The sequence below is a fragment of the Phragmites australis genome, chromosome 6 (genome assembly GCF_958298935.1).
Source record: "Phragmites australis chromosome 6, lpPhrAust1.1, whole genome shotgun sequence".
In the NCBI taxonomy this organism is placed as follows: Eukaryota; Viridiplantae; Streptophyta; class Magnoliopsida; order Poales; family Poaceae; genus Phragmites; species Phragmites australis.
In genome coordinates this window covers 42418052-42549189 of record NC_084926.1, presented here as the reverse complement: position 1 = coordinate 42549189, position 131138 = coordinate 42418052, and the positions used below count along the sequence as shown (strand labels likewise).

General features: G+C 43.1%; 14 protein-coding genes and 1 pseudogene across 23 annotated transcripts; 9 read left to right on the top strand and 6 right to left on the bottom strand.

Annotated features, from left to right (window-relative positions):
• Positions 1–31414: 31414 nt before the first annotated feature.
• On the top strand, positions 31415–32534 carry LOC133922616 (auxin-responsive protein SAUR71-like). The gene has a single exon (XM_062368013.1). The coding sequence runs from the start codon at positions 31812–31814 to the stop codon at positions 32172–32174; it is 363 nt and encodes a 120-aa protein (XP_062223997.1). The 5' UTR covers positions 31415–31811; the 3' UTR covers positions 32175–32534.
• Positions 32535–45911: 13377 nt separating this feature from the next.
• Positions 45912–57246, bottom strand: LOC133922613 (cullin-associated NEDD8-dissociated protein 1-like). Of its 2 annotated transcripts, none has more exons than XM_062368009.1 (29): positions 57043–57246; positions 56028–56114; positions 55776–55945; positions 55087–55294; positions 53778–53943; positions 53546–53675; positions 53118–53232; positions 52884–53041; positions 52672–52795; positions 52404–52454; positions 52235–52317; positions 51958–52042; positions 51785–51886; positions 51610–51708; positions 51422–51532; positions 51256–51339; positions 51034–51174; positions 50437–50529; positions 50197–50318; positions 49956–50118; positions 49645–49881; positions 48811–49059; positions 48540–48725; positions 48307–48453; positions 48097–48213; positions 47801–47969; positions 46947–47024; positions 46727–46865; positions 45912–46560 (listed from the first exon to the last, which is right to left on the bottom strand). In XM_062368009.1, exons 2-29 carry the CDS (start codon positions 56061–56063, stop codon positions 46464–46466), a joined length of 3660 nt encoding a protein of 1219 aa, XP_062223993.1. In that variant the 5' UTR covers positions 56064–56114; positions 57043–57246; the 3' UTR covers positions 45912–46463. The 2 variants fall into 2 exon arrangements, with proteins under 2 accessions (XP_062223993.1, XP_062223992.1); XM_062368008.1 differs by having other exon boundaries at positions 57056–57246.
• Positions 57247–57471: 225 nt separating this feature from the next.
• Positions 57472–60357, top strand: LOC133922615 (urease accessory protein F-like). 2 transcript variants are annotated; one of them, XM_062368012.1, is made up of 3 exons: positions 57472–57683; positions 58018–58834; positions 59305–60357. In XM_062368012.1, exon 2 carries the CDS (start codon positions 58054–58056, stop codon positions 58825–58827), a length of 774 nt encoding a protein of 257 aa, XP_062223996.1. In that variant the 5' UTR covers positions 57472–57683; positions 58018–58053; the 3' UTR covers positions 58828–58834; positions 59305–60357. The 2 variants fall into 2 exon arrangements, with proteins under 2 accessions (XP_062223996.1, XP_062223995.1); XM_062368011.1 differs by having other exon boundaries at positions 57476–57683; positions 59269–60357.
• On the bottom strand, positions 59392–62193 carry LOC133922614 (4-hydroxyphenylpyruvate dioxygenase-like). The gene is made up of 2 exons (XM_062368010.1): positions 60990–62193; positions 59392–59798 (listed from the first exon to the last, which is right to left on the bottom strand). Exons 1-2 carry the CDS (start codon positions 62117–62119, stop codon positions 59612–59614), a joined length of 1317 nt encoding a protein of 438 aa, XP_062223994.1. The 5' UTR covers positions 62120–62193; the 3' UTR covers positions 59392–59611.
• Positions 62194–65008: 2815 nt separating this feature from the next.
• Positions 65009–68596, top strand: LOC133922612 (protein JASON-like). 2 transcript variants are annotated; one of them, XM_062368006.1, is made up of 8 exons: positions 65009–65301; positions 65414–65468; positions 65557–65630; positions 66750–66842; positions 66919–66989; positions 67090–67885; positions 67973–68055; positions 68216–68596. In XM_062368006.1, exons 1-8 carry the CDS (start codon positions 65242–65244, stop codon positions 68259–68261), a joined length of 1278 nt encoding a protein of 425 aa, XP_062223990.1. In that variant the 5' UTR covers positions 65009–65241; the 3' UTR covers positions 68262–68596. The 2 variants fall into 2 exon arrangements, with proteins under 2 accessions (XP_062223990.1, XP_062223989.1); XM_062368005.1 differs by having other exon boundaries at positions 68213–68596.
• Positions 68597–76372: 7776 nt separating this feature from the next.
• On the top strand, positions 76373–81677 carry LOC133922611 (putative E3 ubiquitin-protein ligase LIN-1). 2 transcript variants are annotated; one of them, XM_062368003.1, is made up of 8 exons: positions 76374–77403; positions 77504–77645; positions 78344–78402; positions 78744–79721; positions 79960–80104; positions 80193–80444; positions 80554–80863; positions 81328–81677. In XM_062368003.1, the coding sequence occupies exons 1-8, from the start codon at positions 76421–76423 to the stop codon at positions 81435–81437; spliced, it is 2979 nt and encodes a 992-aa protein (XP_062223987.1). In that variant the 5' UTR covers positions 76374–76420; the 3' UTR covers positions 81438–81677. The 2 variants fall into 2 exon arrangements, with proteins under 2 accessions (XP_062223988.1, XP_062223987.1); XM_062368004.1 differs by lacking the exon at positions 78344–78402 and having other exon boundaries at positions 76373–77403; positions 78748–79721.
• A 1339-nt stretch (positions 81678–83016) lies between these two features.
• Positions 83017–86230, top strand: LOC133922609 (O-fucosyltransferase 23-like). Of its 3 annotated transcripts, XM_062368000.1 has the most exons (3): positions 83017–83391; positions 83658–84155; positions 84279–86230. In XM_062368000.1, the coding sequence occupies exon 3, from the start codon at positions 84571–84573 to the stop codon at positions 85897–85899; it is 1329 nt and encodes a 442-aa protein (XP_062223984.1). In that variant the 5' UTR covers positions 83017–83391; positions 83658–84155; positions 84279–84570; the 3' UTR covers positions 85900–86230. The 3 variants fall into 3 exon arrangements, with proteins under 3 accessions (XP_062223984.1, XP_062223985.1, XP_062223986.1); XM_062368001.1 differs by lacking the exon at positions 83658–84155; XM_062368002.1 differs by lacking the exon at positions 83658–84155 and having other exon boundaries at positions 83107–83213.
• Positions 86231–86876: 646 nt separating this feature from the next.
• LOC133922608 (OVARIAN TUMOR DOMAIN-containing deubiquitinating enzyme 11-like) lies at positions 86877–90633 on the bottom strand. 2 transcript variants are annotated; one of them, XR_009910510.1, is made up of 10 exons: positions 90496–90633; positions 89439–89644; positions 89032–89105; positions 88899–88953; positions 88498–88572; positions 88292–88365; positions 88138–88186; positions 87733–87823; positions 87492–87548; positions 86877–87347 (listed from the first exon to the last, which is right to left on the bottom strand). XR_009910510.1 is itself a non-coding variant. In XM_062367999.1 (10 exons), the coding sequence occupies exons 2-10, from the start codon at positions 89598–89600 to the stop codon at positions 87304–87306; spliced, it is 675 nt and encodes a 224-aa protein (XP_062223983.1). In that variant the 5' UTR covers positions 89601–89644; positions 90496–90633; the 3' UTR covers positions 87075–87303. The 2 variants fall into 2 exon arrangements, 1 of the variants encoding a protein (XP_062223983.1); XM_062367999.1 differs by having other exon boundaries at positions 87075–87347; positions 87739–87823.
• A 5247-nt stretch (positions 90634–95880) lies between these two features.
• Positions 95881–99092, top strand: LOC133922607 (porphobilinogen deaminase, chloroplastic-like). 2 transcript variants are annotated; one of them, XM_062367997.1, is made up of 5 exons: positions 95881–96245; positions 96870–97275; positions 97734–97937; positions 98384–98561; positions 98657–99092. In XM_062367997.1, exons 1-5 carry the CDS (start codon positions 96085–96087, stop codon positions 98773–98775), a joined length of 1068 nt encoding a protein of 355 aa, XP_062223981.1. In that variant the 5' UTR covers positions 95881–96084; the 3' UTR covers positions 98776–99092. The 2 variants fall into 2 exon arrangements, with proteins under 2 accessions (XP_062223981.1, XP_062223982.1); XM_062367998.1 differs by lacking the exon at positions 95881–96245 and adding an exon at positions 96252–96431 and having other exon boundaries at positions 96865–97275.
• Positions 99093–99617: 525 nt separating this feature from the next.
• Positions 99618–101558, bottom strand: LOC133922606 (uncharacterized). 2 transcript variants are annotated; one of them, XM_062367996.1, is made up of 4 exons: positions 101309–101558; positions 101120–101212; positions 100298–100392; positions 99618–100095 (listed from the first exon to the last, which is right to left on the bottom strand). In XM_062367996.1, exons 1-4 carry the CDS (start codon positions 101460–101462, stop codon positions 100030–100032), a joined length of 408 nt encoding a protein of 135 aa, XP_062223980.1. In that variant the 5' UTR covers positions 101463–101558; the 3' UTR covers positions 99618–100029. The 2 variants fall into 2 exon arrangements, with proteins under 2 accessions (XP_062223980.1, XP_062223979.1); XM_062367995.1 differs by having other exon boundaries at positions 100298–100473; positions 101309–101554.
• Positions 101559–102202: 644 nt separating this feature from the next.
• LOC133922605 (uncharacterized) lies at positions 102203–105354 on the bottom strand. Its single transcript, XM_062367992.1, has 7 exons — positions 104861–105354; positions 104525–104584; positions 104019–104267; positions 103771–103847; positions 103122–103198; positions 102901–103033; positions 102203–102818 (listed from the first exon to the last, which is right to left on the bottom strand). Exons 1-7 carry the CDS (start codon positions 105282–105284, stop codon positions 102663–102665), a joined length of 1176 nt encoding a protein of 391 aa, XP_062223976.1. The 5' UTR covers positions 105285–105354; the 3' UTR covers positions 102203–102662.
• Positions 105355–108180: 2826 nt separating this feature from the next.
• Positions 108181–108896, bottom strand: LOC133922604 (large ribosomal subunit protein uL15x-like). Its single transcript, XM_062367991.1, has one exon. It carries the CDS (start codon positions 108822–108824, stop codon positions 108381–108383), a length of 444 nt encoding a protein of 147 aa, XP_062223975.1. The 5' UTR covers positions 108825–108896; the 3' UTR covers positions 108181–108380.
• Positions 108897–111841: 2945 nt separating this feature from the next.
• On the top strand, positions 111842–115450 carry LOC133922603 (phosphoglycerate kinase, cytosolic). Its single transcript, XM_062367990.1, has 7 exons — positions 111842–111977; positions 112073–112269; positions 113407–113484; positions 113570–113830; positions 114171–114488; positions 114767–114925; positions 115023–115450. The coding sequence occupies exons 2-7, from the start codon at positions 112075–112077 to the stop codon at positions 115218–115220; spliced, it is 1209 nt and encodes a 402-aa protein (XP_062223974.1). The 5' UTR covers positions 111842–111977; positions 112073–112074; the 3' UTR covers positions 115221–115450.
• A 5438-nt stretch (positions 115451–120888) lies between these two features.
• LOC133922601 (phosphatase IMPL1, chloroplastic) lies at positions 120889–124624 on the top strand. Its single transcript, XM_062367989.1, has 10 exons — positions 120889–121233; positions 121643–121710; positions 121909–122042; positions 122518–122606; positions 122733–122790; positions 122877–122929; positions 123161–123259; positions 123335–123448; positions 123907–124008; positions 124348–124624. The coding sequence occupies exons 1-10, from the start codon at positions 120967–120969 to the stop codon at positions 124444–124446; spliced, it is 1083 nt and encodes a 360-aa protein (XP_062223973.1). The 5' UTR covers positions 120889–120966; the 3' UTR covers positions 124447–124624.
• Positions 124625–124985: 361 nt separating this feature from the next.
• Positions 124986–128572, top strand: LOC133922600 (pentatricopeptide repeat-containing protein At2g35130-like; annotated as a pseudogene).
• The last annotated feature ends 2566 nt before the right edge of the window (positions 128573–131138 follow it).

The window sequence follows — 131138 nt, the reverse complement described above, 5'->3', positions numbered from 1 at the left end:
CCACGAGACCACCGTCTCTCTCCCTAAGCACATGCTGCCGCCCATCAGCGAGCGACCCCCCGTTATAGGACGGGATGCAACATCCTCCCGGCTCCGAGAGGTGCGCTGGCCAGAGAAGTTCTGGACGATCCTAGCTGAAAAATATGACAGCTCGACCAATCCCGAAGAGTTCCTATAGATCTATACCACTATGCTGCAGGCGGCGGGAGGCCACAGGAAAGTCATGGCCAACTATTTCCTGACCGCCTTAACCGGCTCAGCGTGGTCCTGGCTTATGAATCTCCTCCGCAGGTCGGTTCACTCCTGGAAGGACTTGTGCGACCAGTTTATCGCCAACTTTCAGGGGACCTACGCCCGACTAGATGTTGAGGATGACATGTATCAGGTCAGGCAGCAACAAGGCGAGTTGCTGCGAGACTTCATCCGGTGTTTCACCGAACATAGAAATAACATTTCAAGGATCACGGGTGAGTTTATGGTTATAGCCTTCTGGAGTGGGGTCAACTACTCGGATGGTCCTCCAGTCTCCTTGAGTGGCTAACTACTGGAATGACGACCAGGTGGCTCGACGGGAGGATGACATAAACCTAATCAAAGAGTTCCATTATCGTGCTCTAATTCGAGCATCCCAATACCAACAGAGCCTCAGGCGCTACCACGACCGCCAGGTGCAGTAGTCATATGCGACCTAGCCCTAAGAAAAGTTCAGAATAAGACGGGTCGGAATAAGCTCCCCCCCAAGTGGGAGGGGCCCTACACGATGGTCAGTGTTACCTGACCTAGTGCAGTCAAGCTAGCTATGAAGGATGGCTGTGAAATATACAATTATTGGAACATCGACCAGTTGCGCAGGTTCTATGTATAAGGATGCTCGAGAGCGAGTACGCATTTTTTTTTATTTTTGCATGATCTTTCAAGACGAGCATAAAATAAGACCTTATAAGTTTTTCCAATTCAATAACCAGACTCTTTGTTTTGCAAGATTTCTCGGATGAGAGCAGTCTCCTAACAAATTGTGAATGTTTCCGATTCAAGAGCTCAATCGCCTGATCGGCAGCTGTCTCGCCGACCAAGCGGTCAGGGGCTAGAGCGTTTAGATATAGTCATTTTTCTTTGCTTTCTAGTACTGCTAGTTGCTTTGCCTGTTCATTTTTATGGTGAGTACCAAACAGTTGAGTGGGGATTCAAGCTACCACTCACACAGTCTCTAGGATATGGGCGGCCGGGGGTAACGACCTCAAAGCTAAAGATGTCCAAATGGGCCGTGCTTACTGGGTCGGCTCGAGGCACGGCCCGACCCGAGCCAAGATGGGCCGGGTCGGCACGGCACGAGGCCACGGGCCGTGCCTGGGCTGAGCGCACAGCACGGCGGGCCGGCACGGCACGGCCCGGCTCGGGCACGAGGCGGCCCGCACGGCACGGCCGGCCCGGCACGGCACCGCCCACCGTGCCGGCTCGGCATGTGGCGGCCCACAGCACAGCCGGCACGGCACGGCACGGCACGGCCCAACGAGCGGGGCACGGCCCGGCCGGCACGTGGGGGTACGATGGGCCAGCTGGGGCACGCGGGTTAACGGGTTAAACGGGCCGTTTAACCCGTTAACCCAATATTTTTGAATTTTATAGCCGTTTTGTGACCGTTTGAGCTCCAAAAAATTTAAAAAAATTACAAAAATCACTATTTTTCACCTATAAATAGAGGAGCACCCTGCCCTTCCATTCCACACCAGCAACACCATTTTCTCTCTTGTTTCCTCCTCTCATTCTTGTCTCAAAGTTCCTGAGAATTAGCGATAATTTGGAAAATTTAGTTTGAATTGTTGCAAAAAAATCCGAGCAATTCCAAAACCGTCATCCTGCTGACTTGCTGTCTTGAAGTTGAAGAAATCTTGGTGATCTTTTTGCATCATTGTTGAGTCTTATTTTATTATTAGTTTTATTACTTGATTATTTCTAACTCTGAATATTTGCAATTTTCGTAGTGTCATTCGACATTTATCATGGATGCCGGTGATCATGATACATCCATAGATCATGATTTTTTTCTCCAAGGACTCACAGGGGACTACGACCCCTTTGATACTAGTGTTGCAGGTGATGATGGACCCGACGGTGAACCTCTGGTTGGTTCACATACAGGTGATGCAGCAGCGGTTCCATTGTCAGGCTCTACAAGTGCGCACACATTAGCAAGCACCGGGTCTAAAAGATCAAGAGTCAGTACTTTCGAAGTTTGGCAAGACTTTGAAAGGTTCTACAAAGAGGAAGATGGGGTAAATATCAGGTATGCTAGGTGTTATATTTGCAAACATGAATTATCTGCAAAGCCCTCGGGTGGAACAGAGCACTTAAAATATCTCAAGTAGTTGCAGACTTTGGTCTCACGAATAAAATATTTTCTATCACTTTAGATAATACCGGTGCAAATTCTAGAGTAATGGATATTTTTACTCCGTTGTTTAGTACCTATATTAAATCTTTCTTGTTACATCAACGTTGTGCTTGTCATATTATCAATCTTATAGTAAAATCCGGTTTGAAGAGGTTATCGTAATACTTAGACGATTTTCGTACTACAATATCTTTTGTGAACTCCTCTAACCAACGAATTGCAGCATATAAACAGTATTGTGTTGCAATGGGTGTGTGTCCACGTAAGTTTGCTCTGGACATGCCGGTGAGATGGAACTCTACTTTCTTGATGCTTAAAAATATTATACCGTATAAGAGCACATTTGGTGTGTTTATTCATACACATTACCATCAGTATGGGGGTCAAACTTTACTCACGAAAGCGCATTGGTATGTTGCTGAAAGGATACTGGAGTTTTTTGAATATTTTTATGATTCAACTGTGAGTTTATCAGGAGTTTATTATCCAACATCTTGTTTAGTAGTGCATAATATTGTTGAAATTGCTACTCATTTAAACAACTATGAAAATGACAATCTTCTAAGAGATTGTGTAGTTCCTATGAAATCTAAATTCGTAAAGTATTGGAAAGAAATTCCTTTGTTGTACGCCTTTGCCTTTATTTTAGATCCTAGAGCTAAAATTGCAGCTTTCTGTAGAGTTCTCGCAATTCTAGGTGATGCTCTTGGCCACGATTATTCTAATTATTATACTAATATTCGTTCTAAGTTATTCGAAGTTTATAGTAAATATGAAACAAAGTATGACGGAGTTCGCCTGCAACGACCTCCACTAGCACCCACAACAAATAAGAAGACGACAACGTAGGGGAAAATATTTGGTGCAGGTTCTTCATCAAGAAGCTCAGAATCTTCGTCACAATCGTCTACAACTACGAGTGCTGGAATTCAAAAATTCGGAGGGGAGCTAATTACCTTCATCGACAGTGACGTTATCAGCCATGAACAAGAAAACTTCAACATACTGCAATGGTGACACGAGCACAAGATGAATTATCCAGTACTTTCACTATTAGCACGAGATTTGTTAACGGTTCCTGTATCTACAGTTTCTTCTGAGGCTGCCTTCAGTCTTACTGGACGGATAATCGAAGAGAGAAGAACAAATCTGTCAAGTGAGATGGTTGAAATACTCACCATAGTAAAGGATTGGGAACAAGTTGAAGCACGAATGCAACACACTGCAGAAAACACTGAGCTTGAAGAATCATTCCAAAATTTGTATCTAGATGCTGATGAGAACGTGTAATTTCAAATTTTCTGAGCTAGGTTGTACTCTTTTTTCCTTTGCTAGAAAGATTTTTAATGAGGCAACCTATTAATAAAGCTCATTTTTAGAATTAATCATGTGCCCCTATTATTTCTAAGTTTTTTTATTTTATTCATATTTTTTGTTTATTTTTTTAAAAAAATAACCCCGACGGCCCCATCCCCACCCACATCTCCTCTCATCTTGGCCTATAAATACCATCTCAAACTCCATGTGTTCTCATCGGCCACCCATCTCTCTTTTCCTAGTTGCTAGCCAAGTAGCCAGTAGCCACTTCACATCAAGAAACCAATTCCATATTTCAATTCATGGATCAAGACGCCGAGAACTCGCGTGCATGGTCATGGGTGGCAACATTTTGAAAAGGTCTTTACAGAAATTAACAGGGAACAGGTAAGATTTGCTAAGTGTAATATATGTAGCAAAGAATTAGGTGCCAGATCTCCAAATGGAACGGGACACTTGAGGAAGCATATTAAATATTGCAAGCAAAATTCTGGGGTTTCTAATGAAACCATGTAATTTTAGGAGCATAATCATATGTTGTACTCTTTTTTCCTTCTAGTAGAAAGGTTTTTAACGAGGCAACCAATTAATAAAGCTCTTATGTATTTATTTTTTATATTTTTATTGTTTTTTTGGATTTTTTTAGCTATTATTTTTTGATTTTTTTTTTTCTGATTTCGGAGTGCTGACGGGCCCAGCGCGCCTCCACCGTGCCGGCCGGGCCCGTCGTACCTTCTCGTGCCGACCTGGCCCGTCGTGCCTCCACCATGCCGGTCGGGCCCGCTGTGCCAAACGGGCCCGTCGTGCCTCCACCGTGTCGAACGGGCCTGTCGTGTCGAACGGGCCTGTCGTGCCGGTCGGGCCCATCGTGCCGACCGTGCCGTGGGTCACCGACTCGGCACGCGGGCCGGCACGGCACGACCCGTTACAGTAATGGGCCAATCGGGCCGTGCCAATTTCGGGCCGTGCCGAGCTGGGCCCGTGCCGGGCCGGCCCGATTAGCCCATTTGGTCATCTTTACTCAAAGCCACAAGTCCAAACTCAGGTCGAGCTCTGGTTGCCACCGAAGGGATTATCATACCAAGGGTTGTCCTAAGCGCCACAAACCTAACTAGCAAGTAGTACGGAAGCCTTAGTCCCCCCTAACTGTAACGGGCACTCAGAACCTACTCGTCACTTGAACACTTGAGAAATGTACATAAAAGTGTGTCCTTATATAAAAAAATAACCGCTCGGGTATTGTCTGAGGGTTGTTTCTAACATTTTCATTAAGTATCCCTATGATCCGAAGATGCCCCTCAGCGGGTCAAATCGGATAGTCCAAAGGAAGGAGCGAGTCACGTACAGAAATGAGTCTGCGAGAGCGTCGAGCTCCTTCGTGGTCCTTTGAATCCTGCCAAAGCAGGCAGTAACTACCGAAGCAAGGTCCAGATTGGGGATACAGTGACAGACGCAGACAAGGGCAAGACAGGCGCCGATGACTCTAACCTCAAAAAGTTGGTCGGCAACAGTTTCACGAAGCCTTCGCTCAAGATCGCTGGTCTCCTCAGAGGCTGCTAAAAACCAGTCGAAGTTATCAGTCACAATGTCTCCAAAAGTTCGGCGAACATGAATGCCGGCGGATCACAGCAGCGAGTCGAAGGGTGTAAAAGCCCAGTTAAGGAGATCGTAGAAGTATTCTTGTTGTTGGTTGCTCTCTCTGGTCATCCGCTTTAGGTCTCTCCGTGCCGCGAGCAGCTCCTCCCGACAAGCTGACCAAGCAAACAGGTCATGAATCTCACAGAGGTCGGCTAGTCGAGCCTCGCATGGCTGGCGAGGACTACTCGTGACTAAGTGGTGGTAAGACCGATGCACCTCGAAGGTCACTATGCAGGATCTCTCGCTTGACCGCGAACCCAAGCTCGCACTCGGCCACCATTTCACGACTACGCTGGTCGGCGAAGTGGTGAGTAAACATGGTCGGGGGCTCGGAGCGAGCAGGTTGTCCAAACATCTCTAACTACAATCTGTCTACAGGCATGGTCGGGGGCTCAGAGTGGGAAGGTGGTTCGGTCAATTTAGGGATCCTATGACCACAACAACGACACAGGCTCATCAGAAAAGTTGAAAGCCTCATTCATACAAGATACATGCCCAAATTACAATTCGAGGTTTACTCTTCACCAGATTCCTTGATGGTCTCCACCCGAAAGGTGGACCCCACGTACAGTGACACGAGCTCATTAGAGAAGTTGAAATCCTCATTCATACAAGATACATGCCCAAATTACAATTCGAGGTTTACATTTCACCGAATTCCTCGATGGTCTCCACCCAAAATATGGACCCCACATAATTCGTCGGCCCTTGGCACTCCTCTTCCAGCCTCTCCGCTCCTATGGGACCTGCTATCACAATCCCCTCCCGGACGGTCTCAAGGTTGAAGTTGGGGTCGCAGCTGTTATAACACTTGAGGATGTACGTAGCCACGACCTTTGCCACATTCGCCATGTCCTCCAACATCCTCTCCGCCAGAATGCCCAGGAGCAAGGCAAATCTCTCCATCAAGACGCGGATGGCGAAGGCCTAGTCCTCAGCAGTCCTTTCTTCCTTCGGGTCGGGGGCGTTCAACCCAACGCTCCTCAGGGATCTCCAAATATCCTTAAAGGCTTCCTCAAGAATATTGCGGGTCCTTCGTTCCATCTCCTTAAGCTCATCATGTTCAGCAGTGATCTTTTTCCCGTTGGAGCTTGGTGTTTCCCTGTTAAAGCAGGAGTCACTCTTTCTTCTCCTTGGCCACCCGCTTCTCCAACTCAGCGCACCGGCCGTCTGTAGCCTCCTTCTCAACAATCAGCTTGCAGATGGAGGCGAGGAAGCGATCGACCAGGGAGAGCCAACTAGATGCTGAAACGGGCTTCGCAACCAGCTCTACGCACCTAGAAGTCACAACTAATGCTCCCGGCGTCGGAACTGCGTTAGTCCAGGGGCCGAGAAAGCCTCGCTGAGGCACCGGTGGATTAGGCACGTCTAGGGATGGAGGCAGGATTAAGGACCTGCAGCGACCATGGGTCACAAAGTTAAGGAAGAGCTCGAAGGATCCACTGCTAACTGAAGAACTTACTGCGTCAGCAGAGGAGTGAGCATAAGTCTCATCTTCATAAAGCTGTTGGGCGGGGAAGCCAAGGCCGCTGATGAGACATCAAGGATCGGTGTCCCACTGACGTGTTAAGATGTTCCTATGAAACCCTAGTCGTCTGTTGGTCTCTTCCCCCATGCGCAGACACTTGGCCGTCAGCAGTCCGATCGCCCCCGGTCTGGTCGGGTCAAGGCTAGTCGGGGCAATGCTGGTTAACCCTATGATGACCGGTGCTGCTCCCAGAACCACCACCCGTGTTCGATACCTGGCCCCGAGCTGTCTGTTCGCTTTCGTGGCCAGCTTGACTCCATGATCAGATTGATGGCCAGTCGGAGTGGCACTGGGCGACGAAGGGGACATGCAGGGAGCAAGATCAACTTCCCGGGTGATCACCATGACCTCGTCTATCCTTTTGCACACGCCCCCGCTGGCTTCTATCGATGTCGTCTTGGCCTCCCCGCCGCGCGCATCCACGTGCATCGCGCCGTAGCTAGGCATTGCCATGCACATATCACTGAGCCACCAGCTCACGCCGCCATCCTATGCGTGCCACCGTCGAGCCTGCGCCACACCATTGTCGTGCTTGCATAGCTGCTCTGTGTCGTCGCACCATGCCGCTACTCGTATACGCACTGTCCCTGCCGTCGTTACCGCGCTCTGCATCCCATGCCACTGCGCTGCCCACGTGTGCCACCGCTGACCCTAGCTGCCTTCTGCTGCTCGGCCGAAAAGCCTGGCCTTCTTCCTCCCCAGTCTGCGCTTGACTGCGCTGCCTTGCCAAGCCAGTCGGCCCGCGATCCCGCGTGCGCGCCACGAGTGAGCTTGAAAGTGCATCTAGCCCTTATGTATGATTTTAGTAATTAATGATAATACGTATGGACTATAAATATTATTGAGTTTGTTAGTAAGTTATTCCATAGATGATGCATGGAGGAGATATATGCATCAAGATGAATGAGCTCTTAGTGATGCTCATAAGAAGAAAGAAAAGCACATATATGATTGGTAATAAGCGTGAATGCTAAATTACTTGTAGAGATTAAGTAACTAAAGATATGTCATTATCAATAGTGTTTTATAGACTAACATGTGTGTTTTATTCTTAAGAGTGAGTTGAGATTAGAATACATAAGAAGTAATAAGTTGAACTGAAATCCAATATGCCAAGAGTGAAGAACAAGATTGCACTCCATATATGATAAAGTGAATTCTTTAAAGATGTTGAATACAAAGTGGTTTTTTCTATGGCAAGATGGAGAAGAGAAAGCAAGACTCGGCTGCGATGGACCATCCGTGGTGAAGGGCAAGCAAATGACTTGGCGCCGAAGGACCAAAGCGGCGGTGAAGAGTGAGTGAATGCTTTACGCCTGTACCGTGTGAGGTCATGTGAAGCTACCAGTGATTCACATCAATCACATGAAGAATCAATAAGAGATGGAGTGACAACGATATAAAAGTTGGAAACCCTCTAAGTTTGAAGGAAAGAAGCGATACTTGAAGGTATTCAAAGGCTCAATGCAATTCAAACGTATTTTATCTTAGAAATTGAGTATAGGTATTCTGCACTATTAAGAGAGATACAACGTTGAGATATTTGTTGTGTCATAGTGCTCAAGAGTTTCTAATCAACCCAAAGCGAGAATTCACTTTAGGAATCTGGTGCGGAAAGTGTGGAAGTGTCTGAATTAGATTTCGGAGTGTTCCTAGTTTGATCGAATGTGTTTGGGATCATGAATTCGGTTGGAATGTGTAACCCTCTGAATAAGCTTTCCGTAGAGTCCAAAATCGTCAAAATCAGACTTTGAGATCAAAAGTTATTGCCAGTTTCAGAGGGTTAGTTGTGCTGAACTCGGATAATCCAAGCTGACCCACATACTCTGAGTTGGCCGGAGTCTCTAGGTTTAGCTCTAAGCTAGGTGGTCTGTTAGGACCTAAGTGTTTCAGCCGGATACTCCGGTTTGACCCAGAGACTCTGGGTTAACCTGGAGACTCTGAGTTCTGGTAGTTGTCCGGACCCTCCAAGTTGTACTCTGGTCAGGGCTCTTGGTTATACGTTATAATGCCAACTCGAAGACTTCGGGTTGACCCAAATACTTCGGGTTAGTCCAAAAAGCTGTGTAACGGCTAGTTTTGGGGTAAGCGTATAAATAATCCCTCACCTCACCCTTGTTTGCTACTTGGGCATGAAAAAATCTTCTAAAGCCAAAAGAACTCTCTCCCACTCTAATCTAGTGTGTGATTTGAGAAGAAAAATAAGTTGTGTTGAGAGATTGAAAAATTGAGTGTAAGTGAGCTAAATTCCATCTTGAACACTTGAGTTCATCGAAAAAAAGTTCATGAAGCGTTTGTTACTCTTGGGGATTCAATCCCCTAGGCGGCTAGGTGCCGCCGGCGAGCACTCAAGGTTGTGGTGTTCTGTGGGAAGTTTGTAAAAGCTTTGATTTTGCCTCCGGAAGGGAAGAAATCAAGAGTGGAATCCTAAGCTCAAGTGTGATCGAACTTGGTGAGGAAAATGGTTGATAGAGACCCGGTTCAAGTGTGACCAAGCCCCTCAACGGAAATGTAGGAACCTCTAGTGTTGGTGTCTGAACTTCGAGAAACAAATCATATGTCTCCTCTCTTGTTTTCATATTCTTGCTTAATATTTGTGAATTTTGCTCGATCTACTTGTTCGTGTATATTTCATTGTAGGTTCTCCGTAGATCTACTTGGAATCATCACTTAGAACACACGATTTCACTTGGTTTGAGCTAGAACCCTTTAGGCATTGTTTAATTTCAATTTCGGTTCATTCTCTATTAAACCCAGAAGTTCCATATTGAACCTGGATGCTCCAGATTAATAGTGTTTTCAGGATTTTTTGTTTGAGTTTTATTGCATAAATTTTGCTAGATTTGAGTAATCCTTGTCACTCTAAGATTGTAACTTTTACACTTATTTAGGTTGATTGTGCATTAGTTTAGACTAGCATATTTAGGATTTTTTCTTGTAAAAAATCCGTTAGTTTATTTTCCGCTGCAAGTTTGGGCCGACGGTAAAATGGGACGAATGTTTGTAAAAATGCATATTCACCCCCTCTAGGCGACATCATCGTCCTTTTAGAGCTCGGCCAAACACCCTCCGACGCCATCTTCCCCTCCGGTCTACTTTCTCCATCTTCGGCCCCTCTCCCTGGCTACCTCTCCCCCTCTGGCGCCTCCTCTTTCCCTCCACCTCTCTTTGTTCCCTGTGAGGCACCTGGGAAAATATCGCCTTCTCCCTTATCTCCTTGGCTCACACCGACAGTGAGCCTCACTAGCCGGTTCTCATGTCCACCGGCCTTGGTCCACCGTGGACCGCCCTCTGGCCACAGCCCCAGTCCATCGTGTCCATGGGCCGTGAACCGAGCTCGCCGATAGCATAGCTTCCTCCGGTCCACCGTGCACCCGCCTCACAGATCACACCGGTCCACAACTCCGTATACCAAGCTCACATCATAGTGTCTTTTTCTAATTCCCAGGATTTTATTTTTGGCAAAGTTTCCGAGCGCAATAACTCCTCCGTTTTAACTCCGATTTCAGCAATTCTTTCGTTGATATTCCTCTAAAATCATAATATATCCCCGTCAATTCTTGTAATTTTTTGGGCTCATTTATTTTTCTCATGCTGTATTTAATTCGTGTCATGGTGTTTAACCTAGATTTAGCTTAGTCTTTTATAAATGAAGTGAGTTTAGATAGTTATGTTTAGGTTATAATTGTAGTATAGTCACATGTGATAACCTAGCTTAAGCATTGATTAATCATTTTGTTAATTAGAATAACTAAAGGTTGTTTTGTTTAATGTTTAGAAATAGATTGTTATTTCATGTTTAATTCATAAGGTTTAATCTTAATTGTATAAGATTAACTAGTATAGCTTTTAGATAAATAAATACATGTCATTAGAGTATAATAGAATAATTTAACACTAGTAATTAATTAATTGAATAACATGTTAATAATTAATTAATTAGATTTGCAAAATAGTTTAACCCAGTTAATTAATTACATGCATGTTTTTTATGATAGCAAATAAATATAGCTTAATTAGTATGGCAATTAATCAACACTAGTTAATTAAGAATGTATAGTGTATAACCTTGAAATAGTGCTATAGATTACAATATTTAACCCGACAATATAATCGTCTAGATGTATACTTACGCGTATATGTATATGTGCCCACATACATATATATGTAAGTATCGCATATACGTTGATGTCGATACACGTGCACTCACTTACATGTAGAAACCCTAACTGTCGTCATAAGCTAATAAACGCTCACCTAGTTGTTAATGATATGATGTCACCTCCCAAATTCTATAATTGCGTGATTAAACTTAATCATGCATCATTAGCGTCATATGTAAATTCGAGATAAAATATTTTGGCACACTAGAGTATTTCGTTCTAAGTGAATTGGATGAGAGAGAAAAATTCGGGAGAGAAAAGAATTGAATTTGCAGTTGAAACGGACTTTTTCTCTAACACGTGGGACCCACCGACCGGTCCCACACCTTACCTCTCTCTCCCTCTCACTTAGCTGCCCCCACCAGCAACCCCACCGTGCCTCTCACGTGATGCCCCCACCTGAGCAAGCAAGGGGAGCAGCCCCCTCTCTCCCTCTCTCTCAAACTCTCTCTTTCTCCCTCAAATCCCACCTCTAGAGCAAGATTTGAGGTGAGTATGTGGTACCATTACATTCACTAGCTCCTAAGCTACGTATCCCTCAAATTTTTTTCTCTTTCCCGGAGGAATTGAACCAATTTTGGTATCTTTGGTGTTTAGGGTTGAAAAGTGAAGAACACTCGATTTCTTCATCTCCTGAACGATTTCCTCCATTTCCTTCATCACCTGGCGGTCACCAACATCCACAAGCACCATGGGTAAGTCCCTTAGGCATCCCTTGGCATGATTTCGTGATTTGGTTGGTCGATTTCGCAATAGAGTGAAGTTCATGAGTTCTTAATATTTTGGTGGCAATAGCAGAGTTTTGGTCGATTTCGGCTTATACGTGTGGTCTTATACGGTTGAGGAGGTCAAAAGGATGCTCTAGGTCCAAAATAACCACCCCAAAGGCCACCGAAATTGCCAGAATCATCGTCGGTGAGCTCACCAAGTGCCTCCAGCCGCTCCCAGCGGTCTGACCGTGATTTTTCTCGGTCTGACCGTCGTTCTAGGGGTCCGACCGCCCCTCGGGCCAGTCTGGCCGTCAGAACTCAAACCTCTCTGCATGTCGGCGGTTTGACCGTGATTTCCGGCAGTCTGACCACGACTCCTAGCGGTCTGACCGCCTCTATTGGCGGTCTGACCACGGTCAACTCAGACAAAACCGTTTCAGCGCAGTTCACTGTTCGCTGAAACTTGTAAAATTCATAATAAATTCTCTGTAGCTCCAAAAATGATGAAACCAATTTTTTTGGTTTCATAATAACCTAATATACCTATTAAAAATGTCCCCAACCATAAAATAATTAATGAAAGTCCTGAGATAAATTAATTTGGTTAAGACTTCATTAATTCACTATTAATTCTTTTAGTCCAAAATGACTCACTAGGAAAAATATTTTAATGCATTATGAAGCATATTTTGTAGCATTTCATCATGCTTATTGAGATGCATTATTTTATTTAGCGATCGTTGAACCAGAGAGTAGCGGGTTATCACAAGGAGGCTTTGTGGTTGATCTCGTTTTGAAGAACAGCAGCAAGGCAAGCATCTACGCATATTGTACCTATTAGTTTGGATCATATGTGTCTAAATTGATAAATTACGCTTTATATATGTTTGCATATTAGTGAGTCATTTGTCGGGAGATATGGGTAGAACCTATGTTGATGCATTACCTCCACCTTGTATTGTTGATGATCTATAGACCTTGTAGCTGGGTTTTAACGTGATGATGCCTAACTTAAAAGTGTTGCTGCATGCTTAGTAATGCATAGGTCATCGGTAGAAGTCGAGTGGTGGTATGTTCCATCGCTCGCGAGCTTTAGGTTTATTTATTGTTCACAATGACAATGCTGATGGTGTTGGTTGGATGAGTGGTGAGTATGAGACGAGATGTGGGCGGTGTTAGGGGTGTTATTTGCTCCGGAGGAAACTCCTGAGGGCAGGCCGGGAGAGGAACCCGAGCACAGTTGACCGCTTGTGTTGTGCAAGCACTGTCTGTCGGTGCCGTTGACTTTAGAACTTTTACGTACTCACCACATATCGCATATGGGAACGGTAAGCCAAGTATCGTAAGTCACCGCGTTCATTTGAACCCGTAGTTAAGGTGTGAGCGGGGATGCTGTTAAGGGTGCCTGAGGTTGTGCCGGTAAGTCGTCGTATGCACGGGACCTAGGTGACCTCCACATTAACTCAACCGGGGCACAAAGGTTCGGGGTGGGTACGTCAACGGTTGATATGTGAATCATCACTCGCAACTGGCGGGTCGTGTGGGCGGTGGTCTCGTGTCGTGTGGGTCTAGGAGTACTCCCCTGCATGGTGTAAAATCAATTCAAATTATCGCGCTCTCGGTTATTGAGCAAACTTCTGTCCATTTGTATCGGTCGTAGAGTCACGATTGTGGGATGATTGGTATGTTGGGAGGTGGTTGGTCGTTATGGTTCCATTTACAATATTTGTTATATTATGTTGTCGGTTACGAAATAGTTTGATATAGGGTTCTAGTGTAGATGCTCACACAGTTGTGTTAAGTTTTGCTTTCGCATAATAAGTTACTTAACCTTGTGGACTTTTTTCTTGCTAATGGCTCAATGCATAATCTTTGGAGTCGAGCTATTTATATGTACTCTATACAGATTAAGTCTTGCGAGTACCTTCGCACTCAGCTGCTCTGCAGGTTTTGCAGGTGAGGAGGAGTCGTGTTTGGCTACTTCATGTTCGCCGATGTCGGTGGCGGACAAGAGTAGTGCATCATACTCTCTTGTGGCGTGCTTTTGGATGGAGCCTAAGGGCATATGGCTCCGCCTAGTTTTTGTGTTGATAGGTTTTGTTCTGCTACGTAGTTTATCTTTTGATGTAAACTGTTGTAAATCATGATGCTTAAGAACTTGTAATATAACTTTAATTACTTGCTCTTTCATAAGCTATGTTGTGATGCTAAATGTTGGAAGACATGTGTTCCAATCTTGGGCACAAAACACGTGTCGGGACTACCGGGACGATATTCTGATTAATCGTTGAAGTCGTGAATATGTAAGTGATTGACTTAATGATTAATTAGAATATTGTTTGGATGGTTCCTCACACTTGATTAGGTTTTTCCTTAAATTAATAAAATAAATAGGTAAATAACTTGACATAGTTTCACTAAATAATCTCACTAGTCTCTATTTGTCAGTTTCGCTTAGCGTAGGGTTACCGATCATCTTTCTGATAGGTTAGCTTTTGTTGTTTTTCTTGTTCATTCTTCTTCGCTTTGGTGTTCCTTTGGTTTTATTCTGGTGTTCCGTTGTTAGTCGTCGTGTGCATTCGTCGTTAATCTGTGTAGGCTCAAAGTCAAGGTTGTAAACAAGAACGCGAGGAAGGAACTGAAGGCGAGGCCTGACGATGAAGAACTCGAGAGACTCGAGCGATAAGACCAATCGTGAATTGACCTTCATGAAGACAAGTCATATATCCTTGATCATACCGAACCTATGTTTTCAAATAATCTACATGATCAACTTAAAACTAGACTTATTATCGCATGTGCTATGTATTGCGCTTTTACAAACTACTTGTAGTTAATCCTATCAACACTTGTCATGTCTTAAATGTTATCATCCCGAATACATATCACCCTAAGATTTACCTGTCATTATCTATATTAACATTGGACGACACCTTGATATCTAGTATGCTTAGGATTGAATATGTCTCCCTAGAGACGTCGCTTTTGAAAATACGTCTCTCTGGATATATGACTTCACTGTTTATCAAATTGACTCATATACCATGAATCCATGATGGTTTGTGAATTTCGTGATGGTTGTAACATTCTTGATGTTGTGTGGGATATGGTGGAAGATGTATAAAAATGGGTGCTATTTTGGCGGGGGCAAGCAGGATAGTCATCCGAAAGTTGGGGGCTATCTCATACGTTGGGGGTTTGAGGTGATACTCAGTGCCAATGGAAGATGCCTGCTCCGGCCGTATAAGCACCAAATCTTGCGCCGTCATGCTTAGCCACCTTGTACAGCCATGCGTCCTAAACGGGCAGAACTTAATTTTTCTTTCATCGGACCGAGTTGGGTATCATACTAGGAGGTCTAGGAGGCAACATTGAGCCAAGTGTCTTCAAGTTCTGCATGAAGGAGTTTCTGGCCTAGTTGAATTGGGGGTCTGCCCTATGTACAAGACCTGAAGCACTTGATGTATCACATAGAAAAGCCCGGCAAGAAAAGTGATTGGAGTATCTCGGTATGATTCGCTCCTCCACATGCAACGGATGGAGGCAGAGCATATTGTATGGGTATAATGTACAACTTCTGTAGAGTGTAAAACTATTCGAATAACCGTGTCTACGGTCATAGACATGCGAAGGTATAGTCACGTTTGATTAGACTATGGGTGCGTGTGTCTTGATGAGTGAGTGGTGGACTAGATGTTCATGTGAGAGGTTGTTGGCTCAATCCGTTAGGATTTGTGTGGTACTACAGGTACACCAGATGTAATAAAAGGGATTGCGGAGTGTGTGTAGCCCCTCTGATGACCGAAAACCCCCAGATATAACTTATTACTATTTTTTGAATTCAAAACTGTTTTAAAAGCTTTGTTAACAGGTTACCTTATTTCAAACTGTTTCAAAAGCTTTATTACTAGGTTACCTTGTTTTAAACTATTTCAAAAGCTTTGTTACCATGTTACCTTTGTTTCAAAAGGTTAACAGTAAAGAATATAACTGATATCTGTATAAAACCTGCTTTACGCTTAAAACTATACCGTAAATTTTTATCCTTGAAATACCCATTATGCATCTATCAACCCCCTTGAAATAGTATAGGACTTATTGAGTACCTTCCATACTCAGTCTTGTTGCCTTCAGATTGTTGAGATGAAGATCAATCTCAACCTAGTTGAAGTTAAAGAGAAGAAGTCTAAGGTCGTGTCTGCACTCGAGTTGCCTATGCCATTGAGTTGCATCATTCGTTTTGCTCTGTTGTGTTGTGGCCTCTTCGCTTTGCTGGTCTGCCATAGATCCTTGTTCACAAGACCATCTTTTGCACCTTTTAGGTATTTATGTTACTTCATTTTTATTCAAAGTATGTATTTGATTCATTCTGTTGAATTCTGTGCATATTAGCTACTTGATCCAGGGACTAATACAGGAGGCACATGGGAACCTGAGGTCGGGGTCCTGATAGTAACCTGACCGTGTAGAAGAATCTAAAAAGATCGAGGCACGGCTCGACCTCTATTAAATTCTCGCACATGTGAGCAAAAATGCTCAGCATGATGGATTAGGGTTGAGGTGGAGGTGGAAGCTGTCGTAGAAGGTGATAACGACGGCGAAGAAGTCAAAGAAGAACGACATGAGTTCGGCTAGGAAAAAGGAGGTGAACATAATGATCTCCCCCTGGCAGTGAGCAGGTGCATCTTCCCCATGGCGGTAGCCCGAAGATGGGCAACGGGGCAACAAATGGTTCTGCGCATTTGCCTCATTTTTTCCGCAGTGCACTTGGACTTGGATAATGTGGCAAAGGCTATGGAGAGAGCACGATCAACGACCGAGTAGAGGGGCTCTGAGCACAAGGGCTGGGGGCTTGGAGAATGACAAAAGGATCTATAGGAAGCCATCGACGCCCCCATTTGTAGGATGATTGCGGTATCTCAACCGCCATGAGGCCCGGCCTGTTCGAAATTCAAAAAATCATGCAAGAGAAGCAGAAATTCCCATAAGTCCAACGACCATCATTCTCTCTCTCTCTCTCTCTCTCTCTCTCCCTCTCTCTCTCCCACGTTCCTCTTTTTTTCTCTCCCACGATCTCTCTCTCTCTCTGCTTGTAACCTCCCCTCGTGATGCGGTTTCCTAGGCCCACCATGAGGGAAGACTGTGCCGATGACCACTCATGGGGTAAACTCTTGTTCATGTGGGGTGCAAGTGGTGCGAGTAGGTCCGACCGTGGCCATGTGGTGAACTGCACAACCGACCATATCCATAGGGGAGCTTGAGGGCTACTGTCGGTGTATGGAATAAGGGGTCCCCTACCAGTGGGAGTTCACATAAGGGAGTGGCAGTCGACGGTAGATATTTTTTCAAAGAATGTGGCCTCACCGCGCGACCAGGCAAGGCTCTCGCGACTAGTCCCTTGGTTGCGGAGGTAAGCATAGTAACCAGCCTCATTGGTCACGAGATAGATATTTCATCTTAACCTATCAAATCACATTAAATGCTATCTACTAATGTGTTTTCCTTCTCCAAGCACCCCCTCTAGCGAATGAAGTCTTGGTCGGCACAGATAGACAGTGTCCCGTCTTGTAGCATTAAATACTACAGGATGGCATTACAAACATGCGTGACGCCACACGACAGATGGGACGGCATCACAGGCGGGCATGCGGCTTGGGGCGACGAGACAGGGCAAGCCGGTCGATCAGTGTAGGGTCTGCATACCTACCCTAGCTAGGGGTAGTTGGTTTCGTCAGGGTTAGACCGGTCATGTTGTTTGTATGGTATGTTTATATGTACACCACTCCTGCTATATAAATAGAGGAGGACTGAGTTTGTAAGAACAGAAGAACACATATGTAAACACTTTCATACTATCCATAAAAGAATACATATGACATAGAGTTGTTATCCCACGGAAGGCCAAAAACTAGATAACCCTGGTGTTCTTAAGTTCATGCGTGCACACACCGAACACGTCGATCACGCACCCATTTTCTGGTATACCTCGGAAGTATTATCAGGAATTAACTCCCGACGATAACCATCTGGAGTAGTTTTTCTCAGTGGTTTTTCTGATGTGGCGACGGTTTCACTGACGTGACAGCTCACGATGTCATTTTTGCTGATATGGCAGTGCACATATGGTTAGCAGGCTCACATGTCATGTTTTTTTGTTTGCTCACTCCTCTTCTGCCAGCCCCCCTCTCTCTCCTGTCGACCTCACTCTGCCTCTCGTGCCTCTGATCGGCCTCTCTCTCTGCCTTCCTCTCCCTCCCACTGACCTCTCTCCTTCCTATCGACCTCTCTCCCTTAGGCTAAATGACTTAGCCCATATGCGACGAGCTCCGCCAGTACCCAAGGTAACTTGGTTCCAAAACACGTTAAGAGATGATGTGGTAGCCACATAGCAAAAACAGGCAACATAGCAGCCACATCATTAAAACTATTATTGCAAACTACTTTAGGAGGTTATATGATCCGGTATTTAAAGTTCGGAGTTATCCGAACACTAGGATAGTTTAGAGAAGTAAGTTAGACTTTTTTTCTATTTAGAATACTGTATATTTTATAAAATTGACAGCTAGATTGGCTTACTAAGAAAACAAAGCAGGAACAAGCTTGACCAAAGATTTTGGCCTTTAAGATTTAAAAATAACCATATTATGGAGAAAAAAGGGGTAGAGGTAGGATGATCACCTAACTGGTCACGTAAGAACATATAGACCGTAACAAATTAGGGATGGACGTGAAACGATTCATAGATTTATTTTAGTTCCACTCAATAATTAATTAGTTAGTTTACTTAAATTAAAATTACTAGTTAATTAATTAAATTGTACTAGCATGAATTCACGAATATACATTGGTACTCTACACCCATCCCTACTGAGTATCTTAGCATCCTACCAATATATATTGGAAAGCCTCTCCCGAAATGCAGCATTTTCTCAGCTTTGATATATGTTGCTTTGTCATGTGTTCTTCCTTGACCTCCAACCTTGCTCTGACTTCTCAGCCTTCCACTCGCTTCATTGTTAGGTGTTAGAGTATGTTTGTTTTAGTTTGTGATTCTGAAAAGTTGGTTTTAAAAGTTGTAGTTAAAAGAAACAACTATATAGTATAATATGTTTTTCAAAATCAAAATCTATTTTCTACAACAATCTACAGGCTGACTTTCACCAGTTTTTTATTGGTTGTGACTAATAGAAAATTAGAAGTTTCCACACAAGTCTCCTGTAATCTCCCACCAATATCATTACTATTCTCAGATCGTTTTTCTTCTCTCCCGATCTCATTCCAGTCACCCACCCCTCCCCCGACGCCACCACCTCTCCGCCATCAGCGCCTCGCCGCCCCTCCCCGACGTCACCCCTCTCCGCGGCGTCGAGCCATGGTGCGGGCGCCTTCGACCCCTCCCGCGTGATCGCGCTAGGTGGGGATCTTTATTCTGTTGTAGTATTTGCGATAATATGAGCATATATATACATATCCCAATATAACAAAAGCAGCATGAAACATATGTTAAAAACATGATCATAATTCAAGTGGCTGCTGGAAAATAACCACAGAAATTATTTAGCAAGTATCTGAAACAGTACTGACTATGATGTTATATGAAAATGGCTCTCAGATCATTCACAACAGTTGCCCCCAAATCTTTGAAGATTTGCTTCCAAACTGTTAATTTAGATATATCACTAATTAAACTAGAATATGATATCACCATTATTGTGCGTAGAAGAGATTGTGGGACTATCCGAGGTATTTCTGTGAGTCCTCAAAATGGGATGACGGAAAAACTGTTTATCCAAACACTAGAAAACGATCTTGATATACAATACTCTGAAGGCTACAAATACCTGGACAGAGCTATAGATTAAAACTATACTGAAAAGAGACTCAGTACAGCTAGAGTTCTCTGCACAGAGAACAACAGGACAACTGAACCTCAAGCAAGGCTGATAGAATATCAAACCAAGATAACAGAATGTACTAAGATCAAAAATCAAGTCTCATGTCCAAGTATTGCATACAATAGGCAGTGACTGAAAAGAAGGATTCACCATCAGCTAAATAGCACGCTGAACTCCACTCAACAGATCACAAAACAGAGCACTACCTATGGTTTAATAATCAAAGTATCAAGACCGATTCTATTGTACTCACTATTCTAATTCAATTTCAATAAAATTGATCATCACAAAGCATATAAATCAGGGATCCATACAATCAGATCAGAAAGGAAAGGAAGGCTCACAGTGCAACTTGTTGAAGAGAACTGATAATCGAGGTAAGGCACGGCTCAAATGCCGCTGACCCAGAAATCCAACAATCTGCCGTTTCTACCGGTGTGAGGGATGACGGAGATACAACACCTCTACCGCACGGCCACTGCAGTATGGGCGAGCCTCGATAGTGCAGCTCCGGAAACCAACCGATCTTCCCCAGAACTGAGCACCGGCCCACAAGCACGAGTTGAACTCGAACTCAATCACAACAATGCACCAGAGAGGAAATCACAGAGGAGACAAGAAAAAGTGAATCAAAACTCATCTGAAAACCATGTGAGGGAGAGAAGAGGATATAAAGATGTGAGTTCGGCCCCATGGCAGGCACCCGGCCAAAGCCATACCTCCGAATCTCCCGGGGCCACCTTCCATCCGACGGCTCCAAGAACCGAAGCAGCCGGCCAAGGCAACCAGGAGCTCAATCCGCCCACGAGGTACGGAAGATGCGGCCTCAGCCGTTGAGCAGCCGCCAGCACCCAAGAAGAGATCGAAATCCCCAGCACTGAACAGTCCGCCTCATCCAACCCTAGCCGCCGACTATAAGCCACTCTTCATGGGCTTGGGCCGAAAGAAAAGGAAACAGCCCGGTCCAGTAGCTCTACGTCGGCCCAAAGCTTGAACACATTGAAATTTCCAAAATATACAACATATTCTTCTGATTTCCATCGTCTTCCGATCTTTAATGTAGCCAATGATCTATCGATGAGCGTGCATGGCAGCATGCGTCTGAAGAAGCTAGACGCGGTTGCGTTGCGTCACCATGCAAGCATCTAGTAATTAGCCACACCATAGCTCTGGGTGCAGGCGGTCACCGCAACGAATTGTTGTAAATCCTATTTGAGCATTAGATTTCTACTGCCTCTTAGCCTTGACACGTCCCCCATTGTGGCGTTTCCGATTTGTAATTCACAACCAAGTGTCTAGGTAGCATACGGGATTACATCAGGCAACGTGTATGTTTAGTTGGAGTTTGATTAGCCATCGGAACGATTGGATTGGCGATACTTTTATCTGGGGAGATCTGTTGATTGATTACCATTGAACTTGTCATCTAGTCTCTCTGGCTTCTAGCCAGTTGTTGCTATGAACTCTTGCCGTGCAAACCTATATATGATTTTAAGCTAGACATGATCTTTCTTCACTTGCAGTCAGCAGTGCTCTATGCAGTCATTACCTTTGCTATTGTATAAGCAAGAAGTATTAAAATAATATATCTGATTTTAGGCTCATGGAATCGACAACATGGTGCTACCAACAAGATATTACCTTTATGCGCCTTTGTTTGTAAACTTTTGCGAAGCTACTGACGTCATCCACAGTAAGAATCTTATCAAGATACATCTCTTGAAGGTTACTTAATATGACAGTCACAATTTATTACTAGGAATGCTGAACTGACCTCAACATTATTAATATGAAAACTCACATGTGTTAAATTGCTTGTATGCTATGCCGTACATGCTAACAAAAGACAAGTGGTGTAGGAGGCAAACATTTTTAGGTAGCATGTGGCCATCTTCTTTTTTCTTCTTCCAAATATAGAAAGAAAAAAAGGGGAGTGTATGTTTCATGAATTGCAATATTTTTTACATACATTCAGTAAATATAATTGAATAAATAGTTATCATTTTTCATTTTTTCGTCCGCTATCACTTTTGTAGGTATATTTTTAATCTTGTCATTTTGCTTAACTATTATTATGAAAATAGACGAAGGACTTTGTTCTGGATAAAGTTAATTGAGATGCTTTCACAACTTCATTCGAGATAGTGCTTTGAGGGATCAAGACTTTGAGATATGTGATCAAGATGAAAACTACATTCTAAATGTTGGCCAACAATATCTCTATTACTTAAAAAGTCTCTAATGAATTCGTTCGTCTGCTCCGCTCCTTTATCTGACTATTCGTTCGCGTGCCATCGCTTCGTCTGCCCACCCCCCTCACACGTTGATAGGTGGGCTATCAATCGTTCTCCTGTGATTTTCTCAGGCCCCCTCTCCCTCTCCCGTGCGTCCTACCCAACCCGCCCCGTGGTTTCCTCCGTCGACACACTCACTCTCGTCTCCTCCCTTCTCCCAAATCCAAAATTCCAAACCTCACACCGACAGGGACGAGATCCCGTCGCCTGAGTCCATGCTTCCCCACCGTCGAAGCACGCGTGGTGCACTCACTCGTTGACAGAGGAGGCTCGCTACCCACTGATCCTCGATCTCTCTCACCTGCCAACGGGGATGATATCCCATCGCTCGAGCCCGTGCTTCCTCGCCGTCGGGGCACGCGCTGTGCGCTCGCTCGCTGGAAGAGGATGCAGGGCCCGCATCGTAATCCCATCATGGGAGGGGGAGCTCGCGCTATAGCCTAGACCGGCGGTGCTCTCACTCATCTGAGCCCATGCTTCCCTATCGTTGAAGCACGCGTGATACGCTCGCTACCCATGAGGCAGCAAATACACTTGGTGTCCTCGTCTGTGTCTGATCAGATCCCATCAAAGCCGCGTCTAATCGGATCAGCAACCGTGACCGGTGAGCCACGTGTCTTCGCCATTGTCATCGCTTGCGTATACCCTCACGATCACCTACTCCACATATCATTTGATAGCCACAACCCAATGCGTCCACATATCCTTCCGATCAAACCAAGCACCCGGTGCTCCCACACCGGCCTCACGACGCCTGCCACTACACCTCCTCTTCTGGTCATGGGGGGAGACAAAAAGCAGAGAGACCACTCCCTACATGGGAGAGAAAAGTGCATCACGTTAGTCAATTCGTCTTGACTTTCTTCCTTAGCTTGATCCGTGTAAATTCCTTTTTACCCTTTTGATATTCTCGGATCTCAATCCATTGCTGATGGTTTGCGTATGGAAGGTGTGAGGTGGAGGAGGAGGAGGAACAAGAGAAGGTCATAATCGAGGGGAATAAAGGCGGCATCAGGATCAAGCAAGAATGCTTCTATGAATGGCGAGCTGTATGGGTCCCCCCTTGACTCTCTTTTGTGAATCTTTGGTTTGTGGTTGCACTTCATGCGATCCACTGCGTGTACACTGATCGGATTCATTTTGATCTTATTCATTCAGGAAAATGGGGCCCATAGAAAAACCAAACATCTGGCCTACACCACTTGTAGTGGTTGCCAGAGCTGAGGAGAGGTCTAGGGAGATGACAGACTGATGGTTGATGTGGTGTTGAAGAAGGTGCCACTAGTTTTGCTCGAGGTGAAGGCCTCGACATCTCCATGGGATATGGAGGTCGTGAATGTTGTGGTTCATGGTGGTCACTAGTGTCGGCTCCATCAAAGAGCTTAGATGTGTGTAACCTTGATTCCCTCATCTTTTGTGCATGTGTTCTCATGTTTATGTGTTTGTGCAGCTCTGCAGTCGATCACCAGATTTGGTATTTATCCAAATCAGATATATCTATTTGGCTATTTGCTTTACATTATACTTTATTTCAACAAAAGAGTAATATTTGCTGCTTTTTTCATCTTATTGATAAGTTATGTTTTCTTTGCTTCATCATGCTAATTTGTGAAACAAGCCACACTCTCAGTAGCTATCATTGTCCTAATCATATTGGTTTGCCCTACCTGCAGTTATCTTGGCTAAAAAGGCCCAAATTAATTACTTCATAAGGTAGTTTGTGTGACTGTAGAAGACATGAGTTGAATTGAGATATTCAATATGCCAAGTTAGAAGAGTAAGATCAAGACAAGCTTAATGGATAATATATATGCTTGATGCTTGTGGTTCATGTCTTGGTGGTGAATCAAATAATGATGATATAAAAAGAGAAGTCTTCCAAACTTGGTGCATGAGAAACAATCAGGAGAGCTTCATTAAGCTTCCGAAGATCGAGTGAAGATTAAGACGAAAGCAATGATGATCATCGTCATCAAAAGAAGAAGAGTTGATGATGAGACTTGAAAAACTATGAGAAGCGTCAGGGCTTGGATGGTGTGTTTGTCAAGTTTGATGGAATGGCTCAAAGCAAAAGGTATAACTAGAATAGTTTTTCTAGTTTTATCGGTCTCAAAGAGTTTGATAGGAGATTTAGTTATAGGATCGATAGTCATACTATTAAAAGGGGCTGCCGAAAGCGTTGCTCTATTTCGGCACCAATGCAATGATCGGCCTCGAAGAAATAAGGGCCACATCCGCAGTCTTTGGGCCATCGCCTGCCGATGGGCCCGGGGGCTGCTGTCGGTGACATGGGAACCAGAGGTTCCCGAGTCCCAAGGCTAGGACAGCATAATGCCACGTGACGCCATCCCTCGGGGACCATCTTCTCTAGGATCGAGAAAAGATAGTTTCGGGAGGGGTGCTCGGGGCCAAGAACAGTTGGTCCTCGAGTACCCAGAGTTCCCCGAGGATCCGAGAAGAGCTAGTTCTGGGAGGGATGCTCGGGGCCATGAACAGTTGACCCCCGAGTACCCGGAGTTCCCTAAGGACTCGGGAAGAGATGAATCCGGGAGAGGGTGCTCGGGGCCAAGAACAGTTGGTCCCCGAGTACCCAGAGTTCCCCGAGGACCTGAGAAGCCCCTTGCCGATGGACCCCACAAGGGCCCCACGGTGAGGTGTCAATCGGTGGGAAGCCCGATGCTGCATTTAAGAGGGAGCGTGGTCTGTCACTTCCAACCACTCCCCCCCCACGCCTAACGTACTGAGTACGCCAGTCCCTGCCACCGCCTAGCAGGGAGGTGTGGGGACAATTAATGCGACAGGTCCCATCGCACGTCACCCTGCGGGGCCCATAAAGGAAGACGGCTTGGAGATATCGTCGATGGACTCGAGGTGTATCGTCTGCCACCCTGTCGCGTCAGACCGTGTCAGACCTACTCTGACCGGAAGGGCATGCAGGGATATTCAGCGGTTGGCCGGTGGGCCTCCTCCTGCACCTGCTAAAGTTGGGGCGCAAAGATCGATGGGACCGACCGAAGGACGCATTTTAATCCCTTGTAACATCAAACTGTAGACCCATAATGGTTGCTTTCCATTTATAGCTTACGGAAACTTGTGCCCCTGTTCTGGGCACTCCGAGCCTCCCTCCTGGTAGGATAAAAGAGGGGGAGCACTTCGTAAAAAGAGAGGTGACAAGTTCAAGCCAAGTTTTAGCAAGTCAAGTTCGGACTAGGCTCAGAAGATTGAACAACCTCAGAGAGACTGGCACTTGAAGACCGAAGCTCGAGACTTGATAGATAGACCAAAAAACCTTGTAATACAGAGATCCAGAGAAAAGCATTTCAAGAGCATTAATAGTGCACCAGACACACAGGAGTAGGGTATTACGCTCCGTGCGGTCTGGAACTATCTAAATCCCTTTTGCATTTACTCCTACTAGCTGATGATAATCCGTCCCGCCTAGATCCCATACACTCGTATTAACCCCACGTACGAGGTAGATCCAAAATCAGCCCCCCAGCCGAATCTCAAAGGGGTCCCTCAGGATCCCCGCTTGCGGTGTTCATCCACTGACAGAGACCATCGTCTTCTACACGCCTTGATGGTGGATTGCCGATGATCTTATCAAGTGAAGATCGTGAGGATGCCCTAAATTGGTTGCAGAACTCACTATCTCCGAAGTGGAGTAGCAGTTGATCATAGTGGAGATGAGGAATGCATGTATGCAACCTCGTGAGGAAAAAAGTTAAAAGAGACTCGGCTCAATTGTGACAAAGCTTCTTCAATAAAGACGTAGAATATCGGTTGATATCCAAACTTCGTTAATAAATCATTTATCTTCATACTTCTATACTCTTATGTATTACTTTGATTTAATTACTTGTATGTTTATTTGTATATACATTGAGTTAATTTCGTGAGATTCAATCTAGCTGTTTTTAAATGTATCGGAACATTTAATGAATAGTTTGGAACATCCGATGAAAAATGCACTAGTTGATCATAGCATATTTAGGTGATTATGCACTAGCTGAGTCTAGCATATTTATGTTTTTTACTTATAAAAAACTATTAATTTATTTTCACTATAAATTTAGACCAACTATTAAATAAAAAATTGAAGTTTTTAAAAACATCTATTTACCCTCTGACATCATTATACTTTCATTGTGAAGCCGAAGTTCTCTCTCTCGGTTGCTAAACTGAGCCCACACCAATCCCCACGGAAAAAAAATTAAGCCCACACAAGAACTGTACACCTTTAGATTTTATTTTATATTTTTAAATAAAAAATTACAAATATATTTGTTTATTTTGAAATTTTGAATCTAGACTTATGTTACCCGTTGAAAGAGCGACAAGATTTTAAAATAATAGATATTACGTTCTAATGCTCTTAAAATTTATACCACTATCAAAATAATCATGAAAAATTCTTAAAAAAAATATGATATAGAGAATGCTATCATCTAGCTTTAAAAAAATTAACTTAAATAATTACTTGTGCAATTAGAAAAAAATTAGAATCCCATATATTTGCAATTTTCTAACGAGCAACAGGAGTCTTAGATTTACAGATTTTCAAAGCGAACACATATATTTGTAATTTTTTATTTAGAATATATAAAAGTAAAAAGGTTCAAGGACACATATCCTCTCAAAAAAAAGGGAAGGCATCTAAAAAAGAAATTGCAAAATGATGTAGAAGACGAAGCATGCATCAGCTCGCATGACCAAATCCGTGGATCGCTCACTCGAGGAAGATCGAGCAGACCGTCTAGAAGGCTCGCGAAGAAGAATATAGAGTAGAGCGAGTTCTGACCACTCCACCACTTGCTTCTCGTTCTACTCTGCACCTGCACCACTCTTGACGCTGACATGGCGCGCAAGAAGCTGGTATTGTCAAGCTTAAATAGTTCGACATGCTGGTAGCTTCATGAAGCTGTTTAAATTTCTCAATTTGCATGTAACCTGACGCCATGGGACGATCCGGCTTCACGAAGGTTAGGAGTAATAATTTGTCCGGCCGATCCATCAAATCGACGTGGATCCAGATCATATGCTAATCTGCATGACAGTTTTCTGATGTAATCTGATACACTTTTTTTTTGCCTAGTCATCAATCAAAAAATAGTAAATGGAGTAGTAGAACTTGGAGAGTAGTGGATAAATCGGCGTCATCGTCGTTCAACAATTAGCTGCCTGCTGGATATCGATCGCATATTCGCATAGCACGCATGGCCCCACAGAAAGACCACGACGTTTGTATATATAGTTTCAAGTCCAAAGTTGCACGCAACAAGACCAGGGACAACGATCGATAGCGTCGGGAGGCTGCAGGGCCAGACACTAGTCAAAATGGCCAGCCGAAAATTTTCTCCGCGACGTGGTACTGATCGATCAAGGCTATCGGTTCTTAAAAATAATACTGTATTCATTCTCTTTTACTTATTATTTAAGATATTGACACAGTATCTGACAAGCATATTTTGTTATTATTTTTTACAACCAACTCTAAGTAAAAATTGATAAAAATTAAATAATATTAAAGTATTTTTTATGAAAAATTTATTACTATCATTTTTATATACTAAATTCTAATAATTTTATATATATTAATGATAAAATTATTTAAATTTGACCACACTTATCTTAAACGATTTCCACTTTAGAACGAAAATATTACTAGTATAAACAACGATGAATATTTAGAGGGCGGGCGAGGAGGGCTCATGCCCCCTACCAGTTGCCAAATCCTATAGCTCCCTCGATCCTCTCTTCATTTTTTAAGAGAAGAAAAAAAAGTAATAAAGTAATAATATCCGCTTCCCTGTATGTCCGCCACTGAGTATTGTAAGCACGTTAAAACTAAAAGTAATTGTAAGTACACATCATTTCTCTCCATCTGTCAAAAAGATTGCTCGATGGCAATATTAGCTCTTGAAATATCGACGAGCCGTGGCTGCGAAATAAAATAATGCTCAAAAAAGTTACTGTATAAAGTATTGTGTACGTAGGAGCTGAGCCTTTTAGCAATAATCCACGACAGCATCGTTGGTAAAACAAAAGCACGTACGCACTTCAAATTCAAAAACCCGATTTTCGCATCGGTTTTTGCGCGGGGAATTCTGGATGAGAAGAAACGCCATCTGAATCCTGCTGCAAAATCAGAAGCATTCCACAAAAAGTACGGAGGCAAAGTGACGATCCTCTATTTGAGAGGAGCTTGTTTATGCAATGCATGGTCGCCAGGCGGCCGGACAAGCGCAACTTTCGAGACATGACGTGGCGGCCGATGAAGAAACGGTAAACCGGTTCAAGGGCCGAAGGGCGAACGCGCAGCCACATGAAAAGCCGGAGAAAGTGCCCGGCTCGATCTGCTCGGCGACTATTTTTAGATCTTGCGGCTGGCACGTATGCATGGGAGGCTGTGCTGGCCGTTGCACGCAGAGATATATATGCTACTCCCTCCGCTTTTATTTATTTGGTAACTTTGATCATACCATAAAAATCAAGACAATCATTGTTTTTACATGGAGTGACCAAAATGTCTCCGATTAAAAAAATTATTGCAGGTTACAGGTTGAAGTTGATGAAAATAATTCCTCCTGTTGCTAGAAATGGGCCTGGTTGTGCTACTGATGCTAAGTTGGTTATCCTAGAACATTACAGTCTTCACCATGCGTCTTCACAAAAAATAAAATATCCTTCTATATTTTTTTCTTAATCAGTGTCACTAATTTTTCTCTCTATATACTATACTCCTTCTGGTTACAAATATAGATCGTTTTAGCCTCTTCAACTATTCTCTAAATATAAGTCATTCTTGAACTTCTATATACTTTTTTTTTCTCTTGTTCCTGTTTTACCTTTGTTTAATAAATACTACTACTCTCACAAATGAATGAATTATCTTTTTCAATACAGAATAAATAAAGAACAACAAGATCATTTGATCTACTTTTTTAATCTTTATGCACAAATCTAAAACGACTTACATTTGCAATCGGATGGAGTATGATATAGTAGTTTGGGCCCACACAAGTGAATAGAGAAGGGTAAAAATGGAAATGAAATCTCATAAAAAGTAGAGGTGATAAGAATTTGTAAACAAGAAAAGTGGTCAAAGTTGTCAAGTAAACTTAAACGTAGAGAGAGAGTGGTTGGATGTGGAGAAGGGAAAAACATTCTATGCAGTAGTTTTGAGCATCTCCGCATACAACACTGTTTAGATAACTTTCATCTATTTCTAATATAAATTTTAAAACGATAGATCTAAATAAAAAATTATTTTATATATTTATTACTCGATATATAATGTGGCAACCATTCAAACCTACTCGATTTACTACTCGATATTTTTATTTCCCCGCAGAACAGCGAGGGTACACGCCCGTGAATCCGGACGGTACGGCATGAGCCCCGCGTGGACTTGGATGCAGTTGCCGCTGGCCCGCTGCTGCAGTCGTCATGATAAGATAGCTAGGCTAGTGCCCAGGTTGGGCCCGTTCTCGCTTCCGTGTGGGTTCTTGCTTCACATCCATGCTGCTAGATCTAAAAATAATAAACCTTCGCATCCATTCACGACAGCTACAGATTTCACCAAATGGGTCCGCTACCTCGACCATAATACTACGGCGCCGAGACATGGTGCAGTGGTGTTCTGGCAATATACAGTCACTAGTACGTGGAATAGAGCTAGCGGTGGTTGAAATCTACTAATCTAGCACGTACATATATGCATGCATGACGAAGATCGAAACAATGGATGCGCCGCCGTGCGTGACGGTGATCCAGACGAGACGGGGGCCGGGGCAGCTACGTACGCGCGCGCAGCTGGCATGCAACAGGTCCTCCAGCTAGGAGGCGTCCACGCGCGCGTGCGTGCACAGCGCCGGGCCGCTGGCAAGGGGCGACGTCGTACGCGCTGATGCGTACTCGACGTGTCCGTGTTGGGAAGAAAATTTTGCTTCCTTCCTTTTTCAATGATCCTCACTTTTGATCTTTTTATTTGTTTTTAAATACTTATTATTTTATGTTTTTTAATGTAATTTTCAATTTTATCTTTATAAAATATTTCTTATCCACCTATTTACGGTAGTTTCTAAAATATTTAGGCTAGTTTTTAGGGACATTTTTATTATTTTACATTTAAAATTGGTACTATCCTTGGTATGTCTTAGTATATTTGTTTGGTCAAAATGATAAGTATTGAAAAATAGAGGTATAAAATATGATTTTTTGAAAAATCTATTCTTCTCATATGATATATGTTTTTTATTTATTTTTCTACGTACGTGTAATGTGAATTAGGATCTCGTGAAGACCTTTCGCACATGATCTTTAAAATTTTCTTTCGTGTAGAGGTCGTCGGTGATCAGGCGTCGAACAGTCCCTCGCTCTCGTTGATCAGCTCGACGTACCTCTCGAAGCCATGCACGCACGCAGCACCTGCGGTTCACGAGTCACAAGCTAGGGAGCACGTGCGTACTGTTAAAAGGTCGCGCATGCAGGCCGGACATCGTCTGTAGCGACCTACGAGCGAGCGAAAAAGTAACCGTACGCACGGTTCGTGTGGCAACCGCCGCGACGTGTGTGAAGGTAAAACTGAGCGGACTCCTCCGGTCGCCCGGCACGCAGTCAAGTACCGTACTACACGCCGCGTACGTACGGGTTGACGGTTCTAACACAAATATATATATATATATATATATATATATATATATATATATATATCCGATTTGATCCTGTTATTCTTGTTATAATTGAAGTATATATTATTTTCTAATATATATATATATATTTCTTTATAAATAACTTTTTTTATGAGATGTCCATATAACTGTGCATGCTGTCTGAGTAAAAGCTTGCTCTCGTCTTCAACTTGAATCGCACGCACGCACCTAATTCGGCAACGAAGGAGATGGATCGATCATATATTGTGAAGATATTTAGTGCGATAGCCTAAATCTCCCTGTTTAATCATTGTGATTATCTATGTACAGCTACGCATAAACCATTGTTATTCCTCCCAGATAGGCTCGAATGAATTCACCAAACTGCCTGTGCCTGGCGTAGAAAGGATGGGCATGACGAATCCGGAGTCCCTCGCCCATCGATTCCAAATTTCCAGCCAATGTTTTGACCACTACGCAACCACACCGAGCGTCCGTACAACACAGACAAACACTCCTACCACACACGTCACCGCAGAGAAAAGATCGAAAGGCTCGGGCGGGAAAAAAAAAATCTAGTGATCGAGTGCTTTGACATCTCAGAACAGCAGAAAAAAATATAAAGAAATGGAAAGCAGAACGAGAGGAGAAAGAAAACTGCGTGCCCGTGCATGGATTCCCTGCGGGCCCTCGCTCTCGCTCTCGCTCTGCCTCGCCTGTCACGGTCCCGCGCGGTCGCCACCGCCTCCCTCCTTCACCACGGGTTCGTGGCGTTCGTCCCTGGCCGTACGAGCCGGACTACGGACGCGGCACGGCACGGCACGGCCCCTCGCTCGCTGGCTCACGGCACCGGTTACAATTCGTCAGAACAACCCTTCGCCATCGGTCGGCGTCCGGCTCGGGCACCGGGCACGCACCGGCCGGCCGGAGCTAGCTAGTCACGCAACACGACGGGCCCGGCCCACCGGCTTCCTGTCTCCCTGCACCCGCCGGGTACACCATCTGGTACCACCTTGTACGACCACCCTCCCCACCCCTCCCCTCCCCTCCCCTCCCCTCCCAGCTTTTATAAAGCGCGGCGCACCACCGCACCACTCGCTCACCCCCAGTACAACGGCAACCAGACGCCTCGGCTTTTGCGCTCCTCCTCCTCCTCCTACTCGGCTTCTTCTCCCTCCCGCGGCTCCAAGAACGCACCTTTCCTCCTCGCCGCCTGCGCCATGAAGCGGCTCCTCAGGCGGCTCTCCCGCAGCGTCGCGGCGGCGGACGACTCCTACTCCTCCGCGGCGGCGTGCCGGCAGATCCGGCCGAGGAAGAAGGCGGCGGGAAGGGGAGAAGGCGGCGGGGGCGCGGCGGTGCCGGAGGGGCACGTGCCGGTGTGCGTCGGCGAGGAGGGTGGGCCCGTGGAGCGCTTCGCCGTGCGCGCCGAGCTGCTGGGCCAGCCGGCCTTCGCGGCCCTCCTGCGCCGCGCCGCGCAGGAGTACGGCTACGGCCACCCCGGCGCGCTCCGCATCCCCTGCCCCGTCGCGGAGTTCCGGCGCCTCCTGCTCCGCCTCTCCGACGACCCCGCCGCCGGGTGCTAGGCGCCACCCCTGTCTCCGCCCTTCCTTAGCCGCGATATTTACGGCTGTGCCACTGGACACGCGCGGTCCATCTCTTCTTTTACGGTTTCACCCCTGGGTAGAATTGCTACGAATGTACAGAGGCCGAGGCAGGCCGGAGGGCAGAATGGGGATTCGGTTACTAGTACTCTTCATTTTACCAGTAGTAGCAGCTGCTTGATGGTAGAACTATGGGTGTTCCTTTTTTACCCCCGTCTGGTTCTAGGAATGGCAGTGTATGTGTGTGTGTTGTGCTAGGGATTTGGGGCATTAACCATACATGTAATCCTTGATTGAGGCTAGATTCATGTGATATTATCGAGGTAGTAATTTTTAGCTCTACATTGTTGTGTCCCTTCCTTCTCCTTCGCAATCTACTTCTTCATCTGAGATCTTATTGAGAGCCTCGACCTGTTTGGAACACAAGAATTTTTACGAAAATAACCCAAATTCATATCCCGTTGCCGCGTTCTAGAAACTATTTTTTCTCTTTATCGTCCTTGTTAAATTGCACTGCACTTTGGGGGCATAGTTGCCACGGATTAAAGCTGTGATGCCAAGACGATGTTGGTGGTCCGGGCAAAGATAGCAAACCTACTGATTTGAGCAGAGATTTCTGAATGGAGCTCGGCACTGTTTGCTTGCAGCTTCGGTCCACACAGGCTTCCCGGGCAACAGTACAAAACGCAATTTCATTGGGCCAAGACAACCGTGTTTCAGCCAATCGTACATCCAGTTCGACAAGATATTTGTCAGATTTGAAAGATCCATCGAGCTCGAATATTCAAAAGGAAGAAATTCTTGCATCTAAAATTCTGAATCGTGCTCTGCAAATGTCTGAATGATCCATTACAAATTGTGACAAATTTTGGTCAGTGCGTTTAAAAAAGCTCTTCTGAAATCAGACAGATTGTGCAAGTAAAAACAACGTATTCTCCAGTTCAATAATAGCGCGTTTTTCAGTTTATAACACCAAATGCTTTTCTTTTAGGGAAAACTGCAACCCCTCCCCCCGTCACTTGGATTTTGACTCCCCCAAAAGTTATTTTGTTGCAAAAAAACCTCTAAAATTTGACTTTGTTGCAAAAACCCTCCCTAAAAATTAAAAAAATAAAAAATCATGAAAAAAATTCTTAAAAAACTAGAGACAATTTTAAGACTTTCTGTGAAATTTGTTTTCAAAAATAATATCCTTTGCATCATATTTCATGGAGAGGAAGTTTGGAAAAAAAAGTAAAAATGTGCAGCTCATTTATTAACTCATGTTATTTTAACTTTATCATATCTACCATTATTTTTCCTACATAAATAATTGTTTAAGTAAACTAATAAAAATAGTTTCACTAATTTTGGGGGTGTTATGGATTGGTTATGAATTAATTTATCTGCAACACATTTACTCAATCCTGCACATTACAATAACTATTTCAAGATTTCATATATTTTTACAAGATAGAGGATCATGAAATAAGACTAAAAAATTTTGTTTCATGCTTTTTGGATTAGTAAATAATTAACTATGCATTTAACTCGAATTAATAAATGAGTTGCACGTTTTTCTTTTTTCAAACTTACTCTCCATGAAATATGATGCAAAGGATATTATTTTTGAAAACAAATTTCACAAAAGGTCTTAGAATTGTCTCTAATTTTTTTAGAATTTGTTGTGATTTTTTTAATTTTTTTGAATAATTTGGGGTGTTTTTGCAACAAAATCAAAATTTTAGGGGTTTTTTTGCAACAAAATAATTTTTAGGGGGGAAAGTCAAAATCCAAGTGATTTTTAGGGGTTTGTATTTTTCCCTTTCTTTTACTTCGAAAAAGAATCCAAGCTTTCAAAGGAATATCGTTTTGGCATACTAGATGATATATGTGGCCAAGATAGAAGCAGAGCAAGAGCTGCAGTCCGTTCTTGGTACGGCATTTAACTGGCTGTCGGTCAGGCTGTCATGAGAACGGAAGGGGACATGAGACAGCCAACACCGATTACTACCTCACTGATCACTGTCTTATTCCTTCGTCAGGCCACGAAATATCAGTGTCAAATCCCCTGATGCGAAGGCCATCGAGTTGACCACCTGAAATAACCTCGGCACGCAGTGTTCAGTTTCTAGCCTTTCAAGCGACAAGTTAGAGCATTTTGTGCAAATTCTTGTTAAATTGGAAATATTACAAATTTGCACGTATTCATGAAGGAACAAGAGTAAAACTGTATAATTTATCAAAAAGGTGCTTTCTGTTCCGAGATAATTATGGGTACTCTTGGTGATTACATGCCACTTCAAGTATGTTATAGAGTGCACCAAGTTGGCATCTCCATCAGCCATACCAAAACGAGGAAATAATAATCTTCTAAATTTCTCCACGAGGCTTCCATGAATTTTCAGAACGCAGATGCACCGCCACTGAAAAAAAATATGAAATGTGTTGCTTCAAGAAGAGAGAAATAAAAAATGAAAGAAAGTACAATGTGGGCAAATTCGTGGATTGTTCTTGCACAAGCAGCCCCATGTGGAGAGGAATTGACCCGTACAGTTGGAAACTAACAACTGCTGCTCAACTGTGGCTTACTCGAGCTCAGAGGGAAGATTCAGCATGACTTCAGCCTACTTGCAAGCACTCAAAGCGACGAATCTCCAAATCATTGTGTGAGAACCGATGTCAAACTGTTCCTGAATCTCCTGCCCCAATAAACTAATCATGCCATACATCACACACAAAGCAGACACATAATTTTCCAGGCTTGAACAGACGAGAAAACAATTGCACATATAGGCACCAAAGAAACGCCACGACTGGATGCAAGGTATCGTCAACGCTTCTATCATTTCCCAATGGCTACACAGCTCATTCCTTCTTTGGTTATGAGATCATCCTCAATTTATTCTTGTCAGGTTATAGAATCTTTTCATAAATAGATTTACTTTAACGGGTTTTTTACTGTTTTCATCACGAAAGGATTCTCAAATTCATTTCATATAAAATGAGATTTTTTTTTTCCTTCATAAATTTCGAAGTGAAACTGTTTACTATAAGAGAAAATAAAAAAAATTAGTAATAATGAAGGGGAACTTAAATGAAGCGGCAGGAAAGTTTCTCTTGCACAAGTTCAGAGAAGGAGGTATGGGGGGACAAGAAGTGACAGGAAATAGATAATCTTGCCTGCATTGGTATCTGAGAGGAGAGTTACCGGTCATGTGCAAGAGGAGCAGCAGCTAGCTACTGCAGTGCAGAGAGAGCAGGCCACTTTGAAGGGCGTCCATCCATGCACCAGCAGCAGCACCCAGTCAAAAGAGACGAGCGCCATAGACAGGCGGACACATGATGGGTTCAGAGGCTTCAGAACACCCTCCTGCTCGCCCCATTTCCAGCAGCATCAAGTGCAAGGCAGGGCAGGGCACCACATGGCACGGCGCATGCCACGGCCGCGCCTGCGCGCCAGCTCGCCGTTGGCAGCGCGGGGAGACGACGCGTTTGTGCGTTACAGGGCAGGCGGCATCTCGTTGATCTGTTGCTGCTGCTGCTGGAGTTGGCAGGCACTGGAAGCAGGTTTCAGGCCTCAGGGATGTGTATGGTGCGAGAGAGGAAGCGCCGCTGCGTGTGATCAGGGTTAAAAAACCTTCGGTAACCGCTCAAAAATCGTGGTTACCGACCTTTTCGGTCCGGTAGAGTTTCAGAAACCGAACGGTAACCAAAATTTGAATTTAAAAAATTCAAAAAAATAAAAAAATTCAAAAAAAATTCAAAAAAAAATCTTAAAAAAACTAGACACAATTCTAAGACCTTCTGTGAAAAAAGTTTTCAAAAATAATGTCGTTTGATTCATATTCTATAGGGAGAAAGTTTGAAAAAAATAAAAAAAATTGAAACGTGCGGCTCAGTTATTAACTCACGTTAAGAAAAAGTGTAACATACAAACACATATTTTTCTTGTATAAAACGTATTTTAAGAGAATCTTTAAAATTGATTTCACTTTATTTAGAGTATTATTAAATTCTCTATGATTTTTACAAAGTTCACAAGCATAAAGTGAATATATTAAGAAACCGCACTGTAATTAACTTTTTCATGTCTACTATTATTTTTTCTACGTAAATCATAGTATAAATAAGCTAATGAAAGTGGTTTCACTAATTTTTTAGGTGTGATGGGTCAGTTATGAATTAATCTAGTCGCAACACATTTACACAATCATGCATGTTACAATAACTAATTCATGAGTTCATGTATTTTTAAAAGACATAGGACCATGTAAGAAGACTAACAAAATTAGTTTCATGATTTTTGGATTAGCAAAGAGTAAACTATGCATTTAACTTGGTTTAAAAAATACAATTTCTCACAGAAAATTTTGAACTTTTTTATGAGTATAAATACTTTTATCATGTAGATCATGTTACAAGGAAGCCAACAAAATTTGTTTCACTTGATTTGAAGCTCAGATGAATTAGTTATTGATTTTACAAGGTTGAGCTCTTTTTTGGGTTTTTTGTTGAACTGCGCTGATATTCGATAAAACCGCTCGATAAATCGAGAAAACCAAGCGGTTACCGACCCAAACCGCTCGGTAACTGACCAATTCAAAAATGCGAGAAAATCGCTCGGTAACCGACCCAAACCGCTCGGTAACCGACAAAAACCGAGCGGTTACCGAACAGCTAAAATCGCAATTTTTTTTTCCAAAATTCAAATTTTGCCAAATGAATTTTCTCCGATTTTTTTTGAATTTTTAACCGGTAACCGCGGTTATCGCGCATTTTCGGTTACCGAGCTCCGGTCGGTAAATTGAACCCTACGTGTGATCCGAAATCCTGATGGGGAGCGCGGATGGCTCAACGATGTCTCCTCAACGGATAAACATCTGTTCACATTCTATATATTCATCCACAATCAATGAAAGTATCGACGATTGTTGAATAATCGATCTAACGAATTTATTGAATAATATGAGATGTTTTAAGTAGAAGAATCATAAGAGAAATATACAAATATTTTTAGATAGATTTAAGTCTCCATAAGGATAATAACTCTATGTTTTATTTGTCATGATAAATCTAAGTATGTTACAACGAGGGTATAGCTATCTTAGATGGATTTAAAACTAGTTGGCGACTCCTTCTCTAGCTTCTGTTGGTTTGTAGTGCTTTGATTCGAGTCCTCCTATTTGGGCATGTCTGACATATTTTCTGCAGGGCCTCCTGTCTCCGTATACCGTATATATAGGAGAGTCATATGTTCTATATACTCTTACTTCTTATTCTTAGAGATAAACTTTACCTGTTACAGGATGCCTTGGATGTCTACGGATAATTTGTTTTCATCCAGGGATCCTCTTCTTGGAGATAAAAATATTTTACAAGAATTACAGGAAACTCTGGGGAATATGGCCATTATTCATCGTCCAACCCTCAACCAGTACGTGAAATGAGACTTCAACGTTCCAAGTACACAGGCAACACAGATGGCTTTTGTTTGAATGTATCATCGAGTTAGACTCGGATCTTCGATTAGGGTGAAAAATCTAATCGGGTTTCTTAGGTTCTAAGATCACCCACCTGGGATTCCGAACGTCTCCGAGTTCCCAAGGGAGTTCTCGAGAAAACCTTCCATCTGGATAGATTTTCTAGTTGGTCCAAAGAATCATCATGTCCTTGTCAAGTACAAGGGTGATTGGACTCGTTACTAGCTAGGCTCAGAAGTTGAAGCGTAGCAGTGGAAAGTTTACGTGATTGTGATTTTTTTTTTGGTCATGAATGCAAAGGGATCATTGCTCCGTACTTTCGACTACTCATATGCATTGGAAGATCCATCGGTAAATGATTGCATCAGAGTTCGCCTCTTTGTCTGTGTCGATCAGCTGAAAATGCGTAGCTTTAATGACCTAGTGTCACTTGGCTGCCCGTTACTCATAATGCAGTCGCGCCAAGAGTTAAAGCTTGATATGTGAGATGTCTCGCCTTCTGACCCATTGGCCTATATAAACCTTCAGGCGTCGGATCTCTGCAGCACCAATCTTGAGTTTGATCATGGATTCTCCTCCTTCTCATGAGTACATGCCCTCTTCTCCCGATTACGCACCCCTCACTCCTCCATAATCTTCCATAGAATCTAGTTTAGTGCTGGAGGTTATTGACGTATCCTCCAATGAGGAGGCTGAGGGGAGAGTGGCGACGACTCGTGACGTCCCTATTAAAGATGGCAAGCCCCAACGCCTCAGGTCCAAGATGAGTTTGACTGGGACCTTTTGGAGGTAGAAATAGAGGAGGAGGAAGCGGTGGCAGATGCAAAGAAGAGGGAGACATCCAATAGCATATCCATTAAAGGCGACAAGATGCCCGCCGCTTCATCCTCTCCGTCCTCATGTTATTTCGACGTGGATGATTGGAGGGATTAGCCGAAACAACGACACCGACAATAAGGGTGGAGAACCAGTGCCTCTTCCCAACCCTATGTCGTCAGAGACGGCGAGTTCAGTTGGGAGTTGGAGCACTGCTAACCTTGACCTCTCATTGGGCAGGAGAGTCAGGGAGTCTCTCCTTCCTCTTTGCTGGGTAGCTTCTTTAGGACTTTTTTTAATCATCTTTCCATTAGCCAAGAAGTAGTGACCCTTATTGCCTCCGGGGTAGCGTAGACGTTTTTTTTCGTGGACTTCGAACTAGTCGTGGAGCTGAGCTCTCGAGTTCCTGGGTTTGCATCTCGAGGCGTTGTGATCATGGTTACGACTGAGGCTTTCTACTCACCTTGATCCTTGAGCTTTTGGGTTCGTCACTGGGTTGATATTGAACTGTCATGTGGAGACTCTGTTTGTCGCAACAGAGACCAACTTTGGGGCAACCCTTGATGGTGATAACTCCCTCGGGTCCCGGGATCTTCACACACTGATAAGCGCAATACGTGGCGGCTATGACTTTGGCGAGAGTAGATCTTCCTAGGATGTCATTGTGTGCCATCTTGTAGTCGATCGCGTCGAACAAAAAAAAAATTGCCAGAAATTGTCATGCTTCCCAATTAACGGGTAGCGATATCTGGCCAATGGGAATGGTCGAAGACCCGGATACTATATCGTGAAAGGCTTGTGAGAAACCAAGTTAAAATGCGTCTTTATTTTCATGTGGTGAGTCATTGACAACATTAGATTTGAAATAATTTTGGTTGGTATGAGCTTGTTTGTGTGTAATCTTGTTTATGACTAACCAAAGTTTAAATTAGAGCAGACTATTTCAGAGTCCTGAAAATTATGCCTCACCGGAACATCCGGTGTGTGGGTTTTTGACCACACTAGATAGTTTGGTGTTACAGTGAAGTAAGCACCAAAGTATTTTCAGTGCTGAAAGCAAAAATGAAAGCAAACACTGGATGGTCCGATGATGGATTTAGAAAGTGTCGGAGTATTTTCTACAGATAGGAGATTGTTTTGCGCCAAGTTTGATTATGTACACCGGATAGTCCGGTGCTGAGCTTGTGAACACTGAAGAATGCGTCGGACCTTTTATTGCAGAGAGGTTGCAGAAGGGTGGTTCAGTGGATTGATATGAGATCACCAAAAGCTTTCACCAGACCTTTTCTGGCAGAGAGCAAAATTTTCCTAGAACAGATAGTGCTACACTCACCGGATGGTCTGGTGTTCAGAGCAGAACACACTGGAACATCTGGTGTTCATGTTTTCTGCAAAATATGCTCTGAGTTGAAGTTTTTGATTATTGTACTAACTTGGAGATGTTTTGGGGTGTGGAGAAATATGTTTGCTTGTTTCATGGTGTGCAGGTGATAGATGTAACTTGACGGTCGATGGCAAGTGATTGAGGCTAAGCAGGTGCCTGGTGCTAGACGATCAAGGAGGGACGAACAGAGTCAAGGGTGATACTAGCTATACACATAAAATTCAAGCAAAGTATGAAAAGGAGGATGAAGACGATGTGTCGATAAAGTCAAGCAAAGGGGATATCGGTGCAAGTGACAACGCGATCCGAGGGATTGAAAGCAGAAGAGACTTATCGACGGTCAAGATCGCAAGACAGAGGACACGCGTCATGCTTGCCTTTCACCGTCTTGTCATAGAAAACCACTTTTTATTCGATATCTTCAAGGAATTCACTTTATCAAGCATGGAGTCCACTCTCATTCTTCACTTTTGGCACGTATGATTTCAATTCAACTTATATCTTCTTATGGATCCTAACACCAACTCACTCTCAAGCACAAAACACATGGGTTAGTCTATAAAACCTAATTGACAACTTATGTACCCTAAGTTACTTGATCTCCAGACGCAACTTATTAGCCTTCACGCATATTATCAATCTTCATATAGAACCTAACCCCACTAATTCTCAAGCACATAGCACACAGGTTAGTCCATAAAACTCTATTGACAATGTCGTACATTTAGTTACTTGATCTCTATAAGTAACTTAATCTTCAAGTTTATTCCTAATCTTATTGAGTTTTTTCTTCTACTTATGAGCATCACTAAGAACTCAATGACAACAATGCATTTCTTTTATTCTCATGGTATTTCTCAGGAAATCCATGATTCATCACTTATTCATCTCTTATGAAATAACCTAATAACAATTTTTAACATAATTGTTAGTTCATAGGTATTGTCATCACTTACGTGAGCATCACTTAGAGCTCATTCATCTTGATGCATTTTCAATCTCCCTATTCACCTAGAGCTCATGCATATCTCTCAATGCAATACCTATGGAACAACCTATTAATAAACTCAACATCATTGTTAGTCCATGGGTATTATCATTAATTACTAAAACCACACATAAAGGCTAGATGCACTTTCAATATATCGCATAGATGCTTCTATGAGTAGATTGTCTCTGACGGTAGATTGGTCAGCCATGTCCTGACTACCCCTTCAAAGGTCGTAAGAAGATAATTTGTCATTACCTTATCATCCCAACCAATTGCTTGGATGGTCGTGGTATGTATCTGAAGAAACTCAATAGGGTTTGTGATTTCATTGTATTTTCGATTGTCCCGAGGCGGAAGCTTGACAACCAACTTACGTTTCGTAGGTCTGGAGAGAAGGCTAGGAAAACGTTGAGGGTGCCTTGCTTGGTTCTAGCTCCCCCAGAGACTTTTCCACGGTGATCGGGGATCGGTCTCTATTCAATCGATGTTGGGATGTTTCCCGATTAGATCGATGAGGGGTAGAAGAAACTTCTTCAGAAGCCCTCAAGTGTCTTCGTCAGTTGTTGATGACTCGACGCTGACTTGACGCAAGGCATTGATCGAATGTCCCTTGACTGGTTTGGTCCGACGACAGTTATTTGCCTGATTGTCATCCCAGAAAGCCTTGTTACTGGGGGACGCCTTTCGAGTTTTATGCGTCTCATGACGGGGGATTGTCTTGCCTGCCCGATTAGTACTGTTTTCGACTAGGGCCAGATGGGAGTTCTCGGTCAGGAGCATGATCTCCTTTGTTAAGTCGACCACCGAGTTTACCCAATCTTTACCGGTTGGTGTAGCTAAATCAGTGATCGGAGGACGCATGAGTGACTCTTGTAGAAGGAAGATCCTCTTAGCAGACACGGATTTGAAGTGATTAGCTCTATGTTCATAATTGTGAGACTGTAGGACTGGGCCTCGATAAGGGCTAGAGGTGGTGTGCTCGTCTGAAGGTGACCACTGCCTACCGCTGGGGCTGGAGGATCTGGTCGTTCGTAGGGTCATCATCACGATGACCTAGATCATCACTGTCGATGTAATAGGTAAGCAGGTGCCCCACCGATGGGCCTCACACTTCCAAATGTCAGCCAGCAATTGATATCCTCGAGACCATGGCTTCACCTTATGACCAAGGCAGGTCTCAATCGACCAACCCCCTAGTCGACGAAGAAGACATATGTTGGTCGTAGGGTAGGTACTCATATAACCAGTCAAATCATATTAAATATCATCTACTTAAGTTTTTTCCTTCCCTAGGCACCTCCTTTCGGTGAGCATGGTCGTGAACATGCGTAAAGTTGGAGTGACCCATCCCGTAACATTTAATGCTACGGGACAGCCTCGCAGGCAAACGTGACATGGCTTGCTAGGCAATTTGAGTAGGTTGGGCGTGCATGCCCTCCGTAATGATGACCAAGGCGTAGTTGGCTTCGTCAAGAGTATGTATGTTATAGAGTTTGGCATGGTCTATTTGTATGTACTCATTTTCCCCTGTTATATAAAGAGGGAGACCGGAATGCTACCGGACGACCTTGTAGGAGAACGTGACAAGGTCTGCTAGGTGACTGGGGCAGGTTGAGCATCCATGCCCTCCGTAATGATGACCTAGGAGTAGTTCGCTTCGTTAGAAGTAGGTCTATTACAGAGTCTGGCATGGTCAATTTTGTGTGTACTCATTTTCCTCTGTTATATAAAGGTGGGAGGACCCAGCTAGAGAGAGAGAGGAGATTTTGTAACAAGTTCATCCAATTCATAGGAAAATGCACTGGACGTAGGGTTATTACCCCATAGGAGGCCTGAACCTAGATAAATCCCCATGTTCTTATGTCCATCCAATCCTACCACAATGAAACACCGAACAACATGCCCGTCGTCCGGTACACCTTGGATTCATTATCAGGGTCATCCCCCGATAGTTGGCGCACTAGGTGTTGTTGAGGGGGTTGTGACCAATGTTGTTGAGGGGGTCAAGGTCCTGCAACGACAGCAAATTGCGGAGTCAAGGAAAGAACACAAAGTGTCTGCGCCTAGCTGGAGAGCTTACCGCATGGACGGAGTAGTGAACACAACGCACGTCCTCGCGAAGCCGCTGAGAACGGACAGAGGAGAGGCCAGCATCTCATAGGTGCATTTGGATGCTTCTAGGGAAGTCGGATCCACTGCTAACCTCTTCTCCCCTCACCCGAAGGCTTGACGAACATCAGACTAGGCGCCCTCGGCTGGTTCGGTGCAAGACTAGTTGCTCCTCTGTCGACCAGCACCACTCCCAGAACCACCACCTGGGGGTCGGTGGTCGACTCCGAGTAGCTTGGTCGTCACCGCGACCAAATGAGTCTGTACCACAACTAGGTTGGATGTCGGTGGGGCTAGTACTAGGCGAGGCAGTGATAGATTGGGTGCTGGAATGGGTGTCTCAGTGAGCCTCTCTCCCTAAGGCAGCCTCAGGGACCTCTAGGACCTCGTCGATTTTCGGGCGTAGGACGTCGACCTTAGGAAGACCCTGCAGCAACACAAACCGTGAAACCCTAACCTAGGAGAAGGCTTGGGGATAAGAATTTTGGAAATGCCAAACTACCTTCCTGAGTCGTTCTCTTTCTGATGAAAGAAGATTGCACAACGGAGGGGCGCTGACCGGAGAACCGTCTTTCCTCAGGGCAGCAGGCATTAGGTTTTGGACCCGCGAGTCAATGGCTTCGTCAGTAAGATCTGAATAAAAGGGGAGATATGAGAGGTCGCACATCTAACAAAAAAAAGGATGTGACATTACCTGAGGAGCTCTCCCAAGTAAAACGACTGTGGCATTACCTGAGGAGCTCTTCCGAGTGAAATGGCTAGCTCGATGTACTGGAACACTGGATGTGCTCACCTCTGTAAGAGGCACAATCGGTGCTTGATGAAGTCACGGATAACATCTGACCCATAAGCCCAGTCTCTCGGAGCCAGCTAATCCATTTTGTGAGGGTTAGCAGCTCCAAAGTTGTCGTGGGGCTGCTCCCCCAGTTGCTGATGACCTGTGCCAGCGCGCTCGACACGCTGAGGTTGTCCAAGGATTATTCTACCACGTGGTAGAACCACTCCTCCCTCCACCCCGATCACAACTGGCCCACCTCAATGTATGAGTTTGTGGCATCGTCGCGGAGACGGAACCCGTAGCTTCCAGTGGTCGATTCGGTCACCGACCGGCATGTGTAGAAGAAAAGGAAGAGATATAGGCACGGTTCGACCATGATAAAGTTCTCACAAAGATGAGCAAATATGCTTAGTATGAGAATAGAATTGGGGTTGAGATGTAGGTGATAGATATTGTAGAAGGAGATGACGATGGTAAAGAACTCGAAGAAGGGCGGCACGAGGCTAATCAAGAAGAAAGAGACGAACATCATGATCTCCCCCTGACAGGGAGCGGGCGTGCTACCCCAGAGCGGTACCAAGAGGACAGGCAGCGAGTTAGTAGGCCAGCATCGTGCATTTGCTTTAGCCTTGCCGCATCACACTTGGATTTGGGGAAGGTAGGCTCGATGCCGATGCGACCCATCAGACGATGGAGAAAGATGCTTCGGTGGCAACAACAGAGGTAGAGATGAGGAGCTCTGGCGTGGAAGCTTTGAGGCTAAGGGAGGCGATAGAAAGTTTCATGAGGAACCTATACGCTCCAATTTAAAGGGCCACCGTGTTATCTCAACCGCCATGGGATCCGGTCCTTTCGAATTTCAAGAGGCCGCGCTTGGGGAATCAAAATTCCCTCAGGTCCGATGCCATTTTGTCCCCCCACCACCACCACGTCTCTCTCTCTCTCTCTCTCTCTCTCTCTCTCTCTCTCTCTCTCTCTCTCTCTCTCTCTCTCTCTCTCTCTCTCCGGACATTTAACCTCCCCTTGGGATGCGGTTTCCTGAGTCGACCACTAAAGCGCGCCGCGTCGGCAACCACTCCCCAGGGCGAACATACGCTCACCTGGGTCCCAAGTGGCATGACCAGACCCGACCACGAGCCACCACAGCGAACCACTCAACTCGCCACATCCGTGATGGAGCTTAGTGACTAGTGTCAGTGTAATAGATAAGGTGGTGCCCCACCGGGTGGACCTCGTATAGCCAAATGTCTACCGACAGTTGATATCCTCGAGACCACGGCTTCACCTCATGATGGAGCTTTTGGTGATGTCGATGGCATGGCATGTGCAAACTCTTCAATGTCTTTTGTCATGATCCCCACAGATGATGACAGCTATCGACGATGGTTGAACCATCGATCTAACGAACTTATCGAAGAATAGGGGATGCTTTGCGTTGATGAATGACAAGTGGAACAAACAAGGGTTTGTAGACAGGTTCGGGCTTTCCTGAGAATAATAATTCTACGTCATATTTATCTTGTATATATCTGAGCCTATTACAAAGGAAGTGTAGGTAAGCTAGATGGATATGAACATAGTCGACAATTTTTTCCCTTGCTTCTGTTGTTTTGTAGTGCTTTGATTTGAGTCCTCCTATTTAGGCGTGTCTGTCCTGTCCTTCACTAGGTCTCCTGACTCCGTATATATATAGAGAGTCGTATTTCCTCTAAACTCCTACTTCCTGTTTTGGGAGATAAATCTTTCCAGTTACGGAATACCTTAAGTGCCTATAAATACTTTACTTTCATCTAAAGATTCTTTCTCAAAAATAAAAATATATGAAAAACTTCAAAGTATCTTAATATAATAACTGTCTATTATTCATCGTAAAAAAGAATAACTGATTTCACTCTCAATCTCTCTACTCTTGATTGTCTTTGCAATTCGCACTCAAACAATATCAGCTTTCAGCAAAAGCATGGTTTACTTTCAAGATTTTATGGAGCAATGTGAAAGGATGTTTTTAGGAATTTAATAGGAGAACGTTCGATTCCTACCACGATTATAGAATTTCACGTGTTCCGGACGAGGCAGGGCCAAACGTGAAGAGCCTAGCCAGAAATGGAAACCATCTAGCGAAACAAGAATCCATCACAGTGACAAGCAGGGCTGTAACGCATTAGCATCCAGAGTACGATTCGTTAAGAGCTTAACATGAATTACTTCCAGATAAACGCAAATATCAGAGCCACGGTTGAAAGAGCTCACATTCTAATACAGATACCAGACAGATATTGCCCAGATGATGTGCCGTTGCCTGAAGTCATTTAGATGGAGGTGAAAATTCGTGCTTACCAGCCCAGATTCAACACCAAATTGTGCGCGGGACGATCTGACCTCCCAAAATTGTCAGTTTCAAGCGTTTGCAGACGGCAACCATACCAGTGCTGTAGTGTGACTCCGCAGGTAGACACGTCAAAGGCACATACCATACCTGAAGTACAATACTCAATTAAATCCCATCTCTGCAGAATTACCACCAAATTTTGTACAGAACCTTACGATCATGCGGAAAGGGCAATGGAACGTATAAACCACTCTGCTGGACCTTCCAGACTATCTCTGCCAGAAGCATGTACTCACGAACGAAAGGATTATGTGCCACTGTATCCACCTAGAGAAGGTGGGGCTCACAAACATGTACCAATACGAGTTTAACCTATTCTCTACCATAGACAAAATCCAACTTTTATTCACTGCGCACTGAGCTGTACTTCTCAGCAAGCGCAGGAGTGGCCAATATCTTGTTCATCAGATTCTTGAACCGCATGCTGTAGTCGCTGCCACTGCAAAAGACAAGGAAAACGGTAAAAACCGTAAGATGTCAAAGAAACTCCAGTTTGGGATAGGAAAGTTATTTGGAAAATCAAGTAATAGAAGCTATGGCGTAAGGATTGGTCTACTATCATCTGGCAGCAAAGGTGCTGATGACAGGGTAGAATCAAGCCTGACCTGATGCGGCTTAAAGAAGCGATCGCTCGAAGAGCACTACGAATCATATCTTCATTCCTATCAACCTCCTGCTTCACTGCATCTCCTTTGGGTTTGTGATTTATAGTTTTCTCAATAGGTTCAACTAACGAGTCCAAAACTGAAACATCACAGCAGCAATATTAGAAAGAGCATCTGTAATATGTGAAACATCCCTTAAAGGTTCTTGATGACAACAGACCTGCAAGAACGGCTGAAGGACACTTGTCGGCCAGCTTTGAGAGAATAAGATGGCAGGGCATTTTCACATCATAATGATCTGCAAAAAGCATTACAGTAAGAATCACTAACAAACAGTAATCTTAACAAGCTCACATTGAGAAACACATTGAACTAGAGAAGCTAATACAGGCACACTACCAACTTTCAGAAGGGGGGAAAATGAGTCACAATTTTTCACAGGTTTAGTGCAGAAATGACAATGTGTTGCTGATGGCACCACAAAATGCTTAATGATGCTGGCTATACGTTCAAAATGAAAGCAAATCTATAATATCACATCGAGATAATAGAAGTAGGTCGGATGTGTAGATTAGTGCATCACCAGGGGGAAATGCTTTAGTGCAAGACAAAATTTCAAAGGGTCTGGAACTTCATGTTACCAGCCGTAACAGGAAAATTCAGAAAATTTGAGATAAAAATGTTGGAATCAACTTGTTTTTTCCGAGAAAAACAAAAAATACCAAAATAAGCACTTTCTTAAGCTTAAATTGATGACCACCTACTCGGGTGGGCTGATGTACTGCTAATTACAGGAAAGTAACACCGAGATACTTGGCTAGCTTTACCTCCTACTGGGGGAATTAATAAATCTGGTCATGGTCCAGAAATTTCTTTTATCATGCCAGTAACAATAAACAATTAATAATAGATAACGCCATTTTTTTGCAGTACATACAAGATCTCAAGACTACACCAATGGTGATACAATTGACAAGGCATGCTTATATATTCCAGAACTACAGCACTATGCACTACAATGACTTAGACCCAAGGTGCAGTGATAGATTATGCAATGGTCAAAACTGTACTTACCACCTAATCCAGATAAGAGGAAAGGTACAATAAAGGACGATGGATTCACTTGATCAAGACAACTATCCAGCAATGTGTCCACACATTCAAAGGCAGCTTTCCTGAGTTCAAGCCCATCATCTACAACATGCTTGAAAGGTCCAAGATCAACTGTCCTGACCAGTTCTTGCTGCAAAGAAAGAAAATAGTTACTTTCAGGATGGATAAGAGATAGTGTAACATCTTGAAGTGGGATTATGCACTTCACCAGTTCAGAACAGCTCAGAACAAAACAAGCAACCGATAAGAAACAATACCTTCACAACAGTTTGGTCATACAAAAGAGGCAATAATTCAGGAAGAAGACCTTTAATCAAACTCGGCTTGTTGTGGGCAGCTGTGCTCAAAGCCAGGACAGCTGCTCGTCTCACATGCTGTGGAATGCAAACAAAAAAGCAATTGTGAGTTCCACATCTTACTATCATCATTCTGTAGAATGTTAAAACAATATTGAGAAGTACTATTACCCTATCACTGTCTTTGATTAACATCAGGAAAGTAGATATCTCAGAGTACATTATTTCATCTATTTTTTCGGGTCTTTCAACAATTGAATATTTGATAGCAATGGCAACCGTAGCTCTTGTGTTTGCTGCTGGGCTAGATGTGCGCACCTACAAAAAGATAACAATGTCTTGTTAGGCTATTAGAGTGAAATGACTGCAAAGTGGAAAGAGGCATTTCGGATCATTCACATCACCTTTAGAGCAGGGATTAATTTCTTAGGTTCAATTAGAGCAATTTTTCCTAAACACTCCGCAACAACATTCCGAACTCCTTCCTCCTCACTTTCACAGTGATTAAATAGCAATGCCAATATCTTCTCAATGTTTGAATCCTGGAGCTCACTCTGGCCAGCATGATCAATAGATTGTCGCACAATTACCTAACAGATTTCGAAAATGAGCACACATTAGGCGACAATTAGATAGGGAATGCATTTTACAAACCAAATTCTAACAGGAACCAACCTCTTTAAGTGAATGAAGCAATAAATACTGCTTCTTCTGTTGATTGTCAATCTGATCCAAGATAAATGGTAAATACTTGGATAGGTTGCCAACAGCAATGTTTCCAAGAGCATAGGATGCTGCAGACTTAATCTCCTCAAAAGGTGATTGAAATGACTCAATGACAATGTTCTCAATTTGAACATGATTGCTGAGGTCCTTCCTCCTCCCAATTTCTCCCAAACATAATAAAGCCATGTGTTGTTTAGCCTGAGATAAGATTATACATAATTAACAAATGACAGATATTTACAAACAAAAAGAATAAAACAATCAACCGCTAGAAAAACACTATTAATTTGGCAATGCCATCATGACTAATCAACCAATAGCAAGTGCTAATAATCCGGTGATGTTCATAACAACTAATACACTACTACCAAGATTTTACAATTTACCCAGTTACCATACAAGGGCGTAAGATTGATGGACTACAGACCATTAGCCAATAACTTGCTGTATATTCTCAGATACAAAAATTATTTTTTGACCTTCCAGGAACAGCATATCATGCAAGATCAGTCACAAATGCAACTTAGAATCGCAGCAATTTTCAAAACCAGAAGACACGGGAAACAGAAAAACAGAGACCATGCGATATCTCAAATCAACAATGCTACATTGATTAGACAACCTACAGAAAAGATGCCTATGGAAAAAAACTTCTAAAACACTTCGATCAAGAATGAAGACATGGCATGTCTTACACCACATGGCACAAGTATGACATGGATGCAAATGAGTAAATCTGATGAACTGCAGACATATCCTTGATCTGGAGAGAGCAAGACATACAGAGTTAGTAGCGCTGTCATCTTTTAAAATGCCTTTAAGCATTTCAATTGTAGACGCACACTTCTGATCACCAGCTGCTAAGCATAGAACAGCAACACATTTTGCAATGGAAGACAGTGCCTGCTTAGCAAGACCACCTGACTGTGATGGTTTAGCAGCGCAAATAAGGGAATCCAACAAAGCATCAAAGCTAGTATTCGCAGATTGGACTAATGAAGCAAAAAACTTCTGAAGTGCCTGAAGCAATAATGTTATATGTTAGTTGCTACCTAAGAAGAAATCAAGGGCTGAAATCTGGAAAAAAAAAATACCTGAAGTGCTTGCCCTTGCAAGAGGGCACTCCTGATCAAAATAAGGGCCTGAGGCAAAACCTTGTTTCTCACAGCTAAACCAACATTTTGAATGGATTTTCTGTCAACCATTATTGTGCAACAAAGTTCCAATGCAAGAGCAGTCATATGCAAATCCATGTCACTACCACGATTAAAAAGTCAATATCAGTATTCATGACAGGGCATATGCAGGAACAAAAAAGAATGCTAGAAAAAAAACCTTATGAGGGTAGAGAGTTCGGCGATTATTGTCTCATATGAAGAAGAGCCAATTTGACCACCATATGTTACAACCAGAGAATTTAGAGTTCCCAATGTTGCCTGCCTAAGAGCCCTGTTGGCCTGTAAAATAAGGGAGAAGGCTTTTATCTTTGTGTTCGCTACCCAAGCTAATGTCTTCCAGAGGTTAAAAAAAAGCCCAAACAAAAGCAGTAAAGATTTGTGCATAATATAACTTTACCTTTCGAAGGAAAGCTGTGAGCTCAGAAACAACATGGTCCAGGACACACGAGAGATCAATACGAAGAGGTGAATTCGCAATCACTGAAAATGCCTGTGAAGTGATAAACATTTTAGTATGCCAGAAGAATAACCTAACAAAAATAATAACAAGTCATAGCATTCAAATGCAACTCATGCATAGGCATCAAGCAGTGGATGATAGGACATGAAGTTAAGATTGTGTGAGCAAGGACAAAACAAATAAATTGTTTGATTTTACTCCAGCTATGATTACGAAAAACTGAAGCCACTATGGAACCATCTCTCTTCATGCAACTCAACAAGATGTCAAGACTCAAGGACTGATCGGAACATTTGCATTTGTTTCTGCATCATTAACCAGAATATAGAGCATTCCCTTTGGATGAATGCATACTTCAATTATTTTGCCTATCACTTAGAGAGTATTCGAATCAGTGTTTCAGCATCTGAGCTTTAATGTTAAATGCAGATGCCATAAACAAGCATAGCACGTAAGGATTGAACTGAGAAGGTCAAGAACTATGTCAAATCTCAGACAAGGTTTGGTATTCTAAACGTGCAGTCAATAGCTTACCTTGACAGCTGTAAGTCTTGTAATTTCATTACCCATCCTATCAACGAGTATTGGAAGGCATGCTGGTAATTCTCTTTGAAGACCATCACCAAAAGTGGAGACAACAAGACTCGTGCAAGATATAGCACATTCTTTAACCTCCTGGGAGAACATATATTGACATAAGAGATGGGCGTGCGCTACAAACACATGAGAGGGAGAGGTAGGGGAATTTTGCTACACCTGATCTTGATCTTGATTAGCCAAGCGCCCCAGTATAGCATTATAGATTGAACCAATATATGGCCTGAAATCCACAGATCTTGCCTGTATCACAAAATAACAAAAAAAATTAAAAATCAAAATAACTGGGTATTTCATGTCTGCAAACACATAGTACGAGATAGACCTCGAGATTTGGACGAAGGACACGAACAAGTTCTCCGCACACCCGTAAAGCCTCGGCGGTGACTTTATAATATCTATCTCCAATAGCAGATAATATTGGGCCAGAAAGTGCCTGGAAACTTGATTTTGCAATCAGAAAAGGCTGCAACTGTCTAAAGTACTATCAACAAACAATAGAAGCTATTTTACCTGGATGTATGGATGAAACACAGATGGGGAATGTGAAGCCATAACAAGCCTTGTAAATACAAGGGCTTCAATCTTCAGGTTGGAGGTGGACGATTTATCCTGTCAAATTGATGAAAAATTATAGAAAAGAAACAAAAATCTTACACAAGGAATTTTCTTAGGAAATGCAAATCACATTCAAAGCCTTCTCAATCCCAGGAACGAGTGAGCCAAAATGATCAGCAAGACAGTCTGGTAGTACAACAACAAGCTCCTTTAATACTGAAAATGCCCCAACCTGAAAATGTTGGAGATAAAATCAGAACTATGAGCCCAAAACATGAGTTGCAGGATAGTTGAAGGACTAACCTTAGTTTTGATCGATTTTTCACGTAACTGCCTGTTGATAGACTTTACAATTTTTGGTACCTCTTGTTTCAGCAACCATCGAGGACTGCAAAGCAAAATAGATTGGCAGCAAAGGTTCATAGCTTCGAACTTAGTATAACAAAGCCAAGTTGTATACCATATCAACTGACCAGTATAACACAGACTATACTTGACTTTAAATTCTTAACTAGCAATGAACGAACAACAGCTTCAGATGTTGTAACTATAATACAATGCAAAGGAAAGAAAAACTCACCTAGACTCATCGATGTCACCTTGTCCTTTCGTTACATTACCAGTTTGGCGCAACAACTCAATGAAGGTGTTGAAAATGTCCATCTAGAACAAGATAGAAGCTTCATAAGATTTGACAAACAGAACAACTCAGGTTTTATATAGCAATTAAATGCCATGTAATTAATTACCTTTACATTCTCCTCTCTTTCCCTAAACCGTTCAATTAACTTTGGACAAGCCTGCACAAAACCAAATATATTATTCAAATTCAAGGGATTTACTTGATTAGCTAGTAGTCAAGATAGACCATTAAACCCATTTTTATTGCAGCAGTTAGTTGGTAAACACTATCTAAAAAACATTGTAATCAACATGGTGAGCTTGGAAAGATGCTGTGATAACAAAAAAGATCTGTCAAATGATCGCATGCTAAATTAATTTCTGATGTCAACATACCTCCAGATACATCTTTGACAACATTTCAGGGCGAGATACAATAATTGCAGATAGGCACTTCGCTGATGCCCTACGAACTTTCCAGCTCGCATCCTCATCATCTGTATACTCATTTGCACTCTCACTGGGGGAAAACATTAAACGAGTTTTAATTATGTAAACAGGAGCCAATTAATCTACAGGGTAACACTATAAGCATATCAGTGACATACTCATCATCATCCTCATCCTGGCCTTCCTCATCAGTATCCTCCTCCATGATGTCAGTGAAATTAGGATCATAGCTCACATATTCCAAAGCAAGATTCAAAATGCCCTCACAATATGGGGATATATCCCTTGGGCACCTCAGCATAAAACTCTCGAGAGCCTGTATGGTGGAGATAATTTAAAGCAAATTGAATACTCATACTAAACAAATGTTAAAACGAAACAGAAATTCTCACCTGCAAGCTGTATTCACGGAGCTCTTCATCATTTTCTGATGCATTTGTGCAATAGCTTATGAGCAAAGGGACAGTTTCAGCAAGGTGCGGTCCAAAACGGTATCCAACGGAACGACTGCAAGTCAAATCGCACAATGTTACAATATGCATTGCAGAGTTAGCCACATAGCAGATAAGATTCACTGAGTCACCACAAGTAAACCAATTTACTTTTGCTTTCATCCCAATAGAATTTTCCATGCTAATACAAACCACATTGAACATTACCCAATAACTTTCCTTATTCAATGTTATCCAAACATTTTTCATGGCTAAAGTTGAAATCCAAAATGAACTCACATAAATTATCATGAACAAATGAGCGTACTCTGTTCCCTAAAATTCTTCCTGAAGCCTTGCCTGCACAGTTTCAAGGTAGAAGCATGTACCTTAGAGAACCAATCATCTGGATATTCGTTCGGGTTATTTCAGATTTTGCACTTCTATTTTTCAGCAATTGGACAACTTGCAATGTTGCCTTTGCGAACAAATCATCTGATAAACTTGGAGCAAGAGATGCTACAAAACCAAGCAAAGAGTTTATAGTGATTATAGATAGCTAGACATGTTTATGAGATCATCAAAATAAGCATAACAAGAATCAGACATGCGTTGACTTACCAATGCAAGAAATAGACTTTTTCCTGACGCTTGCTTGGTTGGAACCTAACTGGGTCAAAAGTGCAGTGAGAATATACTCATGATCTTTTGTGATCAGGTTGCCAAATCTATGAAGTACATCCCCCAATATGTCAAGACATTCACATTTAATTTCAACATTTTTTCCCTGCCAAAAAACAAGGAGTTACATTGATATCTAAAACGCAAGCCATGTGATGACTGAGAATTTATATGCTGCAAAGTCAAGAAATATTCAAACATACATCTCCTTTGCCATCAGCAGATGATAAAACTGTCATGCAATCATACATCCAAAGTACTGGCAAAAGAAACTTAGAAAGTAACAGCATACACTCCTAATCTGATAGCATTGACAGAAAGCAAAGAACCGTAAACAGAGCTGACATCTTACTATTATTCTATAAATATTCAACAAATCAATTCTATTCTTGCAAGCTATGAGCATATTCAGTTGCCAATTTTTGAGCTAAGATTCTTCCAGTGTTAAAAAGGATTGCTTCATACGTGTCTTCAAAGAAGCAACCACTGTTACTTTTATCAGCTTTATTGCCATCACTGTAGTGGCTAAAATCACAGTTCTAAATTTCTAACATCTAGAAAATCCAGTAATATTGAATGTCCAAAAAAAACCTTACAGGTTTCTGTAGTAGTTTAGTTATGCTCGAACTGAAAAACCTTACAGGTTTCTCATTATGACATTATCACAGCTCAATGTTTTTGTGTGATACTAATTATGACATCATCGCAGCTCAACTTAAGATAAAGATTTGAAGAGGCACATCCATTAGGCTGTACTTGTAGTGCTGATAACCACGCTGGTTAAGGTTGCTAACCAGACAATGACTATAGTAACTTCAATATAATAGTTAACATGTCTATGCTTCTGTTGCTGTCCAAACGAACAAAGATTCAGATAGCTTGTTTTTGTTGAAGACAGACAGAACAAATGAATGAACTACAAGGATGCTATACATAGCTACTCTTGACTTGCAGAAGAGACACTAATGTTATACAACTCAAAATTAAAAGCAGCCCAAACGAATAAAGTTTCCAGATAGCACATTTTTGTTGCTAGATAGACAGAACAAATGGATGAGCTAAAAGAAAGGTCTTCAAGAAGACATAATTATGTTATACAGTTAAAATTAGAAAGCTCTATCAGAAGTATTAAAGCTTAACTAGCATACACAACAAACATTTCAAGTCCAACACCAAACTAAAGGGTATGAATAAATAGGAGTGGAAAGGCACAATTTCTGGCACTCAAGAATCAAAATAGAAAGCTTACATTATTGACACCCTTGATGAGCTGTGGGGCAAGAGAAACCAAAATCTTTTCAGCAAGTGATGTTGTAGTAACTTCCGCAATGATTGTCTTCAGGGCTATACTAGCAGTATCTCGATGCTGGTCCTTTCCATTGAGCAATTTATCACAAAGTTTGTTGGTCATGTCCACTACCCTGTCCTCGCCAACCTTCTTGACAAGTGGAGCCAAGCTAACAAAGACAAGAGGCAACACGAGTTCACATAGGAAATGTACGTAGGAAAACACCACAAAATGCAGAAAGCAAGAATTGTGGGAAAAGTAACAGAACTATGGATATCAAATATCTATGCAAAGAAGTGCTTGCACAATGCAATAACTGAGGCTAACAAAACGACACTTGGTAATAAGAAAAAGTATTTTTTGCATGGAAAAATAATAGGTCAACTAAGCAATAGGTATGCAACTGACAGAAATTTAAATGCCCCCAAATTCTAGCAGGGAGGAGAGGGTAATCAATAAGATCTTTAGCATGCATAATTTCCACTCCCTCAACGCCCACACCATTGGAAAAAGTGGATTTATTGTTTTATACAAGATAGATTGAACATAGACTTGAAAAGGCAGAAACGACAAAAAGAAGGAATAGTAATGAGATTATTGTGGTTAAAAAAGTAAGAAATATTTTTAGCAAAGAACTAGAGAAAGCATACCATTTCACAGCTAAACCAGAAACATCTCCTGAAGCATCTTCCAGTTGTTGAAGAACAGTACTCGTCAACTTTGGCTCAATGTCTTGATCAGCTCTGAAGCCCTCTTTGTTCAATTCACTAAGCAGATCTGATGTTGCCATATATCGGTAGTCTTTATCCTTCCCAGTCATCTGAAAGAACATTTAACAAAGTATATTAGAAGTCATGATATCCAGTTTAACCCATCTTCATGTGAATTGATGTAATGGATACCTTCTCCAAGATGTTGGTTATGTTTAAATTCGCCATTGTAGCAAGCCTGTATCAAAGTCCTCTTCAGAACGAGTATTCACCAATGTCCTGCAGGAAAACAAATTAGGTAATGAGATAAGTCTCAACGCAGACAGCATGAAAAAAAATATATGCGCTGTTGAGTGTTCACTTGATGGGATCCATATAGCACTCAACAGTGGCAGAAGACATTAAATTATGGTGAAATTCATTTCATGGTCCTAATGAGAAGACGATCATTGGACTCTGGAGTCATCCTTGACAGACAAAAAAGGGGCATACTTCATTACAATGCTATGCACCTTTTAGCCACGGAGTACAGTTAATTGTACAAACAATATCTTGTGTTACAATGACAATTTAAAATTCAATTTTCAGCTATAAATATCGTATTTGTAGAAAAAACATTTGAATACTACGCATGGAGCAAAAGAAAGAAAAGGCACCGATACTAGTTCATTTGTAGATAAACAGGCAAGTAGGCAATGAACCAAAATTAGCATATACAGAAGTCTGCAACCAGCAACTATTGGCAGCGCCTTACATTACACTGTTTGAAATTACCACAAGGGACAAGATCAGATTCCTAGTGGCCAGTTGCCTCACAAGTAAGCTACATGACAAACAAAACAGCAACTGATTTCTGCAACTTGATAATACAGCAGGAAGGGGATAAACGTGGGCATGCCGGTTCAGTTAACCCCCCACCCCCAACTTTTTTTTGTGGAAAATAAACAGCACCCTCTGGGCAGCTAGGGTACCAACAATTCCAACAGTATAGTGTATCTAATGCCGATCTCGCGCACTGATGAAGAAGCGCCTGATCAAACAACGGGTAGATTAGATTGAATTGTACAAGTAGTGCACCACGCAGCACTCAAATCCGCAACTAACTAATGGCGAGAGAGACAGATAGCGAACCATCTGGATTCGAAGGATCGCAAAAGGAGAGTTAGAACAAGGCCATCCATCCAAGTGAGCAAGCTAGGGTTACTACCACTATCACTCACCAACGGAAGGAGAGATCAGCCCTCCACGCACGCCCGGTCGGATCTCCGCTCCACTCTAGCGAGGAAGGAGCGGCGGCGGGGGGACGCGGCGGATCCCGCGCCGGCGGTCGGCGGAGCAGGGGAAGGGGAGAGGCCGGCGGCGGCGTGCTCGGTTGCACTGCGCTGTGATGCTAGGTCTGGGCTTATGAGCAGGAAGCTGGAGGAGCCTTGGAAGCTGGTGTGCCGTGGCCTAAATGGGCTAGCGGGCCTTATTGGGCTAAATGGATTAGCGGGCCAAAACTGGGCCGTGGAGGGGATAGGGATGGGCTGGGTCGGGCTTGGCCACGAATGGGCTTTCATGTGGTGGATCATGTGATTTCTTTTCAACTTCTCGGTTGCTTGACCTGCTTCGCTGTCTCCGTTTCTCCTGACTGAATCGTGCGACGCCGGCCACGCTCGCCTCGCCGGAGGCGTCAACTCCCCGCCCTCGCCCTCGACCTCGACCTCGACCTCGACCTCGAGGCAGTCCCTGGACAGGGTATCGACGCCGTAGCTTCGTGTTGCGGTCTCCGGCGCGCTCGTCGCCGAGCGAGTCCTCGCAACCGCTCGCCGGCGTCTTCGAGTAAATCTTTCTGTACAAGCAACTCAGGTACTTGCCGATTCTTGATCAGCTGATTCCAACGATTCTCAGTGCTACGAAGTTTACGTTGGTACGGGCCAATTCTGGATCAGTTGGTAGCAAGGATCATATCTGTGTTTTATGAGTGACGGCCGCAGGGTGTTCGATGGAATGTCTGGCTGCGAGCTTTATCTTGACTAGGTCACTCATCATCGAACGAGTCGGTGGCACATGTGTTGCCTGTGGGCTGTCTAGAAATAAGATGCGCTGTAGATCCTTGCGTGCAAACCTCCAGTGTTTCCTGGGCGTTGTGTTCTTAGTGTGTGGTTGTTATCTAATCCTATTACAATTTTGCTATTTTCAGTACTGAAGATTGGTCCATCCACTCCGTTTGTTGCTAATGGAGTCGGATTACCCGGTTTCGAAGAAAACAAGATTGGACGATGCAATGGATTCTGAAATGGAGGAAGTGCCTTCCAGTGCATCGGGTGTGAATCCGAATCTGCATTGGACCCAGTGGCAAATACTGGACTCCATCCTCCCCACCGGCGGTTTCGCGCACTCCTACGGCCTTGAAGCCACTATGCAATCTCGCATAGTGAACAACCAGGAAGACTTAAGGTCATTTGTCATCCAGGTCATGGAGAACACTGGCAGCCTCCTGCTTCCCTTCGTGTACTGTGCTAGCAAGTCCCCTGATGCTGCAACATGGGTCAAGCTGGATCAGTTGCTGGAAGCTACATTGACGAACGAAGTTGGCAGGAAGGCATCGACGTCGCAAGGCTCAGCTTTGCTGAGAGTGGCTGCATCTGTCTTCACTGAGATCCAAGCGCTGCAGGATCTGAGGCAGGCATTTCTCGGCTCCAAAACAGTGTCATTTCACCATGCGCCTATTTTTGGGCTAATATGTGGACTGGTTGGATTCGATGGCGAGACGGCGCAACGCGCTTACATGTTTGTGACAATGAGGGATGTGATCTCTGCCGCAACGAGGCTCAATTTGATTGGGCCGTTGGCTGCTTCGGTGCTGCAGCACCAGATTGCACCAGATGCTGAAAGGATGGTGCAGAAGTGGAGGGACCGTGATGTCGCAGACGCATCACAGACTGCCCCTCTGCTTGATGCATTGCAGGGCTGCCATGCTTACATGTTCTCCAGGCTGTTTTGCTCCTGACAATGAGGTATGCTACCATCTCTCTTTCTTTCTCTTCTGTACATAATCTTTGAACAAATTCACCACACTGGACAATATTATGATAGATGCACCAGTCTTGCTTTGATATTATTGTGATGAATTTCAGTTACCTAGTTCATAGAGATATGCATTACTCTGCATGAAACATTTTCAGTGGCATATGATGAGTGATGACTAGCAAAATGCAACTGAGTGACCAAAAGCTTCAGATGAGTGATGTCCTCTAACAAGGACATGATGAGCAGTTCATTCAATATTTACCCAATCCTGATGTATATAATATTCTTAGCACAGTAGTAGACTAGAGAGTTGCCAGGTTCATCTTGTACCATTCAAGGTCACAGAAAACAAGATGGGCACGTGATACTCCCAACAAGATGCTTAGATGGCCTTATTCTGTTTTGCGTCTGCTTCTTTCAGGTTGCTGAATGCAATTTGTTGTAATTCTATCCGCAGTATTACCTTGGAGGAAGTAAAGTGCCACTGCCTTTTGTTAAACAAAAATAACACCAGGTGATTACAAGCATCTCAGGGACAGATTCCTCATGCTGAATCTTATTTTATTTTCAAGCAAACTTGTACAACAACGATGCCAACAATGCATCATCGATATTCAACAATTATACCCAATCATAGCATGTCTGTCTTCATATTCAACAATTGTAACATCAGTATTTGCATGTCACATGTTTCAAAGCACATCCGTTTCATTTGCCCCATAATACAAAGTACTACATCTATTGCTCTTGCTCCAGCTTCTATCCTAGGATTGCTGAACTGCAGCAGCTTGCTTGGCTTCTAGGGACTTTTCATAGTCCTCAATTGACTTGAACAGCTCGGAAAAGTTGCCCTTGCCAAACCCGCCACAGCCGCCTTTCTGGTAGTCTTGCCCATTCTCATCCTTCTCCATGCACCCGATCCTTTGGATTATCTCCAAGAACAACGTTGGCCTGAATGAAATAGCTGATCCAATTAGACCCATTGATGATACAGACGAAGAGCATTTCCCAGTGGGCAATAGACTTGCTGATTTATGCCCATGGAGTTGGGAAAGGGCATTTCTTTCTCTCTTTTTAAAACATTGATCTGGATCTAGACATCAAAGTTCAAGTGCAAATTACCAACGATGATAAGCTAACTATCTTTTACTAATTTACTAATTAGTGGTTCCTTTTGGTGCCTCCACGTTAATCCTAAGAAAATCTTAAAAATTCTCATAAAAAAGCAAAACATCCGACCGTCGAATTAATTGATTGACTAACTGTAACTATGGATCAACTACCAGACGAAACAACATAGAAGATTAAAAAATAAATCATAGAGTTCAGTCCCAAAAATACTTCTTCCCTTGCCTTTCCTTCTCTTTTTTTTTAACATATCATTTGTCCAACAAGGTTACGTTAGCAAACTCTAACTTAGTTACGTTAGTAATCAACACACTTTTCCAAATCAATTATAATCAAACATTACAAAATTAAAACAACAGAACGCAAACATATTACGGATTATCACATAAAAATAATATCAAAGAATTTATAACGTATTTCAAAAAAATAATATGAGATACGGTAACGACATTAAAAATAATAATAATTTCAAAAAATCAAGAAACAAATAAAAATCAATTTGCATAACACATAAAATGAAAAATTATAAATTAGATCTATTCACAAATAATAAACATGATTCCAATATTATGAACAAAAATTATATTTATATTTTACATTCTAATATTTAAATATAAATAGTTGATATATCTTAACCTACAACAATTATTAACATAAATATTTACAATTTAGCTGTAAACTAAATTTCTAGTCTGTGCAGTCGCACGGGTTGATACGCTAGTAGCATGGAATCATGCTGAGAACTAGGATATGCTTGCAAGAAGAAACGCAAATTGGCTTTTCACTCTGCACATCCCTATTTATTCCCTTTTAGATGTCACAATCTTCGTAAAGATGCATCATGCATGGAAGCACAAAAAAGAGTTCCAAGAGGATCCTAATGTTCTATGCCTTTCTGTAAATTCTATGCATGCAACTAGCCAATTACTCCAGCTGACAACAATCAGAAATTATTCCTTTTTGCAATTCTGCAAGCATCATGCAATGAGGACGCTGGAAAAGATTGCGTTTTACCTGTCTCCAACTGGCTTGGTGAAGATTTGGAGCAACACCCCCTGGTCATCCCTGTCCACCAGCACCCCCAGTTCTTGGCACTCCTTAATCTGCGCCTCCGAGAGCACGTCCCCGGCGCGCCGCCTCACGCCGTCATAGTAGTTCGGCGGCGGAGGCGCCAAGAAGTCGAACCCACCCATGGCAGAGCGCGCCCGCATCTCCCTGAGCGTCCTGAGCACATCGTTGCTAGCCAACGCGATGTGCTGCACGCCTGGGCCGCCGTGGTGATCCAGGTACGTCTGTATCTGGCTGCGGCGCTTGGTGCCGTGCACCGGTTCGTTGAGTGGGAGGAGCACGGTCTCCGAATTGTTGGCGAGCACCACCGAGTTGAGTCCGCTCTCCGCCGTGCCGACGTCCTCCGCCGTGAACTCGGCGAACTCGTGGAACCCCGTGAACCCGGCGACGTAGGCGGCCACCGGAGCTAGCTCCGGGACGTTGCCGACGATGTGGTCGAACCGCCGCAGCCCGTAGTCCAGCGCCCCGGGGCTGCTCACGTCCTCGAAGCCCGGCAAGAAGGGCGCGTCGGTGGCGTCCGGGTAGCTCACGTAGCGGAGCACGACGTCGCCGTAGAGCTCGACCTCGGCGAGGCGGAAGCCGCGGCCGAGCTCGACGGGCTCGAAAACCGGGCGCGCGCCGGCCGCGACGCTGGCACGGAAGGCGTCCTCGGCGTCGGCGACGCGGAGCGCGACGGCGCGCACCGCGAGGCCATGCTCGGCCGCAAAGCGCCGCGCGGCATCGGCGGAGAAGGAGGGCAGGGAGGCGGTTGCGGCGTCGGCGCCGTGCGCGTAGGGGGCCGTGAAGAGGAACGCCAGTGAGCCCGAGCGGAGCAGGAGCGAGGCGTGCGCGGAGTTCCCCGTGGAGAGGTCGGACCGCGCGGCGAGCGGCGCGCCGAGCGCGAAGGAGAAGCGGCCCGCGGCGGAGGCCGAGTCGGCGCACCAGACCTCGACGTGGTGGAACGCGAGCGCGTGGAAGCGGTCGGTGCGCGGGTTGGCGCGGACGAACCGGCGGTGACCGACGAGGCGGGACGCCGCCTGCTCCGCCTCTGCAGGCGCCGCGGCGGCGCCGGTGGCGGTGATGGGCGTGGGGGGCATGGCGCTTGGCTCTCGGAGGGAGTGGGGGCCGTGGTGGTGGCTGCCTCAGCTTGCCGTTGCGCTTGGGTAAGCAGGGGTAAATAAAGGGTGCAGATGGCGCCACGTGGGCAGAGGTTTCTGTGGTTGCGGATGGGATTTGTCTTCTGGTGTTTGTTGGTGGGTGGGCTTTGTGAAGCTGATGGATGCGCTGCTGACTGGCCTAGGTCACCAAGAGCCTAGTACAGTGGAAATGTGGCAGGAATAGCAGGAGAGGGATATGTTTTGGTTAAATTTTTGTGGAATTTCTTATTATATTTCTTGGAAGTTTTTTTTTTCTTCTGCTGTGTTAATCCAGTGTTCTTTGTTGTCCTTTGTCGAGCTCCTCCCGTCTAGAATTTTCTTCGGTTTGATCAACTGATGGATAGACACTCAACGACGAGTGGTAATTTTGGGTCACTGTTTAATTCATTTTTTCTTAACTTAATTAAGTTAGAGAGAATCTTTAGTTATTTTTTTAATTTTGGGTTAACCTAATGACTAAAAAATATAAAACTTATATCCTCAACACTGTAGCACTGGATATAGTGGCAGAGAGAAAATTCGAGTGCTACAGTATTTCTCGGGGGTACTGTAGTAGTGGAAACCTCCTCTGTTGGAGATGGCCTAAAGACACAAAGAAAACTTTCCTATGGAATGCCTCGATCCATAGGATTTTTATAAGATTCTAAGGTATTCATTCTTTTGTTCCAAAGGACCGGCCCTATAGGAAAATTTCTCAAGGATCCAAATCCTACATTTATAGCTTGTTGTAATATAAAAAGTAGAAGTCATTGAATGGGACATGTTCTTAGCTTGTTGTAAGATAGAAAGTAGAAGTCTTTGAAGGATGAGATGTGTTTACTCTAGGAAAATATGACACCATATGCATAACCTCTAGGCCACTACTTCTCATTTGGTACTAAAAGAGTAGTATTAAGGGTTGGATGGTACCCGTGCTAGTCCCACAAAATCATCGGCACATCAAAAAGTTAGCGGAGGTTTTCGCTGCCACGGCTTGGGCCGTGATTTGGCGAGAAAAAAAAAAACTAGCCAAGGCAACGGGGCTTGGACAAGCCAAAACTTGGCTTCAATCCAAACGTTAGCCGGAGCACACGCCAAGTTTTTGGTAGGGCAACTACGGGCTTCCATCCAAACACGTCATAACTGTATTTTTCCACAATCCAAAATTTGGTGAATCACGCATGTTGGAGTGAAGAAGCGGATATGTGGAGAATTCACAAGGATAAAAACCCAAACAAACCACACCATGTGCCACTCCTTGTTCACCAGGCAATGTAAAACACGTCACGTACTGTGACTAAACAAGTTATGGGAGCAAAGGGGTCGACGCCTCTCTAGCTGAGAATAAATGCGCTAAAAATTCACTCTTCTCGTCAAGATAATGATTCTGCTAACAATCAAATTTAACATTGCTAACCACGCTTGCCACGAAGTTCATCAAGATGATGATTATTTATATAAACAAATGAACTAAGGAGGATCAAATGGTACCTAAGATTCACCTATTTACGGCCCAAAAATAAACTATACATTCAAGTCCGGTAGTACTTCTTCTATTTAGAAATTGTATACATATTTTTTTCTCGGTCTTCATAATTAAATTTTGACTAAGATTTTTTATAGCTACAAAATCTATACAGTGTAAAATTATTTTGAATTATAAATCTAGCTATATATTTTTTATACGCTAGATATTCTTATAATTTAATTAAATATTAGTTAAGTATATAAAATTTGATTTTTTTAAAAAATATACCTACTATTTTTGAATGAAAGGAATAATATCATTCTACACGAACGAGATTGCTTCTGTTTCCTAAATTGGCGTTCCAGGTCGCTCTTTGCGCACGGGGCCTCAGTCAGCGGTTGGATAAGCAACGGATGGTCCGCCGGAGGATAGATATGCATCGATCCGAGCTGGCTGTGCTGTGCGGTTCCTTGTTTGAGCGTCTCTGTTCAACTAGAGTCGCAGCGTCTCATCCTGCTAAACAAGTGGATGCCAAGCGTTCGCCCGGTCACGCACATCCGGAAGCGACGAACATCGTAGATACCAAACTGCATCGTGACCGAAAACGATACACGAAGCCAACTACAAACCATCACATAACTCGAAAGCAACTCGTAACGAGTTGAAAACTTGCTGAATAAACCAACCTTATGATTGGATTGTTGGGCGCTCCCTCCCTCCAAAAATAAGCGAGCCCACGGTATTCTTCAGTAAAAGATGAAAGAATAAGTGAGTCCTGACAAGCAGCTGCTCACCCTACATGGGGAAGCTAGAAGAAAATTGATGGTGATGCGCACATACGTAATCTTGAGATACAATTGTCAATTATAGCTGTTTTAGATAGTTAAAGTAAAAAACTTATTAGTAACTTTTTTTTCTAACATGACGCCTGTGCAGCACCCAGACACTGCCCACCCATAAGAACATCGTAACCTGAGCTCAGCTCCGCAAAACACCTGATGTGGGACTAATCAAGAATTAAGGACATGTTTAGTAGAGTTTCGGATCTAAGAACTGTAAGAGTTGAATATTTCTAGTTTTAGAAATTTGTGGAGCTATGGATATATTGAAAGTGTTTAGATAGATCATTTTGTTTTTATTTTAGTTAAAATATAAAAATTTAAATCAGTTTATCTTAATATATAAACTTAAGATCGGAGGGGAGCTGGAAGCAGAAGCCCGAACGCCTCAATCTTCCCTTCCTCCCGGCCAATGTTGCCCGGCCTACAGCTGAAAGTACGGCCCCTGATTATTCGGCCCATTAAAACGTAGGCCCATCAAAGCCCATCTAGGCAGCCCACAAAGCACGGCCCGTCACGGAAGGCGATCCCGATTCCTTCTTCCTTCCCCTCCTCCACTTTCCCTCTTCGCCCTCGCCTGGATTCAAATCCCGCTGCCTCTCCTCAGCCTCCGCCGCCTCGCCGCAGTCCTCACCCCGCTCCTCCCCTCCTCTACTCTTTCATTTCCGTTACTCCGCGCTCTGATCCCAAAACCCTAACCTAGCACGAACCCTCGGCGGCGGGGGTTGGGCTGTACGCTAGCGGTTCTGTGTTTCCTCTTCGGCTCCAGCGTCGCCATGGGCTGCTTCCTCTCGTGCTTCCGCGGCGCCGGCCGTGACCAGTCAGGCGATCTCCGCGTGAGCGAAACCCCTGCGCATCCCGAATTCCTTGCGCATCTCGATTTGTTCGGTTCGATCCAGGTGCTGGTGTTGGTGCTGATATGTTCATCTGTGCGTTTTCTTTGTTCAGGATCCGCTTGTGCGAGGGAGCCGCCTCGGGGAAGCCTTCCTGGATGACGAGAAAAGCACGCCCTACCACTTTTTTTTTTGTCTTTGTGTATCGGGTTTGGCGTGTGTTTCTAATTACCTGATTTCCATGGTTCTGTTTTTTAGAATTTGAAGCGAGTAGAGGACTGGAGGAAGATGCGGGTAACGGCGGAGACGTCGATGAGGAGCTCCGGCGAGAGGTACGTACCAGAGTTCTGCTATGCTGTTACCACGCGAAACCGTAGTAGACCTTATCTGAGACGAGGAGTGGCAAAACTGAATGTGCTTAAGCATTCTAGTCCGTACTGTGTCGCGTCTACAATGTGAACGTGGTCTCGGTGGATAGTTTTTAGGTAAGGATCTTGCAGCATACTGTAAAGTGCCAGTATCACTACTACAAGCATTCTTCTGCGAGGGGTGTTGTGGAATGTACGAATTAGTATTACTTGGTACTTTGGTAGGTGGTTATCATGTCGAAAGGTTGGAATAACGCTATGTTGTACTTCGTTTATAGTACTAGGACTACAACTGAACCTGAATTAGGACCTCTATTTAACTCAAATTTTCCAATATCTCTCTTGTACTACGAGTTATGCCAAGATGGCAATGTTTGTGAAATTTTTGAAACTGGAACTGGGCTCTGCTATGATTAATATGGCATTCTGGCCTGTGTAATATTTAGTAGAATGTAAACACTGTGAAGCCCTGTAAGCTCCTTTTTTGTGTGGAGATGTACATACATAGCAACTGATCAAAATACTACTTTCAGTTTAAAGCCAACGTCTTAAGTCTGAACATAGGCCCTGCTCTACTAGAGGTGATTGCATCATCGATGAAAAGGACACTGGAAAGCTTACAGATGCTATTTTTTTTCATGGCTGCTTAGATCTATGTGCACAGTCAATTAAATTGCAACTGCTGCAATTCTTTGTGAACTTCAGGCATTGTGAAAGTATATTAAGATACTAGGTGTTCAAGGCATAACCTTTTTAAGTTCCCCCATTTGCTGTACTCTTGATAATATAGATATTTGTTTCGAGAATACTTGTTCATAGAGATATAACTCGTATAAGATGTAAGGTTGAGTCCTACTCGTTGTTATTTGTTAGCTTGTGGCTCAGGATTTTCTAGGCGAAGTGCCTAGATTTATCAATGATGATGATTTTTAATTGTTTCTAGGTTGATATGCATAACCATTATAGCATTTTAGCTTTTGCGATTCCATTTGCATTTTTAAGCCTCATTAAATTATATTCATACACATTATATGATGACTAATCTCACTGAAATGCACTTTCTTGGTGTTCCATGTTGACCAGGCAAATTATCTCAAATCCTGTGGCACGATATCACAAACCCCACCAGAAATTCTAGAAGTTTCAAGCCCAATAAGCTCAGAAAAGGCTAAAGAGGTAAGGACTGTATGTCTATGTATCTGCAATCTTGTCCAAAAATTCTCCATCTGATATCTTTCTTTTTGGTACATAGTGCAATGGCACATCCACCAATGCGCAGGTGATGAAAGAGGCAACGCTACTCGAAGGGAACCTATCTGAAGTGTAAAGAACCACATTCATTCTTTTCATGATTGAAACCTTGTGAGCCAGTGTATTTACTATGGTTACAAATCAGCGCATTTTCTTTTTCTTTTCAATGCAGGCTCAACTCTGATGAGCATGATATTTTGAAGCGTGAAGAGAACATGGATGAAGGCACTCTCATAGAACCTCGATCATCCTTGCAGGACAAGCCTTCATGTCAGAACATCAGAAACCAGAGGACTGATTCTAGTGATTCACCTTATCCAACCCCTTTGATTCTCAGAGGTGAGATCCAGACTCCTGGGACAGTATATACTGCATATAAGGGGACTTCAAAGTCTGGAAAGCGTGCAAGGGCTAGCAGACAATTCATTTATCCTGTTTTGAAATCCATTGAGAACAAACTACAATGGATGGAAGCAAGGATGGACTCGCCTGTGCTATCATCCAAACCTCCGAAAAGAAGATATTTGAGCGCAGATGTTAGTGAGCAGTCTCAGCAGACTTTTGCGAGTTCAAAGGCTACACACACAAAATCATTAAAATCCGTATCCTTCCCATTTCATGACAACTGTGCAGCGCAAGATGAATTTATATCTCCACAGGAAACCAAGGGTCAGAATGGCAACCAAAAGCCCTTAGAAGGCGGAGAACTGTTGAGACAAGATTCAGAATATGGACAGCATGGTGTTTCAAGCCTTTCTCATTGGCTGAAGCTTTCATCTGCAGATGGTGAGAGCCACAGAGACACTGACGGCAACGTTGGGAAGGAACCATGCTATGAGAAAAGCATTTTTGATGTGCCTATCTTTCCAGCTTTTGGTTTCAACTGGGACAATGACAATCCTACTCCTGTGTTGCCAAAGGCATGGGATGGCAATGGTATTCCAAACACCACAACCAAGTACAAAGAGGTATACTTTCATCTAATTCTCTCCTCACTTAGCAATTAGTTATGAGCACAACCTTTTACTTTAGTCTTAGTCTTTCGCTGTTCTCAGGATCAGAAAGTCAGTTGGCATGCTACCCCGTTCGAGGAAAGGCTATTGAAGGTTTTGTCTGATGAGAAACCACAGCATGGAAGGTCTGTTGCAGTCCTGCTTATGTTTGTACACGATGCTGCCGATGGAACATCAAATATGCTGTTCTAGCTTTCGTAATCTAGTTGCTTGTACGAAAATCAAATTTGTAAGCTAAAAATTACCTAGATTCACAAATACTCACATGATGATCCCTTGTAGCAGGAACATCAGTGGAAAGCTCATCCACCTCGAGAAAGACGCAGAGTAGAGAGGCTTGCAAGTTGCAGACTGCGTCGTCCTCCCACATGATGGACAGTCTGCAAGGTCCAATTGTTGACCAATCCAATATAAAGACAGCTGCATAGCATCTGTAAATAGTGTCTGAGATACATTCTTGCCTACTTCATTCCGTGATGTTGCGTAAATCAGGAACCATTCCTTAAGTAGCTGTCAATTGGCTATTCTTTGCTCCTCGCTGAACAAGTTCCTTCTGTAGCAAAAAAACTGGGTTATGTGACTGAACATCAACTGGTGATTAGCCTTTTTCCTCGAGTTTTCCCTTCTCTGCTGCTCCTGTAACCTCTTATAGTGTGACGTCAACACATTTTTTGCTTTCTTGGAGATCATAGCTGGAACTGGCAACTGTACATTGCGAGCACTCTAGACTCTAGAATCTAGATCCATGCATGTATAACTTGAGAATTTTCCACTTGCACGTAAAAGGGCGATTGACATAGCCACACTGCACATCATTGCGGATGCTACACTGCACACGTTATCTGAACCCCTTGTCCTCTCTCTCTCTCTCTCTCTCTCTCTCTCTCTCTCTCTCTCTCATCAGCATCGACCTCGATTAGTCGATTGCCTAATCATTCATGCGGTTTCGTCGAGTAGCAGCATTGGTACACAAGAATCATCTTGGCCTTTGCTCGTACGTGCTTGCAGGTAATGTCCACTCACAGGCTCACAGTGTCTGGCATTGCGATCTCTTCTCAGGGAACTTCACGTCAGGCAGAGAGGCATCATTTGGTGGCCTCCTCAGCGGCGGAGACAGACATGCCATGTACTGTGGATCTGCTGCAGCAAGGCTGTGCGAATCAGCCGCAGTAACCACAGAACTGGTCGCTCTGCGCCTGTCCTGCGCCGATCAACGGTAGCTGAGGGCTTCAAGACTGGTGTAAAAGCACTGTACGCTGCCCCGGTTGCACGGCTCCGCTGGCATTGAGTTGAGGACAAGAGGATCCTGCTCGATCTACACCGTGCATGCAAGTAGATAACCCGTATATCCACACTGAGTTGGTGATTTTCAGACAGAAAAAACTGTGGTAAGTCGTTTTATAGATTTTTTTTTAAAAAAAAGAGTGTATGCACAAGCAGGGAACAGAAAATGAATTGGTGATTGGCCGAATCATATCAATCCATTCGTTGAAATGGAAAGGTGGGCAAGATTCGGTGCTAAGACCTCACTGTACAACAATCCATTTACCATCCGATCCCTCGAGTCGAGAGACCAAACAACCCGTTAACGTGTAGGATCATATGGTCATATCAAAATAGCCTCGGCCCTCGCATCCATCGCATGCAGGGTCGTCACGGGTACAGCCAAGCGTCCCCGGCCGAACAAATTAACCTGAAGATCCTCCGCAACTTTGTTGAACGGATATACTCCTCTTCTTTTCATCTTACTCTTCCGTACCAAAAAAATTTGAGAGGGGTAAGAGGGCTTGAACCTCCTCCGCCCCACGGTGGATCTGCCCCTGGGTCTCTCATGTGGCTCATGCATCAGATCATGTCATTGTTTTGACTTTAGTACCATACTATCATACCATATATATACAGTGATGGACGTAACAAAGTCATAAAAAGAGGCTAATTTTCCTTCTCTTCATTCAACTGCTTCATCTTATCTCACTCCTTCTCTACTTCTTCTCTTGCAAAAAATGGAAGAAGGGCTAAGGGGAGTGGAAGCCGGTAGGAGGGCTTGAGCCCCTTCTGCTCCCTGAAGATCCGCCGTGTATGCATGTGCCGGGCTCTAGTAATGACATGAGAATTACTGCACCTTGCAAAAGAGCCAAATAGCTAGAGCCTCAAGTCGAACTTTTTGTTGCTCTCTCTCTTAGATAAAGGGGAGTCGAATCTTGGCCAATTGTATATATTCAGTTCAAACCTGAACTAAATCCGAAAAAAATCTGGGAGTAATCCCATTCGTCTGAAATGTTTGAATTCGACACTGGAGGTTTCGATCGATGCAACGAGACAGAGCGTGCTCCAAAGAGTGAACTGTGAAACTTGCTTCTCCCTGTAAAAAGACATGCATAACAAAGTGAGCTAGGCAATATCCTGCAGCTATTTGCCAGAGGCATCTGGGTGAAAAAAAAATTAAGACTTGGGACCCGAGGTGTCGTCCTCTTGTTGGCTCTGGCTGAACCCTGATCTGAACCAAGCAAGCAGACAAATCATCCAACACTGTAACAAACAAATAGCAACATGCGTTTGAGTTCAGCAACAGTCCAAGTGGCCTGCAACGGCGAACAGCCTATCTATATATCGTTCGGTAGTATATATGCAGTAGCTAGGCAGGCACATTGGTTTGCAATGCAAGAGCGGTGCTGTTCATCGGTTTGCAAATTGCACCCTTGTCTGCTTGCTGCTTGTCTTAAGTAGCTGCACACAGGACGAGCCTGCGGTGGTTTTGATTACTGACTATTAATGACTGATCACTCATATACACAGCACACAGTTAACCACCCTCACACCATCACATGCATGTATGGAAACCTCGATATGTCGTACAACCATATATAGTTAATTACTCTCTCGAATTCTAAATATAAGTTTATTTAGATTTTATCCTAAGTTAAACTTTTTTAGTTTCGACCATCAATAACAAAAAAAATTATATAGATAGATAACATAATGTTGATGTTGCTAGATTCATCATGACAAATATTATCATAACATGTAACTTTTCATTTAAAATAATATATTTTTATAAATATTATTAGTTAAAGTATCGATACTATAATAAACTTATATTTGGCATTCTTTAACCGAAGTCCGTGGATGCACTTAGAGCATGCACTAGAAGTTAACATATGCGTTACTATAATCCTTTGTGTCCGTCGATACATGCATGCAAAGCAACTGGCTTTTGGAGATTCGTATGTACCGGTGTTGCTACGTACCGTGATGTTCAAGTTGCACTTCAAAACTGAGAGTGCTTTATTAGTTTTCTAAGTCTGAAGCTGTACCTAGCTTGTCGACGAAGACAATACAAATTCCTACTGTACACTTCACACCGTTCAAGCCGAGGTTTGAATTGCCAAAAGGTGCTCATCAAATATGGAGTACTCGCTTGCGTTGTTCAAGGAGATAGACAATGGCGGATTTAGTAGCATTTTAATAATGGATGTATATAGCTATAAAATTATCTGATGACTAAGGTATGTTGCACATTTGGGTCATGGTGAGCTAAGGGTGAAAACAGAGCAAATAGTTTTCGAGTCGATCCGTGCGGATATAAATACAGATACAAATATGAATAGTTTCATATATATATATATATATATATATATGTGGTATTAAAAAATCTGGCGGATACGGATTATCCGATTTTTAATCAGATTATCCACATTTTATTGGGTCTATTGCCTCTAGCCTAGACTAATACTATGGAATAGAGTATGGATTATATCTATCTATGCAATATAATAGTTTGAATTACGTTAGTAGCTATTGCCTACTATATTATGCTCATTTGATTAAATTTGCAGTATTCCTATGTACTAGTGTGAATGCCTCTTGCGGGCATGAAAAAATAGAAATATCTCTCGATTTTTTTCCTTGTAATCGAACCATGTGATATACATATATTGTTTTATATCTACTTGTCCTTTAGGCTTTTCATTCTTACTGAAAAAACGATGGTGACTGGTGATAATACTCTAAGCGAGATTTTAGCTATGCATGTGAATCTATATACTCACAAAAGTTTGTCTCAATGAAGATGATGAATGGTGTCACATCCTAAATAGCATAATCATGTATTTAAGTTTAATTGTGCGTCATTAGCATCATGATTAAACTCGAGGCAAATTTGTTTTTGGCGAACTAGTGCAATTCGTTTAAAGTCATTCGGATGAGAGAAGTGAATTCGGGAGAGAAAAGAATGGATTTCACAGTTAAAATAGACTTCTTTCTTTTACATGTGGGACCCACCTAGCTGGCCGGCCCCACACCTCACTCACTCTCCCTCACTCATGTGCATCCACCTGCTCCCACTCCCTCTCCCCATGTCCTCACTCCCACCCGTGCTCAACCGGCCAAGCAAGCACAAGGGAGCTGCCCCCTCTCTCCCTCTCAAGCTCTCTCTCCCTTTCTCCCAAAATCCAATCTCAAGAGAAGAATCTCGCATGTGGTACTCACGCGATCACGAGCTCATAAGCTATTCATTCCTCCAATTCAATTTCGTTTTCCCGAAGGATTTGGGCCGGATTTGATGTCTTTTGGTGTTTAGGATTGAAACGTGAGGAATACCGGGTTTCTTTGTTTCTCGAACAATTTCCCTCTATTTCCTCCTTCAATCGATGGTCCACAACCTCGGCAAAGCACCTTGGATAAGTCCCCTAGACATATATGTCAAGAATCTGTGTTTTGGTTGGATAGATTTCGAATTTAGAGCTAAGATTGTGAAGTTCTAGTGTTCTTGAGCATTGAAAGCAATAGTCAAGTTTTGGTCGATTTCGGCTTATACGTGTGGTCTTATGAGGTAGAGGTGGTCAAAAGGGTGCTCTAGGTCCGAATCTCCATCCCAAAAGCCACCGGAATCGTCGTTGGTGAGCTCACCAAGTTCCCATGGCCGCATACAGCGGTCTGATCGCGTTTCTTGGCGGTCTGACTGTCATTCCAGGAGTCCAACCGCCCCTCGGACCGGCCTGACCGCCAGAACCCAAACCTCTCTGTTCGCTAGCAGTCTGACCGTGATTTTCCGGCGGTCTGACCGCGATCAACTCAGTAGAACCATTTTTAGCACAGTTTACTGCTTGCTAAAACTTGTAAAATTCATAGTAATTAATTCTCTGTAGCTCCAAAAATTATGAAACCAATTTTGTTGGTTTCACAATAACCTAATCTACCTATTAAAAATATCACTATCCATTAAATAGTTAATTAAATTTCTAAGATTTATTAATTATGTTAAAGCTTCATTAATTTATCGTTAATTTATCGCAAGCCCAAAATGGATGAAACCAATTTTGCTAGTCTCCTTATGACTTGTTATATCTAGCAAAAATATTTTCATGCATTATGTGTCATATTTGATGGTATTTCTTCGTTTGTATATTGTAGCATGCATTATTACATTTCACTTATGCTCATCATTGCATGCGCTTTTCTTTAATAAACAAGGAGTCGGAGCGTGATACGACTGTGGTTGAAAATGACACCAATCTACCGGATTTCTGCGAGTATTGTTTGGATAATTTTAGGCAGTCACCGGAGCAACAAGGCAAGCAACTAAGTATATTGCACACTTTTGTTCAATTGAATAAAGTCTAAAATTGATAAGCTATGCCTTATATATGTTTGCATGGTTAGTAAATCAGTGTCAGGTTGGTGGGGGTAGAACCTATGTTAAATTGCATATCCATATCCTTGTAATCTTGGTAGCTTGGTCGATGTCTAAGAAGTCGAACGACGGCGCATCCGTTGTTCGTGAGCATATGGCTCACTTATGGATACAAATGCTTAATGATGTTGAGATGATTGGATGAGTGGTTGAGTATGAGACGAGATGTGGACGGTGTTAGGGGTGTTATCTGCTTTGGAAGAAAGTCCTGGGGGCAGGCCGGGAGAGGAACCCGAACACCGTAGACTGCTTACGTCGTTTAAGCACCGATCGTCGGTATAGTCGGGTTTAGCACTTACCTTACTCACCATATGCCGATCTAATGGTAAACAGAGCCGAATACCTCTGTAGATGTGATCATCTGGGCGTGAACATTGACTGTGTGAGCGAGCGGGCTTGTAAGAGGTGCTAGTTTGCTCTGGAAGTAGTTCTAGTATCTTCGTACCGAGCGATGTATGATCCAAATAGTTTGGGTTTATTGGGAAAGATTGACATGAATAACCCCTTGTATAGATTTGTGTGGTCATGCAAGCCGTATGGTCCTCAAGTCGTGTGGGTCCAAGAGTATCCCTCTGCAGGGTGTAATTTTTTTTTAAAATGCAGCGCTCTTAGTCATGAGTATGCTTCTGTCCATCTGCATCGGTCGTAGAGTTTTCGTTTGTGGTTGATGGTTGGATATGTGGGAGATGGTTAAGTTGGTCTTTGTTACATGTATGTTCATAATGGTTCCAATTACTTATGTTCAGTTGATTTTTACATGGTAGAATTATGTTTTGTTGGTTAAGTTAGTTGCTCACCCATATATATCTAGGTTATATCTAGGTTGCTTACCGCTTATGTTTAACTTAACTATATGGCTTTTTTTCTTACTAATGGCTCAATGCATAATCCTTGGAGTCGAGTTATGTATATATGCTCTATGTGGTTTAAGTCTTGCGAGTACCTTCGTACTCATGTCTGTGTTTTTATGTGCTGTTGGTGAGGAAGAGCCGTGTTTGGCTACTTCATGCCTGACGATCAGGATGGCGGACAAGAGTAGTTCATCTTACTCTCGGATGTCGTGTTTTTGGGGTGGAGCTTAAGGGCACGTGGCTCCACTCTCTTTTATTGTATAGGTTTATGTTTTCACTGCGTAGTTGTTGCTTTCCTTTTGCTGTAAATTGTTAGAAACCGTTGCATGTTTAAAGAACTTGTAATATACTGTTAATTACTCGCTCTTTATTAAGCTATGTTGTGATGTATTATGTTGGAAGGCATGTGTTTGGATCTTAGGCACAAAACACGTGTCGGGACTACCGAAGCGGTATTCGGGTTAATCGTTGAAGTCGTGATCAAGCAAATGATTAACCTAATGATTAATTCAAATACTATTTGTACGGTTCCTCACAGATGACTTCAAAATAGAGATGAAACTCACACAATATTAATGCTAACAAGCATAATTTCTATCGACATGTTGCTTGCATGGCCACGTGGGCAAGTAATATTTAACTATTTTAGTCTGTTTCTGGTTCAACTTCAACTCCGAAACAATCCATATTTGAATTTGTATCTACAATATCCGCTCTCGACTTCGAACCTAAAAAAAGGTGCGAATATGATAAGAGCTTTATCTGTCTAAATCCGATCTGTTATTGCCTTACTGAGGACTAATTAGACTTTGAGATGGTGGACTGCGATAGTGAAAAAAAATTAAAAAATATGAATAGCTTATTGAGTCTGAATATAGTACGTAATTATTAAACTTTAACAACTACTAATATCAACAATGTATATAGTCAATATTTTGTTAAAAAAATTGATATGCATTTGTACACCCATGTCTCAAGGTGTGCCCACCCATGGAGATAGATGGTCCGTCTAATTGTGTTCCTGTACTAACAAGACATCAAACTTGTATGTGTACATGACAAACGTGGTTCCTTGCCGCTGCTAAATTCACCATTTCATGCGAAATTCCTGCGAAATTACTTAGTCGTATCAGCGTGGAGCAATACAATGTCCCTGCTAAAATTCACTATTTCATATGAAAATCTTGCAAACTTGGTCGCATTAGCGTGAAGCAATATAGTCCCGCTGCTAAAATTCACTATTTCATGTGAAATACCTATCAGCATAGAGCACTATACTGTCGCTACTAAAATTCACTATTTCATATGAAATACCTATCAGCGTAGAGCACTATACTGTCGCTACTAAAATTCACTATTTCATATGAAATAACTATCAGCATAAAACACTGTACTATCGCTACTAAAATTCACTATTTCATATGAAATACCTATGAACGTAGAGTTCTATATTACCGTTACTAAAATTCACTATTCACTGGTACGGATGACGAGCACACAGGTTAGGGGCAAACAGAACCAGTTGCTCTGTTACTACCAAACTGTGCTATTTGGCATACGCGCGTTATTACAGTAACTCGTAATTTTCTATTCTGGAAAGTTTTCTCTCCACAACTTTTTTTAGAAAGTTTTTTTAAAAAAATTATCGAGACAAGGTTTCTGAATAAGTTTTTCAAAAAAAATTACGAGAAAAGTTTTAAAAAGAAGTTTGTTCGAAAAAATTATTCGATTTTTTTTTAAAAATCTAAAATAGAAAGTGGGAGGACAGAGCAACGCGTCCGCGCGTGAACAAGGTTTTCTGATCGCCAGCTCCTCTGCATGCGTTCGTGGTCCCGTGGGGCCCACGGATCAGCGTCCCCACGCCTTAACCGCGCCTGCATTTACTCACCCACCTCCCCAAACCCAAACACAAATGCGGATGCTTCAGACAGCAGGCGCCCAAGAGCCATGATGTCGTCGCCGCCGTCGTCCTCCCTCCGTGACCTGCTCGCGCGGGAGCGCACCGAGGTCGAGGCGCTCCCCGCGCCGCACCAGCGGGCCGCTCGGTGGCTGCAGCGAGCGGCGTCGAGGTCGAGGTCGAGCAGGCACGCCTCGCTGCCTCCGGAAGAGGCGGGGGTCGGTGCCAGCGGCGACGACGGCGCGGTTGACGCGGTGGTGGCAGTGCTTTCCGGGTACGCCGGGAGGTTCCTCAAGGACTCCGAGTTCCGGCGGGGGCTCCGGGAGAAGTGCGCCGCGTGCCTCGCGCCGGCCGCGGAGGGGTCGGCGCGGCGCGATGGCGCAGGGCACGCCGTGCTGGCCAACCTCGAGCTCGGCATCGAGAGCATCGAGCGCCTCGCCGCCGACGGCGCCGCCCAGGCTCCGCGCGACGCCAAGATCCGCTCGCTCCGCAACTCCATCCGTCTCCTCAGCGTCGTCGCCTCGCTCCACGCGCCGCGCCCCGTCGCCGCGGCGGGGCGCGCGGAGGGCCGCACCTGCGGGGTGCCCAACTCCCACCTCGCCGCTTGCTCGCAGCTCTATCTCTCCGTCGTTTACAAGATGGAGCGCAGCGACCGCGTCTCCGCGCGCCACCTGCTCCAGGTGTTTGTCGACGCGCCCTCCCTTGCGCGCAAGAACCTCCTCCCGGACCTCTGGGACCACGTCTTCCTTCCCCATTTGCTCCATCTCAAGGTATGGTTCACCAAGGAGGCCGACCTCGCTGCCGACTGGGGCGCCGACGACCGGAGCAAGAGGATGAAGAGCCTGCAGAGGCTCTACAATGATCATATGGACAGTGGCACGGTTCAGTTTGCAATGTACTACAAGGAGTGGCTCAAGTCAGGGGCCGATGCGCCTCTTGTCCCCTCCGTGCCATTGCCTTCGATGCCTGGGAATTTTGATGCCTGCGAGAAGCACTCGGCATCGGTACGCAGGACCTCAATCAACAGAAACCTGTGGGTCAACCTTGCCGTAGATTGCACTGGAAAGAAATTTACACAGTTTATCATCAGTCAGTTGGTGTAAGAGTGTTTCAGGGTTATTTGAATTTTACAGGTACAATGCGGTTTTCGGCACAGCACTCGAGCAGGAAGATGTCAAAGACGAAAAGCTGGACGATGAGACTGAATTGATTTTGGATTTGGATGTAGAATTGAATGATAATTCAGTGAGCTTGAAGACGGAGAAGCTTGCTCATGTGAGTCAACAGTTCCTTTGTCTTCTGTAGCTGATTAGGCTCATAGTAATATATGTTTGTTGGAATTGTACAAGCATGTTTTAGATAAGTGACAAATTGCGGTCACTGATTGCAGTTCTGATAATTAAAATGATGCCAGAAAGATAGCTGTTTGAGCCCCAGTCGAGCATCATCTTTGTTTTCTAGGGCGTTGTGCCTAGGAAGTTTTGGCTACATTCCTAGTTATTTAAGGTTACAGGCATGGAGCTAGAGTCCTGTTTTTAGTTTCCACTGAACTATTCGATTCGAAAAGTTGCCACGGAAAGGGAAAGAACATTGTATCCTTTATGCCTCATTTGTTTTCACAAGTAGTCATCAAATTTTGGATCCTGGTTCGGGATTCGCATATAGTATTAGAATGCCACTGTATTATCTTGCTTTCCAAACTTGTTACTGTTCTTGGTACCTGATAAACAGTTTTTCTACATCTTCCTCTTCATCTAGTTTTATTGTTCACTTGATTGGTGATTCAGATTGTGTAGGTGTATATTTATAAAAATAATTTTGCTAACTGACTGAGTTTACCAGTAAAGGATTTCTAGTGTAGACAGAAAAACACTAGCAAAAAAGTATTTTCTTCTTGTTAATATTTTTGCAATACTGATAAGTTCTGTAAAGCTACTCCTATGTTATCTCTGACATCGCTTTCTTGCAATCAGGTTTTATTATCTTCACAGAAAAGCGAGCAATTTTTCATTAATTCTGATTTACAGAGAAGGTGAAAAGAAATGCCCTAACTACCCGGGTTAGCTATCTTTTAAGCAAGTTTGGCAACTGCCTCCAGTTCCTAGAATTGCTTGTCTTTGCATGCTCACCATGTTGACCGAGAAGTGACATGATGGAACTTGAAGTCCAAACACATCTTAAAAAAACAAAAACAAAAACTATCTTCATAGACTAGGAAAAAGGTTTAAACACATGTGTGTTTGGTGCATTTGCTTTATTGTTGCTATTTATTTTTGAAGCATGCTAAGTTCAAATATTCATTTCTCACAAAAGCCTAATTGTTAATCCTGCATATACCTTTAAAGTTATTTAACTTACGCATGTTTTGAGTAGACAGAGTAAAATGGGGCTCCAAGAAAAGCATTCCCGCTCTCGGAAAGAAGGCTCTATTCCAGAAACAGCACCTACACCACGGAAATCCTACTCTTTTCGGCTATTCACCTGTCAGGGAGATCTGAGCAGGAAAGTTATCAATCATCCTAAAATAGTAAAGAAGGAAGTTGTGTCTGTCGAGGAAGAGCTAGATAGCAACGAGCTAACAATGACTCTAGAACGAGCAATATCCGTGGTATCCAATTCAGACAGTCTTAGGCAGTGTGAGTATGCTGTGCATGAAGTTGCCAGAGCATGTTCAACCTTGCAAGGGGATCCTAATCTTGTAACCTGGCTGTCATGTCCTTCTTTTATTCAAGGGCTTCTCGAGGTTACATTCACCTCAAAAGATGATGCTGTACTGGAGTCAGCTATCTTGATAATGGGAAAGTTAGTTTTGGGAAATGAGGTGATCAGACAGATTATGCTTAATGCAGATCCACAGCTTGAGGTTTTCTTGAGACTTCTGAGAAGCAACGAGTTGTTCCTGAAGGCAGCTGTAGTGCTTTATATGATGAAGCCTAAAGCTAAGCAGATGCTATCATTGGACTGGATACCGCTAGTACTGCACATATTGGAGTGCGGTGACGAGGTGCAATTTCTGTGTTCTGTGAAATGCGCGCCAAAAATAGCTGCATTCTATTTCCTAGATCAGCTCCTTATGGGGTTTGATGTCGACAGAAACATTGAGAACGCAAAGCAGATGATTGCTCTAGGTGGTCTGGACTTGCTCATGAGCAGGCTTGAAGTTGGTGATGCCTGTGAGAGCAAAATCTGTGTCTCTCTCTTGACCTCATGTATTCAAGCTGATGGCACTTGTCGACACTACCTAGCTGATAATCTGAAGAAGGACCCTATTGTTCGACTTCTTGCTGGAAATCACAACAAGGCTAGTGCTGCAGCCCTTAACATGATGAGTGAACTGGTCTGCCTTAATAGGTAAACTAGCTCTACGTTGTCGGTAATGTTGATATTCTTTTTTTTTTCACGAATACGTAGAAGGACTGTGTATTATTGTATTAAAAGGGAGAAATAGTTCGAATATGGACATGACGCGGAGGGACAAACCCGCTCTGTGGCAATAGAAGCTGCAAAACAAAACAGATTACTCGCAAAATTTTGAAAAACATTTCTAAAACTTCCTTGAGATTGAACTAATTCTTCCTTCTTCAAACAGAACTACCAAAATTGTGGAGTTCCTCAAGGAGCTGAAAAATAGTGGCTGCTTAAATACAATGCATATTCTGTTGGTCTATCTCCAGCAGGCTCCTCTTGTCCAACAACCGCTAGCAGCTGCCATGTTACTTCAGCTTGATCTCCTGGTAACATATGGAATGATAAACCCTTTCTTCCTTTTCTCAGGCATGCTTTCTGTATTTGTACGATCCCCATACGGTAGTTTTATTGCAGGGAGATCCTTCGCAGTACAGTGTTTACAGAGAGGAAGCGATTGAAGCTATGGTAGCTGCTCTCGAGCACGGTTCGCAGAGCAGAAAGGTCCAAGAACAGTGTGCTCGAGCTCTTCTGATCTTGGCAGGACGGTTTTCAGCCTCAGGAGAACCCATAGCAGAAGCATGGCTACTAAAGAGAGCGGGTCTAGATGACTCCCTATCAGAATCCTTCAGGAGAACGGAGATATTCAAAGATAAGAGTGCCCGAGTGGTACATTCTAATGTCTGAAGACCATGCTTTATGATTACCTTACAGTTTGGTTCGGAAATTAGTTTCTGTTTGTTTTTTTTTTCAAATCTTATGTTTGTCCTAATTACAGGAAGAAGAAAAGGTAGTTGAAGAATGGCTGAAGAAACTTGCCTTAATGTTACTGAACAGTGGGAGCAAAAGGTTCCTCATGGCACTGTCAAACTGCATATCTGATGGAATCCCCAGTCTGAGTCGATCGTGCCTCATCACTGTAACATGGATGAGCAGCTCCCTCTCCCCTCTGCGTGGGTGCAACGATTTCCAGCCTTTAGCGTGCTCCATTCTTGCACCTAAGCTTCTATATAGCTTAAATTATGACAGAGTTTTGGAGGAGAGGGTGCTTGCTTCACTGTCACTGTTGAATGTGGTGAGACATCCAGGTACATTTCTGTTGGCCATCTCCAAAATACTGTTGTTCATACCACGATTTCATTTTACAGTATGCAGTTTTTTCTACTAGAAAGATATTCACATAAATTTGATTGATCTCATGAAATGTTAAAAATTTTACCTCTCTGGAAAGATTCAATTTTTTTAAATAAAAAAGATTTAATATTCATAATTTTCTTATTATCAAACTCATCCGAGGGGGTGTGATTTTCGTATTACCATAAGAAGATCTGCTCTTAATCCTCTAAAAGATGTGCAATTATCATGTGGATTGTTGATTTATAATGTAAGCAATGTTTCCTTTGGTGATCTATAAGACTTACCTAAGGAAGGCTAAAATATTGATGTTTCTGCGGCAACATAAAATTAGCAAGGCTCATTTTGTATAGTAATTTCACATTTGCCATTTTACTTCAAGCTGGGTCATTTCTAAGCCAAGCTTTCCTCCTGACAGAATGCATGGAGAAGGTTTTCCCACTGAAGAAAGAAACAATCAAGTCATTGCAAGATCTTGCAGAAGTGACATGGACTGCAAAGGAGCTCCTCTTTGCCTGCTGCAGATGACATGCAAGATCAGATTCTCAGTGATCAAGAACTACATACAACATGTATTTGAAGCATTTAGTTGTGAGAGGTGTAGTCGGCTACTATTGTACACAATTATTTTGTTGATCTGTAAAGCCCTATAGTTTCTTTCCCTCCTAATAAACTTCGGTTTTCGCTGTTAAAGTCTGCAAATGGCATCGTTTCTTCAACTGTACATTGTTCCTTCCCTGACATGTTTCCAAGTGAAAAATATGCGTCTACCGGCAGTGGCGGACCCAGAACAAAAATAACCGGGTGTCCCACTTATTAGTCTAGAGATTCGGGTGTTCTATTTGTTAAGTTAGAGGGTGTCCTAGAGACCTGGTACATATGATGTATCACTGAAAAACAAAAATCACCCGGTGTCCTGCGCACCCCTAAAGCTCAACGTCGGTCCGCCCCTGCCTACCGGATTTCACATCAATCACCAAGATATGGGCACGCCGGATTGTAGTTTTTGGTTATAAGCGAACCTGTCAAATATTATCGTTGAAGGTTTTTTGCATAGGGAATTGTTTTGAACTGTTGTACGCTCATTTGAATAACCATCAGAAACACAAGTTCACAGGAGTTTTGCCATGACTATGCAGAAAGCAGTTTAAATCTCCCAAAACTTCATTGTGATCCATCCAATCTACTTGGCGTTTATGATGGGTTCATCGGTTGATGTGGTCGAACTCTACGAAAACAAGGAAGTTGATCTGGTCCAACATATCTAATTAAGAGAAACGATGAAGTTCCTACAAGTACATCAGCATTTCTTGCGACGTTCGTACGTAGTTCTTCTGTTCCAAGCAATGCCATGTGGCATGTTTAGACCTTCTTTGACAACATTCCAGTTTCGAGATTTATGTATGATTTGAAGTTTATAGGATTAAATAAAATAGTTTAAATAACTATTTTATTTCAAAATAATAATAGTATATCTAAACTAAATATCATCAATTTATCTATAACTACAACTTAAAGAATTTCTACTGATAGAGAAAACCAACTTTAAAAATTCTTAAGAAACATGCCTTTAGAAGAGGTAATATTCTTCAATTCCTATAGAATCTTGATTTTTCCTATGAAATATGTATCTGAGTTATATCCGTATCGGATACGAGATCGTATACAGCTACGATCACGTATTGAAGTATCCGTGTTAGGCCCTGTTTGTTTCAGCTTCGGATTCTGGCTTTCAGCTTTTATAATCCGAAGCTGAAACAAACAGGCAGCTTTTGGTTATAGCTTTTTAAAATCTGCTGGTTGGATTGTGATAATCTGAGAAGCTGGTTTTCTTCAGCTTTTGATAGATTGTGAAAGTCCATTTTACTAAACTGTCCATTAAATTTTTTTAGAATCTACAGTCTAAAAGCTTTTCATAATCCAGCTTTTCACAATCCAGCTTTTAACAATCCAGCTTTTATAAGCTGCTTTTCCGAATCTCTAGCTGAAACAAACAGGGCCTAAATAGGTAGCAACTAGCAAGCCCTTACCTAGTCAAATTCCAGCTCGTTGGGTGTTGCGGAATGGCTGATTCCAACTTAATTCCAAGCGGGCGTACGACAACCGGACAAGAATTCTCCGCCAAGACAAATCCGAATTCATAAGATTCCGTCCCATTCGCGCGACCACGTCTTCTCACGCAACGTGAACCCCCTTGCCCCCCCCCCCCCCGGATCTCCGCCGCCTCCTCCGCTCGCCGCCGGCTTCGTCCGCCGCCGCGCCGCGAAGCACGAGGGCCGCCTCCAACCCTAGATCGGGCACCAGGTGCGTCTCCACCAGCCTCCGGTCACTCTGCCTCCCCCTCCGGGTGAACTCGCCGTGGAGTAAAGAGATCGCCGCCGGCGACCGAAGTCGCGTAGGGTCGTTTGTGAGGGCCACGAACGCCTCGTCCTTGTCCTCGTCTCATCCCTTGGGCATCTATACGAACTGATTTCTGGTGTTGGTAAGAAAGCCCTAAACTTTTTTTTTTGGGGAAAATTGATTATATGTCTAAGGTTGATAACCTTTGATAATATGTCCGAAATTGATCATCTTTGATCATATGTCCTACACGAACTAATTTGTAACAAAGTTTATTATCTAATATGAAATTTTGTTATAAACTAATCCTTATGGGACATATGATCAAATGATAATCAACTTCGGATATATTATCGAAGGTTGATCAACTTTGGGACATATAATCAAATTTCCTTTTTTTTTTTGCAGGGTTGATTTCGCATGGATAATTTTTTTCTTGTATCACGTACAAATCTTTCGCGGAACTCCATCCAACTAGTGTGAATGCATCCATTATTGGAAGAAATTTCCCACTCCAATGCTGATTTGTTAGCTGAGTCATCCCTATAGTTTGGTTCTGTTCATCCTCAACTCCCGCAATGTTGATCTCACTTCTCAGTGACTCGTGCTCTCACCACATAGGATATGATCACCTGAACTTCTATTATCATGTTGTACACTGGAAACATGTCGCTCCGCTTCAGTATCTATTAATTGCTGCATTTTAGCCTTGTTGCATTGATGCCCTGCTGCCCCATCTTGTGTAAAGCCCTACATCAGTCGCTGCTTTCAGTCTGGTTTTGTGCGGTATGGTTCTTGAGCATACTCAAGTGCTCTGTGGGGTCCTGTGAACCATGGGACTCTGGGTATATCTGCCTTGGGACATTAGTTCATGCTAACATTTTGAGGTTGACAGTGGACCTATAGGTAAATACAGTGAAAAGGGTTATTTTATATATATACCTAATTTTTTCTTTACAATGAAATCGTAAAATGGATGGAAGTATACAACAATATTAAATCATATCTTTATTTCCTTTGTTATTGCAGTCTCTTGGATTGAGCTTGTACTAAATTGATAATGGAGAAATTCAAGAGGTCTTCTGATATTAGTGCTTGAAAGATCCAAACTGGCCAACATTGGCTATGGAGAATTTGTGAAGTTACCAAAGCTAGTCTGTTTGGGCAATGATTCTGTTATATTGCAGCATAGTTTGTATTTCATCAGAAAGATTTTGAAGATTAATGTTTATCATGCAGCATAGGCCAGTATTGAGATAATCTGCATGGTTGGGTGATAAAAAGACTCCTTAAGATGAGAAGGGTTTAAAGCATTGTTTCGATGAGCATCCTACTGGAACTTAAGCTTCTCAAGCTCATTAGCTTGCCCACAAGGCCTGTCATTTGTAAAGGCCTTGTGATAGTGATTGTCCTGATTGTATTGAGAGCAATCATATCTCCTTTTCTTGCCATAAATTCATCTGAGAAGGAAGAATTTTATGAGTCAGCAGCCCCTGAGTTGCTTCCTCGAGTTAGGCAAGACAAGTTTGTTGATGTCCCACAAATTATATGGGGATTGAACAATCAGAAGATTGCATTTGCCAGAGCGTGCTTGACTGCAAGATTCCTGAACAGATCTCTTCTCATGCCAAGTCTGAGCGCTTCACTCTTCTACAAAGAGGTTGACTTGCTGCAGCCTATCAGTTTTGACAAGGTGTTTAACTTTAACAAGTTCAATTCTCAATGTCATGGCTTTGTAAGGTTAGCTCGGTATTCAGAAGTTTCAAATCGAACTGAGCCTTTCAAACTCCAAAAGGGGAGTGGTAGACGGTGGACAGTGGAGAGAGACTTGGATCAACTGCAGCAATCCAGAGGGGGCAAGGCAGATGACTTTGAAGTCATTAAAATTGTTGGGAAACATCCATTTCTGTGGCCTGATCACTGGCGAGTCAAAGATTATGCCAAGATCTTTGATTGCCTTGTCTTAGCTCCGGAGATAGAAACTGAAGTGGTTAAGGTGATATCCAAGATTAGAGAGGCAGGCCAAAGGGCAAGAAATGAAGTTGGAATTTCTCATAGTAAGCAGAGGAGAGATGGTTCAACGAATCTGCATGTGCCGTACATTGCTGTTCACATGAGAATAGAGAAAGATTGGATGATACATTGCAAGAAGTGGGAGCAGCGGTCCAATTCAAATGAAATCTGCAGCAGTAAAGAAGAGATCATTCACAAGGTCTCACAGATCAAGGATCTGCGTCGGCCAGTCGCAGTCTATCTTGCAGTAGCTGACAGCCTTCTTGAGGATGATTCAATAACCAGCGGGTGGAGAGTGGGTATGGTCGCTTATGAGAAGAAGAAACTTGGAGTTACCGACATCTATGATAGGCAACCGTATCTTATAAAGTCTGCCATTGACTTTGAGGTTTGCTTGAGAGCAGATGTGTTTGTTGGCAACAGCTTCTCAACATTCTCCAATCTTGTAGTGCTATCCCGAACAGAAAGGTTATATAACCTGGGAAAGGCGAGCTCATGTGGCGAGAACGTCGGGCTTTCATCCTATGCATACAATGTCATTTGCGATGATGGTGGGCCACAGAGATGGATGACAGATATGTCAGATACAAGCCTTCAAAGGTTAAGTTATGGAACGAATAATGTCTCATGCCACTGACATTTGACATATAACACTTGACTGAACATGATCATAAACGGGAGTGGACAATCCCTGGCTGTATTTCATTTTCATCTACAAACGAAACAAGTATGTGCAGCTAATTTGTGGTGCTTCTATGTTTGAAGATGGAACCGACATGCCACACTTGTGAAAGATTTCGGCCAAGAGCTGTCTGTATACTTTGTGTGTGTCTATAGATTTTCTGAAAAGCATTGGCATGTACTGGACAGTCTTTAGTTTGTAAAGCTAAATTCTGTGTGATGATTCGTTTATCCGGGACCTTTTCAGTTTTTTTGGTTTCAGAAGCAGATTTACTCATTTGTTTGAAGTGTATTTGTTTGTTTGCAGTGTGTCTATGTTTGTTTTTCTAAGATGGTTGTGTGTTCTGAAACCATTGATTCTGCAGCACTATTGCAACCTCTTTGCAACAGGGTCCTGCCCCAGATTTTTGCTGTTTCTGCAAAAGGACGGACAAGGGAATGAGAAGTGGGGATGGGTGGAAGGAAATTTTTGGCGGGGTCGAAACTCAGAACACATAATGGAATAAAATACTAAATGGCAAATTATAATATCCTGAGCTTTAAATTGGAAAATATAACAGGTTGCATCTATACCGTTGAAGATTTTGAAACGTCAATTTTTGGAGTTGGAAATATATAAAAATTCCTTTTTTTTTTTGGTTACCTGTCAAGAATGGCGCGCACAGTCTGTGTTTATTTTATGAGAGCTTTTACTGTGATTGCAAATTTGCAATACATGTGAGTTCGCTGTGTAATATCCAACCGCAATGATCCACAATCAAAGGTACTACCACAAAAGTAAAAATCCTCTTATTACATATTTCCAGGATTAATCCTATGGTCAGTCGGTTCTATTTTTTAATATGGATATTGAAACCAATTTGCATCTTTCGCAAAAATAAAGAAGCAACTTCCCCTTATATCTGCTTGAATGAAACTATGGCGGCAGTTGCACCCTGTAAAGTTCATGGTCTAAACTTCACAGCAAATTGTTCAGTTTCCGCATGAATAGGAAAACTTTCTGCATTCCGCTTAGCAAAGCGTCCCAGCAGACTGTGCGCGCCATTCGTTACGTGCTGCATCCATCAGTTGCACTGCCAAGCGAAAAGGCTCCGGCGAGCCGGCGAGCGCCACAAATTACACAGCGTCAACACCACAGAAATGTGGAGAACGCAATGACCACCGAAACACGCAAACAGCCCAAAACTGCACTAGTAAAATTCGGCACTTCACTGTACATAAGCTTACAAGAGTTTGTTTCCAGGTCACATTACAACTTACAACATTAGCAAAATGGCAAAACTAAGCAAGGTTACAGATGCTGCTGGGCTAGGTAGAGAAGACCAAGAGCAAATCCAAGAAATCACCGAAGCCTACTGAGCTATAACAGCCAGTGCTTCTTTTTAGTTTTGCGTGTCGGCAGATCTGAAAGTATAGAGTATGACTACAGATGAACTAGTGTGCCACAGAAAAACCGCAGTACAAATTGTTGGAATACAAGTCAACGAATATCAGGGAGCAAATCGTTCAATAAAATAAAATAAAATCAGGGAGCAATATACTCCTCACCTTCAATTGCATACAATGAATTGTAGTGTACTTCGCACCAGAAACTTAGCCAAAGCTCTGCAAGAAAGGATGAGCGAGTGATAAAACACCACATTTTTCTGTTATCATATACTGATACTATTTATAAGGATGGGATGTCCAGAAACTTAGCTAAAGCTCTATAATGAAGGAAAACCACAATAACAAAATGGATGGAGTAATGATACAAAAGTTGATACATAATAAACTGAGAGGACCCAACTTCAACCTCTTGTGGGAGTGGCATCTCTGGGGACTATCTCAACAAGGCATGTGTCTCTGAACGACGTCAACAGACATATTTTAGCACCAAACTGATATAAGAGATAAAAAGAGTTGCTGTTAGAAAAATACATATGATGCCTACTACTCCTATAATAATATACCAATTGAGTACTCTACAGAAACAGTTCGAAAGCAATGATTGAAGAACTATATATACAAAATAAGCAAACAATTTGTTATTAGCTTCGAATTTGTAAGGGGGATTTATTAGGATGGACTAATGAGGAAACGTTAGACTGAACTACAGCTAGAACTAAACGTCACAAGATAAATAATGCCAAAACTAGTAGACAAAATGTTTTCTCATAGAAACCAATCAGATATCTTGAAAGTGCTATGTTACCTTGTCTGCAGCCGCCTGTAAGGTCACATGATCTCCCCATTCCCTGGATCTGCAGTGACATATATAAGAAAGGTACGCATCAGGACATGAGCAACAAATAGAATGTTTCACATGACTGGGAATTAGGCATCTTGAATCTAGTATGGACTAGAACCTTTTCATTTTCTTCAAATAAACCTTATATTCCATCGGTACATAGCCTTCATAGTGTTTCCTGAATTCCTTTAGCTAAAACAGAAAGATAATACTTCAGAATAGTTGCATACCCAGGAAACTAGCACTAAGATACCATCATATCAAGCTATTTTCTTATAAAATAAGTGAGTTCTGTTGGCAAGAGATCTAGAATGAGGGATGTACCTGCTTCACTACTGCCTTCCTCACATGTTTGTGATAGTCAGGATTGCGGAATATCTGGTCCGCCAGAGCTCGGAACTGTAATAAAAACACACAACACAAAATGGAGAAAAGTCGAAGACAAATAAACTCCACATTGTAAATGAACTGAAACATTATAATCAGATACGCTCATAGTGGGAAGAAGATACAATAAATTACAAATAGCTAAATAGAGGATAGATTCGAGCAATAGTACCCACTGACCCACTAAATCTACCAGTACAAATGGAAGATGAACGTACCATACATCAATTAATCTACAGAGAGCTAGGTGGCTAATTTAGAATATAATAAAAATATATCTAATAGATTTTCTTCACAGAAATGAAATATTAATACTGCCAAGCATGTAAAAAAATAACCTGACAATTCCCATCTCCTTCTATTTGGTATTCAGCTAAGCCATAAGTGCCCAATCTGTCACCAAAAAGTCTGAGATAAATGAACCTAACGGAAAAACAGAGGATAAAAGAAAGAGCACCATGAAACTTGTACCTTTCCAATAATGATTCATGATCTATTGTTGTATTATTAACATCCGGAATTTTCCCATTAACTCGTGGAGTGTGCTGCCATTAAGGACATCAGTAACTTGGTAAGTGCCAGTAGTTGAATTTGCAGCATAATAATTTAATTTAATAATGAACGCAGGTAATACTATTCTATACCTAAGTACAGAACAGTTTTTGTAATAAATATAGGAGTATATATGAAAATGTATTGTTTATTATTGTACTTTATCTTTATTGAATGCTACATAGACATGTCCTATCTCATGCTAAACAACTCAGTAAGGAATTTCTCCTGTCAGGAAATATAATAGATCCAGAAGGTAAACTTCTAGGAAGCAGAAGGCACCAACATAATCAGAAAAACATATTCAATAAGAGTAAGATTAGTACCGGGATTGAATCTAAGTGGGACAGGCGCCTTCCAAGACTCTTTCCACTGTTGGTTGCTTCAGTTATAAGGGTACCAATGGTCACTTCCTCCTCACTCCCCTGAGTACTGCTGCTAATACTTGAGCAAGACCTTTTGCTAACATGATCCTGTTGTTCAGACATGCTACCTCAGAAAGGACATCGAGAATGCACAGGCTGACTCTAGGCTGCAATTAAAAAACAAACAGTTTGGTGGTGCAGAATAACACCGACAACAAGCACCACTATAAAGAAAATGGCAGCAAGTAGCAAACAAGTGAACAACAAACTCATGTTCAAGACACAACATCAAATGGCTTCTACAATAGCAGTATCCATCTATACATTGAGACATCTCTACTGCTTGTTACTTCGAATTACCACCACCGGCTGTGAAGAAGAAAATTACACCATAGCTGTAATCCGTACTACTCCAAAGGAAATACCAAGATTGGCATTTGAGCGTACAAATTCCTAGTGTCCATTTCATGCATAAGGAAAATAATAAGCCACCAGGTGACCATAATTTTCAAAAGAAGGGATTCTTGGCAAAACTGATAGCCATTACGGAGGAGGTGCTGGTATCACAATCTACCAGTACTACCTTCTTTAGATCCCATGCTTACTGTCTAAGCAATGAACTTTTGGCCACAGATACTATAGCCCAAGAAACAAACGCGCCGCGCAGGAGCTGGAGTACCCACGCGCCAAACGCCGGCGTCTGTCCGGCGTCCGCTCGATTTCACCGGCGCGGGCGGGCGGTCATGGTGCCGCCGGCGCCATGGCCGGTGCCCGCGGTTGATCCGCCATTGGGCACCTAAGATTCTTGCAACGGAGCTAAAGAATCGCCAAAAAGATTTACGGGTGCACGAGCGAGCGAGAGAGACAGAATCGGAGAGGGGAAACAAACGCATCCAAGAACCCAAAGAAACGGGGCGAAACTTCGCGCCGCCGCGTTGATGGATCCAAGAACCGGGACCGCGAGACTCTCCGGTTCTGGAACCGCGCGAATTGGTGGGCTCGCGGAGAGGAGACTCACCGGCTACTCGGGTCCGAGAGGTGGCGCGCGCGGGGAGGGAGCCGCTCGAGATACCAGCACTTCGCTTCTCTTTCTTTCGCACCAAAAACTCTTGCAGATAGAAGAAAGAAGGGAAGTTTCCTTCTCTGGAGTTAACCGAAATGACCCCGAAGGAAATTATACGGAACCTTTATCAAAAAAATTCTATAAGATTTTAATCTATATTATTTTTTTCTAATTTAACGATTAATACGTGTAATTAAAAGGAAAAAGAAAAATACGTAACATGAAAAAAAAAGTCTATCTGTGAGACTAGATTTTATAAAATTTTCTTTTAAAAAAACACGCTATTACTATGTGTTTGACTATATCCTTTTAGCTTTTCCTTTTAGTAAGCGTCGATTGGATACTTGAACTTTCAGTGATCCAACAAGATGAAAGCAACAGCTTCGTGGTCAACAAAATCCAATCGTTTTTAGGACTCAACGAGGGCACAAACCTGACCTGAAAATTTCGTTCCGAAACAATTTACACCACATTCGCCATAATATTTCCAAAAAGGGGTTTATAATTCCTGTAAAATTCTCGCGCTAGAAGTGTTTTGAGTTTTGACATAGAGAGAGCCTGTAGACAACTTTCAGGTGTCACGATGCTGAAAGTTGTGAAAGTATTTCATAGCATTCGTGCTTACAATCTTCCCATCGACACAATTGCGTGCATAGTGTGTGCTCCACGCGCCGGACAATCATGTTGCAACTTAATTGAATAAGCTATATGAACATGCCTAGATCATGACAAAGCATCCACCTTTTTTATATAAAAAAGGGTTTAAAGTCAAGAAAGAGAATCTCTAACCTCTTCAGACTACTACTGATTATAATTAAGATTATATATCAAACAACCTTGTGTTCAGTGTTCTACACAGGAGAGGCATCTCTCATCCAATGTTCTGCTCTTCAAAAGCAACTACCAGTCTGTTCCACCATGCAAGTACAATCAGATTTTCCAGTATTACAGATGTTTCAAACAGAAGCAGAACCCATATCAAACTTACTCCTTACAATCTGTATCTGTATCTGTGCAATTGAGATTGATCAAGGAATGGATCAATATTCACTATATTTCAGACATATTACGTAATGGGTTGAACAGAAGCATGGTTGGTCGGATTCTTGCTTAGAGCTTCTTTGGTCCTCCACAAGGCAGAACAGTTATGAATGTTGCCTTATGCTGACTAGCTCGATGTCGAAGATAAGTGTACCAAGAGTGGAACCCTCGCCATTTGCGACCGTGTCGGGCTGAATATAGTAGTAAATAGTCTCTGCCTATCAAAGAACTGCACATGAAACGATAGGTAAAATTAATATGTACATGAGGTAGTACCAGTTATATCCTTCAACGACAGATATGAAATAGATATTTTCTTAATCTAAACCATCATGTATCTCAAGAAAATGTAACAATAGCGAACATATTTTTTAATACATGGTGCATGCAACAGAAAGGAATGATTAGAAGTTGGCTAGACAGAACAAACTTCAGTTGAGCACGAGTAAAATATATTTATAGGTTTAGAATTATTGATAGCAAGGAGGTTACATTTGGAGGAACTGGTTCTTGTGTTGTGTTTTGATATCTCTGCGATCGTGGAATGATCACACGGCAAAGACCGCCAACTCTCATGGACTTCACTGCTGCTTCAATACCAGGTAAAGCCTGCAAGACTCATGTATTATCATGGCAAGATTATCAACCCCGGAATGATTCCAGCAATGGACATTCCAAGAACGTAATATGTGTGACATCAGATAAAAGGGGAAAAGATCACCAAGACCATGGTTGATATTAACTTTGAGAGGATGCAAGAGCAATAAGAATAGGTACTTCATACTTCTAGAGATGCATCACGCGTTGTGAAGCTAATATAAAATAGCGTGCCATATCTCAACTCCGCAATAGAACAAGTGAAGTATATTGGAAATCAGTTGGGGATCCTCGAGTCTCTTTCAAGAACAAAAAAAGTTAATGCTATGTTGTAACCGTAAACTTTCATGAAATAAACACCACAATGGAAGAGTACCAGTTTCAGGTACAATCCTCATCTAAATTGCAGAATATAGTGTAGTATCAATACCATATAAGACAATTAATTTATTTGGAAAGAGTTTCAGTGAAATCCGTATCTCACTTTTCCGGACCAAATAGTGAAGACAAATGGCATGGGATCACCCGTCTCGTCCTTGTGATCATAGGTAGAGTCAAAGCGTCATCCTTGCTTCGCTGCCAATCTCCCATAAAAGTGGATTGCAATCTTTTATGATTTCTTCGATATATGGGTAGAGATCGGCACCTATGTGATTACATCGTAGGTAATTTCATCGTACTGTGTAGGCATATTGATGATATTGTGTAGGCATATTGTGATATTGTGTAAGAAAATCAATAGTATTATGCAAGCAAGTTTGTATTTTGGCATAAACACAGTGAAGGCATAGGGTGTTCAAAGTTTATACTATGGCGTAAATAGATAGTGCTTACCATATTGTGATGTTGTTAAGCATTGAATATATAATACAGTGATTTTCTTTTTATGAAAGTTAGAAGCAAAGAAATAGAAGTTCACCAGCTAGAAGTTCACCGCCAGGTCATTCTTCATCTGCAGCATTGGTACTAAAGTTGCCATAGTCCTCTGAGAGTTCTTGAAGAAAAAAACATGATCGATAGATGTATCATCATGATCGCCAGCGTCCATGATTAATATCGAATAGCACTACAAATAATTCAAATATTCAGAGTTAGAAACAATCAAATAATAAAACAAAGATTGGAATTTGGAAGAAACAACAAAGAACAACGATGCAAAAAAGTCACCAAGATTTTTTCAAGACGGCAGGATGACGATGTTGAAATTTCTCGGATTTTTGGCAATAATTCAATCTAATTGTGCCAAATTTTACAAATTTGCAAGAACTTTGAGACAAGAATGAGAGGAGAAAACTAAAGAACAAATGATGTTACTAGTGTGGAATGAAATAGAAGGGTGGTGCTCTATTTATAGGTGAAAAATGATGATTTTAAAAAAAAATCAAAATTTTTGGAGCTCAAACTATCATAAAATGGCTAAAAAATTAAAAAAAAACCTGGGTTAGCAAGTTAAATGGGCCGGGCGTGGTCCATTTAACTTGTTAATCGGCCGTGCCCCAGCGTGCTTTCATGTGCCACCGTGCTCTGGCCGTGCCGGCCCCACGCACCTAACGGCTAGCGCCAGGCGTGCCGTGCTGGCTGGGCACGGCGGTCGCCACGTGCCGCGCTGGCCATTGGCGTGTTATGCTGGGCTAGGCCAGGCGTGCCGCACCGGGCTGCTGTCATGCCAAGCCCTGTCGTGCCTAGCTGGGCCGATCGTGTCGCACGGGCCGTTGGCGTGCCCGGTCAAGCCGTGTTGTGCCGGCCCGGCCCGTCTACACTTGGATCATGCCGTGAATGGACCGTGCCTACTGTGACGGGTCTCAGGTCGATCCAGTAGGCACGACCCATTTGGACAGGTTTAATGATAAGGCTTCACAAGCAAAAGAGTTATGTCGTTAACGTAACTTAAATCTTTTTCAAAGGGATACAATAGGGAGTAGGGAGAGTTTTATTAAAACACATCAAAGGGAACAAGTACAAAGTGGCTACACAAAAGAAGAAAATGAAGAACTATACATCAGTAAGAAGCCAAGAGGAGACAAGGAGTTAGGGCATGTACAATGCAACAACGCTTATATAGATGCTTAAAGAGAAAGAATGACAAAGAATTTGCATAAGAGTCTCAACCTACAATGGAAACAACAAAACCTCCTTGCTAATCTTTAGTTAGCATGTTGAAACTGTTAATTTTCACCCTAAAACTGCTCCAAGCGTCGGCCGCTTCTGTGAGCAACGACACCGTGGCAAGCGTCCATCCGAACGTCCACGCTGGCATGAAAAAACGACAACCACCGCAAGCATCTAGCTAAGCGTTCCCGTTGTACATGACCTTACTCATCCTATTCAAATGCAAAAAAACATTATCCACAAAGCAGAACCTCCGGTTGTTGAAAGGTGTTGTATTTTAGAAGATCTTCGAATTTCTCAGTTTCTAAATTTTCCGGTCTGCTATAGAAAAAAACTTCCATGAAGCGTTGTTGAAAGTGATTTTTTTTCCTTCTTGAAGCATACTGAAGAAATCAATCTGATGATTCCAAATAATTGTAATAGAGGACCAACATCTTGCACTAAAAGGGCAGGCAAAAAACATGTGATAAGTTGTCTCTTCCACATTGTGATCGCATAACATACGGCTAATCATCTTCCTCAATTCTAAAGTTTTTCCTTAAAAAGCGAGGCACAACCTAATTCTAAAGGGTGAGCAAGTTGCTCGGAAGCATTTGAACCGGGTGTGCCTTACAGTGGCAAGTCATCTTTAAGAATGGAGTTAGGTAGGTTTCACAAGTAGGATAAAAAGCACTCGAGAAAGGAGATTGCCACATCAAATTACCACGAGCTTGGGTTGGTTGAGTTGAGCTTCTCTATTAGCCGAAAATGCTAGTTAACCGTATTTTGTGGGGTGCAAATGAAAGCTTACTCATCAGGATGGTGTTGATGTGTTAAGTGCAACCTTTAATAAAAATGGGGGCAATTTTCTAGTGTAATTGTTCTCGTCTTATCTTATATTTGTCAACTGAGCATGAGAAAAATCAATTGTCTAAATAATTTAAAACAAAATCAATTAAAATATATCTAATTTCAAGAAAATTTCTGGATTATGGAGTTTTAAGTAAAAATCATGGAACGCAGACTCTCCACTTATGGTGTGTTTGGTTGGTGAGATAAAGTTAGATGGGAGATGACCATCTATATTTTTTGAGGTGTTTGGCTGAAAGACAAGTGAATGAGATCATCCGACTTTTAGAAATATTTCTCAAATATGTTGAATGGACTGATAGAGTGATTCATTCTTTGTGGCTAGATGAGGTCATTCACCTTAGCTAATCATGACCATTAGTAAAATAATTAATGATAATTAACGTATTGTATTGCTAATTAGTATTTATTATTATGAGATTATGGTTACTAAGTATTAGTGTATTTATTAGTGCACTATTGATGTATCGATTAGAGTATGATTAATAATAATTAATATATTTTGTTGTTAATTAGTAATTACTATGATAATATTAGTATTAACAAGTGTTAGTATAGGTTGATTAGTGTATGATTAACTATTGTTGTTTAAAATTATAAGATATAATTTAGTTAATTACTCTCGTCTCATTCACTCAATTAAATAAATAATTGGATGAACATATCAAAAACAAAGACAATTATAGTACATACATTCTTACTCTCCAACTATTCACACCCTTATATGCAGACTGCAGGACAAATGAACAGAGTAGACCTCGCTGTGGTTGGCCAATCCTCACACATTATCCTCTCCCCCTCATCCATGCCGCCGAGGCCGAGAGTATAACCAGCTTAACCAGATCAGAACACACCCCTCGGCAGGCACATCTCGGTCTCCTCTCCTCTCTCGCTGCTCGCGCCTACGCAGCCTCACCCACCAATCCTCTCCCCCTCCGCTCGCCGGAGATGGTGTCGCTTAGATGCACCACCGCCCACCACAGCCTCCTCGGCTCGCCGTCCTGCCTCGCGCGCCCGCGGCGGGGGTGCACCGTCGTGCGGGCCGCCGCCGCCGTTGAGGCCGGTGCGCAGGCCAAGGTCTCCCTCATCCGGATTGGGACTCGTGGAAGGTGATCAAAATCGACCCTTTCTGCGGTTTCTTTGGCGGCGAGGGTGGCCAATTTGGGGTTATGTCGATAAAAACCGTAGCTTTAGGAGGTATTGCTTGGATTTGGGGATGCAATGCCGTGCCGGTGTCCGGGATTGAATCTCTAGAAGGTGTCAGACATTGTGGACAATGGTGGAATTTACAAGATGTACATCTTTAGCTTCGTTCTGTTGCAATTTTGGATCAGTAGTAACTTGCCGTTGACCTTAGTAGAGCTAAAGAATGGGCTCTTAGGAATCGGAAAAATTGTACATTTAGATGTTACACCTACTATTTTTGGTCAACGCTAGATGCCGTGCTGTTCGTGCATTATTCATAAACTAGCTGGTGGTTTCATGTGGGTGTTTACAAGGTTGTAGTCTTTATCAGTCTTTTTCTTTGTCTTTGTTTTGGCTTAGTGAGTTACGAATTTTACTTGGATCTTGTGGATACTCTGCATCTTTTTTACGTTTTCTTTTTGTTAAGAAAAGGTTCGCAAGAAAAGTAATTGTTCTTGTCAATGTTCAGTTAAAAGTTTTTTTTGTGTGTGTGGACTAGAATATCTTGCTTGAAATATGCAATTCATGTTATTGGCTATGTAGGACAGTCCTCTTGCACTTGCACAGGCCCATGAAACCCGAGATAAGCTGAAAGCTGCACACTCAGAGTTAGCTGATGATGGGGCTGTTGAGATCGTCATAATAAAGACCACAGGAGACATGATCTTGGACAAACCCCTTGCAGATATAGGAGGCAAGGGTCTATTCACCAAGGAGATAGATGATGCACTCTTGCAGGGAAGGATTGACATTGCAGTTCACTCAATGAAAGATGTTCCAACATATCTACCTGAAGGCACAATATTACCTTGTAACCTCCCACGAGAAGATGTGAGAGATGCATTTATATGCTTGACTGCAAATTCTCTTGCGGAGCTTCCTGCTGGTAGTGTTGTCGGAAGTGCTTCCCTGCGAAGACAATCTCAGATTCTCTATAGATATCCATCACTAAAAGTAAGTACGATGACTGCGTCCATCATGCTACTTTTTCCTTTTTTCCCTTCCTTTCTTGTTTAGTATGCTTAAAATACTCGCTAATCCACTCGTGTTGTTCCATGCCTCCATATTTTCTATGCAAATACCAGCAAGATTCTTAGCGCTAGCACTGTGAAACTTGCGTTTTTAGATTTGTTTGTTCTGTTTCAGCTGCAGTTCTCAACTTTTGTATAAGCATAGTTATTTTAGGCTTATATTATTGTGAATGGGTTGTTTTCCGTGTCATATATGTAAAAATATGCCAAGCCTGGAGGTACTCTTGCAATACTGTTTCCTCATAAAGAGGATTTTGTCCAATCGGCCGCAGCTATCTTCTCATTCTTCTACTTAGTTATATATACTAATTTCAGAAGTGAGTTTTGATTAGGTATTCATCTTGATAAGTTTAAGTCTTAAGAGTACTGAATGCTTTTCAGGTTGTTAATTTCAGAGGAAATGTTCAGACAAGGTTAAGGAAACTCAAAGAAGGAGATGTCCATGCTACATTGTTGGCACTGGCTGGACTAAAGCGATTAAATATGGCAGAAACTGCAACATCTGTACTATCAGTGGAAGAAATGCTTCCAGCAGTTGCCCAAGGTGCTATTGGAATAGCTTGCAGAAGCAACGATGACAAAATGGTAGGTGATCTAGGTTTTATTCGCCTTTCCATCCTTTGATAAAATGATAAGTTCAAGGGCTCATTTTCTGTTCCTGGTTGGAAACTGCATTATATGATGTTGTTAACACACTACGGATTATTTTTTTCAAATCTGATTGCTTCGCCAACCCACTCTTCACATTTTTATTTGCCTAGTGCAGTCTGCTGTCTGTTTGTTGCTTTTTATCCTGACCATGTTGCATATTTTTGGTTTTCCAAAAATATTTCATTATTGAAACTACTCATACACTTACGGCACTCCTAGAATATTTCTGAATGTGCATTTCTGGTTTATTCTGCAATGTACATGAATGCCCTATGCAGCTATGCAGAGTGCACCACATACTTGCCTGAATTGCTGTTTTTTTTTAACACTCCTTTAGCTAAAGATGATGAGACCTCCCTTTCTTTGCCTTTTTTTTGTAGATGGAATATCTATCCTCGTTGAACCATGAGGATACCAGATTAGCTGTTGCAAGCGAAAGAGAATTCTTGGCAGTTCTTGATGGTAACTGCCGAACTCCAATTGCGGCATATGCTTACCGTGATAAGGATGGGAATTGCTCATTCCGAGGTCTATTGGCTTCACCAGATGGATCTACAGGTATCCTTGGTTTTCAATAAATAATATCACATGAAGTTCATTGCATTTTTTCATCGAATGACAACACTTTGTCACTTTTCTGATTCTACGTACAGTATTTGAGACAACAAGAAGTGGACCGTACTCTTTCGATGACATGGTTGCTATGGGCAAAGACGCCGGTCATGAGCTGAAAGCAAAGGCTGGTCCTGGCTTCTTCGATAGCTTGCAATGAAAATAATACACCACGACATGCAGTTTCTATTGCCACTCTTTTGGTTAGAAACAGACGGCCGAAGTAGAGTATTGAGAGGGTTGTTTTTGTTTTCTTTTTTCTCCTAGTTCCGCTAGAGCCTTGTACCACAGATTGAGCAGTCCCATTTAAATTTGCATCTCCTGTTCTTTTAGCTCTCTGGTTTAGAACCTGAACGTCCACGGTTTTGTAATCCCTTGAGTTGTGTCGGTATCTGCGCAGCTATGTTGTAACCTTGTAACTTAATGTAACTTTGCAGATAGTTGTTTCAAGAATAATTGAGTTCTGAAGCTTCATGACACCGAGTCACTTTTTCAGCGTAAGTTTTTTTTTTTTTTTTTTTGAAATTTTGGCCAAGGAGTTACTGACATACTCATTAAGGAGGAGATGAGCACTCGATTTCGAGCCCAGGTGATGGTACGCTCGAAGCCGTCCACTACCAAACCGAGTGGACTCGGCCAAAATTTCCCAAAGAAATAATAAATCTTACACGTGACAGGGCACAACAAAAAAACTTGCAGTGAGACCGAGCGTTAGCTCGGGTGGCCTTGCTGATTGCTTCTCTGACGTGTCTGATGAATCTCACAATCTGTCAGAGAGGCCCAACAAAATATCGTACAATCTTTCAACTCCCAAATTGAGGTTGTTTATGAATGCTGCAATCTACCAGTGTTAGGTGCTGCTGTTTTCAGCGTTATTCCATGGTTGAGAAGTGCCACTCAGGTTGTGACGGAGTTGATTACTGAAAGGTTTGGTAAAATCATGGATGCATGTTTATTTGACATTTACAAATCTGATTCTTCGAGACACGAAAAAAAATCTGATTCTTTGAAATCTTTTTTCTTCAATCATATTCAGGCGAGATAAATACATTGGCATAACAACACTGGCACACTGTCACAACATTACAGATAATTAAAACAGGAACTGTCTTACAAGAACAACACAGTAGTTCCAGGTCCAAGCTAAATTACTGAACCGTTTTCAGTGCCACCTAGGGCTGGTCTTCTGAAGAAGAGTACCTCATCGTCACAGGCTCCCAGCTATTGTCTACTGTAACCGAGACATCTCTTATTGCCTAATTGGATGCATCGAAATAGTAGAATGATTGTTAGACTGGTAGATAGCTTGTCAGGATGCTTCGCCAACTTTTAGAGATTGAATTGCAGATTTTTTTTCCCGACGCAAAAGTCACATCATACCGAAAATACAGAATCACCATGTAATGAATCTTGGTCAGTTCTCCTGATTCTGAATGGCTGACATGTTAGCCAACTCTTCAGCAGTCACCGGTTTGTGCATCTGTACAAACAGAAAGCTATAGTTAGGATTGTGTCTGTCAGTATGTGTCATGGCATTTCAGTAATTTCAATGATTAGTTTTGATAGCCTACTGCATATACTATCCCTAACCAAAGAAAGTAGGGATAGGCAAAACAAAATTACAAAATGTCCGTTAATTGCTCAAGAAACGGATCAACAAACTTAGGGGTAAAAATACTCACAGCATTAGCAATGGTCAGCCAATGAAAGCACCTTGGGAGGGAATCCTCTGCCGATGGCGCGGTATCATGATTCCAGTAGGTTATGTTCTGGAATTCTGCACGGGATACAAAATTGCTAACCTCATCATCTAAATTATGTGTATCCTTTTCTCCACTCTTCTTCTCCAATACATAACCTACAACGAATATTAGAAGTATCATAAACTCGATCATACTATGGAAGGACTTTGGCCCAACTCACATTTTCTATCGAAGATCCAGAAGGACAAACCGTGACCATGACCACCACCACTTACCATCTCTAAGCATCTAGATATGCATGCAAACTTAGCATCCCCAAACAGTTTTACATTTCTACCAAGAAGCAAGAACATACTTCAGATAAGAAAAGACTATATCACCATTAAACGAACATTTCTACACGCAAATTCAAACCAAAACTTCAGGTTCTCTGCAAAGGGCCTCCTTAAACATGCGGTTGAGTCACAACTCACAAATCACTTCTTATTACCACGACTTATTAGAAGATTCTTTTTTTCAAAGTTAGAACTAGATGATCCAGGTTTGCAAAGAAAGGTTCAATTTTGCTCGGTGCCGCACACACAATTCCTCCATTCTAACTAAGAAGAGAGCAATTTGGTTACAGCTAGTTGCAATTTCACAAATTTTATATCGCTTACTATTAGACCGTAACTTGATGCACATTATGGATCGATAAAAAAATCTCACATTTCCCCCACACCAAAGCTACCACACCCTGTAGGGTGTAGGCTTAGATGAAAACAGAACCAAGAAGTGAAGAAACTACTCTCACATTCTCACCTCGGTAGCCATCCGGAAGCGCGAGGGTGGCGCCCTGCAGCTTCCTCCCGCGGAAGAACGCCTCCTCCATCCTCACCCCCTCCACCTCCACACCTGCACCTCCCCCACTAATCCCTCAACCAAATGAACGAAAAAAAAAAAAACCAAAAAGATCTTCGCGGCTTGGCGGCCTTCAAGAAAAACCCGGACCTGTGCTCCTGGGCTTGAAGTAGTCGGAGACAGGGGCGCCGCCGTTAAGCCTGATGCCACAGGGCAGGAGGTGCACCCCGCCGAGGTCGGCGGCCGCCGGGGAGAGATCGACGGTGGCCGTGACGCCGGCGGCTGGAGGGGTCGCTTGCTCCATGGCTGGCTCTGTCGTGCCGGAACCGGGCCGACGGCAGCAGATGTAGAGCACTGAGGCCCGGCCACAAGAGTGCAAGACCTGACCCTGGACTGGAGGCCTGGAGCGGTGGAGCCCTGGACAATCAAGGCAACGGCACCAGTTTTTTTTTTCTTTTTCTCGAGGAGTTTCACATTGGCAACATTCAGGCATTACACGAATCTTAAGGGCGCCACAGTTTCTTATATCGTACTCTCTCTCGTTTATAAATTCATATCGCTTTGGATAAGATACGGTCTCCAATGTATTACTTCAGTATAACATATATTGGTATATGATGACTCCATCAATAACTAAGCTCCGCATAGTTCATCAATAACCATCGACATTAAAATACATATGTTGATTTTATCAATCTTTTAAACTTTATATCTTTTATCTTTAATAGATATTTTAGAGTATATACGTATAATGATATAAATATATACTAGGGCCACGAGTTGAACCGATGTTTGTAAACAAATTCAGCGTGTCCTCGCTTCGTGGAAGGGAACAAGAGGATTAGGGTTCGCACGGCGGCGACGAAATGTTTCTCGCAGAAGGAAGCTTAGTTGGGCCTTTCCATCATTCGATCCTTGTAGTTGGGCCATTCTCCTCGTTCCCAAGTTGGGCCCCAACTCCTTTCCATTTAGTGGCGCAACCTGTCGTGGCTGGGGCCCCTCCCTATCATGGGCCCTGAGCGGTCGCCGAAAACAAATGCATGGTTAATCAGCCATGTTCGTAAATGAAATGACTTGGAGCACAATTACAAAATGTTTAGCAACAATCCAGAGTGCCGGTTGCATCCTTTGTCAAATGTACTCACATTGTTCAGCTATTTCTATTCCTACCTATGTTTACATATTCATCAAGAATCGATGTCTCCTATGTACATTTACTGTATCTGGCATCATTATTAACCACATAGCTTGAACTTCGGAGTTCCTTCAACTCTCCAACATATCAGTTGATCTCGTTTGGACCTCTGATGCTTTGGCCTCCTTTACCCACATCGAGGGATTGTATGCCTTTCTTTCAAGAACGATGTTCCTGTTTCAACGCGTACCAACCTTTCCTGCGAGGCTATCAAATAACGAAATTATGAAAATCCATCCTTGCAATTTTTGCAAGGTGCCGAGGAAACCTTGATAGACAGGAACACATGTAAGGGATTAGTTCGTCCAGTTATCTGTCAGAGGCAATGGCTTCTTCTATCCTTCTGATTACAATGCTGAGGCTATGTCCGCCTTCCAGTGCTTTGACCGCTGCTCTATGAGCTTTCTTATGCCACTTCAAAAGGTTATAAGATTGCATGACTGACCAACGAGCTCGGTTTGCCATCTGATAAGCAATGGAGAAATATTCATGGACTACATAGGTTTATTCACAAGTAGGTAAGAGATAACAGCAAAATAAAACGAACCTGTGCAACAGAAAATGGTGGGTTCAGTAGAATACACAAGCTCCTGAATAAATTCTCATCATTTTCTCCGCCCTCAGCCTCCCCATAAACAAGTGCTTCAGCAGCAATTCCTGCAAACAAAATCATGCAGTACCTGCAATTCGACTCTCGCTTAGGAAAACGCAAATGCTGCCTAAGAACTCCAAGTGCCAATATTCAAGCGTACTAATTAGTTTATGTACCTGTCAAATGCTGTACTTGATAGATGACCCTCAGCAAGTTCTTTTTCCATCTTTTCATCCCAGAACTGAGTCCCTGCCTGCAGAGGTGTGGAATCACCCATGAGATCTCTATAACATGTAGTATCTATATGAAGGGCATAAGGTGATAAAGGCAAAAGGGAATGGTGGCATAACTGAGATCCTTCAGGAGAAAAAAGAATGCACCACAACTGATTATCTTAAGAGATGTGATCATGTGAACTAAAATCTCATGGCAGAATATCAAAAATATTTAAGTATAATATCAAGCTTCATCCAGACTAAATCATAGAAAGAGACACACGTCCATCATCACATTTTTTCAATTCGGTCACATCTGTTTTTAATCATCTGAGAGATATAAATATGACACACACAGAGAGTAGTTTGAAAAAACAACAATGTTGATGATAAATTACTACTTGTCAGAACTTTGATAGTGCACTGCAGCTTAGAAATCTCACAGAACAGAAAAGACCTCGTACTAAAATCCATATTAAGGCCTAGCCCTGAAAAAGTGCAGTGAAGTTTTCAAGGGACAGAAATTACACTGGTTCATGAGATAATAGACAAAAAAACACCAAGCGCAACAGATAGATAACCATAGTATCAAAATTAACAGCAGTCGTACCTGCCCCTGAATGCCCATTCGCAACGCCACAAATGGATCCAATATGACTCCTCGTACCGGGCAACCCATTAGATAGGCTACACATGAGTTCAAATGAAGTAAGGAACATTAACGAAGTAGAATCTCAAAAGTCAGACATATCACAACTTACACATTGAAAAACTTAAAAGTGAAAACTACTATCATATAAGTGGCGTCAATTATTAGAAAATGAGACAACAAAAAGGAATGAAAAGGTAAAGCCATACCAGTAAGAAGATGGCCTGCTTCATGTACAAGGATTCGACGCTTGTATGGAGGCCAGAAACATGAGATTTGGGCGAGACAAGTACCACCAAGAAAGATTGCATCAGCTGTCGCTAATGCCAATATGGCACCCAAGTTAGGTCGTACATCAATCCCTTGAGTTAGTAGATAAGATACACCTCCAAGAAATCCAATGAGAACATACGGAGAACTTCCCGACAGACCCCACTTTTTTGGTGCAAGCTTTGCAGCTGAATAAATTAATAAAGAAAAAAGATTAGAGCTTTACATCACAGTGATGACAATAGATGAATTAAAGTTCCTTTGAAACAGCTCTATCAGCTTCTTCTGACTATGTTTTGCTCAAGAGTCTGCAGTAGAGTTTTCCATTTTAGGGGGGGGGGGGGGGGGGAGGTGCAGTATGAACATCCTGCCATGTGCTAACTGGTAACTTTTTTGAGCGAGGAATAATACAGTAGAAGAGAGGGGATACTGTCTCAATCCTCACCTTCCAATCCTGTCATCTCATTTAAAACTGTTGGTGTCACTTCTCTGGGTCCTTCCAGAACTGCAGCAAATGAAATGCATAAACAGTCAATCCGAAAGGCAGTCTGAATGAGATGACATCTCTATAAAAACTAAAACGCAGTAAACGTCAACTGATAAACAGTAAGTCCAGTTTAAATCGTGAGGCCATTCCTTCAATCGTAGTAAATATGAACATCAATCGAATCATCAATTGTCAAATCCTACACACCCATTCCACAATCAACTAACAAACTGAATTTAATTCCACGCCAAGTTCAAATTTTGGAGGCAATTTGCAGTCGCATCCCCAACGCACCGATGTTCTTGCACTTGCCGAAGTTAACGAGGAGCCCGCGGTCCGAGAGGAACTGGTAGGCCCGGCCAACGAGCCGCATGTCGTCGGCGTCGATGCAGGCGTCGAGCACCTCCCAGTCCCGCCCCGGCGGCACGGGGACAGCGACCTGCATCGCCGCAGCTCCCGCCTCCTGGGGCTCCACGGACTGAAGAAAGCGGAGCGCGCGGGAGAGGTCCTTGCTCCTGACGGCGTCCTCGAACTCGCGCCACTCCTTGACGGAGCCCGCGTCATCCTCGAACTCGCGCCACTCCTTGACGGAGCCCGCGCGGAGGCGGAGCCCGAGGCGTGGGGAGCTGCACGGGAATGTGAAGAAGCGCTTGCGGGAGGAGGTGCGAATGGAGGCGGAGGCGAGGGGCGAGGGGGAAGAGGCCGTCGGCGTCGCCATTGGTGCGGTCGCGGAGGAGGAGGAGGAGTAGGTTTGGTGCTCGGCTCTGCGCTTGCCATCGTGGCGTCGTCCACTGCTGGCGAGCCGTTGGTTGACTTGGGCCGAATCTTCGGCTTTCTGGCCGAATGCTTTGGGCCGGGTGAGTTGGAGGACAGTGAAGAAATTCACATGAATTCTGCAGGAGTGTACATGAATTGTTTAATTCACGTAAGAATTAAGAGAAAAATAGAATTTCGAACAGGGGCTTCAGGATTGTGGTATTCATTTTTTATTTACGCTTACTAGAGTTCAGATGCTAAAAACTTTTGAGTTTTCAGACGATCGTGTGAATACGCCGATACTGACAAGTTTAGGGAAGAGGGTTGCCGCGGAATCAGGAGATTCCTTCATCGATGGGCTTAGAAGATCTCCTATGTTAGGAAGGCTAGCCCGGCGGATGAGGTGGGCGCGGGGCAGAGCGACGGATGGGTTAGTGTTGGGGGACCTCTAAAATGGAGAAGTTAGTGTAGCGGGAGAGTGTGTCACATAGAGAAAAGGGAGACGAGAGGTTAAAGATAATGTTCTAGTTGTCTAATTGGGATCGGTTGATATAGATCGACTGAAATAATACCTAATTTCGAGTGACTGAAAATAGCATCTTTTTTTTATTATAAGTAGGTGTTAATCTCGAGTAGTGCTGTCCAAATAGGCCTATCGAGCTGGTCCGACTATGGCACAACCCGATAGGCTTGATAAGGTTAATGAGCCATGACATGCCGGCCCATGTATCAGGCTGGGCCGGCATGGGCACTGTTGCGGCACGGATGGCTCGGTGGCCCGGCGGCATTGTGCAACGGCGGGAAGGACAGTGCGGTGGCGCGAGGGTGAGGCGGAGAGGGCGGTGTAGCGGCGTGACACGGTGACGGGGAGAGGTGGTAGCGCGAGGGTGGGGAGCACGGCGGTGAGGCAAGGCAACGACGCGGGGGCGAGGCGACCGAGCAACGGTGAGACGGGGCAACGACGCGGGGCAGGGCGACCAGCTGACGAGGTGGGGCGACAGCGCGGGGGCAGGACACACGACGGCATGGTGGGGCGGGACAAGGCAGGCCATGCCCATGCCCATGCCATGGCAAGGCGTCGGCCCAGACACGACCTAATTAGCCGTAACGTGCCAATCCGACCCACCTACCCCTCATATCGTGCCGTGCTTCAATCCGATTCAGTAGACACAATCTATTTGGATAGCATTAATCCCGAGCGTTGGGTATGCTTACTGCTTAGAAACTGTGGTGTTTCTTTGATCCGAGGGGATTCTTGCATATCCAAACGAGCCTATAGTGCAAAATAAACTCGGATGATTAGTACCTGTACTTAGCTATCAAGTACAATCTAGAAAATTGAAGCGTGTAGTTTCGCAATTTCGTTGCAACAGATATCGAGCAAAATGCCCACTATTCCAATCACTGAAACATTGATTCAGAAGTGTACAGGCAAGTATGCAACCAATCACCATACTAAGCAACAGTGGAGTGATCGATCAGTATTTCCTTAGCAGAAGCAAGTACGCATAAGCACTGTTTAACTCTGAATTTTGCTATCGTAGTTCGTGTAACGTGAAGCGTACATCACGCTTGCTATCAGAGTCTCAATGGTTCACACATGGAGTATTAACATTCGCCAAAAAACACATGAATGATGGGGATAATTCTTCAACAAAAGCAGATAGCAGAAGTCCCATGGGGTCACAATTGACAGCAATAGCATATCATGATCACTACAGATTTTCTGAATATCACAAACAAAAACAGCGGCACCATGAACCTCTTGCCAAAGATCAACAAAGCAGTACGCAGGAATAACTGAACCTCTTGCCAGTACAACACCCCAACCCTCCATGTATAAGTAAACCCCATGGATTCACAATTGACAGCAATAGCGTACCATGAAAAATATAGATTTTTTGCTGAAGATCACAACATAAACAGTGGCACCATCCAGTGTCCACAGCTAACTACAGGGCACATTCAGAGTGGATGTGTTTCAGCTAAAGAGATGTTACTCTATCTAAAAATAGTTGTATCACGATCACTACAGCTTATCTGAAGATCATAACCAGAAAGCAGAAAAAATGTACTAGTAATATTTTCAGAGTGGATGAGTCTCATCCAAAGAGAGGCTATTCTATGCAAAAAAAAGAGACTTTAAACCGAAAAAACATTAGACAACTACTGCTCAAGGTAACCACTAACAACTGACTAGAGACTATAGAGCAACTAAGAGCCTAATCAGTAATCACACAATGGCCACAGCAGCTAAAAACGCAACATCATAAACTATGCAGCATTGTACAAATCATCTATATGCCGGAAAAAATTTGCAAATGCCGAACCGTACGGAACAAGGCACCATCAAGATAGACATACAACTACTACTCGAGGTAACAACTCACAACTGACTAGGAAGCAACTAAGAGCCTAATCACACAATGGCCACAGCAGAATCACAATGCAACATCATAAACTGTGTAGCATTGTATAAACCATCTATAGGAACATACAAGACACCATAAAGATAGACAGAAAAATTCCCCATGCAAAAGCAGACCATCCATGGAACTATTTCAGGTACAATACAAATGTTAACGAAGGCTAAGACCTAACAGGAATTAGGAAGGACCTTCCTTCGAACCTATGGTAAAAGTAAACACAATTAAGTTAGCATCAGAAAAATAATGGCCTACCGAATGCTATAGATTAGAGGTATCAGCAAAATAACACACGTTCCACATCGCTTCGTTTCGATCAGCACTGACAATATTGAAGTGCAACCACGGTTATGAATATCACTCTATCATTCATAGATACCACCAGATCATGAATACATCGGGGATCAATCACATTGATCGAAACATCACAAGTGGCAGCAAAAGATAGCAAGGATATATATCTGGAGCATTTCAAATGAGCTGGCATTAGTATGTCTCATAAGATGATATCTCACAACGCAGGTTTCGAAGCTAACAAGTCTTCGTCTTAAACACGAATGGTAGATGAAACAAGAAGGAAACCACTACTAGTTCAGATCAAAACCAAGAGAGGGCAAGACCAGGACCGAACCCTAGGCGGTGAGCACGACGGCGCCGCCGGCGGCCTTGATCTTCTTCTCGGCGACCTTGGAGATGAGCTTGGCCTTGACGACGATGGGCTTCTCCGGAAGTTTCCCCTTCCCGAGCACCTTAAAGTAGCCGAACTGAGTCACGTCCAACTGCGGGGCCTTGTCAGCGCCGGCGGCGGCCTCCGCGGCCTTGTCTGCGGGCACCATCGACCAGAGCTGCTCGACGTTGACGGCCGGGCAGTAGAACTTGTTGCGTAGCTTGTGGAAGTAGCGCATGCCGACCTTACCGAAGTAGCCCGGGTGGTACTTGTCGAAGAGGATGCGGTGGTGGTGCATGCCACCGGCGTTACCGCGACCTCCAGGGTGCTTCCGGTGCTTGCCGATGCGACCGTGCCCGGCGGACACGTGGCCGCGCTTCTTCCGGTTCTTCTTGAGGCGCGTCGTCATGGCCACCGCCGGCTTACCTTGGGAGGGAGGGGAGGAGTGGAGGCGGAGTGGCGTAACGGAGGAAACCCTAGACGCGATGAGATCTTTCTTATAAGGCGACTGCGTGGTGTTGCCACCGTTGGATGGGAGATGGAGGAACCGGACCCGTTGGATTGGATGCTGCTTCCACCTAGGGTTTTTGCTTGGGCTTTTGGGCTGGGCTAATATAATGGGGATTTGAGGAGGTTATTGGGCTGGGCTAATCGTTTTCACCTCTGACAATCAGATGATACTAGTTGAATGACCGTGTTAACATGAGAAAAAAATTCATATAATAATATAGTTGATAGGATGGATCTAATACAAAATATTATTATACAATCAACCAGTAGCAAGCTTAACTCCATGACGAACGTATGCTCCAGCAAAAAATACATCTGGTTTTTTATAATATAGTTGATTAGACGAAGTAGCCTGAAATTACTTTCCAGTCGAGGACAGCTCAGGGTGTCACCAAATGTCCAAGTGTGTACAACAGGCTCTCCCTTACAAGAAAAGTGTACAATAGACAATACGTAGGGCAGGTTTGTAACACAAGAAATTCACGAAAATGTGCAGGGGTTGCAAGAAACTCATAAAACATTCATGTTTCAAAGAAACCTTTTATAGGAAGGATTCGTGTTTCAAGTGATGTGGTTCCCGATGCTAGAAGTTTTCCTGTTTAATAAAATTTGCAAGATTCATCTAATACTGGAAGTCCAAATGTTGATGCACAAGAAGCGTGTTTCTTATGCTTAAGTGCTGCTTTTTACATCAGATTAATTTTCATCACAGAATTCATTCTTGTATACGACAAGGCCAAGCGTTCAGAGCAATGTCAGACAACATCGGGAAAATGGGCTGAATCAACCGGTGCTCGACCCGGTGGAACAACACTCCGGATCAGGAGAATACTTAGGTTGCTACGCATTTTGGATCACTCTGGTAACTCGATTTTGTCATCTCTTCAACATTTAGTAATTCATCGTACTAAGTCACAGCAGATTCAGTAGTCAAGCTTGCCCTGCCTTGTACTATCCTCTTTTCAGGATGAACTACTGAACGATAATAACAAGATATTGTTGATACTCATGCTTCATAAGTCCTCCTTTCACGCTTCAGTAATTTCAGCACTTAGCTTCCAACTGATAGAAACATTACTTGTCAGTAGTGATCTTTTCATAATTCAGTAGTTCATCCTTGTATAATTCAGTAGTTCCTCCTTTCAAAGTTCATTATTCAGTAGTCCTTCAAACGGGAGCTTCAGGCAGTTGGGCGGCCATGGAAGAAGGCAGCAGCCATAGCGGACGTCGGAGCTGCAACTCAGTTCAGCACAGGGACGACTACGGGATGGCTCAGTAGGTGCTCCCTTATGGCTGACATCACAGGAACAAGGGGGCACCTGTCGGAGCTCGCACCGTAGCTGATCCACCGGACCAAGCCGTTGTCGTCTAAATCCCAGCGCCACCCAACACTCAGAACGGGTCTCCTTACACCGGGTGATGCGATTTCCCCCTCTGTTTCTCAAGGCAGCGGCGCTGGCGCTGGGATGACGCACGCGAGGGGGCGGCTTTGGGCGCTGGGACGGGAGGTAGTCGAGCAGGGGGGGGGGGGGGCGGGGACGAGGACGGGGCGCTCGGTGTCGATCGACGGCCGTGGCGCGGGGTCGGGGACGGGCGAGGTCGAGCTGGATAGGGCGCGCCGGTTTTTTTAGATGGTAAGTTAAGGACGCACGCTACTATACTACACTCACACCACACGTACATACACACATACATGTTCATACACACGTTAGGGAGAATAGAGGTACAAAAGCTTTAGTGTGTGAGAACGTACAATACCACTAAACACGTATGCATGTATATACTATAGTCTAATTCGAACTAATTTCAAGCGCTACTGAAAAAATACCACAGTGAGACAGTAAGTACCGACCCCAATGATCGAACTCACGAGTGGCCGCTCGACCACACCGTGGGAGGGGTGTGGGAGCGAGATGAGGTGACTATAGGAGCTGTTGACCGTGTATGGAAAGGTGGGTGCGTTCTGTGATAGGAGAAAGCTAGTTTTGATTCAGTTTGGATAGTAGGTGGTTATGATGTAGGATAATAGGTTAGTTTAGCAGAGTTATAGTTATAAGAATATTTAAAGTTGATCGTTTCGCTTTAGGAAATTTTAAGTTGAAGTTGTGAGCAAATTAATGATCTTTAGCTTAGACATTTTATGTTTATTTTAAATTAAAAATAAATATTCCAACTACTTCGTTTTATTTTACAAATTTAAAACATATCGATATCTCGGAGCTAGATCTTAGCTAACCATATCATATTCTATATTCTAGATGTAAAATAATGCTATCATGTGTATTTTACACCCGGCCATATAGTCTTTTGGCAATAGGAAGGAGCGTCGCAAAATAGCTGGGCCAGTCGGGCAGCTGCCTAACCTCGCCGCCGACGAACAATGTAGTAGTGAAGAAGAAATGCGCAACGCCACCGGCGGCTGCTGCTGATGGTATTTATCACTGACAATCTAAATGCACGGGCATCGTAATTTCGCGCCTAACTCGACCATGGGTGGCTATCGATGGTTGATGGTCTCGTTCTCGCTGGTGAAGATCGAAGAACAAGAGAATCCGACCCCACAGGTCCCAGCGATATAAGCTGCAAAAGGCTTGCGCCAAAACAATGGTCCATCCTGCTCGTAGTCGTGTAGCCCGCAAGACGAGAACGGAAGGCGAAGGCATTTCCACGCATCGGCCTTCCAGAACCTTCCTCCCATTCCAAAACCATCAAATCCGCACCGTCCATCCCCAATCCGCGGGCTCAGAAACCCGCTGGCGTCGCGCCCGCCTCTTACCCCCGCTCCAAGTCACACCCCGAGACGTCCCTTCTAAACCCCTCTGTCCCACTACCCTCCAGGCCCCGCCTTACGTGGCCCCACATGTTAGTGAGACACCACGGCACCCCGCCCGCGAATATTCCGTCCCATCGCGAGCCCCGCCTCTATAAAGAAACGGATCACCCACCGTTCGATCGCCTCGCCCCAGCTCATCTCATCACCAGTTCACCACCAATCTTGTCGTCGCATTCGCACCCTCGCCGCCGCTGCCGATTCGATCCGGTTCTCTCCACGGTGAGTCGGCCCCTCCGATCGCGCGGCTGCCCCCGGATCCGTTGCCGCCTGGTCCGAGCTTTCGTCTGATCCTCGCGGCGTCGGGTTTGGTGCAGGGATGGCGACCAAGAGGAGCGTGGGCACCCTGGGGGAGGCGGCTCTGAGGGGGAAGAAGGTGTTCGTGCGCGCCGACCTCAACGTGCCGCTCGACGACGCCCAGAAGATCACCGACGACACCCGCATCCGCGCCTCCGTCCCCACCATCAAGTTCCTCCTCGAGAAGGGCGCCAAGGTCGTCCTCGCCAGCCATCTGGTGAGTGACCGGACCGCCCACGTTTCCACATCTCTGTGTCGCATTCTGTCTAGGATCTCTATGTTGAGATGCGTGTTTGAGGGATTGGGTGGATGCGATGCGGTTCTGCGTGATCACGGTGCGATGATTTGGACTCAATTTGGACAGATCAGCGGTTATCATAAGAAATGTTGTTTTTATGTTATGGCAGTAGTGATTAGTGCAGCGGCTCTGGTTAGGTACGGATGTGCTGCTATGATCATGGTCCATTTTTAATTTTAGATCTGTAGTTTATGTTGGCCTGCAACTCTTGCATCTGATTAACTGACTACCTGTAGTTCATTTACTGTTTGATAGTTGTCAGTTATTGCTGTTTAATTGAGATGAATGAGCACGGCGACCGTGCTTACTATTTACCAACAACTGATAGAGTTTATTTGTTTAGTGTTGTGTTCTGATTTTGTGTTTGGCCGCTATTCTGGTTGGTGGTAGTCTAGCAATTCTACTAATAGCATGCCTTTATATTAATATATTAAAGGATCAATATGATCCAACTGGGATATCCTAGTGCTACCACTCTGGTTTCCCAATAACTATAACTAATAAGTTAAGTATGCCTTTATATTTAAGAATTCAGGATGGAGGGTTGACCTTTGGGGTTTTACACCATAGAAGTAAATTGATTATTTATTCCTGGCATCTACATGTATTTTTTGTCCTCGCCGTTACTTTCAGCTAATGCAAGTTCCTCTGTCTATAATTGATCATCAAATGCTGGTTTCAAAACCAAAATGTACCTTTTGTGTGATAAGTTCTTAAGGTTGGACTGCACTCATTGATTGGACAGGATGAAAAATATATTTAGTAAATTGGAAGGAATGATAGTACATCTGTAACCTGATAAGTGATAAAAAATAATGACAAATCACGAGAAATCTTGTACCCTATGCACCATGATAATTTTCAGCTGAATGTACTGATTTTAGGAATATTGAAACTAGAACAGTTAAGTATAGGACAGATAATTGTTAACCTTCGAACTGATTTCATACAGATTTTTTGTTTAACTCGAATGAAACTTATATATTCTATAGAACTGCAGCAACAAGTGTGGTTTCTTCCTTTAATGTTTCTAATGTAATTTATTGTAATTTTCAGGGCCGTCCAAAAGGTGTCACCCCGAAGTACAGCTTGAAGCCTCTTGTTCCACGCTTGTCTGAGCTCCTCGGAGTTGATGTATGTTACATTTTGACATTAGCTCATTACAATTTCTGTTATCTTTTAACTCGACTAAGAGCGGATCTTATATGTGCATAAATAGGTTGTGATGGCCAATGATTGCATTGGTGAGGAAGTTGAGAAATTGGCTGCTGCTTTGCCTGAAGGTGGAGTTCTACTCCTAGAGAATGTTAGATTCTACAAGGAGGAAGAAAAGAATGATCCTGAGTTTGCTAAGAAGCTAGCATCTGTAGCTGACCTTTATGTAAATGATGCTTTTGGAACGGCACACAGAGCTCATGCTTCAACAGAGGGAGTTACCAAGTTTCTGAAGCCTGCTGTTGCTGGCTTCCTCATGCAGAAGGTATTGTCGAAATGAATCTCATCCCTGCTCATGATCTGCGTAAATATATTTCTCATCATATTTATGTCCTACTGCTATAAGTAGGAAGGAATTAAAAATGCATTGTTCGCCTCAATCAATCTATACTCCCTTCGTTCCTTCCGTAGTTTCAAATGCTTAATATAACATAGATCATTTGCATATAGTTTCAAATAAAAGTTTAGAAGTTCATCTATCTTTGCATTTTGAATATATGTTTATTTTTTATCCTTCAAAAGATATCTTATATGTATTTTTCAAGAAGTCTAGAACAAGTTTAAGAACAAAGAGTAAAGATGAACTAATAAGTTAATTATCCCAGGAACTTGACTACCTTGTTGGAGCTGTTGCCAACCCAAAGAAGCCATTTGCTGCCATTGTTGGTGGATCCAAGGTCTCAACTAAGATTGGGGTCATTGAGTCTCTGCTGGCAAAGGTTGATATCCTCATCCTTGGTGGTGGTATGATCTACACATTTTACAAAGCACAGGGATACGCTGTTGGAAAATCTCTTGTGGAGGAAGACAAACTTGAACTTGCAACCTCACTTATTGAAAAGGCGAAGGCAAAGGGTGTTTCTCTCTTGCTTCCAACTGACATTGTAGTAGCTGACAAGTTTGCAGCGGATGCTGAAAGCAAGGTTTGTTCATTTACACAGAAATATCATCTTACCTTACTCGGACGAGATCAGGCGTCATGCAAGATTCTGAAAGCCTTATGTATTCTATCATGCATGTCACTTCAGCAATTAATGATAATATCCCCTTAAAGCAGATCATACATTTATTAATGCTAAAAAACAGTTCGATGCAAAAAGCAACATGGCATGCTAATTGCACACTAGTAATTTCATTTTGCAGTATTGGGAACACATTTATCTCCAACTATCTTTGATGCTTACTCGAACTTCTTTCACAGATTGTTCCTGCTACCTCTATCCCCGACGATTGGATGGGTCTTGATGTTGGCCCTGATGCCATCAAAACATTCAATGAAGCGTTGGACACCACCCAGACTATTATTTGGAATGGTCCTATGGGAGTGTTCGAGTTTGAGAAGTTTGCAGCAGGCACTGAGGTTAATATAACTTCACATTCAATCCATTGATCTATCCCCGTCATCTCTTTTTCTTTATTCCTTTTTCTGGTATTTAAGTACAATTGTCTTTCTTCAGGCAATTGCCAAGAAGTTGGCCGAGCTTACAAGCACAAAGGGTGTCACTACCATTATCGGCGGTGGCGACTCTGTTGCTGCTGTTGAGAAGGCTGGGCTGGCTGACAAGATGAGCCACATTTCTACTGGTGGTGGTGCAAGCTTGGAGTTGTTGGAAGGCAAGCCACTCCCAGGTGTTCTTGCCCTCGACGAAGCCTAAGCTACCGGAGCTAATTCAGCTGGCCCTGTCAAGCCCGCGTGTCATTTTGTTTCGGACCATGGTGTAACGTTGCAAAGTTATGGCTCTACGAACTTGAGATAGGCTTGTCATCAAGGTTTTGCTAGGTGAGTCGTGAATAAGTTTAGACTTCCTCGCTGCAGAGTGAAGTGATCGGAATTTGGAACTAACAAACACCCATGGATGTGTAATATTTTGTTTCGCTGCTTGCATCCCAGTGTTGTCATTTCTGATTCGCTGTTCTTCCCTGTTGGTGTTGATAGATGAATTGCCAATAAGATTTTTGTGTGGGTTTATATCCACATCCCTCGGTGCCCTTCTGGAGCAATAACTGCATTGACACTCTAGAAAAGAAAATTGCCTCTTTCACGTCTTCAGTTTTCCAAATCCACACAAAAAAACGTCACTAATTTGACGAGGTCGGTCGATATCCTATTTTATTCGTTCATTCGTCGTATATAACTTTTTCTGTTATTTAATTTCCACTTGCAAAGTGCTTTATTCTCATTGAGCTTTAGTTTAGTTTTATCTAAATAGTCCATTCTTTCTCCATGGCCTCCTTTAAATTGATTTTTTTCCTTGTTTTTGAAAAGGTACGCCTCTAGACATAATTTTCTAACTATCTGTCCCACCAAAATCGAACTTTGCCACTATCTTATATCTCAGTCAACTTTGATGCTTTGTCTTTTCCGAATGCACAGTCCAAATAGTTGGAGCAGCCTAACCTGTAAACAAACGAGAAAATATTTGGATGAAATAATGTGTATGGAACACAAAGTAAATTAGGGTCACTGGAGTTAAACAATTAAAACGACGGTGGTTGTTTTTTTTTCTTTTTGCCAACTCTCGACAAATCCAACTTCTACATGATTTAGATGGCCGACATGAACCACAAAAGAATTTGATATGGGAAGAAGCTTGATTGAGCTCAGCATGCATAACGGAATCAGTCTTGGCCTCTTCCGTGGAATGTGCATGATGTACGTCGCTGTTATGCAAAAACACCAGAATCTTGTTAAATGTTTTGTTAGTGAATGCAGTCGGAGTTGCATGGCCTTTTTGGGGGCAAGGAATCTAAAGTGAACATGAACTGTATTAAGTTAAGGGCCTGCACCTCATTGTAGTTTTGTGTTCATGCTACAATTTATTTACCTTATCAATTCATTAATACTTGTGGGAATCACTTGTCGGTTTTCGCCATATCTGCTTCATGTGTGCAAATTTCTGTTTGTACAATAACTATTTTAACAATCTCCCTTTTCACACATTAGTGTCCATCAACCCTTCACCGTCTCTTCAACTTATACTAATGGTCCCTCAGGCTATGTTCCACCAGCACAAACGATCCATTAGACCTTCACACAATCATATCCATTGGATTAAAGATTATAGCTTGTAAACCTGACTTTGATACCAATTATATGATCAAAATGGTCTTTCGACATCTTAAAAGCTAGCCGATGAGGTAAGAGACTCCTCACTTTTAAGTTAGGAGCATTGCCCTTCACAATCAATATGAGACTATTCCAACAAAAAATTACGTGTATGCTTTTATTTGGACTCAATACTCACACGCAATAGTTAATTTCTGAAACTTTTGTCATTTGCTGAGGTTATTTGAATTGCTAGCTTATATTTTTTTTATGTTGAACTTACATTGCATGTTTCATTACACAGCCAAAACGGCATTGTTTTTTTCTGCACTATAATACTATTTTCTTGGAATTTGGAACTTTAAAAGGTGCGTTAAGTCATGAATTAAATCTGTTTGTATTTACTGTTTGTTACAAGCATTTATTTTCCTTGGAGAAGCTCGCACTACACACAAATGCACAATAATAGTGCAAATGTATATAGCGCTGAAAGGAAAAAAAGGGGAAATGTCAAAGAGGCAATAAACTGCACAACTTGAGTTTTGTATAATTGTAACTAAGTTTCCGTTGAAAAAAATGAATGTAGCAAAGTTAGGCAGAAATACCAGATTGGCTGCAAAAAGTGATTTCAGAAGGACAGCAAATGAACAGCACTGAAGGCTTGGGTCGAGCTGCTTGAGCAAGTGATAATTTGATGCAAAACTGAAGTAGATTACACTTCTGTAATTCATGTACAGGAAAAAGTGGAAACAGTTGGTTGAATTCTGCTCAAGACAAAAACATTTGCAAATTAAGTAAACTCAAGCAGTTCTGACAAAAGGAGGCACTATGAAACCACTCAAAGATAAGAGAAATATCATAATGAAACAAGATCTACTGAACAAAGGAAATCATTTAATGAAACAAGATCTACTGAACAAAGGAAATCATTGAATATACAGTACGAGATTAGCAAATCTATCTACCTTTCATGCATTTTTTTCATTTGAGACAAGAACCATGACGACAAACTTTTTCTCAATCTCTTTCAGGTCTTTTGGCGGTGGGGAGAGAGTGAAGCTGCAACATGATCTGATGGAGCCTGCAAATTCCATGCATGCATGCTCACTAGGAAACCTTACAAGAACACCAAAACATGCATCTTCCAACCAAACTCACACCTCATCTAGCATCAAACTATCAAAAATCATCCAGAGCCGACATCTTCCTCTCGCATTGCGATACGATGAAACCCTGAAAACCACTGATAATTGCACCACCAACGAATCGATTCGTCCGTGTTGCGCGATCAGATCATGCTGGCAGCTTCAATCTCTCACACCGGCAAAACCGGGCAGCCTGTTCTTGCAAGCAACATGGGAAGACATGCCAAGAACTGGTGACGATAGGCAGGGCAAGGAGGGGAGAGAAGTGGTTACTGGAAGGTACCTATCTATCTGAATGTCTCATGGTAGCAGACTAGCAGTTGGCATAAGGAGAGAAGAAGAGAGGGGGGGGGGGGGGGAGAACGGTGGCATGATGTGTGTGTGTGTGCATGGTGGTGGTGGTTGCAAGCATGGTCCCTCTCTTGTCGCACACTACTCGTGACGCTGCCGTTTTGCCCTCGCAGCTGCCTCTGCAGCTCTGCTGTATGTGTGTGTTTTGTGTGCACTGTTCTTGCTGCCTCAGGGAGTCAGGGTGTTTGCATTGAAAGGCAGCCTGTTACTGTATTTCGAGTGCAGACAATCATATTCATCTGGTGATAATACTGATCAGTTAGTAATTGCTGAAATTAGGCTGAACTCATGGTGTTCTTCATGCAGATGTTTTTTTCTAGGCAAAAGACTACACTCCAGTTTTATTAACGGAACTTGAGATTTGAGAAGTCTGCAAGTTATTTTCATTCCAGACCAGTATAGTATTCGCAATCTTGGGCATTTATATACTGCTAATGACAGAACAGAGTTATGCATGAAACCAATCACCTGCTTTTGACGCGCCATAATTTGAGTAAGCAGGATTAATTGGCCTGACAACGATGGCCTAACCACCCATCATGGAGCAGGTAACAGAGATGTTTTACAGTTATTTGTGCTCACGGGCCACTAACTGAATATGGCCAATGGGAACAATAGTCCAACTCAAGGGTCTGAAAAAAATGAAACCCTGACTTTCTTATAAGGAAAATATCAGCAATCCTAATACTTTCAAAGCAGTGGCATCACACGTTGGTATTGGAAAGCCTCAGCTAAAAACTTGGAACAAATTCAAATGTGCTTCCAAATCATACAGTGCTCATATGAACAATTCCAAGTATTTAGCATCACTTAAAATTTCAGCACAGTAAACAACCCAGCTGCCCGGGCTGTGAGGCTCCCGAGTAAAGAGCCGCAGGGCTGTGCATGAGAAGCCAAGCTTCTTTCCAAGAGCCAGTCTTGCCAGCTGCTAGCCCAGCCGTGACTAGCGTGGTACTTTATTTTTGCTTGTTTCCCCCGATTAGCAATTAGAGTTTTCTTTAACTCTCCTACGTTGTTTCAACATAATTGGAACCTTGCCTAGGTTGTACTAACATAGTCGGTTCCAAACCAGTGTAAAAAAGATGGGTTCTGATAGGTTTGACGAGCCAATATAAAAAACCTAACTATTCCGATAGAGATGAAACACAAAAGAACGTAATTAGAGTTTTCTTTGAATCCTAACTCCTAACAACATACAACATACGGACACACCTAATTCAAATTATAGTGCTGAAAACTGCCTTTTCATGGGGTGGAGAAATCATGTGAGTAGGATTCCACTCACTTGACCGAGAGGATATCTTTAAATTAAGACAAATATACAAATAACACATCCGAACTTTGATGCCAATTCACGTAACCCTCTGAACTACAAAACCATGAATCCAACCCCTACTTTTATTACCCCGTCCAAATCACCCCTAAGAAAAATTAGGAGGACATTATTGTACACATGGCACTCTGTTACCCAGTTTTGCCACGGATGCAGCCAGCGTGGCCAGACTGGGCAGACTTAAGTGGCTCGGGTGTGCTTGATCCCTTCGCATCCATCAAGAGTCGGTTGTGCTCCCTACTCTCGACGAGTCCGCGGTGGTGCGGCTAGGCCACACCCTCCTCCTTAACGAGTCCTCTCCCTACTCGATCCATGCCGTCCTCAGCGAGTTTGTGACCTCCTCGATGAGTCCTCCCCCCACCCGAGCCCCTCTGCCTAGCGGCGGTGATGATGAACACGAGATGGTGATCGCACGAAGCTCCGGACGATCTCGACTTGATTGAGATGAGTCCGTGAGTACAATTGGCGAAAAAAACGGGGTCAAATGATTTCCCTCCACTCCTCCTATCCACGCTGATAGTTTTAGTGGCAAAACCAGGGTGATAGAGTACCGCGGATGCAAAACCACCCGTCTAAACCAACTTAGGGGGCAATTTGGACGGGTTCATGAAGTTTTAGAGGGTTGAATTCATGGTTTATGGTACATGGGTTAGACAAATATGGGACCAATGTTTGAAGGTTTATCTGTACTTCTTTCTTAAATTTGAGAATTTAGTCTTCACAGAGCGATAACATAAGTTTCTTTCAAATGCTAGCTGAATTCCATTACTAATGTCACATTTCTACATTAGTCAACAGACTGCTTAGACCGCCACTCGCAAGTCACATGCTGAATTTAGTGTAATCCACACCACATGTGCCACGACTCTAAATCTTGCAACATTCCTTTTTAAGTTTTCTTTGACATCTTGGGAAATCTCAAAGGGTTATAGCAACAATTTGAGAATGCCAGCTCATTTGTTTCTCCGGAATGCCTGTGAATCAAGCAATGTGGCAATTGGATCTCAATCAGGCTCTATGATAGTTGGGTGGTGCAATAGTGTGATATATCTCAATTTTTTATAGAAATCGTTACTATATAAAATACGAGTTGATTCTTACATCATCTATTCTCTTTACTCCATCTTATTTAATAAAAACTCCTAAAATTCGAATAATTTACTTATTTTTTACATCCATCAGTCTCCCGTCTTATTACCGGCTACGGATATAAAACCCATTTTACTAATAAAAATAAAAAATAAAAAAATAGATAATCTACTCCTATTTTTTCAGATCCTATTTAAAATAAAACTACAATATCACTCTTGATATATTTATTTGGCGACGCTCGCATATCGTGTCGATATCTTTATATCTTAATTTGTACTTAATGTTATTATATTTAATATTTATATTTTAGTTATAACGTAGAAGTACGAGCTATTACAAACTTAAAATAGAGGGTGCACACTCCGCACGCGCTCACACACAAAAAGCGCATTTCCAAAAATCGCTGGAGCATCAAACCCTTTCTCTGAGCACCAATGGCGCGGTATCTCCTCGCTTCCACCCCCACCACAATCTCCTCCTCCTCCCTCTCCAAGGATGCCAAGCACTCGCTGCCATCACGGACCCTCCGCCTCCGCGCGCTCGGCTCCAGGTCCAGCAAGGCGCGCCCCATCATGGCGGTGGCGTCGGAGCAGGCGGCCCCGCCCGCGAAGTACCCTAAGGTGGCCGCCCCCACCACCGGCCCGATTCCCGCCGCCGAGCTCCTCGGCGTCATCCAGGAAGCCGCCAAGGCCGGGGCCGATGTGAGTTTTCAGCTTCCTTTGTTGGATTCGGTACAAGATTGGTGGTTGTGTTAGGGTTGATGATTGGTTTGGTTGGCATGTGGTGGTAAATGTGCTAAAAAATGTACCTCTTGTTGAACGGCGATAAGAAATGCTAGTCATTTTGTGAACTGGGAGTGCTGGTTAATGAGCAATGGTGCAAGAACTGCTTGTTGCATTGGTTTTAAGGTCTAACTCTGACACAATTGGGTCTTTTGACAAGTTAGAGAGGCCAATCTGGTTCTTTTTGTAAGAGGATTATAGTGATAAACAGAGCAAATATGGATTACCATAGTGGTCTAAAGGGCTGGGAATACACGTTTCCTTCTTCCTCTACTGTTGATGAATGCCATTTCTTAAGATGGTTTTCATTGTCTTCCATTCATTACAGGTTGTAATGGAAGCTGTTAATAAGCCACGCAATATTCACTATAAAGGAGTTGCAGACTTGGTGACCGAGTAAGAACGCTTCTTATATAATCTTGTTGTTTCTGCATCTGTTGTTAGCTTAATGGCTATAAGATAGGGGGCATAATCTCTTGGTCCCTTTTCATTTAATACTTAAAAGTGTTGCTACTTGCTAAACTCATCTTTTTGTAAGAAGTATAAAGTGAAACTCCATTAGCATTTGAATCTCTTGCTCTATACTTTGTTCAGCACAGACAAGTTGAGTGAATCAGTCATTTTGGAAGTTGTAACGAAGAACTTCAAAGACCACCTCATACTCGGGGAGGAAGGTGGCCTTATTGGAGATTCCTTGTCAGAGTATCTCTGGTGCATCGACCCTTTAGGTTCGGTTCCTCAGTTCCTACTTTTGATTTGGTGAACAAGGACAATCATTCACGTGGTGGGTTGTTTTTGTCTTTTATGCCATGAACCACTGTTGTTGTACTGGGTGGCTCCAGTAGTTTTCCAGATTATTCTTGATTTAGTGCAGGAAACCTGTGCACTTGTATATGTTAGTCCATTTCCTTGATTTAGAAGGTGACAGTTCTGTGTATTATTATTGACAGGCAAGTTGATGAATAGAATGACTTGGACAATTCATCTGACAGCATACTAGTATGACTATGACATAGGTGCATACAAGGGTTATTACTGGGAGTACGCTATGGTTCCCGTAGTTGAAACTTTAGCATTATGATCTGATGCCATCTTGACTAATGACTAGACAAGAATCAAACATGGCTACTAAATCTGATTGGAAATTGAGGATAGCATGATGGTCTCCATTGGGATCTAATCTACAGAATTTCTCCTCTTTAGATGGAACAACAAACTTTGCGCATGGTTATCCCAGCTTTTCTGTGTCCATTGGAGTTCTCTTCCGCGGAAAGCCTGCTGCTGCCACTGTGGTACGTGTTTGCACATGTTCTTGAACCATATGATCTTTTCGATAAAAGGGCCTCAACCTATGGGGACATCACATACATGAAGCAGTTTCTTTATGTATTTTCATGTTTTATCACTATCTTATTTAGGTGGAATTTTGTGGTGGGCCTATGTGCTGGAGCACCCGTACAATTTCTGCATCTTCTGGTAGGTTCTTTGATCAACAACTGGCTTTGCTTCTTTATTCTAGAACACTAGAGTTCATCTTTCAAGTTTTCCTTTCTCTTGAACAGGTGGAGGAGCGTACTGTAATGGGCAAAAGGTTCATGTCAGTCAGACAGACAAGGTAGCATGCTTTCTCTTCTAGAAATACCATGAGAACGAACATCCGTTTTCCTATTATGTGCATCTGTGAGTGCAAGCCTGCCTGCTGTGAAGATTTCTCAGCTGTCGTATGCTCAATGCATATGTTCATAAAATTATTTCTGAATGTCAGAATTCAATGTAACATAGACTGCTCCTTTAATGCAGATATGAGTTTCTAAGTTCTTATTCCTAATTGTTAGTCATTCCCTAGGTGGAACAATCTCTTCTCGTCACTGGGTTTGGATATGAACATGATGATGCATGGACGACTAACATAAATTTGTTCAAGGAATTTACTGACATTAGCAGGGTAAGCGAATATTTCCCAGATTTGCAGAACTAAATTTTCATTGATTCTTTTTGAAAATATACTCTCTTTTTTCAGGGAGTACGAAGGCTAGGGTCTGCTGCTGCTGACATGTCCCATGTTGGACTGGGCATTACAGAAGCCTACTGGGAATACCGGCTTAAGCCATGGGATATGGCTGCTGGCGTCCTGGTAATTATTTTTTTCCCATGGACGTATGGACACTTAATAAGTACCTTTTTTAGACAATACAGTGGAAATAGGGATTGACCTATTCCTTTTCTTGGTCAAATCTTACCTCAATCAGCAATCCCTTTTCTTTGTTACGAGGATCCTTATACCTCTTGAATTCTGACATTTTTGGTTGGAAATTAGTTACAGAGATTATCTCTAAAGTGCGACTAACAAGTTTTAAAATGTTAATTAGAATGCTGTTGATGGCCTTTTCTGTGATCAACTACAGAGTTTGCACCTAAAAAGATATAAAATTGATGCTTATATACTGCAACGTTTTTATATACCATGCTATTTATTTCAATTAGAGCAACTACCACTGGTTTAGCCTGAGTACAACAACTTTATTTCCAATTTAACCATATCTTATTCTGTGGCATTTGTAGCATTGATGTGTTTCGCCATTTTCTCAACAGATAGTTGAAGAAGCTGGTGGGGTTGTAACACGCATGGATGGTGGAGAGTTTACAGTCTTTGATCGATCTGTTCTTGTTTCCAATGGCATTGTTCATGGACAGGTTTGCTCTTAGAAAGTCGTGTACTGTCTCCTATCTTTAAAAGTCAAAACAGGACCCCCCCCCCCCACACACAAACTCCCTCCCTCCTTAATTCTGTTTCTATATTAATCTCTCAGGCGTTCAAAGTTGTATCACCAAAGAGTCAATAATATGAACTTAGAATCCGAATAAAAATAATTCATCACTCTTAAGGGATCTCTGGCGATAGGGTGTGCGTGTTGTTAGGCATATTCTGTATGGTGTCTGCATTAACTAGCGTAACAAATATTTTGGGAGATTGTTGTTTAGAGAAGCTCTATACTCATTGGCTTGTTGATGAATCCTGTTACTGAACTGCAGCTTTTGGATCGGATTGGCCCTCCTACTGAAGAACTTAAGAAGAAAGGAATTGATTTCTCTTTGTGGCTCAAGCCGGACAAGTATCCGACTGACTTTTGAGTTGAACCAGAGCACCAGCCATATACCATCATGATAAATCAGCAAACATTTGTAATAAGGACGTTTAATTCAATAGCCATGTACTTAGACTGACAATACAATGTACAGTCCTATGACTCGATCAAGTGGCTGAGTTTCAAGAGCCAAGCTCCAAAAAGACTACAGCTTTACAACTGCACATGCAAGATTACGTTTTCTTCAGCTTTTGGATGATCTAATGCATCAGAAATCTCTTTTTAGAGCAATTTGACATCTTGTGCGTTGTCATTTCTCCATGTAATTAAACTGATTTCTTGTTCTGAGCTACTGTGGCCTGCCAGTCGATCTGCTGCTACTCTTGAGATATCACGCAGGGAAGCTTGTGGCTGCAGACAACCAGCAAACACTTGACTTAAAGAGCATTAGAAATTACATCTCAGTAAACCTTTGTGTTGGACATTACACGTAAAAAAAAATGCTCATGTTAGTTCATTCTCTGAAAGTTGCCAATGCAGTAGCCATGCACATGAAAGCTATGCCCAGATTTTATACTCCTTCTGGATAAGGGATTCTGAATGATAGATCTTAAGAGGCCCAGAAGGGCACACTGGATAGAACAAGCCAAAACAAAAATCTTAAAGAGATTTCAGCTTGTCCTCTCGCAGCTCCTGCCCTTCAGACACTCACACTCTCATCCTCTAAGAAACGACCACAGCTCAAGCAAAAGCTTGAAAGACCAGCGATATTTTCCCTCACACTGTTCAGCAGCTCTGCACTCTTTGCCTGTCAAGAACACTGGTGACCGTCATCACCCTGAGTTCATGCAAGTCAGATTCTACCTGTCTGGATGCTCATCTAATTCTTTCTATGTTCATTCAATCTTTCCCAATTTATGTAATTTACTATTGTATTTGCGGGTCATTGTGAATTGGCGGTTCCATTCTGTGGTACTCAGTGTTTTCGATAACTCTTTTGGTGGTAATTTCGATAACTCTTTTGGTGGTAACAAATAAGCTTTTAAATGTTTGCTCTCCGAATGGCTTGAGTAGATGTGCTGAAAGCAGAACATCACGAGTTCTATCAGTAACATTTGCAGTTATGTTGGTCCATCTATTTTGCAGGTTAAGGGTTGAGGCTCCACTGTATTATCCAGCTGCAAAACCAAGATGGAAACTATGTGCCTGTAAAAATGTCTTGCAAGAAACTGCCTCCCATGATGCAGAGGTGAATTCTTATAGCCATAATGAGAGGACGAATAGGAAAAAGGAGGGCGCTTACATCGACAAAGATGGCGTGGCAAGGACCTTCAACCGAAAAAAAATATCGAGAAAAAGGGGTAATGCCAGTTCTCTTTCCCTTATTTTTTCCGTCCTATACGGCTATACCACACATCAAAAATTCTGAGATTACTTATAAAAAAGAGAAATTCTTGTCTTCTGCTTGAATCTACAGTTTCATTGGAAGTTCAAGTAGGAAATGGCATTAGCATTTCTCTCCGAAATGATATAACGGCTTCAAATTTCATGAACATGCAGGGGGTGCTATGAGAGGCCGTGGATGGAAATACGGCTCTGGGTTTGTCGATGGAATCTTCCCTGTGCTCAGTCCAATGGCACAGGACATCCTAGAATTTGTTCAGAAGGGACCGACGTTGCCAAAATCTGGGAATCACTGGACAACATTCCTCCTGCATACAATCTCTGGGATGACATTCTCAATGTCGCAGTCCAGCTCCGTCTGAACCGACAATGGGACCCGATCATAGCAGTAAGTCCTAGTTCACATTTTCATTGCTGATCGCATCTCTTTATATCTTTTAGCTTTGGTCAGTATGCTGATCATATCATGCCAAATTGGTCAGAGTGCAATGTATAGTCTGGTTACTTGTCATTTTGGTGCTGACTTAATTCCTAAGGTTTCGATGTTTGATTTGTCAAGAGTGCCTATAGGTCTGCTAGTGGATCGTGTACAGGAGTTCGTTCCGTCCCGACATCATCTGCTACAATCTGCTCATCGACGCATATGGCCAAAAGCGTCAGCTGAATAAGGCAGAATCGATTTACATGACTCTTCTGGAGGCTCACTGTGTGCCCACAGAAGACACCTATGCTCTTCCCTTGCGTGCTTACTGCAATGCTGGATCACTGCATCGAGCAGAGGGCGTGATTTCAGAGATGCAGGAGAACGGGATTCCTCCAAGTACACGCCTCAAATATGCTCACCTAATTTTGTCATGAAAAAAACTTGTGGGTAAAAAGAACTCGCAGCAAGAACTCTCTTGTAGGTGCAACTGTATATGATGCATATCTCGATGGCCTACTGAAAGCGAGATGTACCGAAAAGGCGGTCCAAGTGTATCAAAGGATGAAAAAAGAACGTTGCAGAACTAACACGGAGACGTATACCCTGATGATCAATGTATATGGGAAGGTCAGGCAATTGTTTCTCAAGCTTAATGCGATATCATCAGATGACCTCAAGTCTGTAGCAGCATTCTGAGGTAGTGTTCTGCATTCTCATCCTTTTCGCAGTCAAAGCAACCAATGTCGTCACTGAAAGTTTTCAACAAGATGAAGTCGATAGGGTGCAAGCCCAACATCTGCACCTACACTGCACCGGTGAATGCGTTTGCAAGGGAAGGCCTGTGCGAGAAGGCAGAAGAAGTGTTTGAGGAAATGCAGCAAGCTGGGCATGAGCCTGATGTGTACGCCTACAATGCCCTGATGGAAGCTTACAGGTAGAAACAATTCCATGGGCCTGTCGTCGTATCCCTACGCGTTGTTCTAGTGAGATTTGTTCAGCTTGCTGTGAAGCAATGCCGTTGCATCAATCTTTCTTGCACTGCAGCCGCGCAGGGTTCCGGCAAGGCGCATCGGAGATCTTCTCTCTGATGCAACACATGGGGTGTGAGCCTGACAGAGCTTCATACAACATCTTGGTGGATGCTAATGGCAGAGCTGGTCTTCATCAAGGTACTCACAGTCACACCTGCTTCCTCGCAATAGCTCAACAAGCTTGTTCGTGCTGATTTCTAATTGCTGCATCTTGGTGGAAAATTTAATTTGTTAGTGAGCAACAACGCAAGAAAATGAATGTTATTTTCTTTTTTCTTAAAAATAACAGAACTGAAGAACATGAGTTGGCTGATTTTTCTGCTGTTTTGTGATTATTCAGAGGCAGGAGCGGCGTTCCAAGAACTGAAGCAGCAGGGCATGAGGCCGACGATGAAGTCGCACATGCTGCTCTTGTCCGCGCACGCCAAGTCCGGCAACGTGGCGAGGTGCGAGGAGGCGATGGCGCAGCTGCACAAGTCCGGCCTGAGGCCCGACACCTTTGCGCTCAACGCGTACGGCCGGGCCGGGCGGCTCGACGACATGGAGCGCCTCCTCGCGGCCATGGAGAAGCGCGACGACAGCGGCGGTCCGGACATCGGCACGTACAACGTGCTGGTGAACGTGTACGGGCGCGCGGGGTACCTGGACCGGATGGAGGTGGCGTTCGGCGCCGTGGCGGCCAGGGGGCTCGCCGCCGACGTGGTGACGTGGACGTCCCGCATCGGCGCGTACGCGAGGAAGAAGGAGTACGGGCGGTGCCTGGAGATCTTCGAGGAGATGGTGGACGCCGGGTGCTACCCGGACGCCGGCACGGCCAAGGTGCTCCTCGCGGCGTGCTCCGACGAGCGGCAGGTGGAGCAGGTCACGGCCATCGTCAGGTCCATGCACAAGGACGCCAAGAGGCTCTTCACACTATGAAATCAAACTTTTGCATGGCATCACACCACACATGTATCTCTTAAAGCTAATTACATCATCAGTCATAGCTGCAGGAATGGCAGTTTCCGACAATAGAAAAGCACTTAAAATGCTCTCTTTTCTTCAGATATTCTGGCCGCCCCGGCTGTTACATGCTCCTATTTGTGATCCACTCCTGAGCGGCAACAAGGTTCGCCGGGAGCACCGGTGCGCCGGAAAGTATAGCACCGGTGAGCCATTCCCAAGAAGAAAGAGCAGCATTAAACACATTTTCAACCATATCGTTAGATACTCTATGACTACCCAAGTCATGCAGAATTACAATCCGGAAAAATATCATCTTCACGCCAGCTAACATTAGCCTAAGAAGCAGTCTGGTTCATGCCTGCGATGAACTTAAAAAGGTATATTTGGTTGAAGGGATGGAGATGGCTATCTAATTTTTAGAGTTGTTCGGTTGAAACGCAAGCTGTATAGGATGGTTATCTAGAGGCAATATTCTCGTCTGGATGAGCCCATCCAGAAAAAGTGCTGGACGAAGCCATCTATATTCTAAATGTGTTTTATCTATGTTGATATGGTATATTTTGGTTAATCAAAGTAAATACACTTTTTTATTAGCACATTTTAAATGGTATTATCTCATAAACCGTTTATTTAATTTACAATTCAATTGTATCATTGTACTTATTGCAATTAAATCAACAAAACAAGACCGTATAATTATATTTTGATAAAAAACTAAAAATATGATAATAAGTCTCGCAAAATATTGGCTAACCGATCTAAGTTCTACCCATCTAACCAAGCAAGAAATTGGATCACCGAAGCAGACGCTTTGATCCAAAGCAGACGCTGGGTCGAGGAGGCGCGGGGCAAGCGCCGGCATGTGCTCCAGCTAGCGGCAGTGCAACGAGCGCGTCCTTATAGTGCCCGTAGATTATGTCCAAAATCTTGCCCTCGCAGCCGTAGTCGCCATCGCTCTCGCGGTCGGCCGGCCATGATCGATTAGGGTGGGCGTGGATCGCAAGAGGAGGGGAAAGGATTCACTATTATCCCCCGTCACGTCTCCTCTCTCTCTGGCTATACGGTTTGGATGTTAATTACAAAGCTACAAGGAATGGATAGCACACAAAAACAGTCAAGAGAAACTATCAGTTTAAGTGAAATACTCAAGTTATAAGAAGGAGAATATGGGTAAAAAGAAATCCCCTGTTGCTACTATAATATATTAGTCTGTTTTCCTTTCGTCAATGGATAGGGATGTAAATGGGTACCCTATTGCAAAAGTCAGGCTGTAGCTATCAACTGGACATCAGTCTAGCATCATTGTGTTTCTTAATAAGACATCAATCACTTAGGAACGTACGTCTAGCTAAAACTTGAGCAAAATGGGCAAGTTTAAAGTATGTACTCATGTCTTAATCTGTACCACCACCTTAAACATGCTGATGTTTTGTAGGTTGTCTCTGATATCAGTGGATCCACTAGTTAGGCTCCATTTATGATAACAATCAAGTTTTTAAGAACCTGTTTACATATTGATCACATAAATCTGCCTTCAACAAATACTAGCGCTGATTTTTTTGACCAAGCAACGGAGGCAAAGAATGATGAGCGAGTTGCATACTTGCATCCTTTACGCTTGCAAGCTGGGGCTCTGTTTTGAACGGAACGGATAGCCACCAGTCATCGATCGTATCCGTATGCGTCGGCGTAATGCTCTCTCTGTATTCCCTCCCAGTGGCCTGAGGATCGATGCAAATGAAGGAGCTAGCAATTGAGGAGCAGATGAGAGATGGTTTCGTCCTCTTGGTCGCAAAGGACACAGATGACAGACCGGTTGATTAGACGCGATGCCCGGCCGTCTCAACAGGCGATCCGCGGCCGTCCAGCAACGGCCGTGGAATGGATTGCCAGCCACACAAGCATCTTAAATTTCAGTGGCGCCCATGAGTTCCGATCCATAGCAGGTCACTGCATGGCCATTTGATTGAAGAACGCAAGTTATGCCGACTGAGAGCTGTGACATCCATTGGCACTACTCCACTTTCATGAGACATTTTTTTAACGAACCGGCAGTAGAGCTGTCAATTATATTAAAAAGAGAGTTTTAAACTTAATAGATAAATATTATAGAGTGGTCTTACAGTTGAGATAAAAAGACTATTCTCGCAATACAACACGCCCATGCAATGATCCACATCCTCGCTTCCTCTTTGATCTTGGAGAACAACAAGCTTACTGACAGCTCTTTGTACTAAAAAATTCGCTAATTCGTCTCCTTCCAGATCTCCCAAAATAGAAGGATGATGACAGTCTTGAATCCTTTCCTCGATGTGTATTGTAAGTTTGCTAAGGATGTCCACCATTGGTGGACCGAGTTGCTCAGGCTCCAAGAAGTAGGCCATAGAAGTGGTTGACTGAGCCAATGTGCAGCCTTCTTCCAAACCCGTTATGTGTATCTGCACTCCACGATGAGGTGGTAAGCAGTTTTCGGCGTGTGCCTACACAAAAGGCAATATGCGGAATTTTGGCGTCCTCGAGCCGCCAGCCTATCGGATGTCCATAAGCGGTTTTGGACGGCTACCCAAGAGAAAAATTTGCACTTTGGCGGCGCCCACACTTTCCAGATCAAAGTGTTGTAATTAGTTTCCGTGGTGCCAAAGAGTTGCGCGTGGTAGGCCAAAGAGGCATTGTATTCCCCATGGTCTGTGAACTTCCAGACTATGGCATCAGGCAAGTCTGGTTGGAGCTGTACCTGCTGAATTAGCGTCCAAAGGTGTACCAGTTCTGCAATGCAACAGTCGGTGATGTTGAGAGATAGAAGATTTACATCACAGACCCAAGCGTTGGCAGTGAGGGCATCCTGGACCGTTCTCTTCTTTTTTGTTGCGAAAACGGTCAATGCTATGTCCTTGGGTCGGCATCCCTGCAGCCACCCGTCTTGCTAAAAAGCCG

What these genes read in the sequence shown, in the direction of transcription:
- LOC133922615 (XM_062368012.1), top strand. Translation starts at nt 58,054, where the DNA reads ATGGAGTCGGATTACCCGGTTTCGAAGAAAACAAGATTGGACGATGCA.
- LOC133922612 (XM_062368005.1), top strand. Translation starts at nt 65,242, where the DNA reads ATGGGCTGCTTCCTCTCGTGCTTCCGCGGCGCCGGCCGTGACCAGTCA. An exon ending in ACCAGTCAGGCGATCTCCGC is followed by an intron (nt 65,302 to 65,413) that starts GTGAGCGAAACC and finishes TTCTTTGTTCAG; the next exon opens with GATCCGCTTGTGCGAGGGAG. An exon ending in CTTCCTGGATGACGAGAAAA is followed by an intron (nt 65,469 to 65,556) that starts GCACGCCCTACC and finishes TCTGTTTTTTAG; the next exon opens with AATTTGAAGCGAGTAGAGGA.
- LOC133922604 (XM_062367991.1), bottom strand. Translation starts at nt 108,824, where the DNA reads ATGACGACGCGCCTCAAGAAGAACCGGAAGAAGCGCGGCCACGTGTCC.
- LOC133922608 (XM_062367999.1), bottom strand. Translation starts at nt 89,600, where the DNA reads ATGTCTGAACAACAGGATCATGTTAGCAAAAGGTCTTGCTCAAGTATT. An exon ending in GGAAGGCAGTAGTGAAGCAG is followed by an intron (nt 88,366 to 88,497) that starts GTACATCCCTCA and finishes TTTCTGTTTTAG; the next exon opens with CTAAAGGAATTCAGGAAACA. An exon ending in AGATGCCACTCCCACAAGAG is followed by an intron (nt 87,549 to 87,738) that starts GTTGAAGTTGGG and finishes CCTTTCTTGCAG; the next exon opens with AGCTTTGGCTAAGTTTCTGG.
- LOC133922605 (XM_062367992.1), bottom strand. Translation starts at nt 105,284, where the DNA reads ATGGCGACGCCGACGGCCTCTTCCCCCTCGCCCCTCGCCTCCGCCTCC. An exon ending in TGAGATGACAGGATTGGAAG is followed by an intron (nt 104,268 to 104,524) that starts GTGAGGATTGAG and finishes TAATTTATTCAG; the next exon opens with CTGCAAAGCTTGCACCAAAA. An exon ending in CACCATTTTCTGTTGCACAG is followed by an intron (nt 102,819 to 102,900) that starts GTTCGTTTTATT and finishes ATTGCTTATCAG; the next exon opens with ATGGCAAACCGAGCTCGTTG.
- LOC133922616 (XM_062368013.1), top strand. Translation starts at nt 31,812, where the DNA reads ATGAAGCGGCTCCTCAGGCGGCTCTCCCGCAGCGTCGCGGCGGCGGAC.
- LOC133922606 (XM_062367995.1), bottom strand. Translation starts at nt 101,462, where the DNA reads ATGGAGCAAGCGACCCCTCCAGCCGCCGGCGTCACGGCCACCGTCGAT. An exon ending in GCTTCCGGATGGCTACCGAG is followed by an intron (nt 100,474 to 101,119) that starts GTGAGAATGTGA and finishes TATTCGTTGTAG; the next exon opens with GTTATGTATTGGAGAAGAAG. An exon ending in GGCTGACCATTGCTAATGCT is followed by an intron (nt 100,096 to 100,297) that starts GTGAGTATTTTT and finishes CTGTTTGTACAG; the next exon opens with ATGCACAAACCGGTGACTGC.
- LOC133922613 (XM_062368009.1), bottom strand. Translation starts at nt 56,063, where the DNA reads ATGGCGAATTTAAACATAACCAACATCTTGGAGAAG. An exon ending in CAGGATGAGGATGATGATGA is followed by an intron (nt 52,796 to 52,883) that starts GTATGTCACTGA and finishes GTTTTCCCCCAG; the next exon opens with TGAGAGTGCAAATGAGTATA. An exon ending in ATGACAGCGCTACTAACTCT is followed by an intron (nt 49,060 to 49,644) that starts GTATGTCTTGCT and finishes ATCTTATCTCAG; the next exon opens with GCTAAACAACACATGGCTTT.
- LOC133922601 (XM_062367989.1), top strand. Translation starts at nt 120,967, where the DNA reads ATGGCGCGGTATCTCCTCGCTTCCACCCCCACCACAATCTCCTCCTCC. An exon ending in TACAATTTCTGCATCTTCTG is followed by an intron (nt 122,791 to 122,876) that starts GTAGGTTCTTTG and finishes TCTCTTGAACAG; the next exon opens with GTGGAGGAGCGTACTGTAAT. An exon ending in AATTTACTGACATTAGCAGG is followed by an intron (nt 123,260 to 123,334) that starts GTAAGCGAATAT and finishes CTCTTTTTTCAG; the next exon opens with GGAGTACGAAGGCTAGGGTC.
- LOC133922611 (XM_062368003.1), top strand. Translation starts at nt 76,421, where the DNA reads ATGATGTCGTCGCCGCCGTCGTCCTCCCTCCGTGACCTGCTCGCGCGG. An exon ending in AGACGGAGAAGCTTGCTCAT is followed by an intron (nt 77,646 to 78,343) that starts GTGAGTCAACAG and finishes TCTTGCAATCAG; the next exon opens with GTTTTATTATCTTCACAGAA. An exon ending in GAATGTGGTGAGACATCCAG is followed by an intron (nt 80,864 to 81,327) that starts GTACATTTCTGT and finishes TCCTCCTGACAG; the next exon opens with AATGCATGGAGAAGGTTTTC.
- LOC133922609 (XM_062368001.1), top strand. Translation starts at nt 84,571, where the DNA reads ATGAGCATCCTACTGGAACTTAAGCTTCTCAAGCTCATTAGCTTGCCC.
- LOC133922607 (XM_062367997.1), top strand. Translation starts at nt 96,085, where the DNA reads ATGGTGTCGCTTAGATGCACCACCGCCCACCACAGCCTCCTCGGCTCG. An exon ending in CGGATTGGGACTCGTGGAAG is followed by an intron (nt 96,246 to 96,869) that starts GTGATCAAAATC and finishes TATGTAGGACAG; the next exon opens with TCCTCTTGCACTTGCACAGG. An exon ending in ATAGATATCCATCACTAAAA is followed by an intron (nt 97,276 to 97,733) that starts GTAAGTACGATG and finishes AATGCTTTTCAG; the next exon opens with GTTGTTAATTTCAGAGGAAA.
- LOC133922603 (XM_062367990.1), top strand. Translation starts at nt 112,075, where the DNA reads ATGGCGACCAAGAGGAGCGTGGGCACCCTGGGGGAGGCGGCTCTGAGG. An exon ending in TCGTCCTCGCCAGCCATCTG is followed by an intron (nt 112,270 to 113,406) that starts GTGAGTGACCGG and finishes TGTAATTTTCAG; the next exon opens with GGCCGTCCAAAAGGTGTCAC. An exon ending in CTGAGCTCCTCGGAGTTGAT is followed by an intron (nt 113,485 to 113,569) that starts GTATGTTACATT and finishes GTGCATAAATAG; the next exon opens with GTTGTGATGGCCAATGATTG.
- LOC133922614 (XM_062368010.1), bottom strand. Translation starts at nt 62,119, where the DNA reads ATGCCCCCCACGCCCATCACCGCCACCGGCGCCGCCGCGGCGCCTGCA. An exon ending in ACCAAGCCAGTTGGAGACAG is followed by an intron (nt 59,799 to 60,989) that starts GTAAAACGCAAT and finishes TATTTCATTCAG; the next exon opens with GCCAACGTTGTTCTTGGAGA.